The sequence below is a fragment of the Aulonocara sp. 'chitande type north' Nkhata Bay genome, linkage group LG22, assembly GCF_057382095.1.
Source record: "Aulonocara sp. 'chitande type north' Nkhata Bay isolate Kocher_YH1m ecotype deep benthic linkage group LG22, A_spYH_male_GT1.1, whole genome shotgun sequence".
In the NCBI taxonomy this organism is placed as follows: Eukaryota; Metazoa; Chordata; class Actinopteri; order Cichliformes; family Cichlidae; genus Aulonocara; species Aulonocara sp. 'chitande type north' Nkhata Bay.
This window is the reverse complement of record NC_141364.1, coordinates 34,858,482-34,962,211: the sequence shown is the minus strand read 5'-3', so window position 1 is coordinate 34,962,211 and position 103,730 is coordinate 34,858,482. Positions and strand designations below refer to the sequence as shown.

Here is a 103,730-nt window from a genome sequence, read left to right as displayed (position 1 = left end):
CTTTCCTGAAACAGGCTTCACAAAGGCCGAGTTCTGTTCAGTTAAGAGCTTCTTCTGTTGTCACACTTCCAAATCGAAAACTGGGAAAAGATGAAGCTGCTTGAACATCATTCCTGTCTAAAACAATAAGAAGGCCTAATGACTTGTCCTGTTAACCCTTGTACTGTCGCCATCGTGCACCTGGTCACATTTTGAGAAATAATGTTTTTATGCCCCCTTAACTGGATTGAAGGCATCATAAATGGAGGCTTTAAAGAGGCCGGTTTTACAGTTCAATGCTTTTTTGGAAGAGCCTCAGCAATCAGTGTTTATTTGAGGCAACTGTATCATGATGTCCCACTCATGACTAGACTCGCTCAGTAAGCAAACTGAACTTCCTGTGGTGAATCACCGCCTCCACTGAGAGAACAAATGGGCGGATGAGGAAATAGACAGCGATCTGCTGAAAACCGGCGGGTGTGTCTGTGTACTTGTGCTACTGGTATTTTGTGAGTGTCTTGGTGGGTGGGTGTGAACACGCAGCTCGTGAATGCTAGCCTTTATTCAGTCAGACACGGGGCAAGTGCTCTGGCCTCTCAGCCAATCACAGCTGGCGTCTGGGGATGGCTCGAGGCGTGCGCCGAGTTATGACATGATGGTGTAGCTGCCCGCAAACACACATGCCTGGAATATGAGAACATTTCTCATCAGCCTTACTTCATCTCTCAGAGTGAAACTTAAGAATGAGCCACAATGCAAATGTCTGGAGATTTATCATCATTAGTTTTATTCATTTTTATGACTATGAAGGATCTCCTGGGGGTTCGGCGCTGCCAGCCCAAATCTTTGTTGTTGTTATTAAGTTGTTGCAAAGTCTCCGTCTGTGTCTCTCTGAGCTTCTGCACTGGAACGACAATGGAGGTGGAACAGGCCTGCAGGGTCGGCGTCTTCCTCTTCTTGCCTTAAAGACAAATGTTAGCCTCAGTGAGGCGAGATGGGAGGAGCCTGTTTTTGAAGAAGTCATTAGAAACCCCCCCCCAGCTCGCTGCCCTACTGCTCGGGAACGCCTTGATGGACCTCAGACGGTGAAAAGTGTGGATCCAAAGTCAGGCAGACCTTAATAGGAGGGAGTGAAGCCCCGATGAGTTTCCTGCTGTCCTCACCGTCTCTGCGTCTGAGGCACTGCAGGCTCCAGTTGGTTCAGATGAAATTTGTTTTTTAGCTGAACTGTTTAATCTGAATCTAACTCCAGGAGAGAATTCCTGTAGGGCTGGTCAGGGGTCAATAAATCAACTTCTTCCAATCTGCCACAGATTGGAAGAATGTTGGCTCATTTGAAATAATCTGTAACACTGAGGTGTTTATCCTACTAAACAAACTTCCAGTTAAAAACTCATCCAGGGACGAGTCCGGAATAAAGAGGTCAAATCTTTATATCATTTTATTATTAAGAGTTTGCAAAACAAGGCGTTATTAGAGCAAAAGGCCTTATCTGCACAACACCAAAGACCCACACAGTTCTTTTAATGGCACAGCCTGCCAGCAATGTAGCAATCACCTGATAACACCTCAGTGTCCCCAGCAGGAAACCTCCAACTCCAGATAAGTGTGATTCAGAGCTCATATCTCAGAATCAAGCTTAAAATAGTGCCTTCATCTAAAACCAACCAGGACAGAAGAAAGCACCTGCTGCCCTCACTTTGACCCCCTGGGTCCTAAAACCTTTCAGGGTTTCCCAAACTGCAGAATCAAAAGAGTTCCAAGTATGAAAAATCAGTCGGCCTGAGATGATACTCATGGGAAATCCAGTTAGTTTCCTGTGTTCATGGCCTTGATAAGTGGGGCCTTTTTTGTAACAACATAATGTCTGCCTTTAAAGACTGACCCACAGCCTGGACCCAGATAATTACTCATTTTCAGGGATTTAAAGGTGTCCCGTGTGGAAGCACTTAAGCATAGAAAAAAACAAGTGCTCGTACGAATGAATGTGAATGTTGAGGCATGTTGTATGTTTGAGTTCTCTGGGAAAGTAGAAAGGTGCTGTGTAAGAATCAGCCCATTTACCAGACTTTAGCCCCAGTGAGGTCACCTGAGGCAGGGGTGGAGATCTCAAGCCTGTAGGCGACTAAACGCTGGTGGTGTAAGTCCCCACCAGCTGGCAGCTATATGAGGCGAGTCGCCTACATTTGTGCTCGGGCTGCCCAATTAACTAATTAAAATAAAACATATTATATGTATATTTTGCTTAAAGGTAACAAATTGACAAAATAAAATGCATTTAAAAATTGGACTAAATTTCATTATAATTCTTTTTCAGTCTAAACCATATGAAGTTAAATATATCATGTGTTTCTCTAATAAAACATGTCTATTAACACCTGAATTAAAATACATTGGCAAAGACAGACTTAAATATACATATGAACGAGAATGTAACAGGAAGCATGTGTGGCCGGTGTAACGTGGAAAAAACTGTTGTAGCATAATAACTTTTTTTAAACCCTTCTTACTACGTTTAGATGAAACGGGATATTGGGAATGAGCCACCTGGCTGTGGAGACACGGATCACTGGTTAGACTGCATGTTTGGATTCGATGTTCCAAAACAGTCCTTTGTTTCGTGAAACTGCTCTGGGTTGTGTTTTGAGAAAAGGTGGAAAGTTTCAGCAAAGGCTCCAAAAGCTGGATACACGTCTAGTCCGAAAAAGGTTTTCCAATTTAAAAGAAAAAGAAATGTGTGTTTGATACGTTTCAGTGAAAAGTGTTTCCTGATGGTTTTCTTTCTGTTTTATTGTTTTTAATAATGATATTAAAATACTAATAAAGTCGTTCTTCTTGAGGCTTAAAAGCATTTTGCTGGTCACCCTTGTACACGAGGCTGGTTTGTTTCCCTGTTATGAAGTTTACATCCATAGTTTCATATTTCTAATATCAAACTGTGTTTATTAGTGTTTGCCAAATGTGTGAAGGTCACTTGGCTGAAAGTCAAGCTGTGAACTTTTAATAACAATTAGACTCCAGTAGTCATTTCCCAGGGAGAGGAAAAGAGCAGAGGAAATGTCACTGCCTCTGAGAAGCTTAAACATGACTTTTCGTCGTTTGCCATTGGTTGGCTGTGAAGCAGCAGATGAGCTGAGCCTGTCAGAGGCACTGTTGGATAAACAAACTTTGCTTATCTGTTGCTCGCAATGGCTACTGACGCACGTAGTATAGAGTGGAGAACATCATTTAAAAGTGTAAGAAAAATATTTTCAATGCAATTCAGTTTTATTTATACAGCACCAAATCACAGCAACCGTCGCCCCAGACGCTTTATATTGTACGCTAGACCCTACAATAATACATACAGAAAACCCAACAATCATATGACCCCCTATGAGCAGCACTTTGGCAACAGTGGGAAGGAAAAACTCCCTTTTAACAGGAAGAAACCTCCAGCAGAACCAGGCTCAGGGAGGGGCGGGGCCATCTGCTGTGATTGGTTGGGCTGAGAGAAGGAAGACAGGACGAAGACATGCTGTGGAAGAGAAACCAAATAGATTCAGCCACACTGCTGCAAGTCACATAAACCACTGACTAATTTCCCCTGTCAGATTCCACAGTGTGTGGAATCTATTCCAGCATTTCTATGACAAAGGTCCATATTACATTTTAATACAAAGAAATATAAATTAGTACCATTCTTTGACCGAAACGCCTTTATTGTATTAATCTTTGTTTCTGTTGTCATCTACTCAGGGAAAACGCCCCGACTCACAGAAACGGGCAGATATAACGGCACACGCGATTAAAGACCTCTCCATCGGCTCGCTGCGCAAAGAGTTTGTGCAAGCGGAACAAAAACCTGCAGCGATTAAATTTTTTTAGCTGACAACCAGAAAAAAAAAAGAAAAAAGGAGGAGGTAGACAAGTGAGTGGATAGTTTTTAATAAAAAAAGAACCCATAGGGTTTCATACAAAAACATCTGCACGTATCAAGAGCGTATTACAAACATATTTTCTCACAAATGAGTCATTAACAGTGATTTCCCTGCGCCCTGAAAGAACAGAAGTTGTGAATTCACAGAAGTGGAACTCTTAAATGAAATGTTGTCTGGGACAACTGCAGATCAGATACAAGGATCCTCAGATAAAGTGCGTTCCATCGAGAGCGTGTGGTATGGACGGCACTCGCAGTAATTAGCACCAGTCACCAAGCTGTGGTGACTGGTGGAAGTTGCATATCTCCACATCAAAAACATTGTTCAGTTGAACAGAGTCTTCTGGGCAGTAGGAGAGTCAAAAGCGATCAAAAAGTGCAACAATATAGGAATAAAGGACTTTTTTCAAACACTGGTAACACTACTGACATTTAAGGAAGAAATTTACATGCTGTGATTCTGAAAAGCAACAGTGTTCCCAACAATTTCTTAACAGCGATGCAAACTGAGTGGACTGGTAAAAGGATGTTTCCTTTTGAGTAGTCCTGTAAAAATACAGGCTTGGAGTGCAATGAGAAAAAGCCACGGTGCCACAGCAGGCCAGTGCTCGGCCCAGTAACAAAGTCATAGTGGCTGTAAATGGAGAGTCTCTGGAAAGGGCAGCTTATTCAGAAATGCAGCATATCACTGTGCCATCGGGCCTCAACATCTCTGGTCTGAGGAGCACGAGCAGGAAGACTCATAAGCGATGAAGCAGGTTGAAGGCAGCTGACATAACAAACGACCAACATTTCAGTCCACCTCCACACTCGTGCCTTTACTTCTCCATCCAACCTCCTCTGGAGTTCAGACCTTCTGCCTGTTTTCAAGTTTGGTCCTTAACAGGTGGACCACAGTTCCACGGTTCCCACTGGTGGACTTCAGCAGACCGGCAGCATGTGAGCATTGCCGTTGAACTCCTCCTCTGCCTGAAAAAACACGTAATTCCTTTTAGTTATCTCAAGGAACGCAACTTCTTACTAACAGGACACTTTTAAGTTACCAGAGATGCTTACCTCACTGTAGGCTGGCGGCGCTGGGTACTGGAAGGCTGGTGCGTTCATAAAGATGGGACTGTCATCGCCGTCAAAGTCATCAAGGAGAGGTGTGAGAGGCTGGTCTAGGCGGCAGTCCCGGGTCACGTCGCAGTAGCTCGGAGGTTCAGAAGGCATCCTGAGAGACACCCAGCTCTGGGAGGCAGTGCTGGCTGAACTGTCCTGGCTGCTCACACTGTTGCTGCGGCTGCCCATACCGGCAGTCCCAATGACCAAAGGCAACTCCAGGATCAGCTTGTCACTACCAGGAATGTGTACGTAAATCTATGATGTAGAAAAACACAGTTATTAACACCAATGTTTACGAGATAAACACCAAAAGTTTCAGAAACTGAAGGCTCACCATCAGAGCGTACTCCACGCGGATGATGTTGCAGCCCAGCATGGATGGTTTGATCTTCGGTACCCTGATAGTTTTTCCCTGCCAGGCGTCGCACATCCCAGAGATGATGTGGTTACCACGCACCGAGGACAGCTTCTGGCGTAGGATCTTGGTGCGGCCGTTTGCCTGGTAGGTGTGTTTGGCTATGATGGCAGCCTTGGGCACAACAATGCGGGAGCAGGTGTTCTCAAACTTCGCATTGATGCAGATCTCTTCGCCTTCACAGAATCCACGCCGGTCAATTTTTGCATTCAATGACACCTGACCGTCAGGGATGAACATGCAGGTGACTTTCTTCTCCTTCATGCCACCTGCTGGAGACTGAAGAGCAGCAGAAAGGCTGTTCGGTTATGCAGTCCCAAGCTTCAATGACAAAAACACTGACTATGTTCTGGCATTAGTGAACTCACCAGCAGGTCTGGGGTGTTGACATCCAGTGGCTCCTCCACCTCGAAACATTTCTTGCACTCTAGCACGGGCTGCTGCGGCCTCTCCATCAGGGCTTTGACACAGTACTGGACGTAGCCGAACTTCCCCTTGTATGACGACACCAGTTGCCTGTAAGAACCGTTATTGCTCCATCACTTGTAAGTCGGTGGAGAGGTGCACACTGCATCTCTTTAGATAACGGAAAATCATGCGTCACATAGCGCATCCTCACCCTTGCTGAGGGAGCTCGAATCCAAACGTGTACTCGTACTTGTTGCCAGGTCTCAACACCACGGAGCCGTCAGAGTCTGGAAAAGAAAGTAAACCGTTTACAGCAATATTCATGCACAGCAGGTTTCACGGCTGCCCTGACAATTCTTACAACACCCACAAACATGTTTTAAGCCGGTAAATGTCGAACACACATTCCAGGATATCCAGCATAAAGGTAATTCCCGTACCTGTGGGCTGGTCTTGCAGCCGCAGGACCGTTTCATGTCTGAGGTACTCGGCCTCCTGTCGGCACCGCTGCTTGCCTTTAGCGTACTCCACCTTGGCGCAGCCCAGACCCAGAAGCTTCAGCGCGGACACCCGCATCATTTCGCTGACTTCCACTTCGACACGGCCGGACACCGTGTCTCCGCCGCAGTAAAAACTCTTACTGGGATCGGAAAAGATTATCTGAAAGATTTTAACTTTCTTCGTCATCGCCACCATGATTGACGACCTCGAAAATGGACAAAATGAGCTGAATCGTGAAACTTCACAAATAAATCCCTTGGAAACTACCGATAATCCAAACACGTCGAGCGACCGATTCACTTTGCTGTAAACAAAGGGAGGAGGCAGTTTTTATGAGCGGGGCACGAGGAGGCAGAATGAACAGCATGGCTCAGTGCGTGCACACCGCTCTGATTGGTGGAGAAAACTTTGTTTGTGTCAGCCCTGCCCAATCAGCGCAACGAAACAACGCGTGTACACCGCGTGGCTGGGAGAATGTACAGCGTGCTCAGCAGATGCGCGCACAGGAAACTGGAAGTACACAGAGAGAACATTGCATTTATAGTAAACACGTTAAAACGTGTGAAATCTTGTCCTGACAATGAGTCAACCAGTATCACATGTAGGGGAAACTTGAAAGCTCACAGTATCACAAACGACACCCTTTTAGCTCCTACCGCAAAGCACACTGTGCGCTGTCGATCTTACGTGCTGTTTAATATTTAGTATTTACTGTTATATTCGCACAGATCATCGCGATGTTGTTTATTATGTTGCTCTTTTCTTTCTTCTGCCTGTTTTCTCTTTTTCTTTCTCAACAGGTGATTGATATTTGTATTTTTTTGTCTGCTTATTTTGTTGGTTTTTGTTTTTTGCCCTTTATCTCCGTCCCTCTTCCCCGCTGTTTTTCTTTCCCCTCTTTCTTTCCCCCAGTCAAGTCTGTCCCGTATTTAACAAGTAAAAATAAAATAAACAATAAAAGGTGAATCAATTATCAATCATTATGGCAAGGCTGGGATGGTCCATTTGGTAAAGTAAATCTGTTGGGCATCTTTCTTCGCCTTTAGACAAGAATTCTGATGGCGAAAGAGCCAAACGGGACAGGCAAAAAAAGAAAGCTCACAGTATCACCAAATACTTTGATAAAGTAGAATAAACGAAACAGATTATAATCACTCGCAAAAACAAAAATACATAAGGCACATGAAATTATAAACCTATTGAAATATTTAATTTTTGAACATCTTCAGTTTCACTGTAGCCTTTTTTGTCCAGTAGCTGTTTTAAAGAATGAATCGAACGCTCAAGGTTTCGAGGTCAACACTAAACAGAGGGCTAAAACTGGATGGATATCCTTTATATGAGCTTCAGGGAAATAAGGGAGTGTTTTGTACAATATAAGCATTTAAAAAGGGAAGTATAATACTGAGTCTTGGTCTAAAACAGGGATGTCAAGCTCATTTTATACTCTTACCTTACATGGATGAGTCAAACTAATTTCAGTCAGTGGCAAGAGTGCAACTATACGTGCAATCAATAAGATCTTTTAACATAAGACAAAGAGCAGCAGGTTCAACATTTCTCAGTTTTTCCTGTAGCAAAAGAAAGAAAGCGAATGACTCTGAGCTTAACCTGCAATTAGTCATGTGCAAAAATAATACATTGAAAATGTAGTTACCTTGGTGTACTGTTAGTGGACACATGGGAGGTTTTCATGAGAAAGAAAGTAAAACTAAAACCTGTGAAGACAAGTATAGACTAAAGAAAATGTATGGCCTCAGGAAAACCCCAACCTAGCCAAGCAGGCTGGGTTGGGGTTTTCCTGGCCCCCAGGCCTCATGTTTGACAGCACTAGTCTAGAAGATGTTAAAATAGCCTGTCCCAACAGCTTCATGACAGCCCATGGAGAAATCTAGCCATTTCTAGGTTAAACCTAGTATTGGAGAACTCCCAGCAGCTTTCTTAGGAACGTCGATATGGTGTCTGGTTCCTGCACGAAGCCGTTCTGAGCTCTGTGAACGTCAACCTACTTTTTGTAGGTTGTACTTGTTAGGTTCAAGCTAATGGAGTACTGCTGCCTCCTAGTGGAGAAAGTAAGCTACTACAGTATACCAGCGCCCTCTGCATCAAGATCAAACACCCAGTATCAGTGAGTGCTAGTCTCAAGTTTAATAGGACAGTGCAGGAATTAAATCTATGACAAGGCAAGATTTTAAAAATAAAACCTTGATCTTTTCTTTAAAAATAGTCAGTGATAAAATAAAAATCCCCACGTCCCTCAGTAGGTTCTGGAACCATCAGACCTGAACACGTGTAAACATCAACCCTCAGACATCCATGTCCCAAAATCATCATGAAGTACGGAGCTTTAAAAATGTATTACCACCAAGTATTCATTGACCTTGTTTCTGCAAGCCAAAGACTTAAACAAGGTCCAAACACAAGTGCCAAGTCAAGGTTTGCTGTAACACGACATCCTTTATTAAATCCTTATTTGCAAAGGTTACAACACGTTTCCTCCAAAGCCAGCGTCAGCCTGGAGAACCGTCTCCTCTCAGGAATCACTGATCCACTCCTGAAAGGAAAAGAACAGATTTCAGACACAGAATGACTGCAGCACCGTCACTAAGTGAAGTCAGTGACATCAATTGTGTTGAATATGTCAGCTGCTTAGCTCGACTCTACAGTTTGTCACTACACTCAACTACTGCCCCAATGGGCTAGGCGTCGTTATAGCAACGACATCATGATCGTTTACCCTCACCCCAAACCAGTCACAGGAGACGACTGCCACCCCCTGAGCCTGGTTCTGCTGGAGCTTCTTTTACATTAAAAGCACCTTTACTGTGAACTGGCCTTATAGAAATACATTTTTATTGAATCAAAGTGACTGAGCGACACCTTCCTGAAAGTGAAGCCTCAACATGTCACTAATCCTGGAATTTTGCTTTTTCATATACCCCTCAGGAAATGTTCCCAACAGGTTCTTCTAAGCTGGTTGCTTGAGAAGCCCACTGGGATGGCTTGCTTTTTGGTCATGTCCACAGCTAAACAGGAACACAGAATCCTGACAGCCTTGGTTCATGACCACTTTGACACACAGACGCACAAACACTACTTACAGCGATCAGCTGCAGTCCTTTCCATGCAGGCAGGACAGCCTTCAGATTCTGAAACACATGGGTTTACAATACAATTTTATTTATATAGCACATTTAAAAACCCGAAGGCACACCAAAGTGCTTCACAGTAATATGGAGAGTTTATTAAATTATTGGAGCGTGTCCTGTCATGTTCTAATGAAGACCGTCTTTAGACCCAGGCCTGCTTGCTGCAGGCTTCAGTTAACTGTCAAGTCTAAAGTTAATTGTTCACCTGCACATTTCATTTTCACTGCTGTCACTTTGCATGCGAGCAGCTGGCTTTTCCTCATACTGGAGCTTGTTGAACAGGAAGTTTTAATGTTGATTACGGTAACAAGTGCTGCTGTTTTTGATGCTCGGAAAGAATTCCTCCATGCCACCTGAGCTCATCGTCGCGGTAACTGCTCTGCCTCTTTGCTCCAGATCTCTCCCTCTTTTTAAAATTTCCAAATGTTGCTGAAAACCTCATGTTGTGAGTTTTATAGAGTTCAGGGATTTTCAGAGATCATTCATTTAAAAAAATATTAAATTTAAAAAAAGAAACTCTGTTAAAGCAGGCTCGTGGTATGCACAGAACCTCACGGTACTCACACTATACCGATTACTCCTATCCATGTTTATCTGTGTGGTCCACCCTAACCAGTGATATGAAAACAGTCCACTGATAAGACTTGTAAACAATGACAGAATAGAAAATCTATGGAGCAGTTGGTAATATTTGACAGACACTTGTTCTGCATCAGTATCTCACAACGTTCATGGCAGTGAACATGTGGGTAAAGCGAAACAGATTTACTTTGTGAGGCATTTCCAACGACACGGCCCTACAGAGAAAGGTCTGTCGGGATAGACCTCAGCATACTACGGAGCATAAATGATATGCACGACTACATCAAGCACCAGTCAATTTCTTACTTGAACTTGATTTATTTCAGCGTCTTCAGTTGGACAGTCTGCTGCTTCCTCCTAACAATAGAGGGTTTGTCACTTGCACCTCGTGGGAAACATGTTGACACTTACAGGGGAATGAGGTGTGGCAGCAACATTTTGGCACAACCTGCTGATACAAAATTATTTTAGTTACACAAGATAAACAGCGTTAGAAACAAGAGAATCTGCATATGCACTTGTTCTTACTCTGTGCAAAAACACATTTCCACAGACATTAGTAAGGAAGGACCAAGGCTCCATCCTCACCTTCATTACTGCAGTTGAAACCTTGGATCAGGACATGATCAGTTGTGGCAGCAGAAACCTGGAAAAAGGTAAACAGTGAGCTCAGCAGTTGATGCAGGGTTACTGGGACAAACACCATGGCTGATTACAAAAGCAATTCATTTTCAGATCAGCAACAAAAATTAAGTTGCAGGAAAAAAACAAAAACAGCTTTATTTGATGAGTACGGATCCACGAGTAATGCAGTGTGTACCAACATGTTTACCAGGACTCCAAACACAAGCAGTCGGGAGACCAACGATGCCATTTGTTGAGTTCATCTTGCACTGACTTTTGAACAAACCAGCTAACGAAGCAGCTGGCTGCAGATACCACACAGTGCTGCCATTGTGGCTCCAATTCACTTCTCCTTGAGATTAACATTCATTCTAACAGATCTTGTTTTTCCTTTTGCACATCTTGATTCACTGATTTAATCATGTGTCAGTCTGGTTTTCACTGTGGTGGACATTTACATCGTGGGAGTGATATGGATGCAGAAACGCGACGTACCGTTTACTGCTGCCTCAGTGCAGAAAGTCAGGTCAAGAGGAAAACCTGCCAGAAGGAGGTAGGATGGAGGTCAGCGGGACTTCAACAACACTCAGTTTGTGGTTACAGTGCAGCAGGTGTTCAGAGAGGCAGCTGTCACTCACACTTCAGAGCAGTTGAACATATTAAGCCAATCATCATTACTTGGTCTACAGCACATTAGTCCTCAAGCACGACTTACCGAGTTGGACTGAAGCGTCGTCTGCGACACCTGCAGGGAAACGGTACAGTTTCTCGTTTTAACAAGTTTTCAAACTGAAATTTCAGGTCAGTTTACAGAACACGCGAGGTCACCAACAGATGTTAGTCCTCATTAGTAACACTGCTGCGGAAAGTCTGCAGCAGTGGGTTGCAAGAGAATATATTGCTCTTTGCACTGCATAAGCTTTATGGCCCACTTGACAGAACCAGAGCTCATACTGTGCTAATCAACAGTCATGCGTGAAAGTAGTGTGTCATATTCATTTTGGTGCTTCACCACTGCTAAAGCAGGTTTTTGTTTTTTTAAAACACAGGAAGAAATGGATATTTAGCTGAGGCACCACAGCCAAGCAGATTATGGTTGGACTCTAAAGCCCATTTCTGTTGTTGAAGTGAAAACAGCCACTGTTTATCTTCTGCTTTGTTGCTTGGATTAACAAATCTTTAATAGTGCTTTAGCTGAGGCTGACCCATGAGCGTTGCAACCAGACAAAAATCAGCCATTACAGTACAGTTTTGTTGAAACAAACATTAAATACAACTGACCACATGCACCATCGCAGCAGCAAGAACTGTAGAGCCACTGCTCCCCATCACATCCTGCAAAACGAGAAGTTTGTGTTAAATGGGAGGGGATGCAAACTTGTATGTCGAGTGTGTCAGGGCTCATTGTCACCACTAAGCAACCAATGATGCAGAGGTGAAAGCAAAACCTGATGTTCTATAGCCACTGTAGCCCAGGGATTAGTCCACAGTGCAGGAAAACCCCAGCAGGTGATTGCACTGTGGCATTGTGGGCAGATACCATATAAAAATATGCATACGATTCAGTTCATAACACCCAAGCTGCATTCTTTCAAACGGCAAGAGGTGCACTGCTCTTAATACTCTGGTTTCTTAATTAACAGCACCGTCTCCATGGTAATACAAGCTTAGATATATCAATAAGGCAGGCTTGCCTTGTTAACACTTGCTATGATAATAATGCATCGATGTACAATAGTTTTTGACTACAGGTTACCAGAAACAGTCTTGTCTCTACATTTATACGTTGCACTTCTGGAAACTTCTAAAGGACGGCTTTCACACTCATTTTACGTCGTGGGCCACATGCAGCCCACGTTGGTCTTCACAGGCCTTTTAGAGGACTTAATACAGACATTCAATTATTTCCAAGACCCTGACTGCGCGTCGTTGGAAGCTGATGACGTTTGAGCCTGCCGAATTTTGATTGGTTGACAAGTGAGCCGGAACAGAGCACGGAGCGATAGCAGAGCTCAGAGTACGAAAGAACCACGAAAAAACCCAGAGCGCAAAATATAAAGCAGGAAAAGCACAGACAGCGGCTGCAGCGACGCTTTTCATCATTTTAACTCTTTGTTTCACCTCAGCTTTTCTATTACAGCTTCGCTCTGTCGCGGCTGGCTCACAGACACGCTGTAACACATCCGGCACACTGCCTCCCTCCGACAACAGCGCGCACTGCAGGCTGACGGACAGGCCTCGGAGTGGAGCGGGCAGCAGAAGTGCCCTCTCTGCTCGGCCAGATATTCCTCGGGCACCCCACACTAACATACACGCCGGCCACGGCGCCTTCCACGTGCGTAGGTCGGGTCGTACTCCCCGCAGAAAGCTAACCAGGCCCTCCGGGAGTCCCGAAGTTAACACCCTGTGTTAACACCAGGTTCGAGCAAATCACAGAGTAAGGACTGTCCTGACTTTGTGATTCTGTGCGGTGAAACGCGATTCTAACCAGAGGAAAACCAGTCGACGGTTTATTTTTTTGTCGTTTTTAAAAATAAATTGGCGCATTGTTGGAAGCTTGTATACTAAAAAACGCGTACAGTTTTAGCGCCAAGCTAGATGTTAGCTATGTTCACAGAGGTTTAAGAGCATCGCATTTAAGTTTTAAATAATAAAACGTATGCAACCACATATCTATATACACACAGAGGACATAACTAACCAACACGCTCAGTTCGGCTTACCTCTCGTCCTCGCATGACGGACCGCAGAGAAAGGAACTCGAGACCCGGCGCAAAGCCCTTTATAGGAAGTGTTACGTCACTCGAAACCGGTTTTCGACACCTACTCACGCGACGCTGCAGATCCGATGCTAAGCAAATACAGTTCCAGCGTCGCTGATAGCAAGAGCCCATACTATTAATGTACAAAGCAGCTGTGTTTATCGCGAGTGTTCTTGTTTGTATAAATTGGTGTCACAATAGCAAATAGCCTTCCTGCAAAGTTTCTAGTGTTTGTGTCTCCACAGGATGCTCCTTTGTGTCTGCCATCACTCACTGCGTTCTACATACGTGACGCGTCTGCTCAGCCTCATTCATTTGAGGGCTTGGCAACAAAATATGCAAGACACGTGACAAGTGCTTTTAGCACAGAGACGTCCACTTTCGGATGAAACAGCAACAGTACTAAATGCAAATTTAAATACTGATCGCATTATGCAACCATCTGATACCAATGTGGTATCAGCATTATCAATCTTTGGATTGATCCGGTGTTCTGGTAATCCATCCTACCCGTTGTTTCTGCGCATGCGCACAACACGAAATTCAGTGGCAAATTGTCCTACCTTTATGAATATTAGCTAGAAAAATACTCTGACGGGTAAAATTAAGTGCCAAACCATGCTACCTTTGTGAATGTTACCTACAAGCATACTTTAACGGGTCTGTTTAACCTTTTGTGTTGACACACGAACGATTTCTAAACAAAACAGGAACTACATTAAAATTCATCGCAGAAAATTAACCAAACACAGCTGAACAATGAAGAAATAAGATTCTAAAATCCAATCAAGTCACAACAAACTATTCAGATCAAAGACTGCACCCAAGTACAAGCTGAGAGAAATGCTGAGCCTCCAAACTCCAGAAACTCACTGTAGTTTTCTTTTTACAAAAAAAAGTCAAAGAGGGCAAAGTGAAAGACTTGGGAATAATTCAGTTTCATTAAAAAAACAAAAAAAACAAACAAGGTTTTTCCAAAAGTTGTTTATTTTTTGTGGCACTAAGTCCTCTGACTTCATTAGATACCCCACAGACTCATGAGAACTATTCTGTTGGTGCAACAAAGCCATCTTCGGCCCAAAATGAACATGGCATCCTCAAAGTTACTTTGTGAAAACAGCAGAAGTGAAAGCATCAACCCCCCCTCCTACAAAAACACCATTCAAAGACAGCCAGCTCTTGGATGTGAATGCACATTTAAAACTCAGACATTTGACACAATTAAGGAAATAGTTTCCACTTTAATTCAAATTTCACCTAGAACATTTCACTGTAAGCAAACGGCAAACAAAGTGATGCTTAAAACTTCTGAATTCCCACGATTCGAGCAGGCAAATGTTTAAAAGAAAAGCACATTTAAAAACTGCTTTCAACAAATGTAAAATTTTGACAGTTTGTCCCTTTGGAGAAAAAAAAATAAATAAAAAAAATGACAACGGAAAAAACCCGTCTTGGACACAGAAGTCTAGAAACAGCAGGGTTTGTTAATGCATAAGAAGTCCCTCCAGGATTAAAAGGGCTCTGAACGAGCGGGTCGATGCACAACCGAGCAGTGACCCACACAATATTGTTTAGACCGCTACTGGGTGCCACCTAAAGTGTCATCACTTTCAGCTAAATTAACAATCATTTCTCAGCACATCAACACTACACTGTTCGTCCAACTTCAGCGCCTCTGTGTGCTCAGTCCACAGTCCTTTACTCCATAGAGTCGGGGTCTGCCTGGGCCATGTAGGCATCCAGTTCTGCGTCCAAATGTCCCTTAGTCTTTGACATGTAGGCATCCAGCTGGTTGTCCAGCTGCTCGCGAGTAACAGCCGGTCTACCGACACCTCGGCCACGTCCACGTCGCCCAGCAAAACCGCCACGTCCACGCAGCCCCCCGCGACCTGTCAAGCAACACAGAGCAGAAATCTTCAGGAGTTTGTTCAACTGAAGAGCAAATGTTTTGTTGGCTCTGAATTTAAAGTCCCCCTCACAAAGTCTTCAATAATCTTATCTTAGAGCCCTCAAAGAACCGCATCACCCCAACAGAGCACCTCGCTCCCAATCTGCTGCTTCACTTGTAGCTCATCAGATAATTGAAGTTTAAATGGGAGGCAGAGCCTTCAGCTTCTGTGGAAGAGCTCCCAGTCTGGATCCAGGAGACAGACACCCTCTGTCCTTTTTAAGATTAGGCTCAAACCTTTCCTTTTTAATAAAGCATATAGTTAAGGCTGGATCAGGTGACCCTGAATCCTTCCTTAGTTACTCTACAATAGGCCTAGGCTGCCAGGAGCTTCCCATGATGCACTTTATGCACCTTTATCCAGCTACAGCATTTACCCCACTCTACATTTAGTCATTAGTTATCACTTTTTGTTGTCCTGTGTCAGCGTCTCTACCGTAACATGAAGCACTTTGAGGCGAGCGCTGCTGTGACTTGCACTGTATGAATAAAACAGTTTTGAATAGATATTAAAAAATGACAGTTCACTGGTGCTACACAAATAAGCTGAATTAAATAACAATAAGCCCCTGACCTCTGGGCATTCCTCGAGCTGCTCCTCGGGACAGAGCTCCTCCTCTTCCAACACCTGCACCACGCTGGCGGCCTCCTCTACGCATTGCCATACGACCGGCAGAACCACGGCCTCGCATGGGCCCACCTGTAGAACCTCGCTTCCCTGTGTAATGCAAAGCCAACACTCAGTAGGAGCACGAAGCAAGACTTAAAAACGAAGCGACAGTCAAACCAACGTTTCTGAAAGCATTTCACTAGTCCCACATGGCATTAAGGTTGGCGGCCCGTCTCCTGCAGACATCCCAGGTACCAGTTGCCTAGGTAATTCTCTAATGCATTCAATGCTAGGCTACATGTCAATCAATGGCACCCTGCGCACTCATTGGTAGTCACTTGCATGGACGTTGAGATGAGAGATAAGATCCTGGGTCCCACCTGCCAAATGTGTTTCACCATCTACAGTCTCCTGCAAATCACTTCCAGTATGTACACAGCTTAAAGGATGCCATTAGAATCCAGGCAGACACTGAAGTTTGTTGATACATACCTCTCAGGGACAGAGCTCCCCTCATTATGCCTCCTCTGCCTCGTCCCCGAAGACCTCCTCTGTTCATCCCGCGCATTCCTCCTCTGCCTCCAGGAGGTCCTCCACGCATCAGAGCCCCAACAGGCCGACCCAGCCGGGCTTGGATGTTGCTCTTCCCCAGTCGCTGCTTTAGGCTCTGACACATGTTAATTACAAATGCTACATTACAAAAGCAATTACGACAAAATTAAAATCAGTAAGCTGAATCCTCAGGAAATATCATCTTGCACATGGCAGTAACAGGAGCCTCGTAATGACCTGCGGCTCAGACTCACAGCAAGTCTTTACTGAACGAGGCCAGCGTGACCTACAGGTGCTGGGCAGGCTGGATTTCACGTGCTGCCACAGAGCTGCGATGAAGGCTGCAATCATGCTGCTCTGTGTGCATGCACACGTTTCACCCAGGACTCTCACACTCTGCACAAACGCTGCAGTCGACTCCAATCACAAACGTTAACAAATAAGAAATCAAATCTAAAATGCTGTCGGTACCTTAGCTGGATTCTTCCTTTGATTTTAATTTTGAAAGAGCCAGGAACTTGTTATTATAGACTACATCATTTTAAAAGGTCTTATACTTGTACAGGAGTTGTTCCAAAATCAAAGGGCTTTGAACATTTCTGTCAAAAAGGACATTTTAACTTGGACTCTGCAGTCAGTTTAAGGTTGCCATGAAAACTGAAACAAGCCCAGGGGATGATCGTCTTCCGACCCATTTTTCAATCCCCGTTATTTGGAAAGAACATTTGGAAATCAGAGCAGCGTGTGGAGAATTAAGTCACCCGAAACGTAAAAGAAATGCCTAATTGTCAAACACTGATCAGAGCTGTGAGCAGCAGAAGCTTTTCACATTTCAAACTGGGCTGTGGCAGTCCAAGGTTTGGGGAATGGCTGGAATAATAAACCGTTTTGGCACGATCGCTTTTACGTCATTGTTAATATAAAAATGGAAAAATCCAGGTGTTTTCCTATCAAACCTGATACCATCCCTCAGCATCACTGCTGACACTGTGGTTTGATGTCTGCAGGCTCCAGGTAATCTTTTTTTTTTTTTAAATTTCACATCACACTTTGTCCACAGACTGACCAGGTCAGAGACCAGCTGGAGGACTGGATGGATCCAAAATATTCAAGATCACAGATTCTGACTGGACCATAGATGCAGTTCAGCTTCGGTTGTGCTCTTTATTTACCCACTGCTGTGGTGAACAGCAGCATCAGAGAACCACGGGTGACTGATTTCCTTCTCTACTCACACACTCAGGCCACGTCCACATGGACACAGGTGTTTTTGTAAACTGAGATTTTCCGTTTAAATAAAAAAATCCCGTCAACATTTATATGCAAAAAACAAATTGAATAGCTTTCAAAAACGACCCAAAGCAACAGGTGGCGATATAATCAGGGCTGCACATAAGTGGTCCGCAGGTACGCATGCGCTGTCAAAATGAAAGACGCGCACCAGATAAGAAATTACAACGCGCGTTTGCGTCCATATAAAAGGCAGTGTTTTTGTCCACTAGAGTGGGAATTTCACGGCACATTCCGCACCACATCTCTGTGCGTTCATCATTTGTTTGAAGCCAGCTCACCTCCTGCAACCACTTACAAGAATACGTGTTTCTTCGGACTCCTTCTGCCATTCTTTGGAGGTGGAGGAACATCACAGTAATTGCTTAAAGGAGCTTCTTCGACATCTTTAAGAGTTCTAAACAAATGTCTGTCCTCCTCCAGAAAATCTTATGTACGCAAACGCGCGTTGCAACTTCTTATCTGGTGCGCATCTTTTATTTTGACAGCGCATGCGCACCTGCAGACCACTTATGTGCAGCCCTGTCTATAATCCTAACTGTGTAGAAATGTTAGCCAATCAGAAGTCGAGCAGCCTGGGAGGGAAAGCGTAAACAAAGATGTCTTTCTAAACTGTATTTGTATATGAAAGCATGTAAAAGCTGCAGATTAACAGCAACAATATTTTGTCAATATTGTAGAAATTCATCGCATGGAAACAATAACGTGTGATGCAAAAAAAAGGTGCACACCCTTGGCGTTGAGTCCACACATAAAGTTTTTAAAAATCTGTTTTCAGTGATGCAAAACGCCGTGCACGTGTGGATGAAAGGCCCAACGCACAGAAGAAGCTGCGTTCTCAAAAACACTCGTGTACGTGTGGACGTAGCCTTAATTCGGGTTAAACATATTCAGATGGAACCAACAGTGCCACGGACACCAATTTCACCCGAGCGTCGCGCTCACCTGCTTGTGATTCAGAGCGGCTTGCACCGAAGGCCGGTTCTCCATCTGCTGGGCCAGCCGACGATTGCGGGCGCTAGCCAAATGCTGCTGTTGCATGGTGGCTCGAATGCTTACCGCAGTGGGTTGCTTGTTCTTCAGCATGTTAGTGAAGCTTTAGAGGTGGGAGGGAAAAAGAAGGAGGAAGTAAAAGAAGGGGACAGGGGATATACAGAGGAGGAGGAAGCAGGGTTCCACATCATGTCATTTCTCATATGGACGATCGTGGCAGCTCTTTAGTCATGTTAGACTTTGTTCCACTTGTTGGCACTTATTTTCTCTCTCAATCATATGATATTCCAGAGTTACTTACACTTGACTTTAGCCTGTGTTGTAAAATTAACACAAGGAGAAAAAACAGTTGAAAGCAGACTTCAGGACAGAAGGAGAGAGAAAGTTTCAGAAGAGCCACAATTGCCACTTACGAGCCTCCAGCTGACACTGCAGGGATGTCATCATGTCGCAGCAGCAGAGGCCAGGGCATGAGGTGTGCTTTGGCACCCAGCCACTTACAGGATGGACCGTGACTTTATTTAAACCACCAAGTGGTCAGGAACTAGGGAACTGGGGGGAAGGGGTAGTCCCTTGTCACGTCCAAGCTAGGACTGAGTACTCTGAGCAGGGAAAGGAGAAAGGAGAAGAAGAAAGATGATAGAACACGAGGAGATAAAAAGCTTCACTTTTACTGGTCTGAGAGAGAAAAAGATGAGAGGCAGAAAAGACGAGATGCCCCATCTCACTGACTTAGCTTTAGCCCTCCTGTCCCATTTAATGGTGTATACATGACGTATACAGTGCTGTTTAAACAGGGAGCCAGCGTGCCGAGGCATTTACAGGATGGTGGTCTGGTTCTGCGTATGCTTTACCAACCACGACCGCTACAGTCATCCCTCGTCTACATGTGCGTGCTGCTCACACAAAACATTTGGCCTGGGCAAGCCCCTCCTGCCCCACACTTCATTTACATGTAACACAAACAAGGACAGGGCCAAGAGAGTTGAATGAGCAGCGCACACACGGGAACAGCCAGAGCTGCATCCATATCAGGTTTGGTCCCAACAGTAGGTTCCGCAGAGAGTATCAGAACCTGCACAAGCCAAGGCTGGCAGCAGGTGACTAATTTCTGACAGGGTGCGTAGCCTCTCACCGCTCATTTAGGGACACTTTGGTGGTGCTTTTCAGGACAACTTTTTGGGAGGCAGCCGCACTCATTTTGAAAGACTTTGATTGTAGAGTCCTGGAAACAGAAAAGAGAATGTGTTTCACCTCCCTCTCTTTTACACATAATGTACGCACTACTACTAGAAGTTAAATTACCACTTTTAAGTCACTGTTGCAAGGAATTTGCTGTAATTAACATCAGCTGTTACACACGTGTTTAACAGAGAGGACTACACACAGTGTCACACAAATCCTCCCTGTAGGAGTAACCCACGACCCCCTCCCACCCAAGCTACACTTCAGACCACCGCCAGTTTGGTTGACTTAGCAAAGTTTTCAACTTCTTTAAACTCTTTTCTGTGTCACCAGCAACAAAAGGGATCGATTCTTTAAGAGAACGCTTTAATTTTAACCCAATTGTCGATCACGTCCGGTGGAAAAATTAAATGTTTAGCGAGCGTCCATCCGGTTATAACAAACTGCAGAGACAAGAACACGGAGTAACGATTCCGCCTCGTCTTCGCTAGCATGTCGTTTATCGACGAACAACAACTTCGTCTCATACTTACAGCGGATTCTGCGTTGGTAGAGAAATGCCTCAAAGCTAGCTAAGGTTAGCTTTAGCAGCACGGCGGCTTCGTATAGGTGTCCGTGTATCCTGTTTAAATACAACTGACCATATACTAGCTCCCCACGCACGCGCGGTTTGAAACAGCGCTTAGGTAAGCGACCCTATATCAAACTCTCCCAGGAATATTGTAATAACGCGGAAATCGAGACTCCTTCGCGATCCGAAAGCCTAAAATGGTGCTCCTGGCTACTGATGGGAAGAAAATGGAGAGGTTCTTGTGACGCTGACGTCACGAGGGCACGACTTCCTGTCCGCTCGCGCTGGTTCAGTAAAATGGCAGCTACAGCTTTAGTCGAAGGTTCTTCTGGTAACGATGCTGTTGCCGAGGGTTTGCTCGACCTCCTGAGACCAGCGATACAGCAGCTCGACCTGCATGTGAACTCGGTCAGGTAACTCGCGTCCTCGTTAGATTAGACCGCGCCAGCTTGTTGACAGTCAGCTGACTTTCCCCGTCAGACTGATTGTTTTGTTGTTCAGTTGTCTCTGGACTCACGTGACTCACGTTTCTTTACAGAAAAAGCCAAGTGGAATTAAGAGAACATATAGACGGTCTGGCCACAGGTAAGGTCCTGCTTCAAATATAGCATCAGCTATAAAAGATTCATAAATAACGTGCTGTGTGCGGTTTTTCAGAGTTATGCAGGATAAACGAACATCAGAAGGTGGCTCTGGACCTGGACCCATATGTAAAGAAGTTGCTGAATGCGAGGCGTAGAGTTGTGCTAGTAAACAACATCCTGCAGAACGCTCAGGTCAGTGACCAGTCTGTAGCTGATCTTCTTCTGTATCACGCTCTGCCCGTCAGCATGCCTACGATCAGCCTTCGTCACATCAGACATTAGGCAGGAAATTAGTATAATGTAATATTGGGCCCCTGTAAGGGAGGTATACTATAAATACTGTATGACGAGACTTGTAATTCCGATTTCCATGGCGACCACAGATATACTAACTCTTCAAGTTACCTGAAAATGGTGTGAAAACGATATAGAAACATTACACAACCTGAGCTTTCTTTGTCCAGGAACGTCTGAGGCGGCTCAACCACAACGTGGCCAAAGAGACGGCGCGGAGGAAGACGATACTGGAGACATCGGGCGTCTTCGCTTCCCGCTCACCTAGTAAACCATGAACCTCACCTTGAACCTCCTGCTCCACACAGTAAATACTGTGAGCTATTTTGATCAGCAGGAACGGTTGATTGTGATTATAGGAAGCTAAAAACCAGGAGGGGCCGGTCTTCCTTTGACATTTGCTTGTCTTTTTGTTTAATACCTCGCTGATGTTCTGCTTTTGTCACAGTGAAAAAGCTGCTGTCTGCTTACCATTTGGCAACTTCAGAGTACGGGCTTGCACAGTGGAGATATTTATGTAATAATTCTAATGCACTCAATAAATAGATACACTATGTGGACAAAACTATAGGAGCCACAGCTCTTAATCTTTTGATGTTTTTATTGCCACAGGTGTGTGAAATCAATCACTGGCTTTGCAACCTGCCTCACAAACATTTGTGAAAGAATGGGTCATTCACTGTAAGGCAGTGTGGAGGTGTACAAGATGCCACTGTCGGTGAATCTTTACTCCATGATGATACACAATCAACTGGAAGTGGTATTCACTGGTGTCAAAAGTGGAAGTGTTGGAAACCCCAGTAACTCAGCAGCCCAGTGGCAGACCACAGAGTTAGGGCCTTATATATTTGGACACTGACACAAGTTGCTGTTGTTTTCTTTCTTTTTTTCTTTTACCCATTTACTGAAACATATTCCAATTATATAATGGACACTGACATAATGTGCAGCTTTCATTTGAGACGATCTTCATCCAAATTGGATGAAGGGTTTAGGACACAGGTGTCGAACTCCAGGCCTCGAGGGCCGGTGTCCTGCAGGTTTTAGATGTGTCCTTGAACCAACACAGCTGATTGAAATGGCTAAATGACCTCCTCAACATGTCTTGAAGTTCTCCAGAGACTGGTAATGAAATAATCATTTGATTCAGGTGTGTTGACCCAGGGTGAGAGCTAAAACTTGCAGGACACCGGCCCTCGAGGCCTGGAGTTCGACACCCCTGGTTTAGGAGTTTCAGCTCCTTAACATGTGCCACCTGCTTTTTAAACGAACCAAAAGTAATTGGACAAATGTGGGTGATTCCTTCGTTATGTCATTATCAATTAAGCAGATAAAAGGCCTGGAGTTGATTTGAGGTGTGGTGTTTGCATTTGGAAGACAACATGTGGTCAAAGGAGCTCTCCATGCAGGTGAAACAGGCCGTACTTAAACTGGAAACAGAAAAAACTCATCTGAGAAATTGCTGCAATATTAGGAGTGGCAAAATCTTCAGATTGTACATCCTGAGAAAGAAAGAAAGCACTGGTGAACTCAGCAACACAAAAAGACCTGGACGTCCACAGAAGACAGCAGTGGTGGATGATCACAGAATCATTTCCACGGTGAAGAGAAACCCCATCACAACCAGGTGAACAACACTCTCCAGGAGAGGTAGCTGTATCGATGTCCAAGTCTAAATGCAGAGGGTTCACTGCAAGGTGCAGGCCGACCATAAGCCTCAAGAATAGAAAGGTTAGACTGGACTTTGATTAAACAAAAAGAACTGAAAAAGCCAGCACAGTTGTGGAAAAACATCCTTTGGACAGATGAAACCAAGATCAACCAGAACGATGGCAAGAAAACAGTATGACGAAGGTGTGGAACGGCTCGTGATCAGAAACATATCACATCATCTGTAAAACACAGTGATGGCTCGGGTGTGCATGGCTGCCAGTGGCACTGGGACACTGGTGTCTATTAACGATGTGACACAGGACAGAGGCAGCAGCGTGAACTCTGAGGTGTTCAGAGACAGCCTGTCTGCTCACATCCAGCTAAATGCAGTCAAACTGAATGTTCCATAGTTCAGATGGACAATGACCCAAAACAACCCAGTTTATCAAAGAAAAACAGTGGGATATTCTTAAATGGCCAAGTCAGTCACCTGATCCTAGCCCAGCTGAGCATTTCACTTACTGAAGACTGAACCTGAGACAGAAAGGCCCACAAACAAACAGCAACTGAAAGCTGCTGCAGTGACGGCCTGGCAGCATTAAACAGAAGGAAACCATCATCTGGTGATGTCCACGAGTCCAGACTTCAGGCTGTCAGTGTCAGCAAAGAGCTTTCAACCAAGTATTACAAGTGAACATTTTACTTTCAGTTATTTAATTTGTCCTTTTGAGCCCCTGAAATGAAGGGATTGTGTTTTAAAAAAGATCCAGGTCGTTTCATTTTTCTGCAATCATTTTGTTCAACCCACTGAATTACAGCTGAAAGTCTGCACTTCAGCTGCATCCAAGTTAATTAAAATGCATTGTGGTGAATTACAGAACCAAAATCAGCAAGTGTAATATGTAGGTGGCTCAGAACGTTTCTCCATGTAATGTACAGTAAATACTTCTATCCATGACGGCAATGTTAGAAATGTTGCTCCTGTAACAACATGCAAGAGAGAAGATGTGATGGACAGTTTCTTGGGTTGCTGCTGGAGGCACATGGAGGTCATTGGCTTCAGGACCTTCTCCTATGCAACATGACTAATGTCCTTTAAAGGCTGTATTTTAATCCAAACATTTTCCTAAAATAAACCTGAACATGATGTAAATTATTAAGACTTTGTATCAGAAAAGCCCCAAATGTAAACTACTGGCTCTCTGTGCTGATGTGATCTGAGTTTGTTTGTCCTGCAGTTACACAAGCACAGTGTTTGTTCCCTTAATGTTGTGGCTGTTTGTCCTGGAGTAGTTTCAAAGCAGACGCGTATTGTTAAGTACTTGGAGGGACTGTTTTGTTTAAACCAGAGTAGAAACGTACTTGTGGAAGGTAAACTCTCTGTACACGTTGAATTGTATGTTCAGCTATAGACACATTAAATACTTAAAGACACTTAAATGCAAATGTACCTGTAGAGCGTAGTGTCTTTAGTTGTCTGTATTTTTACCAAATCGTCACCGTATTGGGAGAAATGCGTGGTGTTCACAGATCTGACATTTTGGAAACAAAATGTTCTGTTTGGACTGTGAATGTTTCACTGAGTCCATCCTTCTGCAACAATCTCAGCACTTCTGGCTTGTTATTGGGAGACAGGATCTAAAATTTTCATTAGAAGGGTCACAGCTGATTTAAAACGATCATGGCATAGCCCCCTCCCCCCACGGACGTTACCGCAGTCTTCGTGTAAGGATTCTCCGAGTGCCATTTTCCCTGTTTTCGCTGCTAGAAGGCCAAAGTTGTGCTGTTGCACATGTAAATGACGTGTCAGTGAACTAACATGCGTTGTTGATGTATTCAGTGTGAGCTGGAGTCGTGCTCAAATACCGAGCCGTGCCGTTCCAGTTAGTGGTGGTGACTCGGGGCTAATCCTCAGCGGCGCCACTTTAGAAAAACAGTCTCGCGGGCCAATCTAGGCGAACCAGACAGTTCGTGGCTAGCGGTCCTGCTGTGAGAACCGCGGCGCGATTGGCCGAGAGGTGCGTGCCCTGTGACACCTGGCCGCCGATTGGCTGCGGCGTGTCGAGACACTGACGCGCACGTCGTCTCCCAGCTATTGTTATTGTGGCGTGCACGAGAGGAAGGGGCAAGATGCACGAGGAGACAGTGGGTCTGATAAAGGGATGAAACAACTGAGAAACATCAAGCTAGCGCAGTAGAGCCACTGAGAAACGCTGGCTTTCTCCACTACAGGAATTCACAGAGAAATCCCCCCGTGAACACAGCGAGACACTCAGATCTAACAAAAATCGCTATAAACACAAACGGCAGCTCTGGGCAGCAGACACAGCACGCAGAGCTGTCGGAGTGCAACACTTGAGGCAATTGTCGAATAGCTCAGCGATCGTTCTGTCCAAGTTCTTCTCTACTTTGGCTGATGTGTAAGTAGAAATAGTTTCTCTATCTTTGATTCTATTTTTCGTCATTGCTGTTACGAAAGCGTGAGGAAGAGTCAAGTTAGCTTGCTAAATTGTTGCTTTTAATCTGCAACAACTGCTCTTTCTACTGTCCCGTTTGGTACATACTGACCGGTGTTGTATCGTCCGTTTTCCGGTTCCAGTGTTCAAATATGTCCAATCTTATTGGTAAAGTTTAAGTGGAAAATGTAAATAACCTTCATATTTATATCTGTATCATATCAGCTGGGCATGTCGAGGCAGCAGGTTTCGGGATGTGCGGAATGTCACTGACTGGAATGAATGGCCTGGAAACTGTTCAGGTTTTGTTAAGCACATAGGACACGGTCAGTTTGGCGTGGCCGTGTCCATTCAACTGTGATTTTGCATTGCGAGTATTATATTGGTGCTCCTGTTTCATGAACAGCATGTTTAGGGAAGTGTGTGTGCGGTTAGGAAAGTATAGCAGTCACTAAAAGCAGCGGCTGCCTGTATTCTTTCCATGAGTTAGGCTATAGTAAAAGGCCGTATTGCATTACAATATCCTACCTTCTCCACACGCTTAGAAACTGTGCGCAGAACACACTGTGCATTTCATTTTAAAGCAAATAGCAGATATTTCAAAGTTCGCATATGTGTTTGCAAAAAAGGTGCAAAGAAACATTCACAAGACTGTGCTGTACAGTTTTAAAGTATGAACCTATGCGATCGTGGCTCAAGAGTTGGGAGTTCGCCTTGTAATCGGAAGGTTGCCGGTTCGAGCCCCAGCTTGGACAGTGTTGGTCGTTGTGTCCTTGGGCAAGACACTTCACCCGTTGCCTACTGGTGGTGGTCAGAGGGCCCGGTGGCGCCAGTGTCCGGCAGCCTCGCCTCTGTCAGTGCGCCCCAGGGTGGCTGTGGCTACAATGTAGCTGCCATCACCAGTGTGTGAATGTGTGTGTGAATGGGTGGATGACTGGATATGTAAAGCGCTTTGGGGTCCTTAGGGACTAGTAAAGCGCTATATAAATACAGGCCATTTACCATTTACCATACTTTGCTTTGTTACAAAATGCTGCATGACATTTACTTCCCTATGTTGTTACACTTCAGTCTGTAAAGTTGTAGTTCTTTTTTACCTTTGGTATCTTGCTTGGTATCTCACTGTGGGAAGCGCCCTCTGGTGTGACCAGTCACGGTCTACCACGCCAGGCTAAGACAAACCAGTCGCTTCAAGGACAGGGGGTCCCCAACCCCCTTTTTTAGTGGCCACACCAGGCATTCCTTCTTCCCCATGAAGATCACTAGACCTCCTCAGTGGTCCCCGACCAAGTTTATCCAGTGCTTGTTGATGCAGGTCCATGAACGTGGGTTTTTCCGCTTTCACAAATGTTCCTACACTGGAATTATATTTTTTCGTCACAGTATATTGTTTTTAGTAAGCGGTTTTAAAGCTAGCACCTCAAGTGAGCTTGTGACTGTGTAGCTATTGTTAGCTGTCAAAGCTGAGCATTAGTGGGTATGGCTCACATTGGATCCTCTCAGGGGAACGCTGGTGGTGGGAAGGTTAAGGATGTCGCATCCTGCCCTCACCCAGCTGTTGTGGGTTGACTGTCTTGGGGAAACTACCCATCCCCTCTGCATCTGTATCGTGTCAGGCACACACTGGCATCACTCCCAGAATCCTGGTCCCGGAGGCTGAATTTCCTCCTCTCTTCAACCGGCTTCTTGACTGGAAAGAGGGATGCGGAGAAGACAAGGGGGATGATGTTGACATGGATATCCTTGGAGACAAAAATGATGCCCAGGTGTCTGTACGAAAGGAAAACATTGGCAGCTCATTAGACAACCACCAATGGAAGTTTTGGTGCATCCCACCCTCCACAGGGACTTAGGAACTGTGGTGCTGCGGCTCAGTGGGCAGCACTCACAGAGATCCAGGCCCTGAGCACTCTGGGGCCACGTTCTCTGTTCCCTCCTCCCCCCAAGAAGCAGAGAGAGGAAGATGTTTTGCTGAAGTCCACTCTAATCTGCAACAGAGCATTAGGAGCAGATCTCCCCCCCCCCCCAAAAAAAAAAAAAAATCAAGATTAAACTCGAAATAGTATTTTGGAAAAAAGTGACATTACAGTTGAGTACCACATCAATAAATCGAGTCAAACCAAGTAGGCACCAGTGGAAAAGAGGCAAAGGAGTGCTGTCCTCTTTCCCCATGCCTGATTCACAATCACAATGCACACAGAGCCATGGTAAGTTTGTTCAGAGCTTTCTTTTAGTACATTAGCACTCTGATTAATGAGGACATCAGTGCAAACATCACAGTTCCTTCACTTCTAATTAGATGCAGCAGCAAAAAAAGCATGAATGAAGAAACAATGTTAGCTAGCTAGCTATATAGCATAAATGCACTGATCAGTATGCTGCTGTGACAGCTTGGATATGCCTCAGTTTGACCCAGCTTGGCAGTAAAAGAGGACCGTTACTTCACCTCTGAAACCAGAGTCTCCCTCAGTACCTCCATGTTTATTATGCTAAAAGGCGACTGTGCCAAGTTGGTGTCATGCAGCAGATTGATTTGATTTCTAATGAAATTTCATGCAGATGAAATCCATGAATCACATCAGGGAACTTTGCAATGATTTAAGTAAATGAATGTTGTTAAACGGCTTGTTAAAACTTTGTCATTGTTGTTTAAAAGGAAAAAAGAATGAATGCCAAACCACATAAACATGAACAATCACATATGGTTTTGCATATTTCTGAGGTTCTATTGTAGTAATGATCACATACTTGATCATCATCTGTAGTAGATGGCTGATGAGGAAGCTGGGTGACACACAACAGACCCGTGGTTGGTACAGTAAAGATCAGACAGAACCAGTCAGACCACAAAGTTGGTTTCAAAATGTCTGTGGCTGTCATCCTGCTTTTTAACACAAAGTGTCTAAAATGATGTAAATATGTGAATTAATAATTAGTTGTTAATCGCCTGAGCAGGTCCAATGATGGTGGAAGATGGTTTGCCTCCCAGTGCTGTCAGTGGGAGGCAAACCATCTTCCACCATCACAGAATCCTAAAAGGACGGAGACAGGAGCGTGGACACGTCTGTGCCTCCACCGTCTCTGCTGTTCTCTGCTGTTCTCTGTATGTTCTCCCTGATCACGGATTTCTGATGTCTGTGTGGATTTACTCAGTGCTAATGTGCTAACGTTTATTAAGATGAAGAAAATTTGAATTATTCAATTAAAGCCTCTGGCTTTGTGAAGATATCAGTCTGCACATTTGTGAATATTTTTCTGCAACTGCAAATTAAAAACACGCGTGTGAACAATGTCAAAATACAGTCCTCACATTTTATTTGACAAATGTTCACATTTTGCATCATATGTACCTTCATACCTCAGTGTGCCCTCACAGCTAGCTTTGCCTTTAGGAAGAGTAACCAGCTCTTTGTGGCCCGGCTGCCTCGTGGAGCCTTTTCAACCCTCGGGCAGAAAAAGCTGATTGGGTGTTATCGTCAGTCAAGTCTGTGACTCAAGCATGAGGTGACATAGGATTTCAACATTTCTACCATAGTTGCGTCCACTGAAAATCTCAGATCAGTTTGAATTTCAGTGACCTCGACCTCAAGATGAAGGTCAGAGGTCAAGTTTTCTGAAAATCTTGTGAATGGGATCATTTGAGGACGAGGCAGAGTAGCGGCGGCTTAGTGCTGAAGTGGTTAACAGTTCTTATTCACATTCATATCTGTAAACAATCACTATTCAGGACTGGGAGGAGACAAAAAGCCAGCCTGAGAAACACCTTCTTCATCTTTAGTGACTCTTGTGTACGTGGCCTCACTAGGATCCACTAAGTGTTGGTGTTCTTGCTCCACTAACAGGGAACGATTCAGAGCTGGGCCATCATGATGCCAGTGAACTTTCTGGTCACTCATTGGTGGACCAACTTAACACCAGGTAAGCAACACAGGAATGACGCCATGTTTTAGCTGCCATCAACTTTAGATGTCTCTGCTTTTTGTCACATGCCTAGTAAGTAGAACAAATGTCCATTTTTGGCCCTGTGACAGCACCATCATGTCAGTAAACCCACCAAGCAGCAACGATGCCTGCCTCAGCATCGTCCACAGCCTCATGTGCCACCGGCAGGGCGGGGAGAACGAGGGCTTTGCTAAGCGCGCCATCGAGAGTCTGGTGAAGAAGCTAAAGGAGAAGAAGGACGAGCTGGACTCTCTCATCACTGCCGTCACCACCAATGGTGTTCATCCCAGCAAGTGTGTCACCATCCAGAGGACTCTAGATGGACGGCTGCAGGTCAGTCCACCTGCAACATGAAGGGCGTCACTTTGATCACTGCTTTGATCTTTCTGTGCATGATTCGTATGTTTATCAATGATTTCACTTTTTTCATTTCATGTTTACGAATTTCCTCGGCGGGTTAGAGTTGCTGTGGTCAGTATTCAACTGAAGTGCGATTCTATACACAATTATTAGTGCTTTGAGGTTTATTGGTGCAGCAGTCGTTTTGTTTAGGGCTGACAGTGTGATTCAGGTTCACTGTTTATCACATACAGCATGTAGGCATAAAAAACGACAAAATGTTAGTGTTACAACGTCACAAACTTTCTGCCAAAATCCTGATGTCTTTGTGCAACAACACTCTTTGTATCCTATTGGCTTTGTCTTGCTCTGCTTTGGGGAATCGTCCCACATCACATTTCCTGCTTGGTTTGGTTTGTATTGACCTTGAAAGTTGTCAGTCTCTGGTTTGAATGAAGCATCCAGAGCAGGAGTCTCCAACTCAGAGGAGCTGGGGGCCGCTGCTGGCACTGTCGTCTCGTTGGACACTAAAGTGTTCAATTAGAACAAGAAAACAGCCACAATTATGTCCAAAAACAGTGTTTTTCTTTATTTTAACCTCCTAGGACCTGGGTCCACATATGTGGGTTATTTAGACCAAAATACTCAATTTTGCTCTACAAGGGCCTGATGTGCACTTACGAGGACATTATGCTGCCGCTGTTCTACTGAAATTTTAAACTAATATCCTCATATGTGGCTCTCATTCTTCTTGGAAACAAAAATCTGGTAATTCTTTGTTTTTACATTCATCGGGTCCCAGTCAGCCCAAATATCAAAGAGAAATGAAAATGCTGCTGTGGAAGAGCTCAGGTCCTAGGAGGTTAAATATTGTATAATAAGACAAAGCTTTTTTCAACTCACTCTTAACTAACCGAAGCCTTTCGTTGAACTGCCAAATAAACAAATTGGTCCTGTCTTTCTGCACAGACACGTGGCAGCACCTCTGCTATAACTTTGTTCGTATTTAACAAAGTGAAAATGCAGACATAGACCATCTTTGTTTTCTTTATGAATAACTCTCACTAACCTAACACAGTTTGTACTCTCTTGTTAGCTCAGCCTGGTCTGAACCGTAGTAAAGGGACCGCCGGCTAATACGTCGAGTTAAGGGGTCTCTTGACTAGCTTTACTGTCTGGGTCAACTTTGCTAGCAGAGACAGAGAGAGACGTTGAAAGGCTCCAACGGAGCTTATTGTTTCAGAGGAAAACTCGAACACGCTGTACAGTCGAGTCTTAACAGCTTACTTACAGCTGGGCTCGTCAGGCTCTCTGTTTGGCTGCAGTGGTTTTATTATATTTACATGCTTCCATCTTTTTGATTCTGCTTCTCCTCCCTTCCTCGCGCTCACACACAATGGGAGAGGCGGTCCCGCAGGTTGTCCCTGCAGCACGGACCACACTGTGACTGAGGCTACGTTCTTAAAGGGCTCCGCCTGTAACACTCTGCCTGTTGCCTTCATATTAAATTCTGTATTAAATTGCGGGCTGCAAGTAGGGGTGACGTGGGCTGCAAACGGGCCGCGGGCCGCGAGTTTGTCTCCGTCTACATGACTAATTACCTACCGATCTTTGCTGCAATTTAAAAGCTGACCTTTATGTGAAAACCTGAACTGTCAGAAAATTCTGTAGGTTTTTTTCATACAGTGTCATCAGCCACTTTATTAGGTACACCTATTCAGCTGTAAATCTACAGTGGGATGCAAACGTTTAGGCAGCCTTGTTAGTAGTCATTATTTGCCTGTATAAATCGTTGGTTGTTACAATAAAAAATGTCAGTTAAATACATCATATAGGAGACACACACAGTGATATTTGAGAAGTGAGATGAAGTTTATTGGATTTACAGAAAGTGTGCAAGGATTGTTTAATTTTCCCTGGAGAGCAGCAACACAGGGTCTCAAAACAACTGTCAAATGACCTGAAGACAAAGATTGTTCAGCATCATGGTTTAGGGGAAGGACACAGAAAGCTGTCTCAGAGAGTTAAGCCGTCTGTTTCCACAGTTAGGAACATATTGAGAAAAAGACCACAGGCTCAGTTCAAGTTAAGGCTCGAAGTGACAGACCGAGAAAAATCTCGGAGAGACAGAAGCAACGGTGAGAACAGTCAGAGTCGACCCACAGACCAGCACCAAAGACCTGCAACATCATCTTGCAGCAGATGGAGTCGCTGTGCATCGTTCAACCATTCAGCGCACTTTACACAAGGAGATGCTGTATGTGAGAGTGATGCAGAGGAAGCCTTTGCTCCGCCCACAGCACAAACAGAGCCGCTTGAGGTTTGCTGAAGCACATTTGGACAAACCAGCTTCATTCTGGAATAAGGTGCTGTGGACTGATGAAACTAACATTGAGTTATTTGGGCATAACAAGGGGTGTTATGCATGGAGGAAACAGAACACAGCAAGAACAACACCTGCTGCCTCCAGGAAAATATGGTGGTGGATCCATCATGCTGTGGGGCTGTGTGGCCAGTGCAGGGACTGGGAATCCTGTCAAAGTTGAGGGACACATGGATTCCACTCAGTATCAGCAGATTCTGGAGAATCAGAGACAAAGCTGAAGCTGCTGGATCTTTCAACAAGACAACGACCGAGACACTGCTCAAAATCCACTAAAGCTTTCATGCAGAGGAACAAGAACAACGTTCTGGAACGTTCATCTCAGCCCAGACCTGAATATTATTGAACATCTGTGCTGTGAGTTAGAGAGAGCTGACCATGCTCGGAAGCCATCAAACCTGAATGAACGAGAGATGTTTTGTAGAGGAAATGGTCCAAAATACCTTCAGCCACAATCCAGACTCTCATCGGGACCTACAGGAAGCGTTTAGAGGCTGGAGTTTCTGCAGACGGCGGATCTACTAAATATTGATTTCATTTCTTTTTTTGTGGTGCCCAAATTTATGCACCTGCCTGATTTTGTTTAAACAATCCTTGCACACTTTCTGTAAATCCAATAAACTTCATCTCACTTCTCAAATATCACTGTGTGCATCTCCTATATGATGTATTTAACTGACATTTTTAATGTCACAACCAACGATTTTTACAGGCAAATAATGACTATTAACAAGGCTGCCCAAACGTTTGCATCCCACTGTATAATCAGCCAATCACATGACAGCAACTGCATTTAGGTATGTGGCTAAGATGACCTGCAAGTTCCAACCAAGCATCAGAACGAGGCTGAGCGGTGATTAAAGGGACGTAACGTAACATGGCCGATGGTGTCCGATAGTTGTAGTATTTTAAAAACTTCCGAGCTTCTGGACTTTTCCTGTACAAACTAAGGATTTGGCAGAAACAACATGAAAGCACAGGTCCATCCTGCCTTACATCGGTGGTGGTGCAGGTGTGGTCTTGTGGGGATATCTCACCCCTTAGTAACAATTGAGCCTTGTGTAAACGTTTGAAGAAGCATTTTTGCCGACCATGTCCGGCCCTCCACAACCACAGTGTACACATATCAATGCAAAGTGGCGGATGAGTGCGTATGCAGCACTGGCTTCCCATCATGGTAACCAAGGCAAGCAGGGCTTGTGTGGTGAAATCTAACTTCACCTTGAAGTCTGGTGGCCATTGTCGGTGTATTTTTATTTTGGGTGTTGTAGTGTTGAGGCCAAAATCTGAGACAATAGGACTAAGATGCGTGTTGAAGCTGCGCTCTGCTAATCTGTACTGTTGTTGAACGCTGTCACTCAGACAGCAGTATACAGATCCACAAACAATTCTCTGCTGTACGCAGGAAGTCAACAAAGGTTTTCCTGTTACGCTTCACAGCTTCCCTGTCGTAGCTCTAAAACAGGCTTCCTGGTTTAGACTGTACTGGAGCTGCTGTAATGTTGCTTTGCTGTCTCTTCAGGTGGCAGGCAGGAAAGGCTTCCCTCATGTGATTTACGCACGGCTGTGGCGCTGGCCTGACCTCCACAAGAATGAACTAAAGCATGTCAAATTCTGCCAGTATGCTTTTGACCTCAAGTATGACAGCGTGTGTGTCAACCCCTACCATTATGAGAGGGTGGTGTCACCAGGCATCGGTAGGTCAACGCTTTACCTCAGCAGCTCTTACGTGGACTCCACGGTCTCCTTAACTGCAATGACATTATGACATCATGAATGACAGATATTGTTGTGATGTCTTCAGTCAAAATGTTTCTCTTATTCTGTCCCTGTTCTCTAAAAGTTGGTCTCAGCCTTCAAAACACAGGTGAGTTCTGTTTCACAGAAACACAGCATGAACATTTCCAATCCACATGTAGTTGTGACAAAATACATTTAGTAAATGTTTATGTTGTAACTGGGGACCTCGAGACTTGTTTGTATTCATATGCAATGAGCAGTCTATAAGAAGTCTCTGTATTCCTCAGACGTGTGGTTGACACCACCTAACTAATGATACTGACAGAAAGCTGCATGCGTGTTCTCATCATCCGAGTCACTCTGTGCTGTGCAGCCAACCACACACTTCGAACTCTCAAACATCTCTTTGTAACCGGGACAGAGAAGTCAAAAAACATTTACACAGCGACGACCGAAGCTGCCGAGAGGCTGGACTAAAATGACCCCGGGATCTGTGGGAAAGTCACACGTAGGGATGGAATCAGTAAGAACGTAGCAATTCAAATTCCACTTGATGATTCAATTCCTCATCGATTCTGATTGGCTCCCTCTGCCATCACTGCTTAATTCCTCCCAGGAGACAGTAATTTGTTCCAGCAGTCGTTACGTTACTTTGTTGCCTGAACGGTGTCGCGAGCATTAGTGGAACAGATACGCGGGATCGACAGGCAAGCGGACCAACAAGTCCAAGGAAATGAACTGCTGGGAGCTGCTGCTCCGTTCCAGTCATTTATGTTTTTACTTTAAGGTTTATGGTCGATTCTCATGACAGTGATCAGAAGTGTTACACATGAATGTGAAATCATGAATCAGTTCTTATTACTAAACAAACATGTTTCATGACATAAATGCAAGTGTTAGTAAATGAAAGCAAAAAACAGCGTTAAAGATTTGTTCGTGTGCATTTGTCCCACATGAGCTCTGATAATTATGTCCCTTCGTGAAAAAAGAGCCTCGACAGCATTGTTGTTTCTCTCATTTTATTCCTAATATCACAACTTTATTTTTAAATAATGAGGAAACGAGCAGAGGAATGTATGTGTGTGATTTACACGAACACTAAACAGCTAAATGAAAACACCAGTGGTCGGCTGTAGTGAACAGGCCCACGTCACACTGTGACTTCTGTTAGAATATTAAGTACATTCACATCATTGAAGGCCTTTGGCAGGTGACCCCTTACATGGTGTAGTCTGATATGAACTCTCCTTCGCACTCATACATCCATCAGCATTAAATACAAATCAGTGCTGTGCCTCTTTGTGTGACCTCACCTCCTCCTGCCTCTCACAGCTGCATCGAGCGGACTAATCAAAGAAGAATACATCCCTGATTGTATACAGATGGACCTTCCGCCTGGTATGCCTCTGTCCGACCACCAAGCAGCTCCAGACCACTATAGTCCCCTTCTGCCCCCTTCTGAACCCCACGGCCCCCCACCTGTTACCAGATACTCTAACCTGGCTGTGTCACCCAAAGGTCAGCAGATCATTATTCAGCGCAGTTTGATGAACCTGTCAATGTTCATATCTTGTCATGTGTACTTTTGTTTTACACTGGGACTGCTCAAACTTTATATTAAGGGACGACAAAGCTTCTTTCTATCTTTCCTCCGCAGATAGTTGATAACAGTCACAGCATGTAAACCAGGTCCGACGTGCTCCTCTGTTTGTCTTCCAGTGCCTGCCTCTGGCTCCATGCTGCCACTGCAGGGCAGTCATGGTGATGGCTGTCTCCAAACTCCATCTCCACAGGCTCAAGTCATTCAACAACGACCTCAAAGCCCACCCCAGGTTTCCTCTCAGCAGCAGGCTGCCCAGCATCCCTCGCAGCACACCCACTCACAGCAGCCCCCTCTACCTCCCTCTCATTTGAATAGACAGAATGGATACAGCAGCAATACGCAGTCTCAGACTCAGCCTTCATTCCACAGTGAGCTCACGTCCTTGTACTAACGCACTTCTTACAAATCAAAGCCTCTTGGTCCTGTTGCCAGTTCACCCAGTAATAAAAGAATCAAAAGCACTTGTTAGCATTCATATTTGTTTCCGTGGGTTATTGCTGGACACGTTAGCTGGTTTGATTCATTCATTAACACCAATCTTTTCATGCATGTGCTCCTGAGCTCGACACTAAACAGTGTAAACATGATGCTGCTTAATTCAATTCAGTTTTATTTATATAGCGCCAAATCACAACAAAAGTCGCCTCAAGGCGCCTCATAGATACAGAGAAAACCCAACAATCATATGACCCCCTATGAGCAGCACTTTGGCGACAGTGGGAAAGAAAAACTCCCTTTTAACAGGAAGAAACCTCCGGCAGAACCAGGCTCAGGGAGGGGCGGGGCCATAGTCTTGACTTTTGTCAGCTTAGTCTGAAGTTTACAGCCACTACAGACTGGAGGATTGTTTAGTTTCAAACATGCACTTAAACAGTAAATGTTGGATAAATATCTGAGTTCTAATCATTTTTAATTGGAAATAATATTTGTTTTATTTACAAATGAATTCTTAGTGCTGATTATATGCAGGTTATAAATAAATATGCAGTGCAAAGAACAAACAAAGGTGCTTCTGATTTCTTCTGCACATTTAGCTAACGGATGTTTAGTAAGTTATTCACTGGTTAATTTGACTTTTGCATACATTCATTTCAGATTTGAGCGCGTTATTTCAAAAACACTGATCAGATTTTGCTTTCCTGTGACGCAGCTGTTTGGACAGGCAGTAGCACGGCCTCCTACACTCCCATTGGACCCCAGCAGGAAGGGCGCGGTCACCAACAGCCTCCTCTGCATCTTCCAAACCATCACTGTAAGAAATGCTTCACAATGTGTCCTGTTCTGATCACTGATACTCTGATATTTGAATGCACTGCTGCAGAACTTCCTCCCTTATGAAGCCTCACACAGAGCGTGTGCACGCTGTGATGCCTGACACTGTGCACAGTCACATGCACAGGTCAAAAACTCACATTTCAAATGTGCTGTGCTTGAATGTTTGGGGAGGGGTTTGCTCACAATCAATAACTTACTTCATGTTACACCACATTATTTTTTGATTTAACTATTTTCTGCATGACTTTAGGAGTTTTTTTTTACTCTGTCCTTATATGTAAAATATTCAAATTGCAAGAAGGTGTCCTTCTTTTTACCATGATTGTATGTTCAGTTCACGTTCAGCACTTCTGTCATCATGTTTTTGTATGTTTGTTGTCATGCACACACCCCGGACAGCCACACGTCTCAGCGTAAGGTCGAGTGTGGAAACGTCACAGCCTGCCACAGCCTTACAAATGTTCTGCTTTTTTGCCACTCCAGACTAATGTACGCATCTTTTTGCTTTTTAGGGTCCCAGCATCACAGCTCAACCTCTTTCCCTCCTTCAGGGTCCAGTCATTCAGGTTAGACACCATTTGTCAATATGAACACGGCTGTTCACCAATAATATTCCCAGCGGTTACATACGGAGACTTTGATGCTCGTCTTTTGTCAGTTTGACATCTTAGTTGTTGGTTTTTTGTCCACTGCAGTTTTTCAGTTTCTGTGGTTGTAATGGTCACTGTAAGATGGACACACACACACACACACACACACACACACACACACACACACACACACACACACACACACACACACACACACACACACACACACACACACACACACTGTTTGTGCTCCCAGTTCAACTTTCATATGCACAGCTCCACAGTCTCTGCTCAGAGCTGGTCTCTCGACTGTGATTAGTCCAAATGCACCGCCTGTGCCCCCCCCTGCGTCACTGAGCCGCCCCTCCCCTGCAGCTGAGCCAGTCGCACCCCCACAGTCACTTACTTTGTCCAAATGAAATTTTAACACAAAAATAAGGCTTTTTCCTAATTACTGAACTACATGGACGTCATAGAAATTCTAGATTCTGATCCAGCCATCTGTCAGTGTGGACCAGTCCGCTCTACCTCATATTGTCACAATATAGTTTCAGAGCTCTCAGGGCTGTGGGCTTGTACGTTGAATATCTGTCTTTAGATTTTCTCACAGAGTAACAGAAGCTGATGTGTTTTACTTACATATGGCTGATTTTCACGCATATTAAATGTCTATTAACACATCTCAAATCATTTTTGAGTCGTGCACTTCACAAACAGATCGTCTGTTTTCTTGACTTTGTTGTAAACATGTTTCTCTCTTACTGCAGGACCAGAGTTTTGGTGCTCTGTCTCCTACTTTGAAATGGATGTTCAGGTGGGGGAGATGTTCAAGGTGCCTTCCAGCTGCCCGGTAGTGACTGTGGATGGTTATGTTGACCCGTCAGGAGGTGATCGCTTCTGCCTCGGCCAGCTGAGTAATGTCCATCGCACAGATGCAAGTGAGAGGGCCAGGTGTGTTGACGCAGACACACAAACTGTGCAATGACTTTTCGAATACTCAGCAAAGAACATCACCCTTCAGTTTTATTTATACAAATCACAGCAACAGTCGCCTCAAGGCGCTTTGTATTGTGCGGTCGACCCTACAATAATTCCTCTCCCAAAGTGAGACTGTACGATACAGCACTGATTAGTGAGGCTTTATGATAGCTCGTAAACATCACAGGTGAACTTTACATTCAATATCCACAATTAATCAGGATATGGATAATTCTTGGATATTTGGGACAGATACATTAAAAATGTCTGTATATTAAAATTCAAGCAGTCCCACATTTGAGTACACATTAAAAAAGAAGTTCAAATTCCAAAAGTGACCATTTCTGGATTACATGTGGTTGGATTTCACTGCAAAATAATCCGCTTACCCGTGTCAGGGTCGGGGGGGGGGTGGAGCCTATCCCAGCTATCATAGGCCGAGAGGCAGGTTACATCCTGGACAGGTCGTCCGTGTGTCACAGGGCTTACACAGAGAGACAGACAACCATTTCCAACCTAACCCAGCTAACTGCATGTCTTTGGACTGTGGGACGAAGCCGGAGTACCCGGAGAGAACCCACACAAACACTGGGAGCAGACTCCACACAGAAGGACCCCGGCCGGGTGCTGGAATTGAACTCAGGACCTTGTTGCTGTGAGGCGACAGTGCTAACCGCTGTGCAAAATTTTAAAAATGTGAAATATTTTTTTATCATGAATTTATTTATCGCAGAAATGAAGAAAATCACAGCATCAGTTGCCTCGTGGCACTTTCTATTGTAAGACCTTACAGTAAAACAGAAAAACCAGAGAAAACGCCAACAATCGCATGACCCTACATGAACACGTGCTTTAGCAACAGCGGGAAGGAAAAACTCCCTTTTAAACCTCCAGAATCGGGCTCAGGGAGGGGCGGGGCCATCTGCTGCGACCACGTGATGGCAGAACGACAGGTAGATTAGAAAAGTGCCATAAGAACCAGTCCATTTACCAGTCCTTGGGACGGAGTTTTCCAGACTACTAAATTTAACCCAGTTTGTTACCAAGTGCACCGATTTAGCTACAGGGATGTCTGTAAGATGCCGGGTTTTCTTAAATGAGGGAAGCAGAGGGATGTAGGAGCGGGCGAGTCCCCTCGGCCATTGGCTCCACCTGAACTCTGCACAGTACCCGTAGGATTCGGACTTTTAAACAGAAGCTGACCCTGACTTCCTGTTTTGGGGGGCTGCTTCCACAGATCCACACTTTTGAAAATTGGCCTCTGATGGGTAGTTAACCGCCCGTAGTGATGTGGCGTTGGCTTCAGCCAACACTGGTTGAATAAGCAGATAAAAATGTTTTCTCATGGTAGTATTTGGTGATAACAATGACACTAAGACATTTTTCAAAATAAGCACAAAAGGTTTTATTTTCATTGCATCATTTCCCTGCACACCGTCCCAAAGCAGAGCTACATGCTGGCTTCCTGACCTGTTTCCCTGTGTTCCAGGCTACACATAGGCAAAGGTGTGCAGCTGGAGTGTCGTGGTGAGGGGGATGTGTGGATGCGCTGTATGAGCGACCATGCTGTGTTTGTACAGAGCTACTACCTTGATCGGGAAGCGGGCCGGGCACCAGGTGATGCTGTGCACAAGATCTACCCTGGAGCCTACATCAAGGTATAAATCCAGCTCACTCGCATCATTCATATGTAGGGATGGGTACCGGTGTCCGGTGCCATAAACGGTAGTAACCAGACCGAAAAGCAGCGCACATTTCGGTGCTTTTTTTCCTGAGCTGTGATACACTTTAGATTCTAGCCAATCATTTTACGTTTCCGAGGATAGTAGGCGGGCCCAGGTACATACGTTCTTTTAGAGCAGAGCTACAGATTAAAAATGCCCAAGGTGAAGCGGTCAAAGTCTGGCTGTACTTCACAGCAAAAGATGCAAACTCAGCAGCAACAAGTGCTTTAAGCTGATACTGTGATACTGTCAAAGGAGGTAACACCTCGAATCTGATGAAACACCTGGCGACGCATAGCGTTTTTTAAAAGCCGAAAAATGCGCCGTATTTGATAGCTTGCTGCGAGACCTCACACCGAGCACATCTACTGCGGGTGTGGTGCCTGTTATCGAGTTAGCAACATCCCCCAAAAACCCAAAGAGGAGAGTCCTGGCCCCTAGCCCTGCCAGTGTAGCAGAAATGATGAGGATGATGATGCAGCAGCAGCCGTTCTTCTCTGCGTGAGTAGCTTAATGTTGTTCGTGTGTAATTTACGTTGAGTAGGCTAACCACGTTATTACATTAATGCATGTAAGGTGAACTAGCAAACATCATCATAGCTACATGCGGCTGTCTTCTTGTTTGATGGCAGATACTCCCTTCACCCTGGCCAAAAAGGCTAAAATGACCAAAGAAAAAGTGGAAAACAGTTAAACATGAGAGGTTTTTGGACAAAGTTCGTGTTTTTTTCCATTGTTTAAGCACTGCTTCCAGCCAAGAGTGATACCATATATGCCCCATAGCTGCAGAAAAGGCTAACATTGTTATCTTTTTACAAAAAACAGCTGAACATGAGAGGTTTTTGGACAAAGTTTGTGTTCTCCATTCTTTAAGCACCGGCACCGTTTCAAAAGTACCGATTTGGCACCGGTATCGGATAAAACCTAAACGATACCCATCCCTATTCATATGTTTTTAAAACTGTGAACACCTGTGAGCAGCACTGGGTTTATAGGTGGCACTGGGCACAAGAACACTGTACCAAACACTTAAAATGCTCAGTAATAAACTGCATATATTACATATATTTATTACCAAGGTGCTTTTTTAAGACCCTACAATAAAACAAGGAAAATGGCAACAATCAATGACACCCACTGAGCATGCACTTGGTGACAGTGGGAAAGAAAAACTCCCTTTTCACAGGAAGTAACCAGCCAGACTCAGGGAGGGGCGGGCATCTGCTGTGACTGGTTGGGGGCAATGGGCGGAAAGTAAAGCAGTATTCATGAGTTTCATGCCTCAGGTGGTTTGCTGTTACAGTGTACACCAGTTGTGTCTCGGTCAGGTATTCGACCTACGGCAGTGCCACAGACAGATGCAGCAGCAGGCAGCCACGGCTCAAGCTGCAGCTGCTGCACAGGCAGCCGCTGTCTCAGGAAACATTCCTGGTCCAGGCAGCGTCGGAGGGATTGCACCTGCAGTTAGTAAGTGCTGAGACACGCACAACACTCACAGTGGAGTTAAAGGTAGAAACTGTCATGATGGGGAAAAACAGCAACTTTTAAATATACTAAGAATCTACTAATTCCATTCACAGTGACTGAGTACAGCCAAACACCGACCAACAGCAGGTGGAAATGTCCTTATATGGTCTCTGATATTAACCCCTCCCCCTCCCTGTTCACTGGCAGGTCTCTCTGCAGCAGCAGGCATTGGCGTCGATGACCTGAGGCGACTCTGTATCTTGCGGCTCAGCTTCGTGAAAGGCTGGGGGCCGGACTACCCCCGTCAGAGCATCAAACACACTCCCTGCTGGGTGGAGGTCCACCTGCACCGTGCCCTGCAGCTTCTGGATGAGGTGTTGCACACTATGCCACTGACTGACCCAGGGCCTGCGAACTGAGAACCCTCAGCAGTCTGGAGTCTTTGAATGTGCACACACCAGACACACATGGTTGCTTCTTTGTTTCTTCTTCAAAAGGATTTCTCCAGCAAGTCAGTCAGAAACCATCAACAACCAATCATGCTTGTAGCAATCACTCATGCTTTTTGAAACGCACATACACACTGTAACCAAAATGTCTGTCCAGACACATATATGCTGATGTCTTTGGGATTTTCCTAATGCTTTAGTCCTAAGAATCTAAAGTCAAGGCAGGCGACATTTGAACCCACCAGTAGAGAAATCCAGGGATTTGTTTCAGATATTCAATTCTCCGATATGCAAGTTGGATTTCTTCTTGCAGGAGTGTTCTGCACATTCACTCATGGAATATAAACAGATGTTTAAAAATCCAGTCTGGAGTCAAAAGCACCTCAGACAGGAAACTGCATACCTCTGGAAAATGCTGTCAGTGAATCTACGCTGAGCACATTACACTTCTCTTTATGTGTCATTGACGTCAGAGCTGATGTAGAGGTATGGATTATTCCATCTGCGTACTTGTACTCTGCTCTTCACTCTACGTTGGTTTATATTATTACTATATTATTTTTGTACCAAAAGACAAAAAAGCCCAAAACATTTAGCTTTAACGCCGTGTTGTTGTACTTTGTAATGAAACAGTGCTACTCTGTATGTAACCAAATGGTTGATATAACTCATGAAAGCCAGATTACCTCATAAGTACAGTGCAGAGTCACAGCGTCAGGCTGAAGTCAGTCTGTGACTCGGTACCAAAACTAACAGGTCGGCCGATCAGATCCTGACGCCAACATTTAGTTTCACAGCAGAGTGAACTCATAAGACAGCAACTAACTTCTCACACGCAGAGACAGAAACCCAGACAGTGTTTGCATGGTCAGACTCAGCATCTAGCACCAGTCTGTACCTTTGACACCAGTGCCTTTCTGTCCTCTGAGTGACCGCAGCAGTTTACTTGAACTCTGACTGGTTGTGTGCACGAGTTCTGGTTGGGAAGCTGATTTCAATCATCCTGCCCAGTCTGGGTCGTAGTTGAAGCCATGACTACAGGCTGCATTCGCCCATTTACACATATATTATTATCGCACTTTATCACACCAGTGGATCCGTCGGAGCAGTTTGGGGTTAAATGTCTCGCCGAGGACACTTTGGCTCGTAGATAAACCTGAAGCACCGACCCGACCCGTAGACAATCTGCTCGACCTCCTGAGCCATAAAGTGTAAAGATCTCATCAATCAGAAGATTGAATATTTAAATGAAATAATTGAGCTCAGTGCTTGTAGTTAACTATCAAAGAGATATAATAATAATAATATAATGGGCACATCTGGACATTGGCTGTCTCGTGTAAAACCCTGATGCATCATTTCTCTTGTAATCTTCAACATGACTGCATTTCATGCAGGTGTGATGGATTTTTCCCTGATTTCCCTTAAATGTATGGGAAACGTCACCTCGGTGAGGAGTGTCTGACTCGAGCACCCCAACAGTACAGCACACACCCAAATACACCCTGTGCCTTTGTTTTCTGTCCTCCAAAACACCTGTTACATAAAGAGTCTTGAAACCACACAGATGTGTCGTTTAAAGGCAAAGTCAGCTCCCCACGTGTACTGTCTGTACGAGTGTAGCTGGATCTGCCACAGAGTTCAAATACACTGCACACAACACGGCCTCACATACAAAGGCGCGTTTGTACCATGTAGAGATAAATCTGCTTTCTTGTGACTTGACAAAAAGAATTCTGGAGAAAACGGAACTATATTATACGGGAATGTTGTGTGTTGATCTAAATGTGAATACATGTACCAACCAGTCTGTGTAGAGATGCTTGGACACTGTGGAATCTGCCTGGTTCAGCTGCTTTACAGTGATCAGCCATTAACATATGAATATTTGTGATGTGTGCCTTTTGTTGTAACAGTAGATGCACCGACACTGGATATAAGAAAACACTATAAAGATCGATGTTGCACATTGTGAGTTGGTTTTTCAGCTGTTCGAATCCTTCTGCGATATTCTGTGGCTCCCTCAGGTTTCAGCGATGTGGAGACGGTGTGCGAGAGAACAGAGGTCCTACTGACAGATGACTCTTTGTACCTGAGTAGTGTTATTTATTGCCTTAGTCTTTGGTGAGTTAAATATTTCAGAGTATGCTTAGCACTACTTCATTTTAGCAAGAACGATATAAGCATGTGATACACGCTGGTTTTCCTCTGTTCACACAGGGTTGTGCAAACCATCGCATTTTTATCATGTTATCCAGATCTTTCTACAACCAGTCACTTTCATGATGTGTCTACCAAAGCACCTGTAGATTGCTATTGTCTCTTTATTCATCACTATTAAACATGTACTTGTACTTTTCCATGTGAGCTGCAGGATTTACAGTTGGTATCGATTAAAAATAAAAAGATATTTCTAGGCTTTCTGGATTTTATTTCACCCATGGCGACCAGTCATCATTGTGGTTTATTAGAAACATGACTTTGCTCACATGTAGACAAAAGTCACTTAATGAACCAGCTCAGTGTTGCGTCCGTTTGCACACTGAGTGCTGAACTACACAGTTCTTTGCAGGAAACAATAATTAGTAGGAAACTGCAAACGTATGCGTTGCCCCTCAAATAATCCACGATGTTTTCTTCCAAAGTTCTAAAGCTTTGACGAACCTTGTGCTAAAGAAGGCCCGTCGTGGAGTATAACTCACCTACCACCATCTAGTGGTGATAGGTATTGGGATAGGGTTACGCGATGGGTAAAATATACAGGGACGGGTGTCTGAGAACTTCCTTTCTGTCCGTGTGTTTGTAGAGTAACCGTAGCAACAGGCCTCGCTCATTACGACGAAAGGCTTCAACTGTAAACTGGATTCAATATGTAACGTTATTTGAGCTATTTTGGGGGGTTGGATACTATATCTCTGATAGTTCTGATTTCTGTGGGATTGTAAGAAGGATTTAAGGAGGACAAACTAGAGCTGTTGACTAAGCGAGAGTACATGTTGCAAGACAACGATCCTGCAGTCACTGAAGACCTGCCACTCCCTTAAGAAGAAGCCACAATGAGGACTGACTGCTTGTGCTTGTGCTGCATATTTCACTTTATTTGCACGATGACCCAAATCCGCACGCTGTCTTTCAGACTTCCTAGTCCAGCCAGCTGCGATGCCATCTCTCCAACGCCACTCTTCTTCCAGATCCCTGCGTGCTACTCAAATAAGGGAGGCATGATTAGACAACGAGCACCAGCCCTCTGAATCCACTGCCCCACCCTTCCCCTGTAGCCAAGCCTCAAACCACACACACCCCCAGAAATCTAACCAGGGAGCCATCCAGCCTAGCTTACCCCTCCCATCTGTGCTCCCGGCCTATGGACCAGCTTAGTGTTAAAAGGCTGGAGAGCCAGACTGCAGTAGGGCGTGACCTGAGCAGAGGGTGAATGGACATCCCAGAAGGTAATAGTGAAGGGAGTCGACCGCCCACTGGATTGTCCAGCATAGCAGCTAATTCCTAACCCTTAACAACTTATCTTTTATGTTTAAGCAATCTTTAGGTCACTTTTTGGAGGTCCTGAGGAGAGGTGCTGAGATGGAGCCTCCAACAGCAGCTGAGTGTAGCAGGCTAATTATTGTAAACTACTGACCTGGTGTTCTAGTCACTCACCCCACTGCCCCTGACTTCCTGCATTTCTTGGTGCTGTTGGTTTTGATCCCAACGAATATCCCCAGTTTGGTTTTGTCAGATTCCAATGCCACAATGTACAAAATGTTAATGACTGCAAATATGTGCATAGATAGAATCTGGTTCCCTTACTCCTAAAGAAGAGCAATTCATGTTCCTGGACAGTGCAACGACAACTGCTCATGCAGTGGCGTGACTTTGTGTGGGCACAGGAAGACTACCTTGTGCAAAGAACAAACACTGATACAGATGTGCGATCAGCACGATCAGAGGAAAAGTGTCTCAGATGCTTGGCTACATTCAGATAATCTGATTAAAATATTTGTTTCTATATTTCATCTGTAACGTTAAGATATTTCTTAAATACCAAAGCATGAACATGAAAAATACACTGGGTACATATTTATCAGAAGCTATATAATTGAACTGATGTGGACAGAGGTCGGAGCCAGATAACATAATCCCTGTTTATGCTTCCTTAAATCCTCGACCTCTTTGGACAGGTCTTCTGGAGATGATGCACACATGTCCAGTTCAGGGGGTGAGCTGTAGTTATGATCATTTATGCGACTCTGCTCTTCTTGCTCTGGTTCAGTGAGTCGCTTCATTCTCTCCAAAACACGATGATGAGTCATTTTGACCCGGAACACAAACTTGTTTAACCAGGAAATGAACACAACATGAGGATTAACAAAGGGTTTGTGGGTCTGCTACGAAAAAAATATGTTGCAGATACAGACTTTAATGAGCTGCAAGTAATAAAAGTGTATTTTTGTAAAAATGTTTCATTTGAGCAAAAAAAACAAACTATTTTATCTCTTTGTCTTTTTCTGGGTGTTGTTTGTTCAGGAAACTCCATTTGGAAATGTTGGTCAAAGTTGCTGATGATTGTTGGTTAGTTCACCTGTAAAGTCATTCTTGTTGTTCTGTGCAGCGTTTTGGGCCTCTGTTTGCCGCAGGTTGTGTCTCAGGTTCTTCCTCCAGTTGTTGTAGAGGAACCACAGCTATAAAAATGCACTATATAAATATTTGGTAAAGGAAAAAAACTCAGTCTTTAATATATTAATAATTATTAAAAATAAAAACAATAAATCATTAATTAATTAAAATGTGTTCTTCTTACAAAATAATCCTTTCTTTCTTTAAGATAATCTAAATTTAAGAGCACATTAAACTTTGGTGCACTTTATTTATTGTAATCTGTTTTTTATGAGATTAACTACTTTAGATTTATCTAATAATAATGTAGAACACATTTCTGTTTTTTCACATGTAAACACATTTGTTCTATGTAAGCTTTGTCTTTTATCTATTGCATATATGTAGCAACACAGTACAATAGTCTTTAAATTGTGCTACATTTGTATAGTATATGCTTCGTTGTTATTTTATCTACACAAATAATAACCCACTGCTCCGCCACTGTTGGAAGCCCCTAAGATAAGCACAGATAAGAACATGTAAAAAAGAAGACGATAATAATAATAATAATAATAATAATAATAATAATAATAAAATCAGCACGTGTTTCTGGAATGTGGGAAACATCCATGAAGATAAAACAAATGAAGTTTACCGAAAGGTCACTTATTTTTCGAAGAAAACAGGCTCTACAGCGCCGGTTTCAAACTCCGGTCCACAGGGGGCGCCAGCGGGTCAGCTGCTTTGCCGAGCAGCAACTCAACCGAAGAAGAAGTAGTGATGGGATTTCCGGATCTTTTTAGAGAACCGGATCTTTCGGCTCGACTCACTAAAAAGAGCCGGGTCTTCAGGTTGTTTTGTTGCTTTAATTAATTTATTATTAATAATAATATAAAATTATGCACAAAAAGAATTACTATTTTTTTTAAAAAGTTGTTTTATTTATATATGTTTATATATAAATATATGCGGTGGCCCCTTGACACAAAGCACTCCAAAAAGCATGTACAAATTCCAAAGCACGTACAAACTTCATAACACATTTCTAGCATTAAGTGAACTTCCAAAACAGAGCTACCTAGATCACACCAAATCCGGTCGTTGGTACTTGCTGGCTTGTGTAGCCACGAGGTAACAAAAGCTCAACACGCCTAGCGCCTAGCATTCTGGAGCACTGCCGTTGTGTTTTGTACATGTTTTGGAGTTTTTAGTGTTTTGGAGTTTGTACGTGCTTCGGGATTTGTACGTGCTTTGTCTCTAGGGTACCGTAAATATACTTTTATTTATTCACTCCACATAAAATGTAATAAATAAATCATATAATACAAAAACCAACTATTCACATTTCAACTTTTAAATATTTAAATGTTCAGCTTTTTCCTTTTAAACAAATTTAAAGTGAAACAACACAAAACTGCCGCACAGCAAGAAGGTCCTGAGTTCAATTCCACCATCAGGCCGGGGTCTTTCTGTGTGGAGTTTGCATGTTCTCCCCGTGTTTGCGTGGGTTCTCTCCGGGTACTCCGGCTTCCTCCCACCGTCCAAAGACATGCAGCTTGTGGGGATAGGTTAATTGGATAATTCAAATTGTCACTAGGTGTGAATGTGCGAATGAATGTGAGTGTGAATGGTTGTCTGTCCCTGTGTGTTAGCCCTGCGACAGACTGGCGACCTGTCCAGGTTGTACCCCGCCTTTCGCCCTATGACAGCTGGGATAGGCTCCAGCGCCCCCCGCGACCCTGAAAAGGATAAGCGGAAGCAAATGGATGGATGGATGGACAACACAAAACACTGCAAACCACAACACAATTAAATATAAATTGAAACGTGAAAACAAAAAGAACATGCACATTCTCTGTCATATGGGCCTGCATGAATAAACTTTCTGAATCCTTTATCATCCGCAACTGAAAATAGTTGTGGATGATTACTATACCTTTCTAATGTGACGTTGTTGTCCCTGGCTCTCTTTCTTCCTCCCGCTCTGTTCCTGTGCTACTGTGAGTGTAACTACCGGCCCTCCCCCTCTGCTCAGCGCAAAGCAGAAAAAGTGCGAGAGAGAGAGAGGGTGAGAGAAAGAAAAGAAAAAACACGGCTCGCGATAATTAGTCGGCTCGCGTCGTTCATGTCAAAGAATCGGCTCTAAGAGCCGTTTCGTTCGCCACCAACACATCACTAAGAAGAAGAATTAGAAGCGCTGGATTGACCCTCTTGTTTTCTACTCGGACAGTTAAGCGTAGAAAGCAGAGCTAAAAACGGAGGAGCTCTTCTGGCATTAAAACAAACAACCGCACTAAAGCATTTAAAGATAAGTTAGCAGTTTGACAGCTAGCCGAGCAGCGGATACGAGCCGCGAGCCAACATGGACTCTTGGGTTCGCTTTAATGCCCAGAGCCAAGCCAAGGAGAGAGTTTTCAGGTGACGTTACTGACGTTTGGCACGTTGCTGGTTGAGACGCGGGATTCGTCGAGCTTGTTCATTTCTGCTAATGTGATAAAACCGTCGGCTGGATGTTGCAGACTGAGTTCCGTGTTTGAAGCGGAACTTTTATCTGCTCAGTAGGAGCAGCTCTTCCTGCGCTGGTTTCAAATCAAGCGGCCTTAAGATGCCAGCTGCAGCTGCAGAGTAGTTGAGTTTGTTAAGCGCACTGCTTTCCGTCCTGGAGACGTGTGTGTCTGTTGATAATGACTGTGCGTTGTGCGTTCACAGGGCTGCACAGTATGCTTGCGCGCTGCTCGGATCCACTCTGCAAAATGACGAAGCAGCTCAGATCCGCAGAACTGTCAGTCAGCTGGAGGCACACATGAGTCTGACAAGAAAGTGTGAGTAAAACAGCCAGAGCGAGTCTGAGTCGTTTCCACGTACCAAAGCTTAAGTGGGACTGGTGTTGGTTCTTCCACAGTGCTACGCCTGGGCAACTCCGTGGAGGCCCTGGAGGCCGCCAAAAGGGCCATACACCTTTCTGACAGCGTGCTGCGGCTGTGCCTGACCATCAGTCACCTTAACAGAGCCATGTACTTTGCCTGCGACAATGTGCTGTGGGCGGGAAAAACCGGTCTCATCTCCAAACTCGACCAGCACAAGTGGAGTCAGAGATCTTTCAGGTGTGTGAGGAAGAAATACATGCAGGACTGGTTGTGTAAACAGTGTCATGTTGCTCCACAGATCAAACTATATGTACATCTACTGATCGCATTGAGGGCCTAAAAATCCTCCATGTCGTTCATTAGCAACATTATGTTGTATTATTATAGGGTCTTTACACTATAAAGCACACTGGGGGAACTGTTGGTGTGATTTGGCGCTGTATAAATACAGCTGAACTGAGCTGCCTCCCCAGTGAGCCTCTGGTCCCTTACAGCTGTCCCTGTTCAGCTTTCTGGAAAACCTTTTTCAGAACTAATCAGAACTGTGTGGTGACGTGTGCAGTTATGGCAGCCTCACCGAGGTTACAGAGTAAGTCAAGCCATTGGACAGAGCGACTGCACAACCCTACAGCCGCAACATAGTGACCTGACAACCTGTCATGTAAGCAGACAACACATACAAAGTAGCGCAGGATGAACCTGTTAATGAGAAGCAGTTAATCGAGTGCTTCCAATTATGAAGGCTAAGTAACTTGTTGTTAGACTCAGGTTTCGGTTTGCAGCTCCTTCAGTCCACATGTCTAACATGGCACTCGAGTGTGTAAGAATACACCAGACATTCCTCTGTGAAAGTGTCACTGAGGCTTTTAATTTGAAAGTACTTTAAGCGCTCATAATAAAAAGGTTCAAGTCTGTTTACTGATAGTGGTAACGAACCTGTTTCAGAGGACATGCGGAGCTTTAAACCAGAGCTGGTGTGATGCCTTTGTGTGGGAAATTAAGTCATGGTATTTAACTCACCTGTGTCCACTTCCAGCAGTTACCCACAGGGCTTTGAGTTTGCATCACATGCACTCAAAGCCTGATTTGAAGTGTGCTTGCAGTCATCTTCATATCAGGGTCACAAAGGAATCACAGTTATCTTCTAGTGATTGATTTCAGGTAACTGAAATTTAAAATTGAGTTAAACAAACTGTGTGGTTAAACCTGCAGGTACTACCTCTTTGCTTTGATCCTGAACCTGACCCGAGATGCCTACGAGCTCCATCTCCTCATGGAGCGCGAAGCACGTTCCACAACCAGCAAACAGCCATCCTCCCCCAGCATTCCTCTGCCACCTGACCACCTTCCCTCTTCCTCCTCACCTGCCACACAAGCCATGGGTTTTGGCTGGCTCTACAGACAGCTTCATCTGGTGGGGACTGTGCTGTACAGCAACCCGCCACTGCTGTTGGACCTGGTGAAGAACAGTTGTGATGTCTTCATCCCACTGGACCGGTTGGGGATTTACCCTACAGGTCCAGGCTTTGTCGGGGCTTGTGGCCTGGCCTCGTCCGTCCTGTCCATCCTCACCATGGTTCACCCCTGGCTCAAGCTCAAGCCATAAATTGTAAGACTTGGAGGAGATATTCATTTGAGGACTAGTAAGGATTGAGAAAAATCTACTCGGGTTAACAAAATTTATTTCCCCCTGATTCTACACAAAGCAGTCCTGACTGCAGGAGCTGTAGTACTGCCACCATGCTGTGTGATCGAGTTCCTTCAAATCTCTTGCTACAGAAAAGCTGAGGAGTTTCTAAAATGCTAAACCAGTTTCACATATTACTTCAGACCTGCATGAACACGGTTGTTTGGCCTTAGATCACATTGCTGCTTTAAAGCCCTCGCTTCCCTCATGTGAAGTAAACCATGCTAGTTGCTGCCGTTCTGCACATAACCATCACATCTCCAGCTGTCTATGACCGTGTCTGTAACAGAGTGTAATCAAGGCAGTACTGTCTGTTGATATCACTCCAGAACGTGTGATTTCTGCCCTCTGTGTTTAAAGTTTTTACATCATGTGATTTTACCGCCTGCTCCCAGCAAGTTTGTGTTTTAGATATTCTGTTTTTGAACTACTAAGTGACTTAACTACTGGAGAAATAAATCCAAAGGAATTTGATTTGTCTGAATCACTACAGTAAAGTGTAACAACACTACATCCAGTTTCGTACAACATGGATCTGGATCTATTGCATCTGTAACCAGGGTTAAGATTCCACATGAACTATTAACAGTGTTTGTGCAAAGTCAGGCCAACATCAAGAATTAGTCTTCTCATGCTGATGAAAGTTGTGTCAGATGTGTGTTGAACACATCAGTTTTATAAGTAAATATATTTATAGGTGCTGTTGACACGACGTCACCAGTAACAACACATCCAATCCACACATGCAAAGAAATTAACTACAGATGTCCAGAAATGAAACGGGGTAAAAAGTATTGAACACATGAAGAAAGGGAGGTGCAAAAAGGCAGGACAGTCATGACTAGGGATGGGTACCGGTGTCCGGTGCCATGATGGCACCGGTTCTGACATAAACGGTAGTAACCAAACCGAAAAGCAGCGCACATTTCGGTGCTTTATTTTCCTGAGCTGTGATACACTTCTAGCCAATCATTTTACGTTTCCGAGGATAGTAGGCGGGGCCAGGTACGTACGTTCAGTTAGAGCAGAGCTACAGATTAAAAATGTCCAAGGCGAAGCGGTCAAAGTCTGGCTGTACTTCACAGCAAAAGATGCAAACTCAGCAGCAACAAGTGCTTTAAGCTGATACTGTGATACTGTCAAAGGAGGTAACACCAAGAATCCGATGAAACACCTGGCGACGTATAGCGTTTTTTTAAAAGCCCAGAAATGCGCCGTATTTGATAGCTTGCTGCGAGACCTCACACTGTGCACATCTACTGTGGGTGTGGTGCCTGTTATGCAACATCCCCCAAAAACCCGAAGAGGAGAGTCCTGGCCCCTAGCCCTGCCAGTGTAGCAGAAATGATGATGATGCAGCAGCAGCCGTTCTTCTCTGCGTGAGTAGCTTAATGTTGTTCGTGTGTAATTTACGTTGAGTAGGCTAACCACGTTATTACATTAATGCATGTATGGTGAACTAGCAAACATCATCATAGCTACATGCGGCTGTCTTCTTGTTTGATGGCAGATACTCCCTTCACCCTGGCCAAAAAGGCTAAAATGACCAAAGAAAAAGTGGAAAACAGTTAAACATGAGAGGTTTTTGGACAAAGTTCGTGTTTTTCCCATTGTTTAAGCACTGCTTCCAGCCAAGAGTGATACCATATATGCCCCATAGCTGCAGAAAAGGCTAACATTGTTATCTTTTTACAAAAAACAGCTGAACATGAGAGGTTTTTGGACCAATTTTGTGTTCTCCATTCTTTAAGCACCGGTTTAAGCACCGTTTGAGCACCGGCACCGTTTCAAAAGTACCGATTTGGCACCGGTATCGGATAAAACCTAAACGATACCCATCCCTACTCATGACACCTGCAGAAATGAGAGTCAGGCTGGTTGGCCTATAAATGTCTCATTACCAACGTGTCACACAAGAAACATCTGATGATGGGTGAAACGACTGAGCTCGCAACGACCGTCGCAACCTTATTGTTGCAAAACATTTCGACGGCATTGGTTACAGAAGAATTTCCAAACTACTGACAGTTCTTGTGAGCACTGTTGGGCCATAATCTGGAAGTGGAAATTCCACAATAAAGTGTGCCGCAAGCTTCCAGAGTGAGATGAATTATCAGAAAGGTAGTCGAGGAGCTGAGGAGAGCAACAGGAAGACCTGGAATCAGCAGAAAACAAGTAAAGCTCACTGTTTAAAGTTTGCTGAACAACATTTAGACACACCTGTGAAATACTGGGAGGATATAGTCTGATGAGACCAAAACTGAACTCTTTGGATGCCGTAATGCACATGTTTGAAAGGCGCTGCATATCACCCCAAAAACACCGTAGCAGCAGTGAAGCCTGGAGGTGGGAGCATCAGGATGTGGGGCTGTTCAGCTCCCTGCACTGAAACGCCTGACAGAACTGAAGGAAGGATGGAAACATTTACAGAGACAACAAAAATTGCTGCCATCTATCAGGATGATGAAGATGAAACTGACGTCTCAAACCACGCAGCTGGTTTCACAGAAGGAAAATAAAGCATGGCCCAGCCAATCAGCTGACCCGAAAGAACCAAGTCATCACCAACAAAGGCTTTTGTATATGTATTAAATACATTTCAGTGACCATGTTCAATGTTTTCCCTGTGTCATTTATGGTTTGATTGGATGGGTTGTTCCTGACATCTGGTGTGAATTTTATGTCACATTGGTGATGTGTTCAGTACTTATTTTACCCACAGAGTGTGAGTGAGTGTGTGTTGCATAGATTTCACTTCCTACAAGTTTAATTGTAATGAGTGAGACGTGTGACCAGACCTGCGTGTTAATTCTTCCCAGTTCACCTTCATCTTTGCAAAGGACACAGAAGACTCGGCAAAACTAGAAATAAGTTTATGTCAACTGTTACAAAAAGGAAGTACAAACAAAACCAACATTACCATTTATATATAAAAAAGAAAAAGAAATCAGGGACACGAGGGGACCAGTGACTGTCGTACGAACTCTGCTGCTGGTCTTTCAGAGTGGTCAGGCTGAAGGGACGATAAATTACCCACGTTCACTGTGGAAGAAAACAGAGCGAGGTCGTGTTTGTCAGAACGAACACAGCGATGAACATTTTAGCCATATGATGAGAAGACTCAGCTCTTTAAGATACATGCAACTGAGCATTCATCCTGCAATGCGGTGGATGTTGGTGATGCTCGAACCTCTTCGTCACTCCTGTGTCTCCATGCTCTCGTCCTCTCCGTCCCCTCCTTCCTCCAAAGCTTCATCTTCTTCCTCCTTCCTCTCCGGAGGTTTCTCGTAGGCTTTCTCTGAGGGAGTCACGATCACGCCGTCCCATGTCGACATCTCTGTTGCTAGGTCTGCAGAAACACAATATTATTTTACAGCGGGTACAATTGATCAATCACAGCTCAGCATGAGATGCTGCTGTTCAGCCCGAGTAGATCCTGAGTGATTTTCTGAAAACTTGACCTCTGACCCTGACCTTACGGTTGAGGTCACTGAAATTCAAACATAGCAAGAGTTTCAGCGGCTGTTCCTACGGTGGAAATTTTAAAGTCCTAGACTGCCTTGTCCTCGAGTCATCATATTGTTGTCCACAGCGCCCAGTCTTCCCTGAGCAGCCTTTCACAGTGTAGATGTGTAAGAAAAACAAACGTTACACTCTTTGAGTCCCGTGTCAGTGTGTACACAGTGACTGCACCCAGTCACGAGGGTAAAAATGCTCATTCTAAACTGGGATTGTCCCAGAACACTTCTCTTTGCCTGGCTCCTTCACCTTTCATGCTGAAATGCACACTTATTAAAATAAACCTGCGTTCGTTTTAAATTAGATTCAATAAACTACCAGGCACACCGGTCACTGTTTCATTGTGTGTTTCTGGGCTGGTCTGTGTTACATTCTGTCAGGCTCTGTAGCAAACACGCGTTTCATCACAGTGGCTTTGTAGGAAACATGCAGTTAGATTACATACATTTATGAGCAACTGCAAAGTCCAAGATCAATTCAAACAACTGTATAAGATGAGCTTATTCAGCCTCAGCGTCACCGCTTTGTCAAACTGTGCCTGACAGGAAATAATCCAGAAACCACCGAGGCTCAGATTTTGAGAACATTACAGTTTAGCATCTTTTTCAACTGAAAATATTTGGCTTAAAGTTCAACTTTGTCAATATCTGTTTAATCCAATAAGATATTCTAGTTTGTATGAAGTACACAGTCACTAAAACCTGTTACCACAGAGTCAGCTATCAGACTGGTTAAAAAGGGGCAAGCTGACAATTACATGCAGTCTTTTTCTGATAAGATGAATTAACTGTGATAAACCTTCATGATGTATCGTCTACATCACCAGAACCAACACATTTAAATCAGCCCTGCCAGTTATACCAACTGCAGACAGAATGATGCTCGCAGCTTGGTGACGGCTGCCATGTTGCAGCTTGCTGAGGGACGTTTAACCAAACATTAGTGGAGGCATGTGTACATCTGTGAGCCTGTGTGTATAATTCTGACCCTTTATGGGCTTTCCAAAATAATCCAAACAGAAAATCCCAAATAAATTGTTGTGTAACTAAAGATGGATGCTGTGCAGCACCGGTCCAGCCTAGAAAAAGAGTCTTTAAAAGTTACAGTGACGTCCATTATGAGTGCATTCTGTCCATAATATTACATAAACACGCAGTTATAAATATGGACACTGACGTTATTTAGAATGTTTATCAAATATGAATACGGTCTATTTACACAGGTGTTCACAGATGTTAGATGAAGGTGACTCCATGATGTGTGCATTTGCAGTGTGTCCTAGAGACAGCTCAGCTGTAACGTGTGCAATTTAAACTGAGAAATCAGGTGTTTGTTCATTTAGCCCATAAACTATAGACTACATGTTAAGGTACAGAGAACAATGATGTTATCTTACAGCTGGCATCGCCCTCCAGACCGAGGATCTTCCTGTAGCCTCCGTGAGACAGCACCCTCACCAGAGTCTGAGCGGTGAAGCACACCATGTCCTGCACAAACACACCTGCAGTCACATCCTCGCTCAGAGCTGAATATTCTGTATTGTGTTGAGTGCGACATAAACATGTTTCCAGTTCCACAGACAGGATTAAGCTTGGCACAAATAAGAAACGTGACCTGCAGGAATAAAAAGCACTGAGCAGATCTACCTGCTGTTCTAGAGTCATGACTGTGTGCACTCTGAAGTTTCCACTTTCACAGGGGTCAGTGATGCCCACAGAGCCAGGCAGAAAGAGACCAGCAGCCAGCATCTGCAGGCAGCGCCTTCAAGAACAACAACAGAAACATTTCTTCCACAGCGACTACAAAACAGAGTGCAATCTGAGCAGAGTGACGACTGACCTGTAGGCCACGTTCAGAGACAGAGGCTGCCTGGAGGGGTTGTTCATCACTGCAGAGTGGCCCTAGAGAGGGAATACTCACTGCTTTATGGAACAAACCAACGTTTAACGTCCTTCCAATAAATAAGGACGTCAGCGTTGTGGACGTGGATTATTTATTCACTCAGGACATCATTTATGGAACTTACCAGCAAATCGAGGATCCAGGGCGTCAGGGGTTCGAATCCAGGGAAACGCAGCCTCAAGTCTTTCAGCAGGCGGATCAATACTTTGACTCTAAAGATCAGACGTGAAACAAACCAAGCTCCAGTGAGCTTATTTGTATTGTTACTGTGAAAGCAGACCAGGTAAAATACGACTTTTCCTCACGTTGACTGAGAGGCGTTCTCCTCAAACCAGCGAGCGTGACGGATGGCAGCGAGGGCACTCTGCAGCACCTTGATGTCCACTGAGGAGACAAGAAACAAAAGACATTCCTTTTTTTTTAAACAACCACAGCGCTACACGTTTGTACCAAGACTGGCCCACTGTGCACATTTGTGTCTCCAGACCAGATCAAAAGTCTCACAGTGCAGCTCGGGGTCCAGTTTGCGCAGGTTAGGAGGGACCGTGGTGATGAGGATCTTCACTGTAGCATCAGCTGAACTGATCTCGAAGCCAGTCTCATTGGTCAACATGGACAGCACTGAGAGGAGGAGTCAAACACTGTGTCAGGCACGTTTTACAGCTGCAAGGCTGAGAAGCACTTGGTTATAAGCTCTGGTCAGTGTCACAGCCAACAAGTCAAATGACTAAACCAAATGTTTTTATCCTGAAAAAGAAACATTTACTAAATCGAATTTGAATGAAAACTCTGAACATTTAGGACATGACACGGTCAGAGCAGGACTCGCCCACAAACGCAGCTATTCAAACACCACACGTCTGTTTACCTTCAGTAGGGTCTTGTGTGCGAAGCGTCTCCACTACTTTGTTACCGAGGGCAGCCACAGCCTCCACTGTAAAGAACAATGACCCTCAGAGCGCGACACAAAGGGGGCAAGAACAACCCACACAACAGCAAACAGTGCCAACAGGGTTTATATGAAATAGCGACCGATACAAAGGTTTTAGAAGCCCCGCCTTTCAGGTTGTCTCTATGAGCAACATCACACTGATGGATGGCTCAGAAAGTAACACCTGCTCAAACTGAGGACGGTCACATACATCTGGTTACAGCCCAAACTACATGTGGCTCAAAACCAAGACTGAAACCTGGTGCATTTGTTTTTATGGATTTAAAATAAACAGATGAGACTTTATCACCATAGATTCTTTAATAACGGCAAACAAGTTGCCAAATTATCCAAGTGACAAGAAGCAGCACAACGTAGAGCATTAAAAAGGCTTAGAAGTGATGTCTGTGAAGGTTCTCAGTCATCCAGCTCATCGCAGTTTAAGGAGCTTGGAAAGAAAAGCGTCTGGACTTCTTCAGGTTCTGAAGCTTCTTCAGTTCTAAGAGAAATTGGTGGAGAGTCCCAGGTTTGAAACCCTACTGGGGGATCTGGGACTTTCCACCAATTTCTCTTAGAACTGAAGAAGCTTCTCAGATGAAACGTCTTCAAGAAACCTAAAGAAGTCCAGATGCTTTTCTTTCCGAGCTCCCAGGCTGGTGTGTGCCTGAGCAGCAACTTCTCTTTGGACAGTAACTGTGCCATAAATTACTCACATGTAGGGAGAATCTTGAGGATTACAACCAGGTCAGCAACATTATGTCCGGTCGTCATGGTGCCCTTCTTGTAGGAACCCACCTGACGCACCTCTTCAATTTGCTGCAAGTCGACACGTACAAGATTACTGACACGAAAGCCATTATTATTATTATTATTATTATTATTATTAATTAGCTTATAATATAAATATGAAATCTGTCTAGAGCTGGGCGATAAGATTTTTTCATATCACGATATGTTTTTTTCATTTCAGGCGATAACGATATCTATCACGATATAAGCCAAATAACTATATTTGTAAGATTTAAATGTGCCGTTGCTCACAAGTAAAATGTGAAATAATCAGCAGCTTGTTTTTATTTAAATATTTATTTCCCATAATAAGTTCAACAGGGTAGATGTACTTAAGGAACATGAGACTTTTTCAGATAAATAAAGGCAAATATTGCAAACTACACAAAAGGCAGCCGCTAAAGCGTTTAAGTTTCAAAATAGAACAAACGAAACAGACTAAATTGTCAATTCCACTTAGAAACAAAATATTAATTCTAAAAATAAATCTTAGTTTGTTTTACAGAAGAACAGACAAAACTGACTAACTTTTGTCAACATCAAATAAACTGAGAACTAAAAGGAAATTCTCAATCTCTCCTTGTTGTATAGCTGAGCTTTTCAAACAGTTTTAACAGTTACTTTAGTCTGACAAAAGCCGAATGACGAATTAGCGCTTCCAGTCAGAGACTGAGGCTACGTCCACACGTACACGGGTATTTTTGAAAACGGAGATTTTCCGTTTTCGTTTTAAAAAATAATCCCGTCCACACATAAAGGCAGAAATGAAGGAAAACGCTGCTATGAACATGCCAAAGCAGCAGGTGGAGCTAGATTCCTAACCGTGCAGAAATGTTGGCCAATCAGAAGTCTAGAAGCCTCGGTGGGAAAAAGTAAACAAAGCTGGGGCATAGAAGCAGAACCGAGTCGTATGTGTGGAGGGACAGTAACTGTGTGTATATGTAAGCATTTAAACACTGCAGAGAGTAGAATTAACAGTATTGTAGAAATTCATTTCACCGAAACAATAACGTGGCGCACAGTGTGACGTCAAAAAATGCGCACACCTTTGACGCTGCGTTTTCTCCGTTTTTCTCGTCCACACAAATGCAAAAACTGCGTTTTCAAAAATATCCACCCTGGTCGGAGTTTTTAAAAATCTCCGTTTTCAGTGACCAAAAACGCCGTTTACGTGTGGACGAAAGGTGCAAACGCATAGAAAAATCTGTGTTTTCAAAAATACCCGGGTACGTGTGGACGTAGCGCATGCACCAGTTTATTGTATTTCCAGACTTGCTTTCGGCACATTTACAGTGCACGCTACTCTGTTTTTTGTCAGACTTGAAATAGCCGAAATACCTTCACACTACGGAACTTCTATGGCTCTTCCGTTCGACAATCTCTCCGGCGTTGGAACCATCACCTGTTTTCTCTTCGGTCACGCTCCCGGGCGGTACGGTGGCTGGCTGCTTCCCAAACAAATACACATGTGCGGATTGGCACTTGTGCTGTACGTAACAAGTCACGTGACGTGACGCTGCGGCTGTGATTGGTTCGGCTCTGCGCTACTTAATTTGGATTGGCTGTTCTTTTTTTTTTTTTTTATTAAGAGGACAAGAGCGGCGAGGTCTATCGCAATAGTTAAATTTTTCTATCGAGAAAAAGTTATATCGCGATACATATCGTTATCGTTCTATCGCCCAGCTCTAAATCTGTCCAATGGAAATGAAGCTGTATAGTGCACAGAGCACTGTTACTGCATTCAAGTGATTCAGTGTTGTTTCTAAACAGTCGTGATGTTTCAGCTCTGAGAGAACAGCTGACACACACCAGCGACACAAGCAGCGCGTGGACTTCACTGAAGCCATTACGACTCAATCGCTCATGTTCGACTCACCACTTCAAAGTTGCCAGGTGCAACAATCAGGTTGTCGATCACATTGTTGATCTTTGTGACCAGGGACAGGATGGAAGACTGACGGACAACGAACAAGGTTTGTGTAAGTGAACTTAAACAGCAGGTCAGGTGCACAGCTACTGGGTGAGTGCAGGCTCACGGACTGACCTGCTCCGCAGGGGTGGGGCTCAGGTCCTGGTTCCTTTTCAGCAGACACTCACTGAAAGCCGTCTCATCAGGTGCAGGCTTCACTCTGGGGAAGGCCATCTCACACTTGTGACAAACAACAGTCTGCTTGAGTACTTGCCTTTAGAACCACTCTATACTATTATTATACACTGACTGCTGGCTGACGTCTTGCTGCTTTGTAATTTGCTGAAGTGTCTAATTCCCACCACCACACATACTTACCACATAAAAGTCGAATGGGATGTGTGGGACAAATGGCCGGTACCTAAACAAAAATAACGTTTAGTTAACGTTTGGTTCAACAGCATTGCAGCTGCAGGGTCTTATCTCTGGCTACACAGCAGTGTTAGCGGTTTTCATTCCAGTTCCCGGGGTTGGCAGTTAAAGCACAACATTCAAGATTTCATAGTTCTGTTGTCTGAGAACAGGAACAGAAAAATGAAGCGTAGAGATTTCAGCATTTACATTCTGACACATTGGTCTGTGTAGTGCAATAAGCAGAGGGACAGGAGCACCGTACAGCGTGTGTGGTGATGGTGCTGTTGGAGCAGCAGCATGCGGGACTGCAGAGAACTCACCCCTGGACCAGTCCCCCGCGGGCCCCGAAGCGGCCGCCTCGGCCTCTGCCGCGGTCTCCTCTGGACACAAACACAACACAGCTGACGTTAGCGCGTGCACGAGCCAACATGTAACGATGCTGTGATGTAATGACTTAATGTAGAGACTAATGCACCACATCAGCGCTGCTTCACTGAGCGTCCCAGCAGGGTAGCTATTAGCCACAGATGCTAACATATGTGCACTACTGTAGCCTTCCCTACACCGAGAGAGCTCCTGCAACACTCCTCGGACTTTTGAATTCATTGAAAGAAAAAAGGAAACGGCGAGCTTTCAGACAATACACGCCACTGGCTTTAAATGACGAAGCCACTAACTGGCTGTGTCAGGCACTCAGAGCTAGCTTGTAGCACAGGTACGAGGTAAGAACTCAAAGACTTGATAGTACTCGACTTAAAACACATTGGCCAACGCGCTACACTCGGATACCTCATTGCGTACGACGTTTTGATTATTGTACGTGGAAAATCTCAGAGAATTGTTGAACGTCCCTCTGTGGACCGGCTCCTCGCTGCTGCCTGTTAGTCGTCGGCTTCTTCTGTTAAATGGGCGGCACACTAAGCTCAACACTGCCCTCCACAGGACATCTTTAGAATCACACTGCGGCTGGGATTCTAACAATGTAGACCACAGGTGTCGAACTCCAGGCCTCGAGGGCCGGTGTCCTGCAGGCTTTAGATGTTTAGAGGTTTGACTCCTTATGAAGGAGCGTCCAATATGCTTACAGCCTCTACACCCTGAGGTTTGCTTTGCTTGCTTTGTGATCTGTTGTCTTGCTGTTCTGTGTAATGTCATGTACTGTTTTGCTGTTCATATGACTCTGTTTAATAAACTGTTTCCAGAATAATCTTTTCTAGAGGATCTTTTTTGATTTTAATGGGATCTAAAACGCAGGATCTGCACATCATTGGCTGGATAAGGTTTTCATGTTGGCTTCAAAATTTGCAACCCAACAAGTGCACCATCACCTACACCACTGCCAGGGAATCTTATGCTTTCCTCCAGCGCACAGCAGAATAAAACCACCAGTTCATTGACTGGATGAGGTCCCTAGCCCAACAGTATGTGGAAGGCAAGAAAGTCTGGGTCCTCCAAGGACAGTCCTCTCAAATGCATGTCAAAGAAACTGGACCCACATTACTCGGGACCGCTTTTCATTGAAGAAATCATTAACTCTGTGGCTGTGTGCCCCAAATTGCCGACCTCCATGAGAATACATTCCATGTATATCAGTTGAAGCCAGTATCTTCCAGCCAGTTGTGACTCCAGTACATGTCAAATATCTTTGGGCAAAACACTAACCCCACGTTCTCTGACACATCCACTGGAGTATGAATGTGTGTGAATGTTATATAAACAGCACTTATGTATCCATATAGAAAAATGTACACGTATGAGTTGGTGTGAATGAGGCAAATTAAAAGCACTTTGATAGCTCAGAGTTGAAAGTGCTAAATAATAACCAGTCCATTTACCATCTGATGTTCCTTAGTGAGCTGTGCAGTTGTCATGGAACTGAAGATGTTCAAATATTCGTTCCTTTTAGCCTTTGAAAATCTGTTGTGACTTAGTCATATGATTTTTTTATTAATAATTTATGTCTTTCTGTAATTTATGCAGAAATTGCTCATGCTTGCAGCTTTCTAAAGTGACATATCAAATATTACTTTCATATGTAAAGTTATTACATGAAAAGGTGAGATGGAGTATGAATTACAAACTCTGTGTAAGCAGTAATCTAATCAAAATGAAGCTAACACCTGTGAGACTTCATCAGACGTGCAAATATTACAGTTGATGCTATCGTGCCAAAATAACTCAACACAGAAAAATGCCTAAATGTGTTTTGTATTTTATAGCATCTCACACCTTTGAACCTGTGCAAAGACTGATGCTGCTCAAGTGAAACGTCTCTGCTCTGAGCCATTGTGGGAAATGGAGTTATTCAGTTAGTGCGATTTAATTGCGTTTAATTAAGTTTTGGAAGCGAGACAGCAAAGGTAAGACAGAATTCATGCTAATGTTTGAAGAGTGGCGGAGCCAGGAAGGTGTCAGTGAGGGGCCAGGACGGAGCTGTAATCATTTCAGGTTGGCAGACATGTTTCAAATAAAATACACGGCTATCTCAGCACCGAAACCACAGACCTGTACAATGTTTGAATGCAGGTAGTGGTGGAGAAGATAAAATAATATTTGGTATAGCAAACTTTTTTTTTCCATATTTGTGCGGATAAAGTAACAAAGAAGCTTATGCTGTACTAATGTGGCCCCGTTCACAGATTATTCTGTGTAATACTGCTAAATTATTACTGAATTATTACTTGAGTTAAATGTCACTTTTTAGTTAATTTTTTAATTATATTCCACATATTAATGCAATAAATTTAATGTTGGCCATATTGTTGTTACATTATGTCACAAGAGTATGATGGACACTAGTCTCATAAACTACATGAGCTAATTTGAACTTTTTTCACTGTCTAGCTTGTTTTTCACCATAAGCAACATTCAGCTCTCCACACAAACATGAATTTAATTACACATAATCACACAAAGATAAAACAAAGCTTGACTTTATTTAGCAGAATCGTGGCCTTATGTGTGCATGCTGAGGAAGATTTACAATGATCTCAAAATTACATAGAAAAAAAGACAAAGCTGTGGTTAATATTGCATTAATATACAACCTGCAGACTCGACAGAACAACCCCGCGAAACAAAAATATTAGTAACAATTCAACATTTCAAGCTAATCTTTAGTGACTGGTGAGAGCGATTTATCTGTGCAGCAGTAATTTTATTTTCAGTGAGATTAAAACTTTCATACATTCATTTACAGTTAATTCTATATTATAGTGTTTTGAACAGAGGACTAAGAAGCCACACATGAAAGCAGTGTCAGGTAGATTTGATCTGCTAAGCTAACTGTGGAGATACACGTATCTGTTCTGTGCATTTAACTGCTCGGGTTTTATGAAAACCTCATCTTATTCCCTAATTTGCCAAAAACAATGAACAATTATGAGACTGTTATATTTTTGGAGATATTTCTCTCTTTGAGTTCTCATTGGAGAACATTTCAGTGCACAAGTAAGTCAGAGGCTTACACGCCAGCAGCTGATGAGAGAAACCCTGAGTTACAAGCAGGAGTGCTGGGGCAGGCGAACAGTGTGACAGAGGGGGCTAAAGCCGCTGCTTTTATAATGTTGACCAATTCTGTTCTTTATATTTCACAACTTCATTCATTTACTAAGTCATGTAAAGTTTTGATATTGACAGAAGTATAAATGGCATACTACGGCGCAGTAATGCTGTGTAAATGATGAATGAACCACTTGTTAATACCTTAATAAGGCTTAATAGTGTGACATTATTATAAAGTGCTACCATGTCAACGTTCGTAATAAAACTGTTCCATCATAGTTTACTGTAGGGACAGCAGCACTAACACTGATGCTGTGATCACAACATGCCAGAAACTTGTTAAACATTCACATTTATTTTCCAACATAACATACAGAATATGCTTCCCTGCTGACACTCAGCCGTCTCTTGTGACTGACATGACACCACTGTGAGCTCTGTGCGCTGAGCTCAGGGTTCTGCGGTTTCTATTGGCTCCACCTGGGGCTCAGTGGGTGGGGTGGAGATGTCCTCTACCTGCTCTGAGTCAGGTTCTGTCACAACTACAGCCACCTGCTGACACGAAGAGAGCAGTCCGGTGTCAGTGTATGTATCAGCATACTGTAGGTAATAGTAGAGGGTTAAAGGGCACGAGGTGAAAACCCTCGGGGTTCAAATCTGATGTGACGATCATAAATCAGATTCTTATTCCAGATCAGTAAAGGCACCGACAGCAGGCTGTAAACAAATCACACTTTTCTACTCTGAGCACTCAAAGTGTGTTTCATGCATGTGCATATATAAGTATATATATATATATGCACATGCAAGTTCATACAGCACCTTTAACCTATGCACAGATTACATTCATGCATACACTCACACACCGATTATGCATCGAAATCTGGAAGTCATTCTTAATGCTCTCACCAGAAGCAGGATCATTCAGTCACAGGTGCCACCTTGTATTACACGCAGGTGTTGTGTTACCTGAGTTGGCTCAGCAGCAGCTCGAGCAGACTGAACGGCCTGAACAGTCTCCACAGCTGGGACAGGTGGGGGGCGAGTTTGCGGATAGACGGGTCCCTCACTGGGAGTCTGTGCGACACATTCACACATTTACGTAGATTTGACATGTTGCTCTTTGAACAGGCCAACTTTAAACAGCTCCGTGGAATCTGATGTTTCATCCTGTTTCTAAAGTCAACCAGATGTTACCACAAAGATTTCTCTGCGGTTTCACCTGCTGCAGCACACGCATACATCTCTGTTGTGATGCTGTGGCATGCACGAGTCTTCATTTCATCAGAGTCAAACCACAACAATGACATGATGCTAAATTTATTCACAGATTTAAGGAGAAAACCAGGTGAGTTATCGAACTAAAGGCAAATGCTCTAACATGAATGCATATTTATCAGCTCTGTAACTTTTTAGTGGGTGCATTCTTGTTCAGTTAGGTTTTAATGCAGGGGTGGGGACCTCCGGGCCTCGGGGGCCGGTGTCCTGCAGGTTTAGATCTCACCCTGGGTCAAAACACCTGAATCAAAGGATTAGTTCATTAGCAGGCCTCTGGAGAACTTCAGGACATGTTGAGGAGGTGATTTAGTCGTTTAAACCAGCTGTGATGGATCGAGGACACATCTAAAGCCTTGAAGCCTGGAGGTCCCCACTCCTGCTTTAAGGTATCAAGGCTTACCTGGCTGCCACCAGCAGCTAGGACGCTGAGTCCAAACAGCATGGCAGTGATGCAGATTAGCAGCTCAAGCACCAGGAATATAACCAGTGTTCCCAGAATCCCATCAATCAATAGCTAGAGAAACATGAGAGAGACGTGTGTGAACATATATGATCAGAAAACCATGTTTGTTTCAGTGACAGTGATTGTTCTCACAAAAACAACAAATCTTTTGTCTGACCCAAATATATGTCTATCTTCTACATGCACACTTCAAAGACACGACTTCCAAAACATTAGTTATAACAACAGTCTGTCACTTACTTTACACTTTTGCTCGATCAGCCCGGTGCATTTCCTGAAACAATGTTGCTGCAGTGGACAGTAAAGACAAAGAAACATAGTCTCCTTTTTAAAAATGTGCAGGGTCAACTATGAAGTTATGTGATTCTATTAAAGGAAAACTACATTTATACCCTGCTGACAGCTCTGTGCATGCTGCATTACATGCATCATCCGTGTACGTGGCCATGTGACAGTTTTATGTGGTCAAAAATCGACCGTGTAAAAAAGTTGCACTCCCTGTTTTCTACAACACATTCAAAACATTGGAACCACATTCACAGACTGTATCTTTTAACTTGGCGACCCTCTTTGCCGTTCACAACTCAGCAACGTTGTGGTGCAGCTGATTTTGTGACGTGACTCTGCAACATGTAAATGTGTGATGTTTCTGTACTGTCTGTTTCTCAGAAAGAGAGAAATGTTGTTTACAAGACGTGAGTCCAGTTCTTGTTAATCAACAACTTAACATACGCTGCATTTCCCTGTTGTATTGTGTTTCTGATACCACCAGCACCACCCCAACATCCTCTCTGGCATCAAAGAGCCACTGTTGATATTTAACAAAGAGGTGCAGTATCAGCTTTAAGATGCACAGCACAGAAACAGGCAGGGCTTAAAGGGAAGATCAGATGTAGAGGCTGCGATCACCTGATAGTCACTACTTTTTGTGCAACTGAATTCAACAAGATATAAGCAGATGTTTCATGAGCTGTGTGGCTGATTTTCCGGACACTATAAAGTTAGTAGAAAAGGTCGAATTCAGTGAGTGAATCTAATCAGCATCAACCTTAAATATAAATTGATGTCGGCTACTGTCGTGTACATTGGTGTGAACGTCACCACAATCCTGCAAACTGAGCAGTTTATCCTGCAGCAAACTTGCAGTGGTGCGACCATGTTTCCATGCAAAGTTTGCATAGCACAAAATTAGCACATTTCATTTTGTTTTGCACAATCATAACCCCAGCAGCACATCATGATCTGATGCAAGAACTTTCAAATGAATTAGGACAGTAAGTGTCAAATGTCACTTTCTGATCGGTCCTTAAGTTTCCTGTTAATCTCTCCTGACGTCTTTCACCTTCTGTCAACATTAACAACGTTTTCTTTCTATGCCCAGGAAATAAACAACTGTACATTTGGTTAGCAGACATACTGCAACAACCTAACTACACTGTGTGTTGATGATGACCTCCCACTTAAACAACAAACAGCATTGTTTACGCCTGCTGCTGGATAAATCTAACACTAGAAAGTGCAGATCACGACTTTATATCTGCGCTGTGGCTGGGAGCAGATATAAAGTGGTGGCTGTAGCTCAGGAGGAAGCGCCGGTCATCTACTGATCGCAAGGTCGTGGTTCAGTCCCTGGCTCCTCCTAGTCTGAATGCCAATCTTGGGCAAGATATCAGCCCCACGTTGCTCTCCGATGCATCATCAGAGTATGAATAGTAGATAGCAAAGACACAAAGCATAGAAACAGTGATTGTTGCATTGTACGCTTTGAATAAAGCGCAGTTCATTTACTGTGAACACGTGACAGGGAGGTGAAGAACAAGAGGATGTGTTGATGGTGGAAGCGAGCGAATGTCTTTATGTTATTATTACTGAGCTGCCACCAAATACTAAGTCCTCTGACAGTGATATATATTAATGTGCCTTTCAGATTTAATTGGTCATCAAGTGAAGGTCCCAGAACAACATTCTGGATCATTCCGGCACACCTTAACCCCTAAACATAGATTTGTTTTGGCAGCTGGCCTTATTTCACATGCATTTATTGAGGTTTTGCACTAACCGGGCGACCGTGGCTCAGGGGGTTGGGAATCGCATCTGTAACCGGAAGGTCGCCGGTTCGATCCCTGGGCTCTCTGTCCTGGTCGTTGTGTCCCTGGGCAAGACACTTTACCCTACTTGCCTACTGGTGTTGGCCAGAGGGGCCGATGGCGCGATATGGCAGCCTCGCTTCTGTCAGTCTGCCCCAGGGCAGCTGTGGCTACAACTGTAGCTGCCTCCACCATGTGAGAGTGAATGAAAAGTGGCATTGTAAAGCGCTTTGGGTGCCTTGAAAAGCGCTATATAAATCCAATCCATTATTATTATTAACTCACGTGCCATTTTGGATGACAATTATGGTGACGATGCAGGATCAAATGTGGCAAGTGGATGCTAGAGATCGATGGCAGTCGCTGGGAAAATGGTTGCTAATAGTATGATGAAAGATTTCTAAGGTCGAAGGTCTCTAACACATGTACTGAAAGGGTACATGTAGCACTTTAAACACAAAATACAACGGGCAGAAGATTCATGCACAGGAATGTGTGATGAGCTGCTGCTGTAGTTTAATATAGGACATATTAAACTTAACAACATAAGAAAATCAGTCACTGTCATGAATCCCTTTTTTGAACATTAACATCCACCTGCACCCACCTCCTGCTTCATTATTTTTACAGGAATGCACATTGAATTTGGCGACTGTGCATTCAAAATTGTTTTAACCCTTTCACCGTGGTCACTACAGTTACAGCTGTTCAAAGGCTGTTTCCCTGTGTTTGTGTCAGTGTTGATGGTGTACTTGCACATTAACCACTACATTGGACACTGGTGTGTCACTCCACACCCTGCCACCCGCTGCTCGTTTAATGTGACTATAGATGTGCGACGCGTTTCATTGTAATTGTTGTTATTTAACCCTGTCATGCATGAATTATGACAACCTCGGTCAAGATTTTTCTGAAGTATTCTTATTCATCTTTTCATGCCTAGAGATGAATAAGAATACTTAAGAAAAGGGATTAAAGTTAATCAAGTTACCATCAGCCAATCAAGCTCTGTCACTAGCTTAAATCTACTGTAGCCTACTTGACAGCCGAATCTAGTTCAAGTGAAGTTTGAATTTTTGACCATTTCTACTGAAGCAGGTTTGTGAGGTCTGGCCTGGCTTGCAGTCTCCGCTCTTGCACCACTGCATCGCATGCTTTGCGTTGCTCTTTGGGTTGTAAGGGGGGATGCGGCTGCTTGGCCGTGGAAACCTGTTCCATGAAGCTCTCTACGCACTCTTCGCGAGCTAATCTGAAACTACATGAAGTTTGGAGGTCTGCAGCAGCTGACTCTCCAAAAAGTCGCTTCCCAATCGCTTCCACTTTGTTATAATACAATAAATAGTTGACAATGAGGAAATTTCATGAGTGGACGTCTTACACAGGTGGCATCCTATCACAATGTCTGTAGAAGCAGTCTGCATGCATAGCTGTTTAACTGTCTACAGCTGTGGAACATCTGGATTCAGTTCATTACGTTTGGCATTACAGTGCATGTCTGTGCAGCTTTTCAGGTCAGGGTTGTCTTAACAGCTTGGAAAAAGAAGGCTCAGTGTTGTGTTTTGTTCTACCACCAGCAGGAGTATCTTGAAATTTTGGGAGCCCCCCCACAGCACTATGAAGCCCCAGTCATCCAGGCCCACAGACTGGTCAGTGACCCTCTGGCAACCACCGGATATCCCAACAAAAGCAGTTGCTCTAGCAGGCTGTTCTCAATCAATGCTCAAGACGTCACATGAAAAACACTTAAAATGACAAAAAGAGGAACTGCCAGGATAACGGCTGCTGACATGACTGTAAACGTACTTACTGTATCTTTTTTCTAGCTGGACTTTCTTTGATAAATATCTTTACAGCATGTCCTGCAAACATTGTTTCAGTCTTGCACCAGGCAAGACAAATTTATCCCAAAAACGTCAAATCCCAGCATCTTAGCCCCAAACCTTTGCTGGTGATGTTTTTTAGGCAGTTTCTATTTGACAAACTGCAAGTACATCTGAACGATATTATGTTAGATGTCCTGCAGATGCTGCTCCTAACCAAAGTGTAACACTGTGTGCTGCAGAGCCAGAGAGTGTCACACATTGTCATCAAAGACAGTTAATATTCGGCCTTAAAATATGAACACTCAATAAATCAATGTTTATGTGTTACTAGCTTCTCTCTGTTGTTATTTAAAGACAATACCACAGCATGTAGCTCCAGTTTACGGCAGTGTTCACAGTGGTAAGAGTCCTGGCGGTAGGGGAGGTGCTTGGACATTAGACCCAGGGCAGCGGTGGCAAACGCAGCACTGATGAGATGAAGCACCAGGACACATTTCACCTGCAAGCAACAATCGTATTATTCAGACACAAACCACGCACAACCTGTAAGGCTAATGTGTTATTATGCTACGTCAAGTTGAATCACTTTTGAATGTGACTGTCCAAATGGGACGTACACTCCACCTTTAAAGTGTCCTCCTTAACAACACTGATAACATGTTCATGCACGTTTTCATGAGCCCTGACTTCAGTTTGACGTGAGGAGTTTTATCCAGATGCCGGTCGCTTATTCTCCTTCGTTCGTCTTTTAGATGAAAACACTTATCTTACAATCCTTCGTATCTTGAAGATGCAGTTAAAACGTGCCTACATAGCAGGTGAACACTTTGTTCTCTTCTCATCCACAAAGTTAAAGCAGAGAAGAGTCAACTTTCAGTCAACAGTTCAATTGTTTCTGACAGTGTAAAGATCAGGGACACAGGTCTGCAAAAACCTGTTTTTTCTGCTGGGATATTTTTGGTGATGTTTTTCAGGGAGCTGAATCCAAAAATGACCTTCACTTCCCTCCACCATGTACAGCTTTTTTGGCAAAGCGTGAGGAGTTTACATGAAAAAAGCACAACAGTGATGAAAAAAATCAATATTTTATTACAACTATGAATAATTTTTCTTACAATTGAACAAAGAAAAAAACTTTTCCTTCATGATATATTTATCGCTACATATTTACTCTTTTTGTCTGAGAAACTTCACACTTTTGCTTTCCATCCTCTGGTTCCCTCCTCACATTTTCCATTTGCATTTCTCGTGAGTCTCGCTCTTAGAAATATGAAATTATTAGAAGAAATCATTTTTGGATGTGTTTTTTTAATCAGTTTAAAAAGGGAAATTGTTTATTAAACTAAAAACACGAGTTTTGCAAGAAAACCTGATGAGATGGAATTTTGAAATTATTTTTCCTGGTTTCAATCTACATGAAACAGTCAGAAAGTCCTACGCAGCTCTTTGGTTGTAGACCTGTGCTATTGTAATTCTTAAACACCCGACATAAAACCTGGATTAAAGCTGAAAGTCTACACTGCTGGTAACTGGTTGAAATGATTTTTCTCATTATGGATGCATCTTGTCCTCATCCATACAAACAGAACCACTGCCTTTTGTTCTGCTGGTTCACAAACAAACCCAAGAGAAGTGGTTTGTTTGTAAAGTACTACATATCTACAGATTCTTCAGCTTGATATCATAAGTTCCCCCAAAACTAACTAAGAGATCCTAAATCAGCACATAAATAAATGGCAAAAATACACCGATTAGAAATAGATTTAAGGATAATAAATCAATTAGAAATTTAAAAAGCAGATCAGAAAAGAATTTATGCAATGCAAATATAGTTACATACAAGGAACCCTGAACAGCTGCTTTTGCTGACTTTGAATGCAGAAATGCATTTTCATGCATGGCACAGACTCACCCAGAAAAGAGTAGGTCTCCTCCCACTGTGGACCAGCACTGACCCAGACACAGTCACCTGGTGCATTACAGTGAAGTCAGACGCAGCTGATGAGTATAACATGATGACGTGACCTGACCAAATCTAAAAGTAGCTGCTGGAGCTTTCGCCACACTGACCTGTACGACAACGATGAGGAAAAGAGCCACATCTCCGGTAAAGTGGACTTCGTGAACCTGGAGCACAGACGCGCTCAGACAAAGGATCAAAATCCCGATAACAATCTGGATGGCCTGAGAAGAGTCGCCAGAAAAAGTCATCAGCACATCATGCAATACATTTGAAACTTCTTAATGAGGAAAAATGCACTGAATATGTCCCAAATATTGCTTTGAAAATACCCAAGTGTTATGTATAAACAGACATCTGTTCCTATGTACACGTCACAGACTTTGAATGGTTTTCTTTACCCCTAGAGTCTTGGGCTCCATCTTAAAGAGGGACTGTCGCTGTCCCTCAGAGAGCGTCCCTGCTGGAGGCAGCGGATTCTTTTCTTCATGAGCCATCCTGCTGCTGACGGGGAAACAACAGCTTTCAATATACAGCCCAGAACAGCAGGTAGAACAGACTGAGTCAAAGTAAAGAGACGCAAAAGAAAAATGGATCATATTTAAACAGCAGGACTGTGTCCATTCAGCACGTGGTGCTACTTTTTAAACTGCTGCTACAGCTGCAGGTGCATGCTGTCCCGTGTTAGGATCCAGCTGCAGGTGCATGCTGTCCCGTGTTAGGATCCAGCTGCAGGTGCATGCTGTCCCGTGTTGGGATCAGTGCACTTGGACGGGCTGCTGCACTGAGATGTTCTCGCCTCTGTCACTGTGGACTCCATGTTCTTTTTGTTTGCCTTGTATCCTGACCTCATGTCTGCTAGTTGGAGGTGTTGTGCATCCACCTACAGGCTGCTCACGGACACATGCAGGTCCTGCAAAGTACTGCAAAACTGAAACTCTCTGATTACTGTATTAGTAAATTTAGGGTACATCAAGAAATCATCAAGTCTTTACTGTTTCCACTATAAGATCAGTGAACCTGTCCCCTGTATAAAACTAAAATGTCTCCAGACTGTCTCTGTCAAGGTCACAGGCTCGACTTTTAGCAGTAATAACACTGATGGATCAGCAAAGGAGCGATGCAGCTACTGGCAGACTGCAAATCTGTGATTATCATAATGATTCATGTGCTGACTCATTTTCCAGATCGAGCCTTTAAATTATTGTATGAATGAGCTAGAATGTATGAATGCATGTGTAGCCTACAGAGACGCTGATGATGATGTTTCTGCAGTTAAAAATAAAGCAGAGCTGCGCAGGACCGCAGTCAGATCTGGCACCGCTGCACCACAACATGAGAATAACATCACACTGCCTAGTTTTTGGACATTCCCACACATCACAGTGTTTAACTCACACTGATGTACATATATCTATATATTTATGAAGACGAAGAAAAAAGAAAAGGGAAGAACAAACAAACAAAATGAGAAAAATAAAAAACCCGCAGTGTCCATAACCAAGCACCGATGACTGCAGTGAACGATCTTACCTGAGCTGTGTCGCGTTTTTCCAGAAGATACTGAGCAGCTTTAGGAAAGCACCAAGCCTGCCGTGAGTGCGGATGCTCTGCAGACTGCAGCGGGGTGTGTTCGGGTGTATCCTGCCCCTGCAGGAGACTGATGCTGTGTCATGCGTTTCACATGCACGAATGCAGGCAGAGGAACCGTTAGCAGGCTGTCCCGTTACTGCACCTTTAATATGAACACCAGCGAACCTTCAAGAACCGTCTTTCCGTTCTTGACGTCTGCGCTCGGTCGTAAAAACAAATTTGAAGTTGTGCTGAAGTGTTAAAGACTTAATGTCGCCATCTACGAGATTTTGCCAGAGTAACGTCAGTGGCAGATGTAAGATATTAAAGTTAGCAATAAAAGTAACAGTAGATATAACCGGTTATTATTTTGTTTCGGATGTTATTACTGAAGCAAGAACCGGAAAGAACACACAGCTCATCTGAGATTTACCAAAAAACATCCCAAACAATTCTGAGAAAAATATTTTGTGATGCAGTGATGGGATTTCCGGCTCTTTTTAGAGAACATACTCTTTCGGCTCGACTCACTAAAAAGAGCCGGCTCTTTCGGCTCCCAAGCGGCACTTCAGGTTGTTTTGTTGCTTTAATTAATTTATTATCAACAACAATATAAAATAAGATTTAGTGCATGAATAAACTTCCTGAAAACTTTATCATCCACAACTGAAAATGGTTGGAAATTAAGTGCAGTCATTTTTGCCAACTCTTCATGACTTGAGTTCTGTCTTGCTGGGTCACAGACTTCTGCAAAAACCGTCTCATAGAGCTCTGGGTTGTTTAGGCGCTTGTGGTGGTGTACTGCATGATGCTGTAGGTGAAGCAGCAGCAGTTGCAGTAGACACACTGGCACCTTCATTAATAACCCACTCAACTGTGTTTTATCTTCCCATTGCACTGATGGGTGGACAGTTCTCAGGCTGCTGTGCAGGCTGTATGTGGAGCTGGCTCTGTATGATATCCTTTTCTTGCAGACTCTACACTCTGCCTTTGTATTGTTAATATAATTGAAATGGTTAAAGATTTTACTTCTTTTCTTGGTGTCACTTATTTTCTTTACTGTACCTTTCTAAAGTGTCGATGCTGTCTCTTGCTGGTGCTCCTGGCTGTCTCCTCCCTCCTGCTCTGTTCCTGTGCTGCTGTGACTGCCAACAGTGGCTCAACCAGTTATTAAGTTCAGGGGTCAATCACTTTTTTATACCAAGGCACGTGCAGCTTTTCCCGTTAATAAATGAAATAAATGAAATTTTAAAACTGCCTTTTGTACTTACCTGGGTTATAAGATAAGATAAGATAAGATAAGATAACCTTTATTAGTCCCACACTTGGGAAATTTGTTTTGTCTGATAGTAAAATTTGTTTGCTGATTTAAAACTTCAAACAAAAAAAATCTACTTAGTGATTTCTTTGTTTCTTGTGTTTTTTTTTTCCAGGGTGGAAAGATTGTACAGCATACATTATTAATGACATTAAAAAACAGGAAATGTGTGCACAAGTTTGAATTGATTTTAGACTTTCTTTAATTCGAACAGGGTCCAAATTATGCATACAAACTCAAACATGTATATATACACTCACTTTTTTTAAAGGGTCGTGCTGAAGGGTCTACAGTGCCTTTTAACTTTACAAGGCCATTAACTTCTCGTTAATGATCGGAATTGCTTATAAGTGGTACTTTCTCTTTGCCAACATAAGAATTACTCGTGTGACAGCACTCTGACTGTCCAGTACTCAGAACAATGGGGACGTTCAAGGAACTGGAGAAGTGGAGGTCAGCCAATCAGAAGGCAGAAGACCAAGAGGTCATGCTGGACTGACAACCACAGGGAGCCATGGTAAGTTTCCTTCAAAGAGTCTTCCTCAGTACTTTCATACTTTTTTCTGTAACTGTAAATTAAAAACGACACATTCTCAAGTTTTATTCTACAAGTTCTCACATTCTACAACAAAGTCCAGCAACTGGGCTCTTCAGTTTCCAGATGTTTATAAGCTGCTGAAGAAGAGAAGATGACACACGTTACAATACAACTTTACTTATATAGCACATTTAAAACCGAAGGTACACCAAAGTGCTTACGTTGGTAAACATGGCTCTGTCTGGCATATTCCTGCCATTAAATTCAAAATAACTTTTCCACTCCTTAAGACATTTTAATCAAATCTCAGGATGTACCGAAATCCCCTGATCACATTATCTCAGTGGACAAACACATCAAGTTCACCATGGAGGATAGCCTGTGAAATTCCCGTCAGCAATGGGGGACATTTAAAGTCGACGTGTACCGTAAACCAGTGCATACGGATCAGGTTGCCATCCATTGGAGCACAAACTGGGTGTCATCAGGACGCTACAACACAGAGCGAACATCATCCCCACAGACACAGCAGCCAGGGAGGCAGAAGAACATCAAGAAGGCCCTGAGTAAATGTGGTTATCCCAGCTGGACTGAAAGCTCCAGCCGATCCAGGACAGAAGGACAACCGGTGCCTAAGAGAAAACCCGTAGTGATGCCTTATATATGTCAGGAGAATCAGAACAGCTGAGACGCATCTGTGGCTTTCAAACAACCAAACTGGTCCACCCCAAGCACGGGGTCCCCAGCACACTCAGAGAAATATAGTATACACTGTTTAGTGCCAGGACTATTACCATGATCTATGCAACAAGGGGAACACAAGAGGAAGATTAACAGCCTTAGTGACCTCGTCCCTACAGATGAGCAAGTTGTTCTCCTCATCCTCAGACTGTTTCTCCTCTACAGAAGACGTGTTAGTGGTGAAGAGGTCCTCAAAATACTTCTTCCACTGCCCAACAATGTCCCCAGTTGATGTCAGCAGTACCCCACCCCCACTATACCCCATGTGAGTAAAACGCCACTTTTTCCTTCGGGAATTGCTAACTTATTTAGGTAGAAGGGTTTATGTGCCCCGTGATCTCAGAGGCTATGTTGACGAGGGTCTCCCAAGACAAATAGGTCCTGGGTGATGGGGCAGACAATGAGTGATTCAATGGACTCCCCCGAGTAACAAAACTTCATGAGCTTTTCTGTCTTCAGGTCGGTGTATGTAAATACACTTTACTTACTTACCTGTGTCCCTGCTTGGGAAAGGGTTACCGGGGTCCTACCTGGAGCCAGGCCTGGGGAGGGAGTGCAATGGAGAGTGCCTGGCCCTCTGGCTTTAGCCCATGGGGCCTGGCCAGGTGCAGCCTGCAGAAGCTGCATGGTCACTGTAGGCCCACCACCAGCAGGAGGTGGTGTTAGGGTTGGGTGCATCGTGTGTCTGATTGCGGTTAAAGGAAGAGCACTGATGGACCAATCCCTGCTATTGAGACATACAACATCACCTCTTTGGTAAGGAAGGGGGGACACGGCAGGGGAGGATGCAGGACAGGCTTAGCACACCTAAACATGGGGTGTGCTGGGAACCCCCTGGCAGAGGGGTAGCCTCTCAGAAGCAGCTGACACGTATCAGCAGGCCAAGCGAAATGCAGCCCAGGTGGTGGTTGAAACAAGAATTCCAGCATGTGAGTTTGGAGAGGCCGTCGAAAAAGACTTCCCATCTGCTTCAGAGCAATTCTGACAAACCATTGGGCATCGAGAGAAAAACGGTGCTACAATAATCTTAAATTGGTAATAAAGTGTTAATAAAAATAAACCAATTCCTTCTGCTGTGAGGTTCAATAGCAGCTTTATGAACGTGGAAATGAAACATGTCAGTCAGTTGGCTCAGACACAGCAGGATGGAAACAGTCGGGAGAGAAACTCAGAGTTTGTTGAAGAAAACGTGACCAAACCAAGAATATGCCAGCACAGCTTAGGTTTGAAAAGTTGGATCTAAACAAACCAGTTTACTTCCTGTTTGTCCAAAGAACTAAGTGGAGATGTTTATCATTAATGTACAGCATCACGTGTGGTGAGAACCAAACAGCATTTCAGCACAAACATCTCTCACCAAGTGTCACACATGATGGTGGAGGGCTGCCAAAGGACCTGGGCACCTTCTCTATATACTAAAGCATTCTAAACCAAATGTGAGTCCATCTTTCTGAGAAGCTAAAGCTTTGCCTAAATTGGATCACGCAGCAGGACAATGATCCCAAGCACAACAGTAAATATACAAGCAAACCAATCTGAATGACATGCTGTGGCAGGACCTTAAAGACACTATGGATGAATGAACCGAAGGAACCCTGTAAAGCAGTGGGACAAAATTCCTCCACAGCAACGTGAAAGACTTCAAGTTCAAGTTAATGCTGCGAAAGGTGGTTTTATTAGTGAATTGTGTAGTTTACTTAGGTTTTAACAGAAGTTCATTGAGTGCTGTACAAAAGCGTCCTGAGAGGACGATGGCAGAGCAGACGGATTTCCAAGTCGTTAAAAAATTGAGAAGACATAAAACAAAATGTGATGGTTTTTTATATATTTTATAACATTTCAGAAACCTGTTTATTGAAGTGAATATAAATATGTTGAGTCTTTATTACAGTTGTGGATGATTTTTTTATTGACATGTCCAAATGGTGAGAAGTACAAACAGCTCCACAGGATCGTCACATAACATGTAGCAAAGGCACATTCACTTTGTTTTGTCACACAAGAAAAGAAACTTGGCTGACTCACCCTGACCATGTGCTACAAAGTTATGTGAACACGCACACACACGCACACATGCGTGCACACACACACACACACACACACACACACACACACACACACACACACACACACACACACACACACACACACACACACACACGTCTTTGGATACATTTTCTGATCCTTACACATTTTGATCAAAATGTAATATATGGAAACAAATGATTTCTTGTTCTAAAAGGTGCATACAACTGTACAACTGGCCGACTGTGGCAGTTACTGGTGTTGCATTTGACTAATCTATAAAAATATTTAAAGAAGCAGCTGCATTGGACAGAACTGTACCTTTTACCAAATGAAGCTATCAAGAGAGAACAGAATAGTCAGAACATAACCAGCTATAATATGACGACCAACCAGAACATTCAGAACCAACACGTCACAGCTAATCAACAGTTATGCTTTTCATTGGATCAGTGCTCCTATTCAGAGAGATTTTAACCAGGTTTTCGTCACCACTACTTACAAATACCTAAATGTTACAGTTTAGGAGAACACAATTACTGACCACCAAAGCTACGGCTGCCAGAAACAGCTGCTAAATTCGTCTTTTTAGAATCGTGTGCAAACTTTATTCCAGTTATTTCCACACAAAAGCGTGTCAGCTTCAGGCAATCAGCAGTGAAAGTGTTACAGACAAGTCAGTTATCAGAACTGGGACCTCAGCGGGTCCAGTACCAAGTGTGACAAATGTTTGATCTCCATCAATACACCAGTTCGAGCTGTGAAAAAGACTGGGCAGTTACAACACACACGGTTATACAGCAATTGCGCCTGTTCCAAATGTAGCTGTGCAGAACAGGCGCAATTGTGTAATTTTACAGTCTTGTTGTGTGTTGTTGTGTGTTGTTGTCCGGCTATTTGAGATCACAGCAATGACACTGTGGAAGACATTTTTCACAACCCTTCAAAGGCCTGTTTGAGGGTTCGAGGAAGGGTCTGGCACTTAGGTGTAACGGTTGAAGCTTTATATTTGTGAGACATTCATTTCCCCACGCCTCTTATTCCACCACAACAATACTCACAAATGCTGCCAGTAAATGGCTGTTGAGAAAAGTGATCCCACGCACAGTTCTTTGATTTATTAGTACGATCACAGATCTTACCGATTGGGATGGCCCCCCTCAGCAGCCACTTTCAGTTGCATATGGGACCTTATTTGTGACCTAAACTGAGCTGTAATTTCAATGTACACCAGGACATTAAAACTGCATGTATAGAATAATAAGTCAAATCCCATGAAAACCACTTTAAAATGGTTTGTGTTACTTCCTCGCCCTTCAAATAAAGTTTTAAATCCTTTTCCTCCTGTTGCCAAAGACTTCCCATAGATCAGGAGTCTTTGAGTGCCACGTGACTTTTTTCATCTGTAACACTGTACCTCTGTTTAGATGGGGGTGTTAGGCAAATGTCCATTAGAACCTGAAAGCGCAGCGTTACAAACCAACTCGCTGCCATGTCCACTTTGCTGTCCTTGTTCATTCCTTTTGCTCAGAAACACATTCGCCCTTCGGGCCTCCTGCTCTACAGGGGTCCTTCTGTCAGAGTCTATGGTTGCTGCTTGTGGGGCTGTTCTGTGGTTGCAGCGCTGTGTGATGACAAACAGAAATATGGTGATTAACAAACTGAGGGACAGCACTAGCAAAAGTGACACAATTACCAGCTCCTTTAAATAGCATGGGGCTTGGGCGGCCAGCAGCGCTTCCCCATCCCGGAGCTCTAATTCTCTCTGTCGAGGCTGCTTTGTCCATGAGGTCAGGTTTTTGCCCAGCTGTCTGGTGGTGACTTGAGTGTTCCTGTTGGATGGCGTTGTCTTAGACTCTCCTTGGTGCGTTTCTGTTCCTACAGATATGTGGAGTCCAGATCCCGGCTTGGCCATAGATTGTGTTGTGGGTATGGCATTTGTCCGAGGCTGGGTGTAGCTGGTTGGAGTTTGAGACAGAGGGCTGGTCTTCTGCTTGACATGATAGATGGCCATAGTCTGTTGGTAGCCATTTTCAGTGGACAGGCAGAGGTAGTGGCCCAGTGTGGCAGGGGTGGCCACAAAGCTGAGACTCCCATCCTCCAAGTTCAGATACAAGTCTGAGGACAGCCGACTGTTGGGACGCTCCCAGAGCTGCTGAGACAGTCGTGATGCAGCAGGACACTGCAGCCGCACGACTTCGTTCAGAGACACAGACACCAGCTCGCCTGGAGGACACGAGGCTGACATACAGATTATAGTTTGCATCAGAAACAGGTGTTTGGATATCACAGAAACTAAGAACAATGACCGTGCTTCTAAACAAGAATCTATTGGAAAAATCTGAACTTCACACAATCATGTCTAAATTAGAAAAGTAAAAGTTAAATAAAGCAAATTCATGTTTTATATGTTTGACTCACAGCCCACACAAAACCTCAGACGTGTGACTTTTCATGATTTATTTCATTCCTTTTAGACTTTTCTCCTCCATTTAATCTTCAGACTAAAATAGATATTAAAAAGATGTTATACTCACCCGCAGGCAGTTTGTTTGGACCAAATCTGCTCTTGTGATTTAATGAAACACTGCTGCATGCCTCTTCAGCGTTTCCTCTTTCTATGTCCTGGGCTCTGAGGAGGGAAACCATTAACAGAGAAGGTGGGCACTAGGTTTCACAGATTCCCCACTGATGACCAATCCTCAAACCAGAAGTAAAAACATGAAATTCACAAAGCAGTCATCTATTAATTGGAAGGTTGGTGGTTTGATCCCTGGCTGCTTCAATCTGCCAAATATCCTTGGGCAAGGTACAAACCCAAGTATGATGTGTGTGAATGTTACAACACACTTTCACAGAGGAAAAAGTTGCACGGAGCGCTTTGAGTGCTCAGGAAGAATAGAAAGGTGCCAAGTAGATAAGAACAAGACCATTAAACATTGACCGAGAGGGAGGAAATTCCTACATGGATGTTGTATAATCCCACCTGGAGTATCCAGATGTGTGGTCGCGCCTGTAAATGATTCATTTAAACAAAGCTGTGCTACCGGCTCAAAAGCTACAAGGTCAAGAATAAAAGCTGACTAGCTTTGCACAGTTTGGTATTACCGACTCCTTCCTCAGCTGATGTAGTTTCATTGTGCAACCTTGTGTTTCATAATAAAATATGTGAGCAGATCGTGTGTGCTGAACGTATTAATCATAATAAAAATGTAGTGTTACTCACAGGTTAGTGTTTGTTGTAGAGACCATCACACAGACCCTACTGGCAGGATCCCAACCACAGAAGGGATCTCGGGCCAGAACACACTGAGCACAGGTCCAGTAAAAAGAACAGTTAGCTGTCGGGACCTTCACGACGCCCTCCGACGTGCCGATATAAATCACTCCCTGCAGTGGGACAGAATAAGCCTTCAGACATGTCTGTATAGTACTCTGTCGCAATGACATCATCCTGCTTCACTGTGATGGAGAAACTTTATCTAGTTTGCAAAACTGAGTTCAAACGGTTTACCTGCAGAACATCTGGAACAACACAGAGATCAAGTCTACTTTTTACCCAGACTTGCAAATTGATCAGTTAAGGACTCCAGCATGTTCATAAAAATAATAGATAACTGAACCGAGTGCACGGTAAACCTCTGGGACATTATGTCACGTCCCATTCGATGCTGCCAGTTTGCACCTCCGACTGTCCCTGAGCTCAGCGTCGTGGGGAATCACCTCTCTACCTGCTGTCTCACTGGGAGATTCCCCTGATGCTGTCAGGCATAGAAGGCACGTGGGGAACATACAAAGGACTGAGCACTACTTTGAGTTGCTGCAATGGAATCTGGGCAAAATGGACCAGTCTGCCATATCATTAGTTTCATTTTGATCTTTCAGTGTGTCTTTGAATTCATTTGCATCCAACAATGTGACATCCTTTTGTCCCCGACGTGTCCGTCGGTCCATATCAGTATGAACGTCCAGCATGACCTTGAGATGGGTTTCCTACGTGTTCCTTTATTTTATTTAGCAGTGTAGCTTGGAGCTAAATAATAATACATAAATAATTAACCCTCAAAGCAGCACACAGGAACTCTCTATGGTCATTGCCACGTCTTTGTCTCCATTGCCTCCAATAGTCTAAAAACCTAAATGGAACTGAACCACCAAACGTCAGCAGCAGCGTGCACCTTGGGTATGGAGAGCTTCAGGCTCCTGACAGGCTGAGGCTGCTCAAAGACCTGAATCTCCTCGATGATATGGGCCCCTCTGAGTAGCAGCACTGCTTTATGCAAGTAACCAGACTCTGAAACATCAGAAAAGAAATCATTAATAACATAAAACTATTCAAGAAGAAGTGCTGAGAGGATATAACCTGTACTGTGAGGTGTCAGCCTGGTAGTCGTGGAAGAGTTCAGCCTTTGAAATGTGTTAGTTGTGTATTTTACTGCTCTGCCTGCAGTCCTACCTGTAAGCAGAAACAGGACAGTGTAGTGTTTGCCGTTGGCTGCCTGGACCCTCTGGACAGTCAGGTGGCTGTAGGTGTTTTCAGCAGACACCATGGTCAGGTTCCTTCCAACTGCTCGCACACTGTCATCTGCCAGGAAGTTCTCTTTGACAAAGCGCAGGGCATTGTCTGAGGCGTTGTGCAGGCCACACTAACACAAAAGTTGACACAAACTAATTATTTTTGTATTCATTTCCATTTGTGCGGCACTTTTTTAATCGCACATTATGAGCAGCAGAGAGCGTGCCATCAGCGAAACTGCTCCCTGCTCACTCACTCAACGCTCTAACGTATTTAGGTTACACCTCAGCCTGTGGGTCTCGTCCACTTCACCCTGCCCACTGTTATGTTGCCCATAGTTACATGTTTCAAATCTGAACAGCGCTTTGAAATGTGAAGTAGAGCATTTAAAGAATTTTTAAGAAAACATTTATAATAAGGACTACAGTGTCGATGTTAATAAGTTTACAATATTCTGAACACATTAGTGGGTGTGTTGAAATATGAAAGTATGGAAAAGGAAATATGTTAAAATCTGGGTGAGATGAGATGAGAGATGATGATGAGAGATGATGATGAGAGATGATGATGAGATAGCCTTTATTTGTCAGCTGCAGGTCTTTTGCCCACAACCGAGATGACAGACCTTGCCGACCATACATACAATACAAACATCACATTGGGGAGACAGGTCAGGCCAGGTAGTGAGGAAAAAAAACATTGAAATGTGCAACACAGAAGGATAATACAGGAATGCACAGATATCAACACACCACAGCACAATAAACACAGACAGCAACATGGGAAAGAGTTCCAGTGTGTACATCTGATCTGGGACCGCTGCAATCTTTGACTGCGCCTCCAACTTTTTTTTTTTTTTTTTGGCCTGTCCCGTTTGGCTCTTTTGCATCAGAATTGTTGTCTAAAGGCAAAGAAAGATGCCCAACGGATTTACTTTACCAAATTGACCATCCCAGCCTTGCCGTAATGGTCCATTTGATTCACCTTTTATTGTTTATTTTATTTTCACTTACTGAATACGGGACAGACTTGACTGGGGGAAAGAAGGGGAGAAAGAAAGAGGGAAAGAGAAACAGCTGAGAAGAGGGACGGGGGAGAAGGGCAAAAGACAAAAACCAACAGAATGAGCAGGAAAAAAAAAATGCATATATCAATCACCTGGATCACCTGCTGAGAAAGAAAAAAGAAAACAAGCAGAAGAGAACAAGAGTAATAGAATAAACAACATCACAATGATATATGGGAATATGACAGTAAATACTAAATGTTAAACATTATTGTGCAGCACATAAGATCAACAGTGTGCTTTGAGGTAGGAGCCAAAAAGGGTGTAGTTTGTGGGTGTGATCACCCGTGTGTACACCTGTGAGCATGGACGCGCTTGTTTTTAAAAGGTTCCTTCATGTAATGATCTGCTAGAGGGTGTGGGGGGGCCACAGCCCCGTCCTCCAGGGCATGAAGCAGGTATGGAGGAGATCAAAACTCCAGACATCCAGAGGCCCCCAGAACACAAGAGACCAAGGAAGACCAACAGAGGGGCAGCCGCGCCACTGTCCCAGAAAGAGCTGAGGAGAGTCCCAGATGAGGGCTCACTCAGCAGCCGCGGAGCAGAAGCCAGGGGAAGTTGCAGTGACGCGCCCGTGAGCTCCGCCGGCAGCCAGCTGCGCCTGAGTGACCGAGCCCCAGACCGAGAGGCCGGGGGCACCCCACCTCCGAAGTGGCCCGAGCGAGCCCCAGGCTCCAGGCCCCGATAAGCGGCCGCCAAGGAGTGAGCCGGTGTGTACCCGGACGCCCATCCCCGGACACAAAGAACCACCAACGCACCGACACCTGAGGGGGTCCGCCACTGGCAGGGGAAGTGGTGGTGGGGGGAGATAGGCCTCCAAACCTTGGAGGGCCTGAGATGTCCCCAGAGAGGTGGCGTCTGACACCCAACCTGACATATAGACACAGACATACAGGCACACACAGACACAAACATCCATTCCCACCCTCATGCTCTCATATGCACTTACTCCACACTCAACCAACGTGGAGACAGACATAAAGAGACGCTGTACACACGATCACACTCCCCAAGCGTACTCTACAAACCGGGTCTAGGTGCCCCCGCCCCTGGAGGGGGAACTGCACCCAGACCCAGGTGGTGTTTCCCTTTTCCCTGCGGTGGGGGGAGGCAGACCACCCCGACTCCGCAGCAGCAGGGAGGCCCCACACTCCAGACCGCAGTCGGACGGCCAACTCCTCCTCCTAGCCCCCCCGCTCCAGCAGGCCGCAGAGAATGGGGGTGTGAGAAGACTCCAAACCTCCCTCCACCCGCTCATTGTAGTGTTGATGCATGTGTGTTCTAAGGTGCATTTAAAACCCAGGAGGGCATGGAGCTACCTGCCAGAGAGCAGCAGGTAAGCGCATGGTCCCTCCTGCTAGCCCTCAATGTCTACGTGTATTTAACATTGAGAGGTGGGCAATGACGCCAGGGGTGGGGTGTACACCCTGATGGTAATTTGGACTCCGTGTATCGTGCCCACCCCCAACATCCTATATGTATGTGTAATGAGAGTGTGAGTAATGTGAATGTCTAAGTTGTGGGATAAAATTGAGGCAGAGGCAGCCAGAAGGGGACAGAGGGGGGGGTAGCCTCCTCTGCACCCTGGTGACATACCCCTACTCCAAGGTCCTGCATGTGTGGGTGGTTGTGGTGGAGCGGGAAGAGGGAGGCAGCTGGAGATGGGGAGGGAGGGAAGGGAGGGAGGGGCAAGTGACCCCTCCCTGGGGCCAGCTCCCCCGCTGACCCCAGTAGGCACCCCCATACTCTGCGACCCGCCAGGGAAAGGGGGCCCAGGCCCATCCAGACCGGGGCCCAGTGCAGCAGCGCCTCCCGGCCCCACAGAGCCCGGGACAGTCCACCCAACCCCACCACAGAGAAAACTGCACCCACCCCACCATCCACTCATCTTCCAGACTACATAAGACAATAAACACCCAGGCTGAGATCTTCCTCCACCTCTCCTGTATCTCCCCCTCCTGGACTGCGCCTCCAACTGACCCGATGTCCAGATCAGAGGGGAGGTAAGCGTTGGAGGTGGCGTTGGATCCGGGGTAGGGAGGGTGATACGTCGGTGAGTGCTTATCAGTATCAGTATATGTGTGTGTGTGTGTCCATAGTTCAGCTGAGACAGTGTCCTTCGCCCTGCCAGGCTAAGTAAACAGTCTTCCAGCCAACCCAGGTGGCCTTGCAGGGAATGGGAAGGAACAGACTCAACACAGTCGTTATCAGATGCATTTAGAAAAAATATCATTTACTTTGGTAAACTGAATTTCCCCGGTGTTACTAAACAGAGAAAGGAATTTTTGACACAACTTTCCAAATAACTTCATCCAAACTTTTTTTTTCTTTCCAAAAAACCAATAAATACTGAGGTTAACATTATTAGCTCCCCGATGCTATTCTTCACTTTTTGCTGTATATCAGGCTGCAGTCGTTTGTTGTAGCTCCTCCAGGTTTGATGGCATGGACTCTTCTCTTCAGTTCACCCACAGATTTTCAGCGAGATCCGAGTCGGAGCTTTGTGCAGGTCAGTCGATAACGTTCACCAGGAGAGACGTACGTTTTAGTTGTTGTCATGTTGGAAGACAAACGATGACCCAGTTTCTGCTGCCGAGTGCTTGAGGTTTAAAATGGTCACATATCCTTCTTCTTCATAAATCCAAAAATAAGAAGCATCTCAAAGAGCTGTAGTTTAATGTCATCTGACCAAAGCACACACTTCCCCTAATCCTGCTCCAGGCTGAGTCTGGTTTGAGGTCGTAAGTTCCTGTGCAGGAGTCAAGTGATCATCTTCTTTGAGACTCCGATTCCCAACTCGGCCAAGTCATTCACTCGTGTTGTGGCAGCGTTTTCTTAAAATCTTTCACTTCTGCAACAGTTGTTCTGTCCTGTTCGGCTCTCATTACATTTCTCGATGATACATCTCAGTAGAACAACTCGGAAACGCTGCGATAACTTTGAGTATCCATCTCCTGCTTTGTGAGCATCAAAAATCATTTTTCTCATGTAAACAGATTTGATTTGGTTTTCGGCTGCTGCTTTCTCTGTGACACACGAGACACTGGAACCTCAGTTTTAACTTAATTTTATAAGCTTTCAGCTTTAAAGAGTTAAAGCACATCATTGCACAACCTGGTTTGTTATTCAGGGATAATTTATACTGACCCTGGAAAAAACACTTTCTCAGATAATTCTATTATTGTGAGTAAATATATATCATTTATGCTTTCTAAAGAAAACTAACATGCTTAGAAATGCTATGTTGGAAATCCTTTGTTCTGTTTTGTCAAAATTTTGACAAAAACTTGAAATTTCATGCTAATAATTTTATCCACATCTGTATAAAGAATGCTAAGCTAACTGTGAAAGTGTGAACTTGGTACCAAGAGCAGAAGTAGGAAGTAGTGAGAAAGCAGGAAGGACCAGACGGCAGTAATGACGTGGAAGAAGACGACAAATAATCGTGAAACTTTTACATCTGAGAATTAAAGTTTCTCACAGCTGTGAATATGTAATTAGTTTTTGCACATGAAGGCAGCGTGTGTGCACGTACACCCGCTGGTTCATGGAGACTTTACTCTAAATAAGTTTTCATAAGTAACCATTTACCTCGCCTGGATTTGCGACCTTCTCTTGAACCCGTGCACTCCACTGTAATGTGTCCCGGTTCAGGACTTTGTAGTTACCAGAAAAGACCGATTTGATGTCAGTGAGGCGGAAGGAACACACTGCTGATCGCCCAGAGTTGACAGACCTGGTTAATCAAAAACAAACATTAAGAATACAGTCACGAAGAATCAGAAACATGGAACTACGGCAAGCAACTTGTTTCATTCTTAAATGTGCGTCCTTTAAATTGTATTTCTTCTCTGTTGTATTCTATGTCCACGGGTGCACATAAGTGTCAAAATAAAAGACGAGCACCAGATAAGAAGTTGCAGCGCGCGTTTGCGTACATATCAAAGGCAGTGTTTTTGTCCACTAGAGTGGGATTTTCACGGCACATTCTGCACCACATCTCTGTGCGATCATCATTTGTTTGAAGCCAGCTCACCTCCTGCAACCACTTTTCTGAGGATACGTGCTTCTTTTGTGGTTCGGACTCCTTCTGCTATTCTTTGGAGGTGGAGGAACATCACAGTAACTGCTTAAAGGAGCTTCTTGACATCTTTAAGAGTTCTAAACAAATGTCTGTCCTCCTCCAGAAAATCTTACGTGCGTTGCAACTTCTTATCTGGTGCGCGTCTTTTATTTTGACACCTGCGGACCACTTATGTGCAGCCCTGGTTATATCAACCCTCAATTCGCCCCTGAAGGCCACAGAAAGACTGCCTGGAGGACTCGTGAGCATGACGAGAGCCTTCCTTGACTGGTACAGAAGAGCACATCCCTCAGATTTGAATGCTTCCCCGGTCAGATGGCCTGGATACATCACTGCAGTTTTCTAAATGCCCCAAAGATCAAATCTACGCATGCTTCACCTACACAGTAGGTCAAAGATCTGAAAACTGTGCTTCTCAATCTCAACAGCAAGTTTGTATTAATGGAAACATGGTGATTTTTTTTCAGGAGACATCATCACTCACCACTGAGAGGTGAATATGCCATAAAAGAGTATGTCATCCACAGGAGCGCCCTCTGCAGGCAGGAGGGTGTCTATGTCCTGGAGCACATTATAGGGCAGCTCATGGTCAGCTTGGCAAAGCAGCTGAGCTTTTGCGAACGTGGTCCAGCGTCGCTGCAGGGTCCGCTGACCTCCAACATCACTCTGACAAATGAGAGAACACTGTGATGTTATCATGTACATAATATTACAGAAAGGTCAGAGTTACAGCCCTTTGACAGAATTATGAATAACAATCCTGACAGGTAGAAATCTTGGAGATGTCATCCAGTCATGTGGGTGGAGTCACAAATTCAGCTTCACCTTGCTGACTAAGTTCCCCTGCACCGTCAGACGCACTAAGAAGTTACCTTACAGGGGGATTTCTTAAATACTGACATCACTCCAGTTCATGTTGAGAAGATCAAAAGAGACAAAGTTGTTATTACAGCCTGTGATGGTGACATTCAGCCTTACTGACCACTAAAAGGGCTTTGCAGGCACATTCACCCATTGTATTTCATAAACACATAACATTCAGTGCATTTTAAGGTTTGTTATGCTATAACTGCATCTGTAGCCTTGGACACACATGTGACTGGCTGTCTGTTTCCTGTGTCTGAATGAGGACTATTAGTGTTTGCGTGACGGGTTTGGTCTGCTCGTGAAGTTTGTTTGTTCCTGGGAGAAAATTCCAAATATCAGAGCACTGCTAAATCTTTGCAGAATCTCTTTGGACGGTTCGTAGACACCGTCGTTCCCACTTACCACACAGATCTGAGAGACGCGGGAGACGATGAACTTGTCGATGAAGTCATACTCTCTGCCCACTTCAGTGAAGAAGAAATAAATTTTCTCTTCATCTGGAATAAATGTGGAACTGATGAAAGTTGGATCTATGGCAAACAGAAGGTAACATAAGCAGAAATGTAAGTTACTGGAAACAATGTGTGAAAGACATGGTAAAGCTGGAAATCCAAGTACATTTTCAAGAATTAAACAGAAATAAGAAACACTTATTACAATGTTTGTGATTCCCACCACATAACAGGTAACAGACAAGATGTGCCAGCAAACAAATGGATTGATACTGATCTAAGACGCCATAAACGTATCTAATATTAAAGAAATTCAAATATCTGAGGTTGGGGAAGAACTCGCTGCACTCACCCTCCAACCATCCTAATGTGTCATCCAGCTTCAGGTCGACACGCTTGCCCTCGCTGAGGTGCCTTGAGATGACTGGCCGGTTCCCCCTGTAGTCTGCCACAGTGCCAGTATAAAGCTCTCCATCTGAGACACATGACAACATCTAACATCATACTGACGAGCAACAGCGACACAATGAAAATATATTCGACCATCTTTGTGGCTGCTGGCAGCATGGTTGTGTGCATACACACTGTTGGCAGCATGGTTGTGTGCATACACACTGTTGGCAGCATGGTTGTGTGCATACACACTGCTGGCAGCATGGTTGTGTGCATACACACTGCTGGCAGCATGGTTGTGTGCATACACACTGCTGGCAGCATGGTTGTGTGCATACACACTGTTGGCAGCATGGTTGTGTGCATACACACTGCTGGCAGCATGTTTGTGTGCATACACACTGTTGGCAGCATGGTTGTGTGCATACACACTGCTGGCAGCATGGTTGTGTGCATACACACTGTTGGCAGCATGGTTGTGTGCATACACACTGTTGGCAGCATGGTTGTGTGCATACACACTGTTGGCAGCATGGTTGTGTGCATACACACTGTCTGTAAACACGATGAAAGTTCTCAGTGGACTCAACGTGATTCCACTTTACACAGTAGAATCATGTCAATAATCCACCGTCTTACGTTCACCAAGCTGATTTATTGGTCGCGCTATAACTTGCATGTGTGGCGTGCGCAATCAACATGCAGAAAGTATTTGATAAAGATTTAAAATGTCATGTCACATTTGACCTCTGACCTCCTCAAGGTCAACAGACTGATCTGCAGGTCAAAGTGATAATGATGATATATGAAGCCATTTAAAGCAGTGTTTCTTACTGCCATTGTACTGAGACATGCACATTCTAAATATCACCTTACTTTGGACCTCCGACCTTCTTCAAGGTAAAAGATAAAATAAGGCCTTTTATCTTTAAAACAATGATCAAAAATCTACTAATGGAAAGATTCTGATTGGTAATGGCTTCATGTTCAGCAACACAAAGATCCCAAACCGGCTGATAATGCAGTAAAAGCACACCCATCATCGTGGATTAGCCTTCGCTAATCGAAAAAAAGGCATTTACAGGTTGGGGTAACATTCAAATAAGAGGTTTGAAATGTCCTCCAAGAACATGGACAACTATTCCTGAGAGCGATTAAAGAAATAACAAGAAACATAACAAAGTTCATACTGTGTTGAACCGAGTTCAGGCTCTGATGAAGGATAAAGGTGGTCACAGCAAACACTGCACAGCTGCAGCCTGAAGGTAATAAGCTCTGCAAGAACCATTACTACCCAGGTTAACTTCAAAACTGCTCGTGTTTGAAGTCATCAAAAGTGCTTCATGCTGTGAATTCCCCAATAAATCCTGCAGCTGTGCAATCCTGCATTTTCCACCAGCCAGAGACAGGACAGGGATAACTGGGACAGGGATAACTGGGACAGGGATAACTGGGACAGGGACAGGACAGGGATGATTGGGACAGGGATGATTGGGACAGAGATGATTGGGACAGGGACAGGACAGGGACGACTGGGACAGGGACGACTGGGACAGGGACGACTGGGACAGGGACAGGACAGGGACGACTGGGACAGGGATAACTGGGACAGGGATAACTGGGACAGGGATAACTGGGACAGGGATGATTGGGACAGGGATGATTGGGACAGGGATGACAGGGACAGGACAGGGATAACTGGGACAGGGACAGGACAGGGATGATTGGGACAGGGACAGGACAGGGACGATTGGGACAGGGATAACTGGGACAGGGACAGGACAGGGATGATTGGGACAGGGACGACTGGGACAGGGATGATTGGGACAGGGACAGGACAGGGACAGGACAGGGACGACTGGGACAGGGATAACTGGGACAGGGATAACTGGGACAGGGACGGGACAGGGATGATTGGGACAGGGATGATTGGGACAGGGATGACAGGGACAGGGACAGGACAGGGATAACTGGGACAGGGACAGGACAGGGATAACTGGGACAGGGACAGGACAGGGATGATTGGGACAGGGACAGGACAGGGACGATTGGGACAGGGATAACTGGGACAGGGACAGGACAGGGATGATTGGGACAGGGATGATTGGGACAGGGATGACAGGGACAGGGACAGCACAGGGATAACTGGGGCAGGGACAGGACAGGGATGATTGGGACAGGGATGATTGGGACAGGGATAACTGGGACAGGGATAACTGGGACAGGGACGGGACAGGGATGATTGGGACAGGGATGATTGGGACAGGGACGACAGGGACAGGGACAGGACAGGGATAACTGGGACAGGGACAGGACAGGGACAACTGGGACAGGGACAGGACAGGGATGATTGGGACAGGGACAGGACAGGGACGATTGGGACAGGGATAACTGGGACAGGGACAGGACAGGGATGATTGGGACAGGGATGATTGGGACAGGGATGACAGGGACAGGGACAGGACAGGGATAACTGGGGCAGGGACAGGACAGGGATGATTGGGACAGGGATGATTGGGACAGGGATGACAGGGACAGGACAGGGATGACTGGGACAGGGACAGGACAGGGACGACTGGGACAGGGACGACTGGGACAGGGATAACTGGGACAGGGATGATTGGGACAGGGACAGGACAGGGATCACTGGGAGACACCAAAATAGAGTTGTAATAATCCAGTCATGCTGTGGCATCATTTCCTCACCTACAACGAGAGCCGTATTGCGTTGATAAGGGTCATAGGGGCATCGACCTCTCCCTTCATCAGGCTTGAGGCTCATTGTTAATGTGTCAGTGTTCTGGGAAGACAAGGAGAAAAAGTCAAGCTGCTACTGAAGTGAATGCTATATGGACCATTTCTACAAACACACAAAAAGGGAAATTCAAGCTTTTTTGTATCAAGTTTATGCTACAATCACTAAACAGTGACTTAAATGCCTTACGATGTAGGTGCAGCGTGGACTGAAGGCGAACGTTCCACAGGCATAGATGTGGCTGGTGTTCAGGAACTGCAGCACACGTATGAAATTGGGACAGTCAGCCTGGAAACACAAAGTTTAACATTTCAACAAAACCAGCTCATGTAAAACTGTTAACGGTTTGTCTAAACCAGGACCTGTTGGTTCAACTTCAAACATTCTCATGTTACATCAAAAGGGACTGTAACTGCCAGCTCCCATATGGAAAAGAAATAGTAAAAACATATGATTTACTCATGAAAGTGGCCACTTTCTCAGTACTTTCATTTTTTTTTTTTAGTAAGTATACAAAACATACAAGTTTCATTATATAATTTTTCAAGGGATCTTATATGTGTTTTCACTCTTGTATGCTTTTCATACAAGTTTCATACAAGACAGATAAAAACTTTATAAGATTTATATATATCTTATATATATCTATATCTATCTTTTCCATATGGGCTGGAACATTATTGGCACCTTTGTCTCGTTTGGTTTGTGTATTTGTAATTTAACAGGTTCAAAGCATTTGTTCATACATTCAAACAGAACACTTACCATTTTCTTTCCCTTCATGGAGCACTGCTCAAGGTCTTCATGTGAAGGAGTCCAGTCCAGCTGAGAGAAGAGGAGAGTTCATCAAGTTCTTCACATTAACCACAGCCGCAGGTTTGTGTAAAGATCGTGATGTGAAAGATCACAGCACGGGCCAGAACACATTTCTTTTCGAGACTGCGTTTTTTTTTTAAAATACACCAAAAGCAGGCACTACAAGTTTTACAGTCACAAAGGATTTAACCCAGTTTGTGTTTGTCCGAATGTTTAGAAGGACCTTTAGAAATTCATTTAGCGATTTTAAAAAGCTGCCTGCTTCTACATAAAATACTGGTTTCTGCATCGTGGTCTCCTGACTTAAATAGCACATCAAACAGGAACAGTTAAAAATGCTTTCACTTTTTTACTGTGTGATTATTGCAAACTGTGACACTGAATGTGTGAGGTACATACGAGTACACAAACGTCAAACTAGTCATACTGGACGTACTCTCTAGTCCACAGACTGGATTATCGGATTGTGCCAAGATGTGGCAAGCTTAGCTAACATAGGAGTACACGAGAAAGGAGACGTGGAAAAGGTCCTGATCTAATTCTCAAACTACTGTCTGAACGTCAAGTGTGAAAAAAAATGAATGAAAATAGAAGCAGGCTGTGGTGTGCAGGCTACAAGGATGAAGCGCCAGGTTCCTCGTCTATCTTTGAGCCAGTATTTCATGCTTTAAACACAATAAATATTTCAATATATTTTAACTTGGCAACAGAGACTCTGCCTGCAATGTTTTGCAAAAATACTTTAGAATAGTTTAATAAAAAATGTGCTGTTTTTCTTTTGAGTTCTTTAAATTTAAAAAAGTACAGGTGATGGTGAAGCAGTGATTGTACTGTGTCGCAGACACAGGAAGCTGAAGACTTGACAGCCAAGTAGTCCTTCTTGTTAGGCTTCTTTGAAGTCCACCAGCAGGGCACAGACATGGTTGTTTCACTGTCTCTGCAGTCGGGCCGTCATAAACAATTGGTAGTCACATGGACGTCTGTTTAGAGCCTCACAGTCTAATTCCTAACAGAGACCATCTGATCTGCATTTGCATAATCTCAAGTGACTTTATGTCAATATGCATAAGTGTGCATCTGTCAACAGTCAGCCCCTACCTTGTTCCTCAGTATGATGCTGTCCTTGTGGCTAACATTCAGTGCTAACACAGAGTCCCGGGCTCCAACATATAATATGTCCCCATCCTCACTGAGCAGCAGCGTGGTGGTGTTGCTGACATCGTGGCTGTTGAAGCGGATGAGACGTCTCCCAGGACTATCTGTTATCAAACAGCAGTTTGTATCAGGACAAAGCATGTTAGGATTAAATATCCACAGATAACTAAAAGGATCCAGATATAACCGGCTACAGAGTGTTAACTGCTTAGATGTCGAAGAACTCGGTGTCTGCGAAACGTCTCTTCCACGTTTATTATGCCACAGAAAATATTGTGACCACGCTATCTAGTCACTTATTCAACACTAAACACACAATTCACAGTGCACACAGAAAGAATCCACATTTCATTATAACCTGATTCATTTTACCTCAAAGCTTAAACACAATAGTCCATAATGACAAAGTGAAACAAGGTTGAAATGTAAAAAAATATAACGTACATACGTGTTCACAGCCTTTGCTACGACACTCAAACTTGAGGTCAGCTCAATTCTGTTTCCACTGATAATCTGTGAAGTGTCACGTGACTGGTGATAAATCCAGCTGATTGGATGCCACACCTGTCTAAGGCCCCATAATTGACAGTGCATGTCAGAGCACAAACCAAGCCGTGAAGTCCAACCAACTGTGTGCCGACCTCGGAGACAGGATTAAACCAAGACACAGATCTGGGGAGAGGAAACATTTCTGCAGCATTGAAGGTCCCAATAAGCACAGAGGCCTCAGGAAGAAGTTTGGAACCAGCGCTTGGAGTCAAAGGGCCGTTGTAAGGCAGATGATCAAGAAGTTCAAAGTCACTCTGACAGAACTCCACTGTTGGTTTGTGGAGAAAAGAGAAACTTCCAGAATGACCATCTCTGCACCACTCCACCAATCAGGCCTGTACGGCCAGGTGGAAAAGTCACCTGAGGGACTTTCAGACCATGAAAAACTAAATTCTCTGATCTGATGAGACAAAGATCTAACTCTGTGGTCTAGATACCAAGCACCATATGTGGAGGATACTCTGGAGGCACTGCTTAGCACCTGGCCCCTACCATCCCTACAGTGAAGCACGGTGGGGGCTGCATCATGCACCATCAGGAACTAGGGGACTAGTCAGGGTCAGAGACATCCTTGATGATAACCTGCTCCAGAGGTACTGAAACACAGCCAAGATAACAAAGGAGCGGCTTCACTGTGTCGATGTTCTTGGGTAGCCCAACCAGAACCTGACCGAACATCTCTGAAGAGATCCGAAAGTGGTTGTGCACGGATACTATTGCTGTTATTTTTTATGCATCTTCCAGAATTTCAACCTCTTTTTTTACTTACATGTGAAACAAGCACTGAAACAGTGCCCTGTACTTGCATTATAATCAGACACTGAAGTGTACAATCTCACAGTACTCCATCTAACATGATAACTGTCAACTACATTTGTGTCCCAGTTAATTTGATTAACATGATTTTGCCCTTTTTTTTAAATTCATGAGGTTTCAGCACAATATCTGTGCACAAGAATCGATTTCGTATATGAAAGACGTGAGAGAACAAACACATCGCTGTGCTTTGCTCTATCCCTAATACATTTAAATGACCCAACATGATAAAGGGGGTAAAAATGCACGTGATGTTTCAAAGGCTTCACTCACCCATGGGGAAGGAGACTCTGGGAGTCAGTGTTGTCACACATGGGCACAGAAACCCCAGCAAGGCCAGGGCGAGTGGCAGCAGGATGGGGATCTCCATCACAGCAGGAATAATGGAGTCTGGCCTCGTTTACACTGAAGTTCACATACTCTGCTGTCCATCACTCCATCTGAGACACATGCACACACGTTACCGTACAGTCCTCTAATCAAATGCATTGATTTGTGTTGTTTCAACGGTGAGTTTGTGTAACTCCGTTAATGTTTATATGCCTAAGCATCAAAGCTACAGGTTTAGAAATCAGAGATATCACCTATGAGGAGGAACATGAGGAGAACATGAGGAGGAACATGAGGAGGAACATGAGGACAATGGCGTGTCCAGCGGGGTGGCCTGGGGGGGCACAGGCCACCCCCCCAACCAGACTGGCCACCCCAGGTGCCACCCCAAAGGCAAAACAATAAAATTCAATCAAATATCAAATGTCCGATTATGTTTTCACGGTGAAGGTCAGATATCCGATTGTAAGTGAATGCAGCATCCTTCTGCGCTATGTGCATCATGTTAGCAAAGGTAGGAGAGCCAAGCGCGAAAGATGGCACTGCAGGAAACAATTTTTCGGTGAAAGAAAATGAGGACAGAATAAATGTCCCGGTAAGTAATATTAAGTTTGTTGAGTTTAGTAAACTTCGGTGAAATTAGAATACCAAGGAAAAAATAACACTTAAAGAATTATTGCAGCCGTGGAATATTTCAGACAGTATGCTACTGAGGGGAGCTAACATAAGAGTTATGAGTTATAAGATGTAATCTAAGTCGTAACATTGCTGTATGGAGCTGCAGATTTGGTTGCAGGTTAACATAGCTGGACTGGCCATCGGGCATATCCCCAGTGACTTATTTTTTATTTTTTTTGTAATGGCATGAACAATGAGAGGTGGTGGATTGGCCAGATGCAGGTCGATGTGTAGAAATAACTCCGTTGTTTGGTGGTGGCTATGGCGGGGCTTCCACAGAGGCCAGCAGGTGGATGAGGGAAGGGGAGGCAGGAGGAGAGACCCGAAGCAGCCACCAGTCCGAGTGTCAGGTGAACTGAACTTCAGGTAAGAAGTTATGACCTGCAGTCTCTCTGGGTCAGATATAAACCAAGTTTAGGTGGAGTTTATTTTAGTTGTGCTGACTTTTTACCGTCAGTTGCAATAACTCATACTGCGTTCTAGCCAGCTTGATGGAGTTTTTAGGTGGGTGGGTGCTATGATGTTACTGATAGTGAACTTTATTTTATTCATAAGGTTAGTTAGTAGAGTTGCCAACAGCTCCTTAAAAAAATGGAATGGTCCCTCATTCAGAGAAAATATTACACGTTTCGTATTGAGCTGAGAAGAGACGCAGTTTGTCCCGAACTTCAGCTAGGATGGAAAAAGACACAAAGCTGGATTTATTCTGTCTTTACGCTGCACAGCTGCTTCTTCTCTCATTCTTTCCCCCTCCCTCTCCTGTTGCTACTTCAATCATGAAACTGATCAATGATCAGCTGATCAGCTTTTCTCTCTTGTTTATTTATCGCCCACTTTGCGCCAGAAAGAGGAAACCAGCGGATGTCGCGCTAAACAACAGCAGCACGTTTAAGCTTGATCAGCTGTTGTTAGAATGTATTTAATATTAATTTCTAGTATCAGCTGATGTTTGCTGGAGCCACAGCTGTAAAGCTGCTGGTCATGATGTCAGTTTGGATATGTGGTGAGAGGGAAACATGAAACCAGGAGATGTCCTTACTGAATCATCAGAGCTGAACAGGTGATGGAGAAACAGGTTTACCTTTTAGGTGACATGAATGAGTTGAAGTTATGAACTGTTTCTGAGAGACAAATAACACCAGGATCCTTTTTTATGTAGCTGACAGCTGGTAACTGTGCAGGGGCGGGTCTAGCAAAGTGTTGCCAGGGGGGCAGGTAGGGCATTAACAGGGAGAGGGGGGCACAAAGAAATACTTTTCTTTCTTATTCTCATTTAAAATATCTAGCTTTTATTAAATAATTATCTAAATCTTACAACCAAAGTTTTTATCTGACGTAAAATGTATAGAAATCATACATATACCAACAAGACTGTACATCACTGTCACCACAGCATTTGTTTTCATTCAAAGGCTTTATGGCTTTAATACCTGGTGGGTCGGTCTGTAGTCAAAATGCCCGATTTTCTGTCCCAGTCCAGCCCTGCAGGTTATACTGGCAGTGTCACCATGCCAGCTGAATGTATTTCATCATCAGCCAGTGCTGTTCTTTATCAATATTACCAAAGTTTACCATAAGGCAGCATAGAAAGTATTTACTTGCTTTCAGGTTTTATTCAAATATTAGTCTTTTCAGTTGTTTCCCCACTTTTTTCCTGTTTCAAAATCAAACACCAGTTTGTGAGAAGATTATCTTCTTTTTTTAACAGGCAGAGAAAGATTTGCATTGGCATTGGCTAATTTGTCAATTGTTTGTTACAAATGTTCATATTTTAATATTCAAAAATGTTTTTGCCCAAAACATATGTGCACTACATGTCAGTAAAAATGCTATGCAAATATTGCTGTCCTTGAATGCTGAGTAAACACTGACAAAGCACTGATTGTATCTCTTGTACTTTATCAACGCAGTATCTAAAAACTTTGCACCGTAGTGGTTAAAATCTCATTCTAATAAGAGTTAAAAGTGCATTTGGTTATTAGGTTTATAGGATTATTGAATTATGGTTAATGGTTGGTAGAATTTTTTTTTTTAAAACATTATCTGCCAATTAAATCTGCCACCCTTCTCCAAATCTGTGCCCCTACCTGGCCCCCCCAACAAAAATTTTCTAGACACGCCACTGCATGAGGAGGAACATGAGGAGGAACATGGGTCCGTCGCTGCGTTTTGTTTGTTCAGCTGTGTCTTTGTTTCTTGCTGTGATGAAGAGTCACAGCTCAGGCAGCGCCTCGACGTTTCCACAGTGTGGAGATGTCGCTGATTTAAAAAACACGAACCTGAAGATGAGCTCGACCCTGTAACGCGACACATGCACGCGGACGGCTCCGCCAGCACAGCCCGCAGAGTTTACAGATTACTGCTGGGGCGTTTTACGTGGAGTAACGATGCAATGACGACAGTTTCTTGTGTGCTAAATAACTCTATCTTAGAAAAACTTACAGAGCGACAACACAAAGACAGAAAAGTCAGCTTACGTTTCCTTTCCTCCCCGTTTTCCTTCCATCGCTCCCAAACCACCAATATTCTGTCCAACACTCGCGGATCAGTAACGCGAGGAGAAAACGCTGACCGTGGTTCAGCCTTTACTATAACAACAATGCCTCCTCCCATTCGCAGATCTAGGAAGCCCGGCCTCCACCTGCAGGGCGGCCGTACTCATTACAACGTCCGAGCAACAGGCCCTCCTCAGGCCCCAGGTTCAAGCTGCGTGTACCAGGGGTCTCAAACCAAATGCGCTGTGGGCCACGTTAGTGTTCAAGTAGTACAAACAAACAAACCAACAAACAAAGAAACATTTCACTCAACAACAAACAAAAAAGTCACTTTAAGGCTGCATTATATCTCCTCACATCAGTGTGAGTAGGCCGCAGGTGGGCCCTGGGCTGTGACTTTAAGACCCCTGGTGTATACAGCATGGCCTCCTCTTTAACAAGGCCTTTAGAAATAATATGTGGACACCTTGGTGTGGGTTTGACTACTTGACTAATGACCAACAGGTTTCCATCTCATATCGTTTAGATGAGTGATATTTTTTATCTTTCCAGGAAGAAATAAGTAAACACACAAAACAAACAAAAAAGCAAAATCCTGACAGGAAACTGGTTTGTAGGACAGCTGTGATGTTTAGTCCAGCTGCAGGATGGTCAGATTCAACTTTTTTACACAAGTAAAAGTGAAAAAGTACATGCTCTGAAAAGTACTCAAAGTAAGAAGGCTAAAATATTATTCTAGTAACAAAATAATGTCAGTACACGGGGAATACCAACAAGTCTAATAAGTGGACTTAGCTTGTAGAACACGAGCAGAGAAAAAGAAGGAAATAAATAAATAAATAATGGCTATGTCCTGTTGTAGAGAACAACTTTGTCTCTAAACAGGGAAATGAGTCAGATGAGCACAATCATTTCCATTGAGATGTCTTTAGTGTGCAGGCTGTGATCAGCTGATGTGTGCTGCTCTGAGTGCATTTATACCACTGCATTCAGCAGCCTTTGTCCTGGCTGATTTCTATGCTCTACAGTAGAAAGTTCAATGACTGACTGAAGCATCACCAGCTTAACTTTAAACACTAGATGTAACTCTGACCATGAGCACCAGTCACATGCTGTTCAGTACTTTAACTTCACAGTACAGTAAACTAATAGTTAACCTGCACTAATCTGATGACTGTTTTTAAATAACACAAAGTTACCTTTGTTCAAGACACTGTCACATGTACAGACACAGCATCTGGTTTAAAAACACTTACATGTAAACTTTATATTTCCAGTTTATCAAACAGCATCCTTACCTTTGAATATAACTGCGCTTCCTCCTCTCCTGGTCTGTTGTGCTTATCTTTCTCCATCTCTGAGTGAAGTTCACATGCAGGATGTCTCAGGCTATGGTACACGGAGAAGTGAAGAGAAAGCAGTTCCTGCCCTTGCTTTGTACATGTCAGTAGTATATACATGACATCCAACAAGACAAGCCTTCATTGTGAGTTCGATTAAGTCTTCAACCAACCGATGTTCCTTTTTTGTTACTTGTTGCAGTATGTTAGCTGAACAACACGTCTCTAGTTATGAATTTTTACATTAGCACACAACATGTAAAGTGTTTTTATAAACACATATGAGGTCAACATGTGTCACGTGTGGACATACCTTTTGTTAGGAATCTTGCTGTTTTTCTTGATTTCTATCCTGATGCTTTGCTGGGGAATCTTGATCTGACTCAAAAATCTCCCTTCGGGTTGTTTCACCTGCAGACCCCGTTATACACAAACCAGGTGTAGCTGCAGAATCAGTCAAACCACACTGATGTGACCATCAAAACGCAGTTTGCTCTTTGAGACGATGCATTTATTAGCTTCATTTCAAAGTTCTTTGCTGATCTAAACATCCATTTAGCTGTCATGTCCCAGTATTACATACAGTGGAAGCATATATTACTATTTACCAGTATTCCCAGCACTAACATAAGGTCCAAGCCACAGCATGTGAAATTAGTGTTCTTCAGAATAAGTCAAAGGCTTCACTGTGAGCGCAGCAGCGGGTAAGATGGCTAATGAGGAGAAAAGAAGATTGGGGAGGATTATCAGTGACCTGGAAACAGCCATGTGGTAACAGACTGAATGCCTCTCAGTATCAAACATGAAGGTGTTAAGACAAGTATAGCAAAAGTTTGTGAATCCTTTGAGATTTTCCATATTTTCACAGAAAAATAACATAAAAAATAATGAATTTATAAGTCAGAAGGAGAACCTAATCAATGAATGATATGTGCTAAAAAAGGAAGATTTCTGAAGAATTCAGTGAAAAGATTTCTTGTTGCTTTGCACACTGGAAAAGGTTACAAAGCCACCTCTGAAGAGTTCAGATACAAAGTCCACGTTCAAAATTGTCAAGAGCAACAGTTACTCTTCTAGGAGTGATCGACCACTAAAGGTCATTACAAGAGCAAAACATTTAATATTCACAAAAGAATCCATGTTAACCTTTAAACAGCGTCAGGTTCTCTCTCTGCCAAGCATGCTGGTAACACTCTGGCAGCTGGAGCGCCAGAAACAAATGCATAAAATAAGAGAAATTTACCATCAAGTTTTTCACAATTAAAATAAAGAAAATGTCCATATTTTTACAAGGTAATAAAAAAGTCGTTTTATGTGAAAAATCTGGTACTTTTATTCCATAATTAATACCATCATTTACCAGCTATTTTAAAAAAAGTGCAATTACAGTAATTACAGTATACTGTTAATTACAGTTCTTACCAACTACACACTGATGGATGTGAATACTGAAAGACCTGAGCTTAATAAACACTGGCTTTACTTCATGTAATAACATGATAATACTGCCATAAAAACATTAGTACTGTTCACTTTGCTATATTTGTTGTTAAAAACATTTTAAAGTAATAAAAATCTTCTGCTGCTGTATGTCTTTATGTAAATTTTCACTTAAAACTACAAAAAAAGAACAAAGGATTGATGAGATTTTGTTTTACAATGAAAACTCACTTCCTGTGCCTGAACATTTAATTCTGCTAACAAACAGACCAAAACAGAAAACTACAACAATTTGTTTTGAAAAACAAATAACTGTGTTCAAATGGCTTTTATTGAGCTATAAAAAACAAGCAGAATTAAAATGAAAAACATCTGGCAACTAAACCAAGAATCACGCTGAACGTTTCGCTGGTGCTGCAGAAACTCTGTGCAGACGGCAGAGTTATGTTTCAGTTTAGGTGCAGCTGACGTCCGCTGTGAAAGACTGTGGTAGAGATACCAGGGGAAGCAGGACAGGACTGTAGAAAGGCAAGCACTGTGCCTCAGGACCGCTGTCTTTGTGCAATGAGGAACAGAACAAACGCTGCCAGTCCTTTAGTAGCGGGACGCGCTCACATTCCAGCACCAGCCAAATCGTCTGACGTTCCCCAAAGAATACTGGAACTGGCTGGTCTGCCATGGCATCCCATTCTCTTCACAAATGAGAGCACATAATTTCAGGGAAGAGGACGGTCAGCCACCTGCTCAGTTTTCTTCTTCCCTTTATCACCTTTTGCTAAGATATCTGGGAAAGGCATCTGTTGAGTTAAATTGAAAAGAAGGGCAAACAATTAGTAATCAGTGACACTTCACATTGGGCTGATACTAAGGATTTTCTTCACTGGGAAGCTACACACAAACTGAACACACAGTGTGAGGGAAGGTAAGATGATGATGACAGAGAAACAGACGATATATACAAAAGAGGGAATCAGGCAGAGAGGGGACGCAAAACTGAAGACACACACGAGATGAGGGTCTGTCACAATAAAACAGCAAGTATCACATACGCACACAGATAAAGACACGTGAGCTTGACATAGAGACAGAACACAAAGATATTGGACAGACACACAACACAACTGGGAAGAGCACAACAGGAAACTAACAACCAAGGTAGAGAACGAGAACCATAGTTACCAAACTCGTGACGGGGTAGATACTTCAGAAAGAAAACTATAAAAACCACTGAACCACAATGCTGCCCAGTGCTTCAGACAGTCTCAGGTTTGAACAGGCTCCAGTGTTTGCTTTTCAACTGTCTCTGTTCATTGGAGCAAAAACCAGGGCTGGACTGGTAATCTGGCATACCTTTGAACAGTACCAGCAACAACTAGTTACAACTAGTAACAGCTTGTAACAGCTACAAGCAGCTAGTAACCAGACCTGCTGCTCGCATCAGCTGTGGAGAAGTAAGGAAGAGATGGAGGAAGGTGAAATTAAATGGTAAGAAAACAGATGAAGGGACGTAATCAGGAAGGGAGAGATTCAAGGATTAAAATGAACGGTTGCTTTGATCACGAGTCACTGCTAATAGCTCAAGTGTGACTTTTAATTATTGTCACATGTTGCAGGCAACTAAGAACTAACCCAACAACAACTGTACCTGATTAAAACCTTTTTCAATAATAATAATCATACAAAATGAAATATATACACATATACATTTTTGTCCCAGTCCAGCCCTGCAAAAACTGTCAATAACTGAAAACGTGCAGCAGTGCACATCCAGTACTAATCCAGTTAGGGGTAAACTGCTGAAAACAGCTCCCCAGATTGTCTCAGACTGAACAGGATATTCTACGGTTCCATTCATCCATTTGTTTAAGCAGCTAAAGTCATATTTTAAGCAAGAGTGGGCAAGTTTGTTGTTGGGGCAGTCACCAGCAGTCAACAAGGAGTTTGGCAGGTGGATTTTCTTATGTCTTTATCCTGTCTTCCTTCTCT

The 103,730-nt window shown here is 43.9% G+C and overlaps 9 protein-coding genes and 2 non-coding genes across 24 annotated transcripts; 3 read left to right on the top strand and 8 right to left on the bottom strand.

The window, feature by feature from the left end:
- Window positions 1-3,890: 3,890 nt before the first annotated feature.
- Window positions 3,891-7,130, bottom strand: txnipa (thioredoxin interacting protein a). Its single transcript, XM_086281277.1, has 6 exons — window positions 6,266-7,130; window positions 6,037-6,112; window positions 5,786-5,933; window positions 5,337-5,696; window positions 4,955-5,257; window positions 3,891-4,867 (listed from the first exon to the last, which is right to left on the bottom strand). Exons 1-6 carry the CDS (start codon window positions 6,519-6,521, stop codon window positions 4,820-4,822), a joined length of 1,191 nt encoding a protein of 396 aa, XP_086137403.1. The 5' UTR covers window positions 6,522-7,130; the 3' UTR covers window positions 3,891-4,819.
- Window positions 7,131-8,763: 1,633 nt separating this feature from the next.
- On the bottom strand, window positions 8,764-13,856 carry LOC147304570 (uncharacterized). Of its 4 annotated transcripts, none has more exons than XM_086281283.1 (8): window positions 13,383-13,659; window positions 11,963-12,016; window positions 11,397-11,426; window positions 11,177-11,221; window positions 10,646-10,703; window positions 10,364-10,505; window positions 9,428-9,475; window positions 8,764-8,880 (listed from the first exon to the last, which is right to left on the bottom strand). In XM_086281283.1, the coding sequence occupies exons 1-5, from the start codon at window positions 13,573-13,575 to the stop codon at window positions 10,684-10,686; spliced, it is 342 nt and encodes a 113-aa protein (XP_086137409.1). In that variant the 5' UTR covers window positions 13,576-13,659; the 3' UTR covers window positions 8,764-8,880; window positions 9,428-9,475; window positions 10,364-10,505; window positions 10,646-10,683. The 4 variants fall into 4 exon arrangements, with proteins under 4 accessions (XP_086137409.1, XP_086137407.1, XP_086137406.1 ...); XM_086281281.1 differs by having other exon boundaries at window positions 10,364-10,508; window positions 13,405-13,639; XM_086281280.1 differs by having other exon boundaries at window positions 13,405-13,620.
- On the bottom strand, window positions 10,176-10,306 carry LOC147304572 (small nucleolar RNA SNORA18). Its single transcript, XR_015127059.1, has one exon. It is a non-coding gene; the product is annotated as a small nucleolar RNA SNORA18 (small nucleolar RNA).
- Window positions 10,870-11,007, bottom strand: LOC147304571 (small nucleolar RNA SNORA8). The gene has a single exon (XR_015127061.1). It is a non-coding gene; the product is annotated as a small nucleolar RNA SNORA8 (small nucleolar RNA).
- A 509-nt stretch (window positions 13,857-14,365) lies between the features above and the next one.
- Window positions 14,366-21,021, bottom strand: chtopa (chromatin target of PRMT1a). The gene is made up of 6 exons (XM_086281278.1): window positions 20,555-21,021; window positions 19,972-20,061; window positions 18,789-18,939; window positions 16,494-16,668; window positions 15,966-16,109; window positions 14,366-15,332 (listed from the first exon to the last, which is right to left on the bottom strand). Exons 2-6 carry the CDS (start codon window positions 20,034-20,036, stop codon window positions 15,142-15,144), a joined length of 726 nt encoding a protein of 241 aa, XP_086137404.1. The 5' UTR covers window positions 20,037-20,061; window positions 20,555-21,021; the 3' UTR covers window positions 14,366-15,141.
- Window positions 20,272-22,035, top strand: snapin (SNAP associated protein). Its single transcript, XM_086281279.1, has 4 exons — window positions 20,272-21,005; window positions 21,131-21,177; window positions 21,250-21,368; window positions 21,641-22,035. Exons 1-4 carry the CDS (start codon window positions 20,809-20,811, stop codon window positions 21,746-21,748), a joined length of 471 nt encoding a protein of 156 aa, XP_086137405.1. The 5' UTR covers window positions 20,272-20,808; the 3' UTR covers window positions 21,749-22,035.
- Window positions 22,036-24,961: 2,926 nt separating this feature from the next.
- Window positions 24,962-44,481, top strand: smad10a (SMAD family member 10a). 4 transcript variants are annotated; one of them, XM_086281097.1, is made up of 13 exons: window positions 24,964-25,543; window positions 29,422-29,497; window positions 29,611-29,854; window positions 33,766-33,940; window positions 34,087-34,110; window positions 35,316-35,501; window positions 35,703-35,954; window positions 36,737-36,838; window positions 37,374-37,427; window positions 38,219-38,402; window positions 39,919-40,087; window positions 41,467-41,620; window positions 41,828-44,481. In XM_086281097.1, the coding sequence occupies exons 1-13, from the start codon at window positions 25,540-25,542 to the stop codon at window positions 42,037-42,039; spliced, it is 1,836 nt and encodes a 611-aa protein (XP_086137223.1). In that variant the 5' UTR covers window positions 24,964-25,539; the 3' UTR covers window positions 42,040-44,481. The 4 variants fall into 4 exon arrangements, with proteins under 4 accessions (XP_086137225.1, XP_086137223.1, XP_086137226.1 ...); XM_086281098.1 differs by having other exon boundaries at window positions 24,967-25,543; window positions 41,482-41,620; XM_086281099.1 differs by lacking the exon at window positions 34,087-34,110 and having other exon boundaries at window positions 24,962-25,543.
- Window positions 44,482-48,818: 4,337 nt separating this feature from the next.
- Window positions 48,819-51,693, top strand: pex11b (peroxisomal biogenesis factor 11 beta). The gene is made up of 4 exons (XM_086281102.1): window positions 48,819-49,083; window positions 49,375-49,487; window positions 49,568-49,769; window positions 50,745-51,693. Exons 1-4 carry the CDS (start codon window positions 49,028-49,030, stop codon window positions 51,136-51,138), a joined length of 765 nt encoding a protein of 254 aa, XP_086137228.1. The 5' UTR covers window positions 48,819-49,027; the 3' UTR covers window positions 51,139-51,693.
- A 2,383-nt stretch (window positions 51,694-54,076) lies between these two features.
- On the bottom strand, window positions 54,077-61,614 carry ilf2 (interleukin enhancer binding factor 2). Its single transcript, XM_086281101.1, has 15 exons — window positions 61,473-61,614; window positions 61,004-61,063; window positions 60,648-60,690; window positions 60,405-60,509; window positions 60,237-60,314; window positions 58,285-58,387; window positions 57,509-57,574; window positions 57,145-57,261; window positions 56,946-57,024; window positions 56,765-56,852; window positions 56,578-56,639; window positions 56,385-56,499; window positions 56,135-56,225; window positions 54,410-54,568; window positions 54,077-54,261 (listed from the first exon to the last, which is right to left on the bottom strand). Exons 1-14 carry the CDS (start codon window positions 61,475-61,477, stop codon window positions 54,417-54,419), a joined length of 1,164 nt encoding a protein of 387 aa, XP_086137227.1. The 5' UTR covers window positions 61,478-61,614; the 3' UTR covers window positions 54,077-54,261; window positions 54,410-54,416.
- A 1,986-nt stretch (window positions 61,615-63,600) lies between these two features.
- LOC147304564 (uncharacterized) lies at window positions 63,601-73,806 on the bottom strand. Of its 5 annotated transcripts, none has more exons than XM_086280533.1 (9): window positions 73,332-73,806; window positions 72,200-72,302; window positions 71,909-72,022; window positions 71,751-71,807; window positions 70,200-70,337; window positions 66,169-66,216; window positions 65,866-65,979; window positions 65,157-65,264; window positions 63,601-64,742 (listed from the first exon to the last, which is right to left on the bottom strand). In XM_086280533.1, exons 2-9 carry the CDS (start codon window positions 72,293-72,295, stop codon window positions 64,638-64,640), a joined length of 780 nt encoding a protein of 259 aa, XP_086136659.1. In that variant the 5' UTR covers window positions 72,296-72,302; window positions 73,332-73,806; the 3' UTR covers window positions 63,601-64,637. The 5 variants fall into 5 exon arrangements, with proteins under 5 accessions (XP_086136659.1, XP_086136661.1, XP_086136660.1 ...); XM_086280535.1 differs by having other exon boundaries at window positions 63,601-64,739; XM_086280534.1 differs by having other exon boundaries at window positions 72,200-72,299.
- A 3,821-nt stretch (window positions 73,807-77,627) lies between these two features.
- On the bottom strand, window positions 77,628-101,010 carry sema4ab (sema domain, immunoglobulin domain (Ig), transmembrane domain (TM) and short cytoplasmic domain, (semaphorin) 4Ab). 4 transcript variants are annotated; one of them, XM_086279598.1, is made up of 17 exons: window positions 100,913-101,010; window positions 100,618-100,748; window positions 100,263-100,397; window positions 95,735-95,901; window positions 94,040-94,200; window positions 92,891-92,950; window positions 92,315-92,413; window positions 92,077-92,170; window positions 89,330-89,452; window positions 88,928-89,055; window positions 88,143-88,324; window positions 87,166-87,310; window positions 82,449-82,638; window positions 82,171-82,286; window positions 81,219-81,382; window positions 80,530-80,624; window positions 77,628-80,233 (listed from the first exon to the last, which is right to left on the bottom strand). In XM_086279598.1, exons 4-17 carry the CDS (start codon window positions 95,829-95,831, stop codon window positions 79,416-79,418), a joined length of 2,472 nt encoding a protein of 823 aa, XP_086135724.1. In that variant the 5' UTR covers window positions 95,832-95,901; window positions 100,263-100,397; window positions 100,618-100,748; window positions 100,913-101,010; the 3' UTR covers window positions 77,628-79,415. The 4 variants fall into 4 exon arrangements, with proteins under 4 accessions (XP_086135724.1, XP_086135723.1, XP_086135722.1 ...); XM_086279597.1 differs by having other exon boundaries at window positions 100,263-100,353; XM_086279596.1 differs by having other exon boundaries at window positions 100,263-100,748.
- Between the last annotated feature and the right edge of the window lie 2,720 nt (window positions 101,011-103,730).

What these genes read in the sequence shown, in the direction of transcription:
- txnipa (XM_086281277.1), bottom strand. Translation starts at nt 6,521, where the DNA reads ATGGTGGCGATGACGAAGAAAGTTAAAATCTTTCAGATAATCTTTTCC. An exon ending in GCTGCAAGACCAGCCCACAG is followed by an intron (nt 6,113 to 6,265) that starts GTACGGGAATTA and finishes TTTCTTTTCCAG; the next exon opens with ACTCTGACGGCTCCGTGGTG. An exon ending in TTCGAGCTCCCTCAGCAAGG is followed by an intron (nt 5,934 to 6,036) that starts GTGAGGATGCGC and finishes CGGTTCTTACAG; the next exon opens with GCAACTGGTGTCGTCATACA.
- LOC147304570 (XM_086281283.1), bottom strand. Translation starts at nt 13,575, where the DNA reads ATGGGCTCTTGCTATCAGCGACGCTGGAACTGTATTTGCTTAGCATCG. An exon ending in AAGCCGAACTGAGCGTGTTG is followed by an intron (nt 12,017 to 13,382) that starts GTTAGTTATGTC and finishes CTCGTTTTGCAG; the next exon opens with GATGTGATGGGGAGCAGTGG. An exon ending in CTGCTGCGATGGTGCATGTG is followed by an intron (nt 11,427 to 11,962) that starts GTCAGTTGTATT and finishes GTTTCCCTGCAG; the next exon opens with GTGTCGCAGACGACGCTTCA.
- chtopa (XM_086281278.1), bottom strand. Translation starts at nt 20,036, where the DNA reads ATGAGTGCGGCTGCCTCCCAAAAAGTTGTCCTGAAAAGCACCACCAAA. An exon ending in AAAGTGTCCCTAAATGAGCG is followed by an intron (nt 18,940 to 19,971) that starts GTGAGAGGCTAC and finishes CCACCTCTAAAG; the next exon opens with CTTCACTAACATGCTGAAGA. An exon ending in GGGAGCTCTGTCCCTGAGAG is followed by an intron (nt 16,110 to 16,493) that starts GTATGTATCAAC and finishes TGCATTACACAG; the next exon opens with GGAAGCGAGGTTCTACAGGT.
- snapin (XM_086281279.1), top strand. Translation starts at nt 20,809, where the DNA reads ATGGGAAGAAAATGGAGAGGTTCTTGTGACGCTGACGTCACGAGGGCA. An exon ending in CTGCATGTGAACTCGGTCAG is followed by an intron (nt 21,006 to 21,130) that starts GTAACTCGCGTC and finishes GTTTCTTTACAG; the next exon opens with AAAAAGCCAAGTGGAATTAA. An exon ending in TATAGACGGTCTGGCCACAG is followed by an intron (nt 21,178 to 21,249) that starts GTAAGGTCCTGC and finishes GCGGTTTTTCAG; the next exon opens with AGTTATGCAGGATAAACGAA.
- smad10a (XM_086281097.1), top strand. An exon ending in CCTGGCTGTGTCACCCAAAG is followed by an intron (nt 35,502 to 35,702) that starts GTCAGCAGATCA and finishes TTTGTCTTCCAG; the next exon opens with TGCCTGCCTCTGGCTCCATG. An exon ending in GACTCAGCCTTCATTCCACA is followed by an intron (nt 35,955 to 36,736) that starts GTGAGCTCACGT and finishes CCTGTGACGCAG; the next exon opens with CTGTTTGGACAGGCAGTAGC.
- pex11b (XM_086281102.1), top strand. Translation starts at nt 49,028, where the DNA reads ATGGACTCTTGGGTTCGCTTTAATGCCCAGAGCCAAGCCAAGGAGAGA. An exon ending in CATGAGTCTGACAAGAAAGT is followed by an intron (nt 49,488 to 49,567) that starts GTGAGTAAAACA and finishes GTTCTTCCACAG; the next exon opens with TGCTACGCCTGGGCAACTCC. An exon ending in TGGAGTCAGAGATCTTTCAG is followed by an intron (nt 49,770 to 50,744) that starts GTGTGTGAGGAA and finishes TTAAACCTGCAG; the next exon opens with GTACTACCTCTTTGCTTTGA.
- ilf2 (XM_086281101.1), bottom strand. An exon ending in CCTCAAGATTCTCCCTACAT is followed by an intron (nt 57,575 to 58,284) that starts GTGAGTAATTTA and finishes TGTTCTTTACAG; the next exon opens with TGGAGGCTGTGGCTGCCCTC. An exon ending in TCTGGAGGGCGATGCCAGCT is followed by an intron (nt 54,569 to 56,134) that starts GTAAGATAACAT and finishes GTGTTTCTGCAG; the next exon opens with ACCTAGCAACAGAGATGTCG.
- LOC147304564 (XM_086280533.1), bottom strand. Translation starts at nt 72,295, where the DNA reads ATGGCTCATGAAGAAAAGAATCCGCTGCCTCCAGCAGGGACGCTCTCT. An exon ending in GGAGACCTACTCTTTTCTGG is followed by an intron (nt 70,338 to 71,750) that starts GTGAGTCTGTGC and finishes TGTTGCTTGCAG; the next exon opens with GTGAAATGTGTCCTGGTGCT. An exon ending in CTGCTGCTGAGCCAACTCAG is followed by an intron (nt 64,743 to 65,156) that starts GTAACACAACAC and finishes TCTTCGTGTCAG; the next exon opens with CAGGTGGCTGTAGTTGTGAC.
- sema4ab (XM_086279596.1), bottom strand. Translation starts at nt 95,831, where the DNA reads ATGGAGATCCCCATCCTGCTGCCACTCGCCCTGGCCTTGCTGGGGTTT. An exon ending in GCATCATACTGAGGAACAAG is followed by an intron (nt 92,951 to 94,039) that starts GTAGGGGCTGAC and finishes CTCTTCTCTCAG; the next exon opens with CTGGACTGGACTCCTTCACA. An exon ending in GCGTCTCTCAGATCTGTGTG is followed by an intron (nt 88,325 to 88,927) that starts GTAAGTGGGAAC and finishes CTCATTTGTCAG; the next exon opens with AGTGATGTTGGAGGTCAGCG.